Raw genomic sequence first — 144,179 nt, 5'->3', positions numbered from 1 at the left:
GTAAAAACATATTTAGCTTGTATAATAGTTATCTTGAATTTTGGCTGAGTTCTACATTATATACCCTGTTTGAGATCACAGTAATCTTTACAACAAACATCAAACTTTTGAGCACAACTTTAAATGAGTTAAAGCCTGACTTACTTTGGAGTCATTCTAACATGTAGCAGGGTGAGGCAGAGCCTTATCTCAGGTAAGGCAGGGCTCTTCACAAGTCTTAAGTAAAATGTTCTAATCCTAAAACTAATTTTTGTCCCTTTTGCCATGACCAGCATGACCAAATTTTTAAGTTCAGTGGGTCAAAGGAGTATTAGAAAATAAAGGTTTATAAACACCGATTTTGAAGATTAAGCTGAGATCAGATGGAGCTCTGTTCTCTGATGGAAATGCAGATCTAAAGAGTTATGTTAGCAACATTTATACATGTCTTATTATTAGGTTAAAGGCTATGTAAGCATTATTCTTTGTTTTCAGGAAAGTTACAGAGACTAGAACATCTACATAACTTTTTCCCAAAACTGCAAAGTGCAATGTTAGGAACCCCGTGTAGCTCTCAAAGAAGTCCACTGTCCAAAGTTACTGTAAGGTGGGCAGGAACTAGAGAAGGGAACTGATGAAACACTGGCTATCTAGCAAAACAATTTCTTTCTGCCCAAGAACTGTGTGCCTGAGATCAATGTAAGAGCTGATAGGACTCCTGTACAGAGCCTCCCCAGGGAGGTTACTGCCACAGCAGTTAGGCATCTTGTGCTCCTACACAGGAACACTCCCAGGTACCAGACATGCTACAGTCATGAAGTCAGGGACCCCAATCTCAGTCATTGTTGTCCCATTTTTGCTATTGTACATTATACTTTTTCTTAAATGTCATTTTAAGAAGTTTACATATATTGATTTCTGAGTCCCTATGAATATTAGTTAACACAGTCTAACATTATATCCAGAACAGGAATCAATCAAAGAAAGGCTGAGAGAGCTTTTAACTTTTTTTTTGTGTAGCAATATGTTTTTACCTTTTACAATGTGAACCGTTAAACAAATCAGGCTGTCACTAACTCTTAGATATACATTTACATTTAAATTTTTATCTCAGTGAAATAAGTAACCAATTTTACATATACCTTACTGATAATATGTCCCATAATAGAACATTAAATGATAGAAATAAATCCCCAATAAAATGTACTCTTTAAGTTTAATATTACCAGTACAGACAAGTTTATTCTGGAGAATAGCAGCTTGACAAATTTCCTGCTTAAAAAAACTTGTATACCTGGAAAATATGAATACATTTAATATACAAGGAGTGACCATTTTACGATTACCTTGACACTTTAATCTTACTAAATTTAGTTTTTAAAGAAAAATTTAGACTCTGTAACATAGTACAATACTCTTAACAGTTGTTTAACCATAATTGTATAAACCCCAATTTTTAAGACTAATTGTTTTAAAGAATAAAACTTAATAGACACAAAGTTAAGAGTAAATTAGTGTTTCTAAGAAATCCTTGTTATTTTACCATGTCATTTTACCATATAGATTAAACTTTGGCTTATATCAGAACATTAGTATTTCACCTTAGGAAACACCTTAAATAGCTTTAGCTGTCTCACATACACACAACCAACTTAGTTACACACAGACTTGTTGAAACTTGCCCTTTACTTACACACAGACTTTCTTAGCACTTACTTAGACCCTCATGTGTTCCATCACACAGGCACTTTCTTACCCAGAAACATTTTTTTTCTTTTTATTAAATATATTTTTAAACCCAGAACCTTTTATTTTTCTCTTTCCTATCTGTTGACCCCTTTTTGTCCACATTCTGAAACAACTCTTATGAAATTTTTGAATTTAGACAAATTACTCCGATTTAACAAGATAAAATACTTTGTGGTTTATAGTACTCTAATTGAAACACAGTGAAAGGGGAGATGGTAGCTCTAAATCCAAATCTAAGAGCTCCTTGAAGCTTAGCAGAACTGGAGGGGGAGCAGGGGGAAGTGGTAAGGGAGCAGATGGAACACTCACCCTCCGAGTTGAGGTTTTATCTGTTAGAACATAACTTTTAATAACCTTGTTTTTAGTAATGACACAAAGCAATTTTAAACTCTTTTTAATTTACCAACTTATGAAAACACCAATAATGTTTAAGTATGTTACCCCATGTAATTTAAGGAGTTAAAAGTACTTGATGTTATTTAACAATGAACATTTTAACTTTGCAAATTAATCAGATGTCACCAACAAACACATTTGAGTAATCCCATACATGTTAACTCTAATTCACTTATTCTGTAAAAACCAAGATATCAGACAAGTGTCCTGAACAGTATTTGCTGTCTCTTTCCTGTTGAAGAAAAGTCCTAGAAACAAGTGATATTAGACATTGTTTAACATCAACATTTCATTAGTTTGACCACCTGGAGACTTGCAAGTTATTTCTAAAGATATTTTACTTTTATTAGTTTACCCAATTTAAATTGAACCTTTTTAAATCACGTGAATAAAAGTATTTGGATCCATTTTTAAATTTTAATTTTAGGAGCGCTCAGTTTTGATACAGACAAAACATGACATTAGCACGACATACAAATAATACAAAATCAAAGGCCTTGTAACTTTATAGGTGAATCTCCATTGCAATGTAACAGATGTTCAAAAACTCTAGTTGAATAAAAATAGAACTGATAAAAAAAAATCATTAACCTAGGTATGCAGGATCAAAATTATGAGCTCAAAAATACAGCATTAGAGAAAAAACAAAACAAAACAAGAATCCTAGAGAATGAGTTAGTTCTGTGTAGCGGCCCAGGAGTTTAAAACGAACACCTTTTTTTTTTTTTTTTTTTTTTTTTATCTTCAGGTTACTCCCCTTTCCCGCTGAGACTGCTGCAGCCTACATTCCAATGCAGGCTTCAGCAAGGCCAGGCAGGGGGGAGGGAGGATCACCCAGGACTCTTTTAACCCTTTTTTTTCCTGGTTGAGAAATCAGGTTAGGTTTGAATGCAGAAAATCACAAAACATTATTTCTTACAATTTTTGAGGAATGGAGCTGCTGAGCTCTCTGCCTAGGGGGATTGGAGTAAATAAATCTCTCAGGAACAAGGAGAAGGACTGCAAAGTACCCTGCAATGAGTATCCCTAAGCCTAAGATTGGATTAACACAATGAAGAATTTAATAGAAGGCAAGAGTAAAGACCATATAGTACAATACACAAACAGACAGACACATAGCATGCTAAATCAAAAATTGGCTAGCTGGTACTTTGTCAACAAAAACAAACAATTTCCAATTATATCAAGGAGTTGCCCAGGCACAACACAATGCCCAAATGGGACAAAGAGTTAACCAGATGTGACAAGTCACCCGAATGCAGCACAGAAGCTGCCCAGATGCTGTGCAAAAGCTGCCCAGATGTGAGAGTCACCCAAATGCAACAGAATTGCCCAGATGCAGTGCAAAATCTGCTCAGATGCAGCGCAAAATCTGCTCAGATGTGACAAAGTCACCAGATGCGATGAATCGCCAGAATGCAGCACAAACTGCTCAGATGTGACAAAAGTCACAAGATGCGACGAATCGCCAGAATGCAGCACAAACTGCTCAGATGTGACAAAAGTCACAAGATGCGACGAATCGCCAGAATGCAGCACAAACTGCTCAGATGTGACAAAAGTCACCAGATGTGACAAGTCGCCCGACGGGTCGAGGGGACATCTCCCGAGACCCTGCTGGGGTCCTATAGTGCGTCCACCAGGACTATGCCAGCCCAGAACCAGAACCTGCAGGCAATTCAGACCAGAAAACACACGGCAATGCCTTACTCACCGGATGAAGGTGTCACTTATGACTCTATGATCAGGTGTCTAGGTGGGCTTGGGGATCCCGGACGAGCCCCATATGTTGTGCCCAAAGGCTCGAGACCCCACAGAGACCACCAGAGACCACGATCAATGCAAGCAGCAAAGAGTCATTTATTAGCAAGTTCGAACCCGGTCCTCTGCGTCCTTAACCAGTGACGCTAAGAGAGGCCCCGAGCCCTTGTCAGCAGGGTTTTTATAATCAAAGGCAAGCAGTTTTACAGTGTTCTTTTAATTGGTTAACATTTGAACAGCTAAACCTCCTCTGGTTGGGTCCGGCCAATCTATTTGATTTTCATTGGGTCCTGTCAGAACTGAACGGTCCTGGTGGAAGAAGGGAGGAGGGAAGGGGTGAACTATGTAGGAGATGAGTCGGGGCTAAGCCCCACTCCCGTCCTTGATGGATAAGGTCTCCAGGCAACCGCACATTCCTTGGACAAATATCTCTTAACAACCTTGGTAAGCACAGGGGCCCAGCAGTCCTGTTTGTCCTTGAGACAGTTAGCAGCACAGATACCACCCTGCTCTCAACAGTCAAGGCACCATGAATTGGTCCATCCAAGAGAACTGGGGAACTCAGATCAACCCTGGAAGAAAATAGAGATGTAGAAGTCCTGAGGCCAAGTTAGACAGCAGATTTTTATTCATTTCTCTTTTGGGGAACTTCAGGTTACTGAGGGTTGAATCCAATGGCATTCTACCTTGGAATATTATGCCTGGCCCCTTTTATTTTTATTTTGACACAAGATCTCACTAAGATTCTGAGGCTGGCCTCAAGTTTGCAGTCTTTCTATTTCAACCTTCTAAGTCAATGGATTAGAGGGAAGCACCACTAAACTCATTCACAGAACAGACCAAAGTCTATTTGGACCATCTAAAGCGGTATCCTCAAAAAGAGTGCCTGCACTAGCAGCCTCAGTGTTTTATGGGATCTTCTCAGAAGTATAAATTTTCCCTTCTCTCAGGATAATTAGAGAGTTATCTTCTAAAATCTGAGTCTTGTAGGATGATAGTTTATTCACAAATGGCATTTTTGAGAAACTCCCTGAGGTTCTCATTACCCTCCATTGTCTCCTGGAGTTCCATGGGCACCATAGGTAACCAGAACAATGTGCTTTGATTTGCAGAAGTCCAGCAGTTTCCCCTGGTTGTAATAAATGTGACTTCTACATGCAATGGTCAAGATAAAAGACTTCTAATTCTACTAAAGGATAATGTCAATATAAAAACAAAAAAGAAGCAGAATTTTTTTAAAAAATAAAACTTAGACTTCAAATTGTGCCAAAAATCAAGAATTTGGTCAAAGACTCATGATGACATGTTTGAAAAACCTTTGGTATGTATTCTTCAGGTGATATTTGGTTAAATTTGTTCATCAAAGCAATAAAACCAGATTCCAACTCAGGCAGCTTAGAATAATTTCCCCTACCACAATAAATAAGAACAAGGTCCAAATTCAATTAGTCAGTGATGGGACAAAGTCACCCAGAATTGAATATCTTCCCTCTGCAGAGGAAGGGCATTCACAAGGCAGACTTGTAAACCTGAGGTAAGCCCATTGTCAGTCAACAGTCCAGAGTTGCACCTGGGCAGGACTATGAAATATTACATGGGACTCGCAATAAAACTGGAAGGTAGGAGGGGCATGCCCTCCCTCTCCTTTCTTGGGAGGATTAACTCTCTCCTTTGAAAGTGTCCTCTTTTCCCTCTTTTCTCCACATACCTACTATACTGAGGAACTTGTCTGAAATTTTTCTAATGTGATATAAAAACAAGTTACTGAGGACCACACTGCCATGCCTTTGGTCTGCAATAAGGACTGCTAACTGACAGAAAATGGAAATGTAAGAACAAGTTAACTGATATAATGAGACAATTTGATTAAAATCCTGCTTCGATAATATGTGGAAAAACATTGGGTGAACATTTTGTGTGAAAAGAGCTTAAAAGAACAAAACACTGGAGGACAGACAGTGTGACATTTGACTCGGAGTTGCCTGCTCTGCAGCCTCACGGATATGACCAGCCTGGTACTGAGCCTTTGGACTTGCACAACAATGGCCACACAGTGCAACTCTCTCTGCCCCCAAACCTGTATCTGGGTGGACTGCCCTGAAAATATGTAGCTGCCCAGCTGCACCTGCACTGGGGTCAGAAAGGATCCCCAGGGGGGTCAGAGCACCAGATCAACAGTGAAGTCACAGTTGCAGAGCTCCACATGGTACATTATGACTCTGATTCCTATGGCAGCTTAAGTGAGGCTGCCCAGAGGCCTCAGTACCTGGCTGTACTAGGCATCCTAATTGAGGTAGGTGAGACTGAGAATCCAGCTTATGAACACATTCTGAGTCATTTGCATGAAATAAGACATAAAGATCAGAAGACTTTATTACCTCCCTTCAATGTGCAAGAGCTGCTCCCCCCACAGCTGGAACAATTCTTTCGTTACAATGGCTCACTCACAACTCCTCCCAGCTATCAAAGTGTGCTCTGGACAGTCTTCAATCAAAGAGCCCAGATTTCAATGGGACAGCTGGAAAAGATTCAGGAGACATTGTTCTCCACAGAAGAGGAGCCCTCTAAGCCCCTCATACAGAACTATAGGGCCCCCCAGCCTCTCAATCAGCGGACTGTCTTTGCTTCATTCACCCAAGGTGAAATGCTGAGTTTAGGTGGGGGAATCTTGATTGGTTGTCTCTGCCTTCTGCTAGTTGTTTACTTCATCATTAGAAAGATTCGGAAGAAGAGGCTGGGAAACCGTAAGAGTGTGGTCTTCACCTCAGCACGAGCCACCACGCAGAATGCCAACTACATATTTTGGTTAAATTTCCTGAATGTGAATTTCATTCCCCTTCAGTGTCACCATAAACAAGTAACTTCTTATAGTCCTATAACTTTCCAAAAACTCTGCTTCACTTTTCCTATCACTGTGTCTCTGGGTCTATAAAGCTGAAACAAAAGACTCAGGCACCCTACCTCCAGAAATACCCTAACCACTGATCTCTTTTCACTCGTTTCTTGCTCACTCCTCATTCTTGTGTACTGGCCTTCTTTTCTACACACAGTTTTCTCTACAACACATTCACCATTCAGTCTGTGGTCATCCTTTATGGCTCAAGGAAAACCATGCCTTGCCCCTTAATGAACAACCCACTCTACTCCTTGATCACATTTACATCACCAGATCCCTACCTAAACTGGGCACTAAGATCTAACCCTTGTTGTCACTAAGGAATCACCCAGCAGAGATAAAAACCCACCCACCAAGACAGTAACACTAATCTTAGACTCTTCTCTTTCCCAAGGGCAAAAGAACTGGAGGACAGAAAAATTGGACACCTGGTCATGGTGTAGAAAGAAGGAAATAAATAAGAGATGGCAATTATGCTCAGGGTCTGACCTGGCTGCTGACAGGCTTATACCTAAGGCCTGGTTTATTCAGGATCATCTCCAGCTGCCTGTGGTTAAAGTTGGACACCCCAATGGACTTGGCCGATCATGAATCCTTACACATCTCTATGGCCTTGGGGGGAAGGGGTTGTGAAGAGTCATTTGTACAATGGACTCTGTCAATATAAATGCAAGAGAGATTGTTAAGGGGAACACTGTCAAGAAATGACAACAACCCTGGCTAAATTGTTAAAAACAGGGAAATAGTAAAGATAAAAGGGCAAGGTATTGACAGCCAGAAAAAACATTCCTGTGTCCTCTTTAGGGAATCAGACATTATTGTACTGGAGACAGGATTTGCATGTGCTCTTTGTCACCACTTCTTCTCCTCTATTTCCCCATATTCCATTCCATTAAAGATAACAATTTCTACATCCAAAATTTCAGCAGAAAACATTATCTGATATTTAACCTGTGGACTTGCTATGTGGTCACTCCTTTGGTTACTAACCCCACACACAACACAGAGATCCACTTGTTCATATATTAATTTTGCATTTTTATCTTGTGGATAAAGCTCATACCATGGCTTGAATAGAAGTGCTCATGACAGTTATCTTGCTGAATTCATATGTTGACTCTTGGTTATATTGCTACATACATCTAAGGAATGATACACTCATCTTCATGAAAAAAGTGGAGCAAAATTCTATAATCATCTATTTACATAGTGTTTACATGTGCAGGTGTAACAGGTACCTTTAGGTGCTTAGCTGTATTCTCATAGCAAATTATCTCTTTGTTTAATTATATAAATATTTGTGTATATATATATGTATATATTTACACACACCCATACATATATGTGATTAAATGAGATATTTTCAGTTCTCCTATTGCGGTCTTCTGGTTGGCCTTTGTTACTTTTCCTGTCCCTATATACTCCTTGTGGAAATGTCTCCCCTTCACTGGGAAATTCCATGGTAACATGGGATTGATCTCCGGCAAATATGTATTTCAGTGATGACATAGATTAACAATGATCTTTATCTACCTGCACATGTGTGTTTGAGAATATGTATGTGTACCAAAGATTGTCATTAAAGTTTCAATTCAAGACTGATTTGATTCTAAGAGATATAGAGTCTCTATCAAATATTAATGACCAGGAAACTTTAACTGCCCCAAAGTCACATTTACCACCAGTGGAAAAGGCTAAGACAAAAACCAAGCAAACCTCTAGTAATGCAGGCATAATGGGTGAATAAACACAGAAGTTTCTGGGGATTACTTCTAATCTCAAATCTAGTCATAGTTTGGACTTTCTATAATTCATAGAAATTAAGGTGGTACAAATATGTAATAGAAGATTAATTTAAACATCCATGGTAATTATGGTCATGCTAATGGTTAAAAGTAAATAGGTTTTGATTATGCAAATTGCCTGCCTTCATGGCTATTGAAAGATGAATAAGGTAGAGGTCAAATTAGTCAAAATGAATTGTTTTCAGTGATCTTTCCAAACAAGATTGGACCAGCTCTAGTTGATGAAGAGTGGACCAAAGCTGCAGGGGTTAAAGAAAAAAAATTGCATTGGATTAAAATATAAACTACATTTTAGGTATTTGTTTAACTTCATATTAAGACATTTATTATTCTATTGATTGGAAACTGCATCACAGGGAAGATATTCTCTTCAAGACATGGGTTTCCTTTGATCTCACCTATTCATGTGAACTGGATTATATTTGGTTATTATTATTCAATAAGTCAAACATTCCAAAGAATTACTCAGGAGATAAAACTATTATCAAATAATACCATTATTGAATCTCTGAATTATATTTTATAGAGAATGCAAAGATAGTTTTTCTATCTCATCCATTCATTTCATGAGATACTAATTAGTATTGTTTCTTTAAAGAACTGAGGGAAACAAATTTTGAGCATTTTAATAATCAAGACACATTTGTCACATCTTATTTAATACCAATGGAACTGTCATATATTATTCTTTCATAATGACTACTGTAAAAGTTAATACTCAGAATTATAAGAAATTTTAGAAAGTCACCCAAGAAATAATAAATACATAATCTTGTCATAATTCTATCTGATTCCACAATGAATACAAAATCACACTCCTCTTTGGAGAATCAGAAATGTGAAAAACTTTAAAGTCATAAAATTAGTAGACAGATTAACAATCCATAATCATCCTCTGCCTTTGATACTGGATCTTATATATGAGTAAACATTGTACCAAAAATCATATTCCATCAAGAACTGATCACCTCACATAATTTTCTTTCTTTATATCATATTGCAGTAATTTTTACACTGTATACAAAATACCTTTGAAGTGAAGAATATGCCTTTCCTCTTCACTTGGTCTGGGTTTTTCCTAGTTAATTACAATAATCTGATATCTAAGACATCCCATCACATACAGAAAACTACTACATTGGTATCAGAGGACATCCAGGAGAAACTCAAGTTTAATGAGATTCTGGAAGTACTCACAGGTCTCATCACACAGTTGAAGACATGTTGTATTTATGTCATAAGCTCACTAACTAAAATTAATGAAGGGGAGGATGAGCATGCAATTGATTATAGAAAGAAACATTGGGCAAGTTTCTATAATAGGTCTCACAGTGAAGACACCAGAATACTTTATATTCCACATACGGTGAATTTTGAAACTACATGGAAAATATTTTTATGAGAAAAGCCATTGAGATAATTTCCTAAGGTTTTCAGCATGGCTGGTAAATTGACACCATCTCCTGGGACACAACACAATTACAGTCTCCCAAAGAAATGATGATTTATCATTCTAAAGAAAAGGGGTAAAACACTATGGCCCTGAATGTTCCTTTCTGTTTCCAAATCCAAGGCAAATTATGGACTAATGAGAGCAAGCCTGGCCCTGTGCATTCATATCTATATTTTCTTGATGGACCCTGACTTCTCTCATGCACAGTGGAAATTGGGGAAAGCCAATGTTACCTGTGGAAAGATGCTTTTTGCATGTATTCCAGGAGGGTGGTTCTTTGAAATTTTGATCATATTAGCAAATTAAGCAAGTTAATGCTGAAGATGTCACTGTTTCTTCAGCCTAATATATAAAACCCCTATTCTGAACCCACAGAATGGGATAAAAATAGACACCATGCATTCTGCAGATAAGATGTTAATTTGCAGAATATGCAAAATGTTTCAAGATCTTAAGACTGAAAAAACAAAGAACACAATCATTAAATGGTCAAAGGAATTAAAGAGATTCTCAAAAAAAGAGATACAAACACTTAATAGGAACATGAAAAAGGTCAATATCTCTAAAAGTTAGAGAAATGCAAATTAAATCCACACAGAGTTTTCAAATCACTACCAGCAGAATGTCAACTATCAAGAATACAGTAACAGGAAGTGTTGTTGAGGATGTAAAGAAGAAGGTATACTCATATGTTGCTGGTGGAACTGAAAATTGGCATAACAATTCTGGAAATTAATATGAATATTCCTCAAAACTATGAATGGAATACCACTTGACCAGCTTATAACACTTCTATGTATATATCCCAAAAAGATAAAATTGGCATGTGACAGTGAAGCACCATGTCAAAGTTAATAACATCTAAATTTATAATAGCTAAGCTATAGAACCAGTAGAATGTGCATTTCGGCAGATGAATGGATAAAGAAACGTGGTATATATACAAAATGGAATATTATTCAAACATAGATAATAATGACTTTATAACCTTTGTGACATTTGTCAGTAAATGGATGGATCTGGAAACTATCATGCTAAGTGAAATAAACCATCTCAAAAAAACAAATGTCAAATATTCTCTCAGAGGCGTGGATGCTAGCACACAACAGGGAGGAAGAAAAGAAGAACAGAGGTTTAGAGAAAAGGGAATGAAGAGAATTAAGGGGATATGAATAGGCAAGACAGTGGAAAAATTTTGACATAACATTGCTTTCATCATAGATAAAGACACAACAGTGAATCCCTGCACAATGTCCACTCACAAGAATTGGTTACTAATTAGAATAAGATATACTTCATGTTTGTATAAATATGTAAAAATATACTCTACTGTCATGTATAAAAAGAACAAAAAAAATTAGTTTAAATCCACCCACTTTCTGGAGTTAGGGCTAGAATTGGGTGCACTATGGAAAGTATATGTGCCACTTATCCAACCAGCTTTCACTGGACAAAATGTCATGAGGAAGAAGAAGCTTTCATTGGAAAAGCAATGTGAGGTAGAGAGGTGCCGTTTGTCCAGCCTATCCCTGCTGGACCCTCCACATAAGCATTCCTCAATAAGGAATTGTGCCTTGTATACAGACTCCAGGTATTGTCTCTGGTCTTTGGGTGTCATATCCTACTGCCCTGGAACAACTGGATTGTGAACAAGACAGCAGAATGCATAAACCCATGTTTGTACCCTTTAGGGAAATCCAGCATTCTTGTGTGTTCTAATAACATGAATAATTAAAGTTCCAGATGCAATTCAGGGGCCAGATTGAATATAGACTCGTCATCAAACAGCCATGTACTATGTCACCTCTGACACACAACTGTATCACTGCACAACAGAACTAAACACTGGCTGGAAAAAAGGGATATAGACTTACAAATAAGAAATTGCACTCATCTTGTAGGGGATTATTCACATAGGAGTAAGCCTTAAAGCTAAATCTCTTTCCTTTGTTGAAGATATAATTAGAGTAAAATTGACAATTATTTCATGGTCTACAAAGTTCGGGTGGTGCTTTGAAAATTCATTTGTTAAAGAATAAAAAGGTCAATGATACAAACTCTTTTCTGTTTTAAAATTTTCAGATTTCTTTTTCTATGAAATCAAAATGAATTCAATCCTGGGACATACCACCCTCTATTGATTGCAGCCCTGAATATCTTAGATACTTGGAGTAGGCTGTTACCATAGTGGTCCTCTTAATGCTGGGTTTCCCAACCAAGGCCTCTCATAGGTATTCAAAATTGCTCTCTAGAATTTTTCTTAAGTGTAGCAGAAGAAAAAAAAGGTTAAATTCAAACTTCAAGGAACTACTGACTCATCACAAAAATAAGTGGTCAGAGGATTTTGTTGGAATATAAAATTTGTTCCAATATGGGGAACTTAGTTTGCTCCACTTCAGAGGATAGTCTGTCAATGCAACACACTTGAATGATAATGATTAATTCACAAATACCCTTGTTAAGTCTAAGTTTGACTTATCAGAATATTATATTTTACATGCAGTTAAATTTCTCACATTTGAGAAAACAGAAAATTCTATTCAGTCAAGGTTTAATGTATTCTCTTAGATGCTACCTCACAGTAGAAATGTAGTATTCCCCATCAATTGTTATATCCTTCTCATCTTCAGTACCTTTGCTACACAGATGAGTTTGGACAATGTCGTTTTGGAAGAAAAAACACTTTCTCAGAGTATAGAAATATAGAGAGAAACCATTCCTAGTGCAAATCAATTGCTGACATTCATCTTTCTACCAAGTTGGTAAGAAGACTGAAATATGTGTAGGAGCATCCAGAATTCTCAATAGCTTGTGAGATGCTGATGTAGAGCACTGTCTGACCATTGTCTCTCTTGCACATGGAATAGCTCTATCCTGGAGAAAAATAGGACCATGTGAGTCCCCCATAATCACATAGCAAGCAAGTAACCTGACCTCTCAGATGGGGTTCCATTCATCCTGTGACTACTTTCTTTGGAACCCTGACCCAACATGCTGCTACTACCTCTTGAGGTTTGTAGGTGCCAAAGTTCAGTCCAGGAATGAAGTGACCATCACTGAGCTTCACATACCATTGTTCAGAATTCACTGCCTGTCACTCCTCAGACTACGCAGGTTCTGCTGCTTCCTATGCCTTCACAGGGCATAAGTAACTGGATTTCTCAACCCCAACCACTTATCTAATTGTGTTCTATTTACTATCTAAAGTTTAGACAACACTATATAGGAGGAGTGAGATTAAAACAATATTTCACATGTGAGATGAGAACTGAAACCAGTTCTATTATTTCATATGGAAAAATTTTAAGTAAATTAATACACAGTAATAAAAATGTGTTCGTTTTTAATACATTTTCTCCTGATGATATTATCATGCATTATGATAAGAAATGGAAACATACTGATCATTTGGCAGTGTGGAAATTTCTCATTCCTCTTCTTTCACATTTTGATTAATTTTGGCTTAGGGAATTGCTTTTTATTCATGATGAAAGGTTAAAGGAAAAAAAGATAGCCTTTTTAATTTGTCATTGGTAAAATGTTTTCCATAATTTTTCAAACAAGTCCTCAGTTGTTGCAGGACTGACAAATGTGCACTAAAATCTGAACTCATTGGAATATTCTGCTCAGTGGAAGACAAATTATTGTATCCATGTCAAGTAACTTTGCAGTAGGGAAACTTTGCAGTAGTAACTCTCACCTCTCAGATAACATTGATAAAACTATCAAAATATAAGAAGCAAAATTATTATATTTTATTATATATGAACTTGTGCAACAATATATGCTGAAGGATAGGGAACTGAAAAATCTTTGAATTATTATCAATTCTGAAAGAGCAGCATAACCTTTGATGCACAGATGAAGTGGAATATTTGAAACAATAAATGTCAAACATGAAAGTATTAATGAAAATTATGAAATATATAAATAGTGGCTATTATTAAGTTAAAAGAGAAGGGGATGTAGTATAACCAACAATATAGTAAGTCCATGAAAATGCATGACAAAAATGAAAAGAATACCAACTTTAAGTAATTAGTATTTCTGAATAGTGAGACAAGTTTTGATCTCCTGCATGCTTTTTAATCACCAATATTTTTTTGGGCACCATCATAATATTAAAAAAATATTTTCTTTATATATTCAAAAACTCTGCCCCTTACACAAATCCTATTTTCTTGTGGTTTTAATTTTGCTAAGATAAGCCCTTTCTCAATCACTCATTATTTGAAAATTGTGCTATATAGCTCCACCCACAAACATATACACAGAATTCAAATATTGATCCTCACCAAAAGTGTCAAAGGTGAAAATTGGAAAGAAAACAATATCCTTTTCAACTTTTTCATTAGAAAGATATTTTCTGAATCTTCTTTTGATGTTTTATAATGAAAATGTCCATTGTTGATTAGTGTGCAGTTCTGAAGTGTGCACCAACAAAGGTCTATGTTGTGCTGCTTAAAGAAGGATAGATGACTGTGAGCGCCAGGAAATTATTATGGAAGATGTAATGGAACTGTAAGACTCTTTCTGAAAAGTGGAACTCTGTGTGGTTGCTAAAGCATCCAGATGTTTATTGATTCCTTGCATTTAATATTTAACTTTTGTACTCTAAAAATAGTATTTACTTATGAACGTGAAAAGCTCTCCCCCTGAAAATTAAACAGAAAAGAATTTCCTGGTAAAAGTCAGTCCTCTTTCAAACTGCTTTTGCTCGGTACCACTAAGCTCACTCAGAGCCCTCAAGTCTTCCCTATTGCTCTGTGATTTACTGTTAAAATTCTGCCTATCACCTCCTGTGGAATACAAACATGCATTATGGTGTGTCCTGACATTACGTGAGTTGCATTTGCTGGACACTGTCACCATCTCTCTTCTCTATGAGATGAGAAAATTTATCTGCATTGATCCTGAGTTGCAGGTGGTCTACTTGCACATGGTACCTTGTGCTCAAGACTCACCCTAAATGTCCTGGGTACAGAGCCAGGATACCCTTGCTCTACATCCACCAGACATCACTAGTCAAAAACCTCAACAGCATCCATGGTGAACTCTGTTTCTTTATAGAATCTTTGTTTCTTTTTCATTTTTTTATTTTGGGAGGAGGGATTTGTAGACCAATTTAAATCACAGAAAAAGTAAATTGTACAATTACAGAAATAAAATGATACCCATATATAAGTATCTATGTTTTATAAGGAGTTTATAATAGTCATAAACAATATCTAGATCTATAAATGATAAGTTCTAAACAAATTTTCTGTGTCTAAAATATATCTGATGATTCCTACACTGAGAGATATTTTACCATATACTAGTATGAACATCTGTGTTATTAAAACTGAGAGCAAAAAGAGTTATTCCTAGATTACATACATATGTTTGCATCCAAAATTCAGGCAAGCTGTGAGTCCAGTTTTTTAAAAGCAATTATATTAAGACTGTAGCCTCTATGATGATGGGTGGCAAATATTAAAAGAAGGATCTACCATCAAAGTTTAGAACTCAGACCGTGGGTGGTCCCTCTGGTCACCATCCCTGTTTCCACTGAAAACCACTCTTCCCAAATTGCCTGATTCATTCACATTGTCCTCCTAGATACTTCCAGGGTGATCAGCACAGCAGCTTAACAAGGGTTCCAAGTGGAGAGCAGATGGGAATACAGAAAACCAAAATGTCAACAGAGGCTTATCATGATTTGCCTGAAATGGTAGGACAGATGTCATGTTAAAAGTATGTTGAAGAAAAGTCTCATAATCAGTGGACTCTTTATAATTTCTCAAGCTATGAAAATTTTCTGACAGAAACATAAATATCCAACAATAAGAACATATTAAATTTTTGAAGGATTATTACTGTAAGTGAGAACCATGCTATGACATTACAAATGCCAATAAAAAAGGCAAAAACTGCCTTTATTGTTGCATGAGGTGCTGAATAGTGTGATATGGAGAAATTGGTAGGTTCTGATGCTTGCAGATGTAAGAAAGAAAAAATTCAACTCAACTTGGTTGAAATTTGAGAAAATTGATAAAGATCACTCAACTGGGCAATGAAAATTTGACCTCCTAAACATTCTATTAGAAATAATTATATAATATATTGGTATGATGGGAAAAGTTCAAACTACATACTTCATTTATTGGTGATCTCTCCACTTTTGTGACAGAGACCTTGAATATATATATATATATATATATATATATATATATATATATGTATATATATATCATGAAGCCTAGAAACACCCCAAACTTCCATCTCAGATATCAAGTGGGATTATCTTATCTAAAATGGTGGTCTTAAGGCTGCTATCATTTGGACTCTGTTACCTTACCCACTTCTTGATGCACTCCTTTCATTCTTGAGTTTACTGCACAAAATATGTTGACATCATATGTCATTCTTCATGAAGAAAATGGAAACTCTCCAGTTGTTCAGTATTCTCCTAAGAATATCTACACATTCCTAGAGTATACTTGAAGTAACTTAGTTAAAATCTTAACTTTAACCATTCCATGCTAAGCACATCTCTTGCTCTGTGGCTTCTACTATATCTCCATGAATCAAATTTGTGATAAATCTGAATTGCAATTACTGTCTTTCTCTTCATTCCTCTGTTAAGTTTCCATTAATACTAATGTATTCAGATTGCATTAAATAATAGTGTATGTAAAAGTTGGTCAGACTCCTCTCACTATCTCTACATTTTTCCTCTAACAGACCTACTGCTAGTGATGCTTCCAGTTTCACCTATTGATCTACCCTGTGCCAATCCTCAGGGTGAAACATGTGTATAAAGACAACTGGTTATTCTGTGTCATTTATATAGACCCATTCATTAAAACCTGAGTCTCCAACCCAGATACTCATAATCTTTTGGTTGAAATAAAACTTAAGATATGGCTAGGTTTTAGGTTTTCCAACAGGTCAAATCTAGGCAAGACTGAAAACATTGAATCTAAATAAACCATTACCTTTTCATTATGAATTCAGTTATACGTTGGTTGGCTCCCCAACATCTCTTTCTTACAGATTATTTCTTTGGATCACTCATGTTAATTCCATTGCAATTTGTATGTGGTCACTGTTGAAAAGGGGCCATAATCCACTCCTAGTCAGTGTCACATGAGAAGGATCCTGCTGGGGACTTCTCTGCAGTATCCCTCTGTTCTAAGTGGGTTATTTTAAAAAGAGGTGAATCCTTTTCCTAAACTATATATTTTGCTGCTGTGCTGTGCAATCAGCTCCAAGCTGTAAAATGATGTCAACAGACAGAATAGGGAAGAGCCAAGAGTAGATGATAGATTTTCTAGACTCAAGTGGACAAGAGCTTATTTTTTATTTGGTATTTTGTTGTGGGAGTAAATCTGCCTAAGAGGGTTGTCACAATGTGATTTTGTGTGAGTTTTTTCTTTCTTTTGCAATGTTGCAGACAAACAAAAACAACCATTAAAAATAGCACATTTCTCCTTGAAACCTCTATCCTTTCTTCACATTACCTACATCAAGTAACATTCAGAATCTGTAAAAACAGTTGAATTCCTCTGGAGAGTTTAACCCATTGGTTTCTAAGAGTTGACCATGGGATTCACAGAAGCAAGAATGTTGAAAAGGGTCTTAATTTTCTCCTGCACTCTTCTAGAGTCATGGTACATTGTCCATGCACTGGGAAAGGCTACTGAAGTTACTTGAATTATTTTATGTAAAAAAGAAAAAGAAAAAGAAAAGAAAAGAAAATTTTGTCTATGTTCTGTGGTACACAAAGAATCTCTGGTAACCATTTTCTAAGGTACATAATTATGGCACCTAAAAAACTGTGGTGCTTCTTTTATTTAACTAAGAATTTATTTTTTCCATCATTGATTTGACATGAAATCAAATGTTTCCTGGAACATGAGTAACAAATTGTCCTCGCTGATCTGCTAAGGCCTGCCACCTATTTTCAGCAAGAATCTATATGGTTACACTTCTTGCAAGGTGTTTTAGAGATCATAAACACAGCCTCACTACCTGGTATATTCCAAAGTTTTGTGACCTGATAAGTAGCAGTAACTTCTAGTACAGTCATTTTAATTTGAGGAAAGAAATTGATAGTTCATTTGACACTACCTACACACCAAGAACACTTTGCGTGAGTCAGCATTGCCAATGAAAGCAACAACCAACTGAAATTGTCAACCATTTAGAATCTCATTTTTTTCTTCACTGCATTCTTTCTTTATTACTTTAGACACCTGAGGGTTGATAGAACTCGTACAGTGTTAATTTGCAAGAATCTAAGAGTTTCTTAATGGTTTTATTTTATTAATTTCAATAAATTGTACACAAGTCGGGACTAAATAATTCCTCTGGGGAGTGCACTTTTAGCCAGCTTCTGATCCTTTCTTGAGAGGTCCTGATATTCCTGTAATACCAGCTGATTAATACCTGATTGGTTGCCACATAGGGTAGCACCCTCTCTGACAGCACTTTCCTTTTCTAGTAAACCCACAGGGTGACTTCCATCAGAAGATATACACCTGTAAGCCAAATTGGAAGAGACACTCTGGATTGCCTGCTCCAAGGGGTGCTGTTGAAAGTTAAAGAGCTATTAAAGTCCAGGGCACTAACCAGGAGATGAGAGAACCCCATTCTCATGTACAGCCAACATCCCTGTGACATGAGAGGATTAATTAAATTGAGTCTGTGTTAAGAGTGAATGAGTATCAATGGGGTAAAACATCTCTGGGGACAGTAGGAGTCAGTCTTCCAGCAGCCTCATGGGCAAGCCGGGAGAGAGGAAAAGGCTGGCACCTGGAAAGATCTATTGGGGAAAAAAAATCTGATAGTTAGACAAATGGCAGACTGGGAAAATGGTAGGGGAGGTAAGAATTTAGCAGGCAGTAGAGTCCTCATGTCTGGGTGTGATTGTCTGGTGCCTCAGTATTCTGCTCCTCATCCTCTGGAATGGGAAGAAAGGTGTAGGACTTGATTGCCTTCAGTCTAAGACAGAGAGGTCCCACTGGGGTGGCTGAGTATTGGTTGGGAGAAGCCTGAGGTTTAGAAGCTTGAGAGACGTTTGTGGATTAAGAGTAGAGCTTAACCTGAGAAATGTGTAGACATCCTGGTAAATCTTGCAACTTGACAGCCATTGGCATAGCCAGGATCACCATATGGAAGCCCTGCCATTTGAGAAATAGAGGGACTGTAGCCTCCTGAGGAGGAGAGATAAGAACTTGGTCTCCTATTTGAAGAGGTTGAGCCAGAGGTGCCAGACAAATGTGTAGGTAGACAGGAGTCAGTGTAACCCCTTAGAAATACTTGAAGGTGATTTAGGAGAAGAACAGGTATATGAGAAGGAAGAGGGGAAGGAAGGGGCACTATCCCAGGGGGAAGGAAGGGATGACCATACATCAGCTCAAAAGTAGCAGGTTTCTTTGGGAGTGAATGAAGATGCAGAAGAACAATGGACAGGAGTGTAACCCAGTCAAGGTGAAGTTCCAAATAGAGCTTGATTAAGACATTTTTAAGTTTGGCTAATTCTACTATACTTGATGACTTTGGTGAAAGGGAATGTGGAAATTCCAAGGGACACCAAGGGCCTTGGAAAGTTGTTGGGAGTTTGAGAGATGAATTCAGGTCTATTATCTGACTTAAGGGAGGTAGGCATTCCGAAGTGTGGAATGATTTCATGGAGGTTGAATGTAGAGACAGTTAGTGCCCTGTTGTTGGAGGTGGAGATGGTTTTAACCCATCCTCATAAATTATCTACCACAACCAAAAAGTATTTAGACTTTCTTACTGCGGGCATGCCAGTGAAATCAAGTTGCCGGTCTACCCCCTGGAATGATGCCCCTGGCCTGGTGAGTGGGAAAAGTCAGGGGGCCTGACAGCTGTAGAACTGGTTCCCAGGCAAACTTTACATGTGGAGGAGAGTTCTTTTAGAAATGAGATGTCAGAGGAGGATAGGTGCAGATGAGTCTCAGTTAATTGTAAAAGTGAAGAAAGGTTAGGGTGGAATAAATGGTAAAGGCAGGAAAGTATCTCCCTGTTGAGGGGTGGTGGAGGTAAGAAATCATGGAAAGTCATAATGGGGACTAGCATGGATGATGGGGCAGCCCTTTTAGCCTCCTCATCTGCCTTATTCCCTGAAGAGCTGAATCATTGGTCTGCCTGATGGGTTTGGCAATGTACAAGGCCTATTGTTGCTGGGAGGCAAACAGCCCCAAGGAGGTTTAGGATGTAGCTAGAGTTGGCAATATAGTCCCCTTTTGTAGTAAGAAGGCCCCTCTCTTTCCAAATAGCAGTATGTTAGACAATAATATAAAAAATCTATTGGAGTCAGTGGAGATTATGAGGGATTCTCAATTTGCAAGGGTGAATGAGAGGATGAGGGTGATTAGCTCTGCCTGTTGGTTGGGGTATTCTTAGACAGTGATCCTGAATCTACACCTTTTCCAGGGAGACAATGGCATATTCAATTCTTCAAATCCCTTCATGGAGAAAAGAGCTCCTATCAGTGAACCATATGAGAGTAGAGTTGTATATGACCCCCTCCTGAACATTGGAAGGGCAGGGAAGTGACTCTTCCAGAATCTCAAGGCAGCTATGGGTTGCTGAAGCACGTATGTCAGAAGGAAGGGGTAAGAGGGTGGTTGGATTTAATGGAGGGAATGTCTTAAAGGAAATGGAAGAATCCTTAATAGGAGCAGTTTGCAAGACTAACATGCAACAGGGTGGTAGAGTTTGCAGACCCTGAGAAGTAAGAAACTTAGACAGATGATGAGCTGAGAGCACTTCACTGGAGCCCCAAAGAAAAGATTTTTTGTTTCCTGGGTTAAGACAAATACTGTGGCCAATACCCTAAGACAGGTTGCCCAGCCACTTAATGTAAGATCTAGCCTTTTTGATAGGTATGCCACTGGGTCAAAGGTAGGAACAATCATGTGCCCAAGACCCCCGAGTGAACCCACTTTTCTCAGACATAAAAAGGTAGAAAGGTCTGATAATGTCAGGGAGGTGTAGGGCTGGGGCTTGAGAAGGGCTTTCCTCAGAGTCTGGAAAGGGGCTTCCACCAGGTTGTGGAGAGGTTCAGTGGGAATGCCTTCCCATACAAGGGGTCCACCAGGATGGAAAAATTTGGGATCCAGGATCGCAGATATCCTGCTAGCCCTAAAAAGGAAAGAATTTCTTCCTTTGTTGATGGAGTTGGCTTGTTCCCCAATAATGCTTTTCTTTTTACAATGATGGTCTTCAATCCAGGTGAGAGGCTGACTCCTAAGGAAATAAACTGAGGTTGGGAAAGTTGTACCTTTGCCAGAGAGACTCTACACTTTATCAGTCAAAAAATTTAGAAGCTTAATAGTGTCTCCTTGGGAGTTCTTGAGAGAAGGACTAAATAGAAGATCATCAACATACTGTAAGACAGAGGAGAAAACAAAAGAGAGGCAAGATCATGAGACGGTGTTTGGCCAAACAGCTGAGGGCTGTCCCAAAATCTCTGTGAGAGAAATGTCCAGGTCAGCTGAGAGGAAACTTGAGAGAGAGAGTCAGTTTATGTGAAGGCTAAGGGATTCCGCAAGTCAGGATGAAGAAGAACAGTAAAAAAGGCATCCTTCAAATCCAACACAGAATAGTATGTGGTGGAGGAGGGGATAGAGTAAAGCAATTTGTAGAGATTGGGCACAATGTGGAAGATGGGGACAAATGCCGAGTTGATGATGTGGAGATCTTGCATCAAACAGTAAGATCCATTAGGCTTTTTAACAGTAGGAATGGGAGTGTTATAAAGTGAGTTGGTTGGGTGCAGGAAGCCTTTATGCCTTAAATCTTGGATGACTGGTTGAAGTCCTAAGAGGCTCTTGGGTAAGGGGATTTTAGGTCTGGGCTGGGTAGGATGTTGGGTCCTTCAGGCAAATGAATAGAGTGAGCATTTGGCTACAGAGGGTGTGTGGGTGTCCCAGACCTTGGGGTCAACAAGGGAAGGAGGAAGGGGATATGAAGACTCAGGTTGAGTTTTATATTCCGTCAGGGATACAAGGAAAGGAATAGCAGAAGAGTCTCAGTCAAGGTGCATGGTGGGTGAGAAGGAAAAAGAGGCAACCAATTTGGCTAGGATGTTCCTTCCCAGGAGGGAAATGGGACACATAGGAATTATCAAAAAGGAATGAGTGAATCAGATTTGTCCAATATGCCAACTTATTGGAGGGGTTTGTAAGGGGATGGTATGTTTTCTCCTCTACCCCGACAATAGAGGATTTGGCAAGGGATGTGGGTACCCAGAACTCCTGAAGTACTGAAATGATGGCTCCAGTATCTATAAGGAAAGGGATCTGCCTACCTGCCACCGTATGGGCCTCCAAGGGTTACTGAGTGGTGATGGTCATTGGGTGTAGAAGTTCTGGGACCCTTCAGTCATCCATTTCTAATCCCAGTAAGTCCCTGGGGAAAGGGGTAGTGGTGACCTTGTACTTCTGTGAGAACATGAGAAATCCATCATTCAATGTCCCAGTTGGTGGCATTTTGGACAAGAACCTAGGCACTGCCAGGAGTTGGGGTAGTCTCGTGCCCAGGGGCTCTCTTCTGCACTTGAGGCGTGGGCCCGGAAGTCTTCTGGAAGCTAACATGTCCCTAGTAGTGGCTGACATAGCAAGTCTACCTGGCTGAAAGGCTTTTGGTAGCATTAGGTATTTTAGTTTTTGTTTTTTCTTTATTTGTGTTACACACCATGAATGCCATGACTAGAACCTCTGACTGTGGAGTAAGGGGGGCCCCTGATCCAACCACCTCAATTTAGCCTTTATGTCTTTTAGCTTTGGGAAAGGTAATAAGTCATGAGCAACTGTCATCCCTCCAGAGTTTCAGGGTCCTGATTACTTGTGCATGGCCTCTGTGAACCAACTCAGAAAGGTGGGTGATTTGGGGGTCAATTGGTGAACTTCATCTGCATAATTGCTCACCTGTTCTCAGACACCCCTGTCCTCCTCAGGGCTCAAGGTGTTGCACATGATTATTTAAATTTCATGACAGGTAAGGTCATAAAACAGGGTAAGATACTGAAATTCCTTAATAAAGTTTGCTCAGTTGGAGGTGAAGGAGACTACCCCCTTCTCAATCTGGGAAAGATCAGACAGTGAGTAAGGGACATGAACTTTAATCACTCCCTCCACACTGGACACCTCCCTGAAGGAAACTAGAACATGTGCCCATCACCAACTGGTGGGAGAAATGGGTGGGCTGAGTGGAGGAATGGAAGCTGTAAAGGAGATGGAGGAGCATTGACTGGAGTGGCCTCTGCCACAGGGAACTGGTATGGGGGTGGTTCATCAGTCAGGTCAAAGTTGGAGGAGGAAGAGGAATTAAGGGAGGAAGAGAAGCCAAAAAGAGGTGTTTGGGTTTGTACAAAGAGCCAAGATCAAGTTTAGCACACAAGAAATAAAAGGCTTTAAGATAAAGAAAAACTCTTTCACTGACCTGCTTGCTCAGAGAAGTTGTATAAGTCCTGTAAAATAATGGGGTTCAGGGTTCCATTAATTGGCCATTCTGATTGATTATCTAAAGGATACTATGGCCAAATATCATTACACAGATAAACAAATATTGATGGCTCTAGGTCAGGGATCAGGTGAAGGGATTTAAAATTTTCTAGTAAATGTTCCAAGGGTGGATCTGTTGGGATGGAAGGCCTGGATTACATGGTGGAGACTGAGAAACAGCAAAGTCAGCACCCAAGGTATCCCTAGGTCACAGACTAATTGACTGTAGATGAGAAGGCACCACAGTGATGGGTGTCCTCACCCAACCATCAGTGTGTGCCCAGCAAATCTGAGAGAATTGAGGACCTGATGTCAGGAATTTTGAGAGGGAAAGTGAAAAGGAGCCTCAACCCTGAGAGAGAATCTCCACCAAAAAGATTAGGGGCTCATCCATCAGATAAGGTCAACTAAGAGGGTCAGGAATAGCTGTAAAAGTCATGGCTAGGGGAACCCCCACTACTCAAAAACCTCCAGGGTGGTGGAGGATCAACTTTTGCATCTCAGGTAAGCTGAGCAGTGTTTAAGTGACCTAGGGGAAAACACCAATCTGAAGGTTGGTGGTGGATGTGGAGGAAAGCATCCAAGCAAATGGAAGGTGAGAACAGCATCCAAGGGTGTGGTTCTGGAGCAACAGATGGGATTCCACTTGCCTAAGTGGTGGTAGAAGAGTCCATCTAAGTCAAAGCACCAATGAAAAGTGAAAAGCCTTCCAGGAAGCCTACCGAGTATTATAAGGATAGAAACCTCACTTTTTTACTAGGTCCATGTGCATGGTATGTTTTTCCCCATCCTTTCACCTTTTGTCTGTGGTGTGTTTTTCTATGAGATGAGCCTCTTAAAGGCAGCACATTGTTGGGTTTTTCTTTTGAATCCAATCTGCCAGTCTATGTCTTTTGATTGATGAGTTTAGGTCATTAACTTTCAGTGTTGTTATTGAGGTATGACTTGTATTCCTAGTCATTTTGGATTATTTTTGGTTTTTGATATGACTTGCTTTCTCCTTTGATTGGCTTTTCCTTTAGAGTAATTCCTCCCTTTGCTGACTAACATTCTTGTTTTTCATTTCTTCCTCATGGAATATTTTGCCTAGAATTTCTGTAGTGCAGGCTTTCTATTTGTAAATTCTTTTACCTTTTTTTTAACATGGAAGGATTTTATTTCATCATCAATTCTGAAAGTAAGTTTTGATGGTTATAAGCTTCTTCATTGGCATCCATTTCTTTCAGAGTTTGAAATACGTGGTTCAAGGTGCTTCTTGCTTTTAGGATCTAGGTTGAGAAATCTACTGATATATGTATAGCTTTCCCCCAACATGTAATCTAATGCTTTTCTCTCGCAGCCTTTAAAATTCTGTCTTTATTTTGTATGTGAGGTATTTTCATTATAATGCTCCTTTGTGTGGATCTGTTTTAATTTCCATTTAGTGTCCTGTAAGCCTCTTGTATTTGATTTTCCATTTCTTCAGATTTGGGAAATTTTCTGATATTATTTCATTGAATAGTTTATTTATTCTTTTGGTTTGTATCTCTGTTACCTTAGTCCCAATAATTCTTAAATTTAATCTTTTCAGGACATTCTTTCTTCTTGGAAGTTCTGTTAAGGTTTTCTTACCATGTTCTCTGGCCAACTTTATTTTCAAGATTAAATATTTTGTTTTCATTCTGAAGATCTGTCTTCCAAGTGATCTAGCCTCTTGGTTATGCTTTTTATTCAGTTTTTAATTTGGTTTATTGTATCCTTGATTCCAAGGATTTCTGTTTTGTTTTTATCAGAACTTCAATCTCTTTATTGTAATGATCTTTTTTCCATGCATCTGCTCTTTTACCTGTTTATTTGTGCAATCATTCATTGCCTACATTTTCTCTCTTATCTCATCATTTGCTTCTCAGATCATTTTAATTATGTACATTCTGAGCTCCCTTTCTGACATTTCTTTCGCCATGCTGTCATAGGGTCCTATTTATATACCATCTAGGTTTGCTTGGGTTACGTTCTTCCTTGTTTTCTCATGTTTATTGTGTATCTTCCCATTTATCAGTGTGAATCCAATGTATTGCAGTTTTTCCCCTATAGACTTATAATGTCCCTGCAGGTTTTCAATACATCACACTGAAGTGAGAGATCCATATTAACAGTGCACCATGGAAAAAATGTGCATCTTTAAACCAAACAGTCCCTATTAAAGTATTAACCATATTATCTTAATAAATAGAGAGGATGAGTTCAATTATTATCTACAGCATAATGAATAGGTTTGCAATTAAGAGCACAATTTCTAATGGGGGACAAAGAAGATGGGGAGGGTTTAGAATATAATGATAATGCAATAAGAAGTGAGTTAACAGAGGTACTATGTTGTAGGAATAGTGAAAGCAGAATTAAAAGAAATTGATTGTTAGAATGAGAAAAGGGAAAGTCTCCAAGAAAACAAATAGATAAGAGGAAAATAGAGTTAGAAAATATTAATTAATTAAAAGTAGGAATAATAGTAGGTATAATAGGAATAATAATAATAAAACTACTAATAAAAATTCTATAATAGAACTATACTGTACTGGTCAAACCTCCTAGTCTTTAGTATCCTGATACCTGAGAGGAACTTGATAATTTGGTGTCCCAGTAGTGGTGCTGTCCCATTAGGGATGGGGGCCTCCATGTTGGAAATAATCCATGGAAGTGGACAGAGGTGACCACACATGTTGATAGATGGTCAGCCACATTGGAAAGACTAGGCAACACTGGGCATGGGTGGTAGATCACAGGCTGGGTTGCAGGCACTGGAGACATTGCACAGGGTGAGGGTGCCAGAGAAGGCCAGTGTTAGCTGGGCCAGGTCCAGAATCAGAGAATGGGCACAGGCACTGGGCCTAGTGGCAGGGCTGTGTGCAGTTTCTTAATTTTTCTATGGGAGAAACAGGATCTTTAGTACTCCAATATTTTTCACATCACTCTATATTCTAAATTTCCAAGTGTTTTATGAGTATACTTTCTAAGAATGTATCCAAATTGTCATCAATATTTCCAAATATATTGTAAATAAAAATGTCTCAGCTTTTCTTTTAAATACTAATCATCACTCCAGGTATGGCATTGAATAAGTATGCAAAAATATCCTTTATTTGCAGAATATAATTATCAAAACAATATTTGGTAGAAGGAAGAAGGGAAGAGAAGAGGAAGGCAATCAAAAGGAAGGAAGGAAGTAAAAAGGGAAGTAATGGGGAAGTACCTGGGAAAAGAAATCTACCATATTATGCTACTTCCATGTATGCATATACCACAATATATTACTAAATCAAATAATACACAAGTATACATGTATATGTATATCACATTAAGTAAATTAAAGTAATAGAAGATCTAAAGAGTAGAGCTAGCAGATATTGGGAAGGGAAGAGAAAGCATTGAGGTATGAGATTGATTGTTATGTGCATGTGTAAATTTGAAATCATAAAATTCACTATCGCGTCCCCTGCCCGCAGAGAAACACGAAACCGGATCAGGGCAAGTTCTTTATTTTCTGCAGTCTGCTTCTTCTGGCTGGCCAGCAGCGGCGGGCCGCTCTTGCAAGTGCCTTACATTACATACAACAACCAATCAGCTTATAGATCACGAGGGGAAAGCATGGACAGTAATGGAGCACAATAGTGTGGATATAGCAATCATGCAGTGTCCACGAGGACCCATGGCCAATCACATTAACTTCCTCAAAATACGCCACTTGTTGGCAGAGAGTATTAGTCTGCTGGAGGTACCTGGTTTTGTTCTCAGCACTTCCTTGGCACCTTGCCAGGCGCCATCTTGGCCACGCCGAAGGGCTGGGGGTCTGCAGTACCCCGACAGCTCCCCCTTTTTTATTTATTAAAAGAATGCTGGCTTGGGATCGTGCCTGTCTTAGGCGGAGTGGTCAACCATCGTCCTTACCCGTCATCGGATAACTGTAGAGCATGCTACAGCTCCTGTCTTAGGTCGGTACGCGGTTACCTCCTTCCTTACCCGTCGTTGACTACCGATCCAGCATGCTCAGCCAGACTTGAGGAGAGCTGCCAGCCTCTAAGGCCATCATGGCTTGATGGAAAATGATGCGATCTCTGGCATGAACTTGGCGTATATGCATGATAAAGCGTGTGAGGAAGATAATTGCAATAATCATTAGCACACACAATGCTCCCATTCCTGCCCATTGCTTTACAAAACTGAAGGAAGAAGATAACCAATTTTGCATTTCAGATATAGGGACTACATTAACTCTAGTAGAATTAAGGCTAACAATTTGTGATCTAAGAATGGCAGTAAGATTATCAAATTTATAAGACCAATTGGCACGTAGCTGAGTAGATATAATTTTAGACAAATTTGCTGCATAACTAAGATTATGATAAGCTACAGGTGTAACGCACAGTCCCGGCAGATGATAAATACACCCCACGCTTAACAGTTCTTGTAAAAGGTCCATTTGTTCTTGAAGTAAGTCCACACGCTGGTTCACCAAAAGTAGTCCTGCTTTTAGGTGTTGATCCACTGTTTGTTGAGTAGACAGAGCAGTAGCTGTCTGCTGGACCACTTCATTAAGCTTAGTTGCTGACTGTACTGATGTTGTCAAGGCTACAGCTGCTGCGGCGGCTGCTGCTGCTGATGTAACTATGATGGTAATGACTGCTACGGTGATTCCAAAGTCCCTCTTATTTCTGGAAAGCAATACTGGCAATTCATCATCTGTAACAGAGACTGGGACTGGTAGGAAGGTAGGAACACACATTAAGTCTGCCAGCAGGAACTTAGAAGCATTTTAACATTGAGAGATAGCACAAATCTGAAGTACAATTGAGAGAAGCAGTTGTTTTGTTACATAGTTGAACTGTTCCTCCTAAGAGACTAAAAAGAGGTTGTAAGTTAGTTTATTCCGTGGAAACACACAAACTGAGCCGCAGCTCCAGTAAAGCACCGGGTTACCCTTATTACCCAGAGTTAAAAAAAAAAAAAAACCCAAACAAAGAGACAAAGAGAAAGTTTATCTTTAGGGGACCTGAAGGTCTCCTCTATTCCCCCTTTTTGTTTATCATGGATAGAATCTTATATCCATTTGTCCATCCTGCCTCGGTTATCAGTTTGTTTAATCATTTGGTACTGTTGAGTAAGGACCATAGTTTGGATTGTTTAAAGGGAATAATACAGACTTCTCCCGGCAGGGAGAAAGCTGATATTTCAAAAGTCCCGAGAAGTGAGCGCACCCTACATCCCCTATAGGCAGGTAAATTTGGTAATCAATGGGCTCCGGAGATCCTTGACATTTGTAAAGGCAGATGGCTTCATGGCTTCATTTCCTCGAATTGACCCGATTCCCTATTTCTACACTAACTACCTGTCCTTAATTCTGGCTTCATTCTCCGCTTTAGCTAGAGGAACTCCCAACTGCTTTAAGGAAAAGGGGGCGTTGGTCGTTCTGGCTACTTCGAAGCTGAAAGGGGGCAGTGAGGGGCAAGCAGTTTGGAGTTCCTTTTGTAAAAATCGGGTCAATCGAGGGGTCTGAGGCAGAAGTCTGGTTGGGGAGGAGCAGGTTATAAAGTCATCTGGGGGTGGGTGTTTCTATGATAGAAGAACAAAAAGACATGAGTACTGAAATGAAATTAGTACAAAGTAAATGTTGCAGCATCTGGAACATGCCACTGAGTATCATGAAAATGACAGAAGTCAATCTTTCACCAGGAGGTGGAAGAACTGAGAAATTGTTCCCATAATTAGACCTAGTAAAGGCTGGAAAGGACAAGGCCTTTATTTGGGAACTTTAACATAGTCCAGGTTATCAGGAATGTAAACACAACATTTAACTCTTAATGTCATAGATATCCCAAAAAATATAGTTAAGCTACTTAAGTCATCTGATTGTGTAAAATATCCCTTTATTGGTATAACCTGTGTTTAGTAGAGAGCTCTATATTTCTGTTACTTAGGGCTAGGTAATCATACGAGCAAACACAGATTAAGTCTACCTGTATAGCTTAGGAAGATCTGCAGGCCTTAAACTGACTAAAAACTTCTGACTCTGGCAGTTTCTCTTGATTGTTATCAGGCACATTTGCTGAAGAATCTTTCTTTCATTTGTAGCTTCCAGTCTTTATTCTAGTGGACTAACATAAGTGTACATCTTAAGTTACATTTAATTATTATTTCTCTTAAATGCCCAAGAATGGCTATATTTTGGTTTTTACTGTTTTGCTGGGTGTCCAGGATCCTCTAGTCTCAACAATCTCCTTGATCAGGAGGTTGTGTGACCCAGAGTTGCAGCACTCCTTAGAGAAGTCCTCTTATTCCCTGGGTTCAGGCTGACTGAGGGCAAAAGATCCAAATACTGGCCTATCTTGCCTTCTGTATTTAATTCCAATCTCTAAGTTTGATCTTAATCATCCAGCAAGCCAGTTTTACCAGTCATAGAGTGAGAGTACTGGGCTTTAACTTTAATGTTCATAACTTTACAGTTATTTACCCTTTTATCTAACTGGAGTCTGTATTAGTTCTGGAAGTTACCACTATCTGTTCTATAGGTGATGGCTTATTATCATAAGTTACCTAGGCTGCGTGTTTTTGAAGCAGCTACTTTTGTAAAACATTAACAGGTAACAGTTTTACAAAATGAAATTAGCAAGAGTAAAAATATATTCTGCTTGTATAATAGCTATCTTGAATTTTGACTGAGAACCACATTATATTTCCTATTTGAGATCATAGTAATTTTACAACAAGAACCAATCTTTTGATTATAACTTTAAATAAGCTGAAGTCTGACTTATTTTGGAGTCACTCTAACATGCAGTAAGGTGAGAGGGAGAGCCTTATCTCAGGTAAGGCGTGACTCTTTATAGATCTTAAGTGTTCTAATTCTGATGTTGATCTTTGCTTCTTCCTTAAATATCATTAAGTAGTTTACATATACTGTTTCCTGAGTCTATACAAACTTTATAATTAACACAATTTAACATTGTATCTAAAACATGAATCAAAGAAAGGCTGAGAGAGCTTTTAACTTTCCTTTTGTGTGTCAAAGTGGCAAAATATTTTCATGTTTCACAAAATTAACCTTTAAACAAGTCAGGCTCTAATGTTTAGAAATACATTTACATTTGAAATTTTTTATCTCAGTGTAAAATATAACCAATTTTACATATACCCTATTGATAACAGGTCCTCTAGTAGAACACTAAATGATAGAAATTAATCCCCAATGAAATTTACTCTTTATAAGCTTAAAATTACCATTACAGACAAGTTTATCTGGAGAATAGCAGCTTGATAAATTTCCTGCTTTAAAACTTGTATACCTGAAAAATATGAACACATTTAATATACAACTAGAAACCATTTCACAACTACCTTGACACCTTTTTTTACCAAATTTAGTTTTTAAAGAAAAATTTAGACTCTGTAACACAGTACAATACTTTAACAGTTGTTTAACCATAATTGTATACACCCCAATTTTTAAGACTAATTGTTCTAAAGAATAAAACTTAAGAGACTTGTTGAAACTTGTCCTTTACTTACACACAGACTTTCTTACTCAGAAACATTTCCTTTTTCTTTTTATTTACCAACCTATGAAAACACCAAGAATGTTTAAGTATGATACCCCATGTAATTTAAAAAGTTAAAAGTACTTGATGTTATTTAACAATTAGCATTTTAACTTTGTAAATTAACCAGACGTCTCTACAAACACATTTGAGTAATCCCATACATGTTAACTCCAATTTATTTATTTTATAAAAACCAAGATATCAGACAAGTGTCCTGAACAGGATCCGTTGCCTCTTTCCTGCTGAAGAAAAGTCCTAGAAGCAATTGATATTAGACATTGTTTAACAATAACATTTCATTAGTTTGACCACCTGGAGACTTGTAAGTTATTTTCAAAGATATTTTACTTTTATTAGTTTACCCAATTTAAATTGAACCTTTTTAAATCACGTGAATAAAAGTATTTGGATCCATTTTTAAATTTTAATTTTAAGAGCACTCAGTTTTGACAAAACATGACATTAGACAGCACGACATACAGATAACATAAAATCAAAGGCCTTGTAACTTTATAGGTAAATGTTCATTGCAATGAAACAGATGTTTAAAAACTTCAGTTGAATAAAAAATAGAACTGATCAAAAAGAAAAAAATCATTAACCTAGGTATGTAGGATCAAAATTATGAGCTCAAAAATACAGCATTAAAGAAAAACAAAACAAACAAAGAATCCTAGAAAATAAGTTAGTTAAGTTTAAAACGGACACCCCTTTTTTTGTTTTTTTTTCTTTTCTTTAGGTTACCCCTCCTCCTTCCCGCTGAGACTGCTGTAATTTATAATCCATTGTAGGCTTTGACAAGGCCAGGCAGGGGGGAGGGAGGATCACCCAGGACTTTTTAACCCCTTTTTTACCTGGTTGAGAAATCAGATTAGGTTTGAATGCAGAAAATCATGAAACAATTATCTCCCAATACTTGTGGGGACTATGGCTACTATATTATGTTCCCACTCTTTTTGAAGACTGAGAACATGATCGTTCCTCTTTAATTTCTTCTAAGATCTGACTTCCTTCTTCTAAAGGCCCCTTTAAATCCCTAAAAGGGTTTTTTGATTTACCTTGCTGCATCAAACAAGATTATTAACAAGTGACCATATTGCCAGAGTTCCCATTGGCAAAGGCTCGCGTCTCTCCGCGTCACGCAGATCCTCTCCTAGCTGTTCCCACTGAGGAAGATTTAATAATCCCTCGTCTAAAAACCACGGAGAGACTTTCTCTACAGTATCTAGGAACTTGAAGGCCGTGTTTGCCTTCAATGGTGTTCCGTGATTTTTTTTTTTAAAAGTTCTCTAAGAGGCCGCTGCATTCTAATCTTAGACAGATCCGTTCCCATGACTACGAGGTAGTTTACTAGTTTAAACACACAAACAAAAGACAGGCGCGCGCACGCACACACGCTCACTCACACACGCACACAGTTTGGTACCACTTGAATCGTCCCTCCCACGGGGAACCTTTTATGAAGAATCGTCCCTCCTCTGGGGAACCTCTTATGATGAATTGTCCCTCCGCTGGGGAACCTCCTGTGATGAACTGTCCCTCTGCTGGGGAACCTCCTGTAATGAATTGTCCCTCTGCTGGGGAACCTCCTGTAATGAATTGTCCCTCTGCTGGGGAACCTCCTGTAATGAATTGTCCCTCTGCTGGGGAACCTCCTGTAATGAATTGTCCCTCTGCTGGGGAACCTCCTGTAATGAATTGTCCCTCTGCTGGGGAACCTCCTGTAATGAATTGTCCCTCTGCTGGGGAACCTCCTGTAATGAATTGTCCCTCTGCTGGGGAACCTCCTGTAATGAATTGTCCCTCTGCTGGGGAACCTCCTGTAATGAATTGTCCCTCTGCTGGGGAACCTCCTGTAATGAATTGTCCCTCTGCTGGGGAACCTCCTGTAATGAATTGTCGCTGCTCCGCGAACCTCGAGACGTCTCACCTTTTGAACTCTCAAACTAATTTTTCTTGATTTGAAAACTTATGTGAACTTACCCTTATATTTTTTCTCAGTCCGGGTGTTTCGGCACCATCTGTCGCGTCCCCTGCCCGCAGAGAAACACGAAACCGGATCAGGGCAAGTTCTTTATTTTCTGCAGTCTGCTTCTTCTGGCTGGCCAGCAGCGGCGGGCCGCTCTTGCAAGTGCCTTACATTACATACAACAACCAATCAGCTTATAGATCACGAGGGGAAAGCATGGACAGTAATGGAGCACAATAGTGTGGATATAGCAATCATGCAGTGTCCACGAGGACCCATGGCCAATCACATTAACTTCCTCAAAATACGCCACTTGTTGGCAGAGAGTATTAGTCTGCTGGAGGTACCTGGTTTTGTTCTCAGCACTTCCTTGGCACCTTGCCAGGCGCCATCTTGGCCACGCCGAAGGGCTGGGGGTCTGCAGTACCCCGACAATTCACTATTATGTAAAATTATAATGAACCAAAAAAGAAAAGAAAAGAAAAGGATTTTGAACAAAGTTCCCAAGCAGAGAAATGTTCAATCCTGCCCTTGTCAAGCTTTGGACATCTAATTTATCATGTTTTTTCCAGGCCACTTAACCTCCAACTTCCTTGACAACCATCTGAGAGGAAAACCTTATTCCTCAGTTTCCAGGGGAAACTCTTGTTCTTGAGCTGCAGGGAGGAAGCCCTTAGACTGCTCCTCCTTGACAAATGTGCTTCATTTACATACCATGAATGATGGACTAAATACAAAGTGTTTTCTTGTTACTCCATGGGCTAGAGAAATATTGACTAACAAATATCATTTACTACTTCCCTAAAGCCTCAGAATTTCTAACTTCTCTATCCCAAAAATATGTTATCATCTCCAAATCCCTACTTAGAGACAAGTAGCCATTTAGATTTTGTTCATAATCGGCCAAAAACTAACTGATCATAAACATAACAGAGACAGTGACAATAAGAATCTTGATGAAAAAAATTTGTTTTCAAAAACTGATGAAAATTTAGTGCCTGGACTGTTGAACTTTGTGGTAGTAGAAAGAGAATTGCTAAGAAGCATGGACTAACAGAAGTGATGTGTCCAATCAGCAACATCTCAGTTATCTCTCCCATCTCTATTGACACAGTGCATATTAGTTGAAGTCATGACAAGGTGTTCATGTTAATATTCATCAGCAAATGGATAACTTGGGTGGTCAGCCATACTAAAATGAGAAATAAAAGTGTGTAACATGCAATCACTGATTCCATGTTGACAAGGGTAAAGATGTGAAACCTACAGAGCTCCATCATATTTCCAGAGTGGTTGGAGAATCTGTCATTCCTACTTTCATGAACATATCACTATAAGAAATGTATTTTTTAGTTTTAACTAAATTTTCCAAATTCAATACTCTTTTTTAGAAAAGAACACACACAACTCACAGACACAAGAATGCATTCATATTCATCTCCCATAGTTGTATCAAAGCAAATAAATCTTTTCTTTTTTCATCTATTTAGTGAAAACACAGATTGTGCCACATATACTTCCTTAATTTTGTGAAGAAGAGCACATCCATTCATGCCATGTTTAGTATAAGAACAAGTTCAGATATTGATCAAGACAAAAACTATTTTAGGCATACAATATATTGCTAGCAAGTTCACTTTCACTTACCTAATTCATTAATTATTTGCTCACTGCCCATTATATGCAACATGGTGCTAGATTCAGATATGGAAACAATGTTGTTTATAACATAGACATGCAAATTCCTGGAGCACATAATACAATATTTAGATCTCTATACATTAGTAATACTATAACAGAAAATGATTACTTCTTGAAATATTTAATAGATAGCAAGAATTGCCAGGAGCTTGCTACTGTCTCTCAATATTATATTTTAAAATCATCATTCATTTTTATCTATATTAAAAATACATTAGAAATGATAACTATTTATCTTCCACATTTTAAGCACATGTATTTAGGGACTATCTAACCCCTTTCAAATATCACATATATTTCTAGTATGATTAAACATTCCCACAGGCAGAGGGACATATGTTCCTTGCTCAACTTCACTTAAATGTATGCACACTGTCAGATTCTATAAAAATAGAATTACTATTCTAGTATTCTATTATTCAAGCAGGATTAAGGACTTTTTTGATGACTATCACCTATCTTCAATATGGGTGTCTTTTCTGCACACTCTTCCTTTATTTCTCTTGAATCTTTCTTCTCAAATACTACTTTATCTCTGATTTAAATGTCTAAATTTTCAAACTCAATACCAAATTTTCTCTCAACAGCATCAATGGAAGTCTTTTGACAGCCAAATTAGTGTCTGGGTTCTGAACAAAACTGCACTGGAAAGGATGGAAAGACTTGATACTACAACAAAAAAAAAGTCCACATATATACCAAAGTTACTTACAACTCAGCAGGAAGATATCGAGAATTTCTGTTCAAACCATCTACGTCTTTCAAGTCTTCTGCAGTTAAATCAAAATCAAAAACCAATCACAGAAGTATATAAATTTTAGCATGTGTAGACTACATATTTCCAATACTGAAAATCTAATGATGTCAAATGAAATCCAATTGTTGCTGGAACTTTTAAAAAATCTGAGAAGTTTCCAAAACTTTTTAAAGATATCAAACAAAACACTCAAATGGTCAATAAATAACAAGTAAAATTAAAAAGGAATCACTTCTAATATGTAATATATTGAAACTACACCAAATACACACAAAAAGTGATTTCATACAGAAGTTCTAGCCAAATTAAGCTAATATTATTCCAAGATTGCAGTGTCATGTGCTTAAAACACCAAAAAATAAACTCATGGCAACATTTTGAAGTATATAAGATAGTTCAGTAATTTTCAAGCATACACTTCAACTTCTATTTTGGGGAGTGGGGCATACCACAAACTGAACTCATGGGCCCTTGTCCCCTGAGTCACACCCCCAAAACTATTTTATATTTTCTTTAGAGACAGGGTCATATTCAGTTACTTAGCATCTGCTTTAGCTGAGGCTGGCTTTCAACTCAAGACCCTTCTGCCTCAGCCTCCCAAGCCACTGGGGTTCAACAATATTAAGTCAGGAAATCTTAAAATACTAATTTTATCTTGTTCAAAGGCAAAATAATTTGGTCCAATGGGAATCACCATGTCTACATTTGAGACAGTTTATACATGAAAACAATTATCAAAATTGATAACAGAATGAAAAGAATGGATTCTTCAATCATTTAGCAATTTTCTTAAAAATGGCAAGAGAGTAAAATATTAATTATTTAAAAATTCAAGAATTACCTGAATGGCATTCACTAAATTTTTCTTTGAACTTTTCCATGCATTTGGAAATTCTTAAAATGAAAAGGGATATGCAATCTAAAGATTATCAAAATGATCACCACTTTATGAATGAAACCAAAAGAATATATACAAATGCTTTCATAGAGTAGTTTACTGCATAGAGCTTTTGAATTCACTGTATAGATGAGATCACTTTCCTGGCCATTCCAAGGCATGAAACCAAGAAAGCAGAGAGGCAAGTTTTCAGTAAGGTAGTTGAACAAAAAAATGGGTGTGCTTGACTGGAATTTCCTACTTGATACTCAAAATAGTTTGGGAACTCATGAAATGAACAGAATAAAACATAATAAAATAAGGAAGAAATCCTCAGCACCACAGACACTGCCACAGCTACAGACAACAGCTACTGTGGTCTCTCCATGAGCACAGAGGAGGCATAAGGGAATTAAAGGAATCCATATATTTTAGAGGACAGAGGAGTGTCTGGGTAAGGAGAGTTTAGAGATCAAAACACTGCCCAACTAAGTTGAAACACTCCCTGCATAATATCCTCATGTGTAAAGAAATCTCCATCTCTCATGGTGACATGTAGAAGACAGAAGAAGAAACTAATTTTCAGCAGTGGTGCAGGAAGCCAGCGCCATTTCCTGGGAAATCCAATTCTGACCCAAAATACAGGCCTAGCAAACCCATAAGGAGAGCATAGGGTATGCCTAAGTGAACATGAGAAAATCAACGGTGGACAGAGGTTACAAATGGGAGGACAGGTTCTGAAACTCATCTTGGCTCCCCTAAACTTTTTAATCTAGCTGTTTCCAGGACCAGTAGAGAGAGACTCAACTGACTGGAAATTCAAAAGGGTGGAGGTTGGAGAGAGGGCTTTTGGAGACTGAATATAAGACCAGGAAACATGCAGAACCCACTTGACACAATGCACTAAGAATTGGCTTTTTTACCACCTGATTGCAGCCTAGTGGAGATCTCAGGGATATACTCTTTCAGGATGGACCAGCAATTACTAAGTTCTAGAGATGTACTGATTTAAAATTTCCAGAACATTTCCATAGAACAAAGAGTATGGAGCCAACCTAGCCACAAAACACCTTCCAAGAGTTGGGCCTCTTGGATTACCTGTCTCATGTAGCAATACCACCAGGAGGGTGGAGCAAGTATCATTCTTCAAACAATCCAAAGTAAGTGCTGAGGAATGAAGTTCAGAGTTTTTGAAATCTAAGAGACACAATTCTTTAACTTTTCATTAAGTTTTTTTTTTTTTTGCTTCCTCCCTTGCCCCATCCTTTTTTCATTACTCTGTTCAAGTATGACATTATTGTTTCATGAATATTTATACATATTCATATTTGCTATTTCCTTTTGTTTCTAGCATTTTTGAAACCAGTACTTTTTGATGGGCCAGTTTCTTGAGGACAAGGAGGTTTTTAATTATTTCATTTTGGTTTATTCATTATTTTATTTTATATTTTTATTGATTTCAATTTTTACTTTTATTCTCTCACTTCTCTGTTTCTATTGAGAATTACTCTCATTTCTCCTGCTAATGGTCAATCTCTGTTCTTATCTCTTACACACTTCCATTAATTTTTTAATTCTTCCTTCTCTCCTTTTTCCTCACACTCCTCACATCCTACATTACCTCTGTTCTCTCCATGTCCACAATTCAAAATTATAAACTCTTTGCAAACTAAATGATTTTGTTCTTTGCAATAACGGTGCCTATTTTTATACTGACAATATTGTAGATGTCATAAAACAATTTGGGTTAATGCTATATATCATTGATTGCTTGTTTTTATTCTTTTACTCCCAAAAAAGAGTGAGGCACTTGAAACCTTCTGGGACACTGTAAGTCTACAGAGTAGGTAATCTACTGCATCAGATCCATATCATTAGATGGGTAGACACGCAAAGAAAATGAAATAACAAGGTAACAAATTACACCATACACACCAAGATATTCCAATAAGAGAATACATGAACACCACAATGGAAGAAATGTCAGAGAAGGAGTTTTGAATGTGCATATTTAATGTGACCTGACAGGAAAAGAATGATATAAGGAGTGAAAAGAGAGAGGAAATACAATAAGTGAAAGAGCACTTCAATAATGAAAAAGAGATTCTGAAAAATGTTCAAGCAGAAATTCTCAAAATAAGGAAACAAATAAACCAAATAAAACATTCAGTTGGTTGCACCAACAACAGACAACAACCCTGAGAAAACACAGTTTCAGGCAATGAAGACAAATCCATAATCCTAAAAATAAGTTTGACAAAGAGAAAAAGATGTAAAGAGACCATGAACAGAATTTCCAAGAAATTTGATACAGCCTGAAAAACCCAAATTTAAGATTGATTGGTATTAAATGAGGACTCGAAGATACAAAAAAATGGAATGCACAGATTTTAAATGAAATAATAGCACAAAATATTCCAAACCTAAAGAATAAAAATGGAAATCTGATACAGAAGTCTTACAAGACGCCAAGTACACAAAATTTCAACAGACCCACATCAAGGCACACTATTATGAAAATATCAAATATCCAATAGGAATAGATATTAAAGGCTGCCAGAGAGAAACAGCAGATCATGTTCAGAGAAACACAGATCCAGATCTGAACTGATTTCTCAGCCCAGACCCTTAAAGCTCTAAGGTCATGGAATCCTAGATATCAAGCTCTGAAATGATACGGCTGCCAGCCAAGAATATTCTCCCCAGCAAAATTAAATTTCAGATGTGGGAATGAAATAAAAATCTTCCATTAAAATTATACAGAGCCTGCCCTCCACCAAGTTTGGAAGCTGGCACTAAGCCTGCCCATCTCCCCCCACCAAGGATGGACACCAGTGCTGAGCCCACCCCCACCTCGGACAGACAGGCATTGACCCCCAGGCCGCACCCATACTGAGGACAGAGTCTGGTAGCTGAGCCTGCCTGCCTGCCCCCCCTACTGCTGAGGGACTCTGTGCCTGCCACCGTGCTGACTCAGCACACCCACACTGGGTCTCCCAGCTTATTTGGAGGCTGTGCAGGCATTATGAATTATCCCTGAGGTGTGACCATCATCATTGGAAGGGCAACTACCTTCCTGAGACACCTACAGGAAACCGGAGGCCCTTTGACAGGTACCTCTATTTATTCACTTATATCCTACACCCTTCTCCATCCTCTTGTTCACAACTAGAAATATTGTAAATAATAATTGAGCGCATCCTGTTCATTACAATAATGTTAAAGTCTTTATAGGGTCTATCTGTTCAGGGTTACATTTTCTCTATATTGGGTGCTACTGTTATTGATCTCCCCTTCAAAGGAGAGGTAGTGGCAAACTGCAGGGTCATAATAAGCCTGCACAGGGGGAACTTCAGTATCTCTGATCTTCACTGCTAGTAGGGAATATATAAAAACTATGAAAAAACAGGGGAAGAAAGTGTTCCTAACAAACCAAGATGCTATTGTGATAGAATCCAATGACAGTATGGCAGTAGAAAGGATAGAAAAAGAGTTTAGAATCTGCATACTTAAAATCATCTCTGAAGAAAAAGACAGATAAGAAAGCAAATGCAGGCAATGCATGACCATTCCAGTAAACAGTTAAAAGAGAAAATGCAGGAAGCAAAAGAACACTTCAATAAAGAGACAGAGATTCTGAAAAAAAAAATCAGAAAAACTTGAAAAGAAAAAATGATAAACCAAATTAAAAATTCAATAGAAAGCATCACTAACAGAATAGACCTCGTGGAAGACAAAATCTAAGACAAGGAAGAGAAAATATTTAATCTTGAAAATAAAGTTGAACAAAGTTAGGAGATGTTAAGAAGCCATGAATGAAACCTCCAAGAATTATGGGATATTATGAAAAGACTGATGTTCAGAATTATTGGGATTGAGGAAGGCACAAAGATACAAACCAAAGGCATGAACAACCTGTATAATGAAAAAAATCAGAAAATTTCCCAAACCAGAAAAGTGAAATGGAAAATCAAATACAAGAGGCTTACAGGACACCAGGTGCACAAAAACAACAGATCCCCACAACAAGACACATTATAATGAAAATACCTCACATACAAAATAAAGATAGATTTTAAAGGTTGCAAAAGAAAAGTATCAGATTACATGTAAGGGAAAACCAAAAGGGATATCAGCAGATTTCTCAGCCCAGACTCTAAAAGCCTGAAACAATATATTTCAAGCTCTGAAAGAACATGGATGCCAACCAAGAATCCTATAACCAGCAAAACTAACCTACAGATTTGACAATGAAATAAAATCTTTCCACTATAAACAAAAGTTAAAAGAATTTGCAAATAGAAAGCCTGCCCTGAAGAACATTCTCAGCAAAATATTTTGTGAGGCAGAAGTGAAAAGCAAATATAAGTCATTATAGGGAGGAACTACACTAAAGGAAAAGTCAATCAAAGGACAAGTAAAAAACCAAAAATAAGTCAAAATGACCACAAGTACAAATCATATCTCCATAATAACCCTAAATGTCAATGGACTAAGCTCAATAATCAAAAGACATAGACTGGAAGATTGGATTAAAAAGAAAGACCCAGCAATATGCTGCCTTCAAGAGACCCATCTCATAGAAAAAGACATTCACAGACTAAAGTTGAAAGGATGGGGAAAAAACATACCATGCACATGGACCTAGTAAAAATGCAGGGGTCTCCATCCTCATATTAGATAAAGTGGACTTCAAACCTAAGTTAGTCAGAAGGAATAAAGAAGGACATTTCATACTACTTAAGGGAAGCATAAAACAGCAAGATATAACAATTTTAAATATTTATGCCCCAAGCAATGGGACATCTATGTATATCAAACAAAGCCTTCTCAATTTTAAGAATCAAAAAGACCAAAACACATTAATAGTAGTGGGGGACTTTAACACACTGTTCTCACCACTGAATAGATCCTTCAAACAGAAACTGAACAAAGAAAGTGTAGAACTAAATAATACTTTGAATGATATAAACTTAATGGATATTTACAGAGTATTTCATCCATCATCAAATGAATACACTTTCTTCTCAGTACTCATGGATCCTTCTCCAAAATAGACCATATGCTATGCCACCAAGAAGAAATTAGTAAATACAAAAAATAGAGATATTACCCTGTATCCTATCAGACCATATGGAATGCAATTAGAAATAAATGATAAAATTATAAACAAAAAAAAAACTCATACACCTAGAGACTAAATAATATGCTATTGAATGATACAATAACAGAAGATACCAGGGAAAAATAAAAATCTTCTTAGAGGTAAATGAGAACAATAACACAACATATCAAAATCTCTGGGACACTCTGAAAGCAGTACTAAGAGGAAAGTTCATTGCATTGAACTCACACATTAAAAAAATTAAAAAGTCAACAACTATGTAACCTAGCATTACATCTCAAAGTCCTAGAAAAAGAAGAACACCAAAAAATAGTAGAAGACAGAAAATAATTAAAATCAGAGCTGAAATCAATGAAATTTAAGAAGAGAAACAATTCAAAAAAACGACAAATGAAAAAGTTGGTTCTTTGAAAAGTAAACAAAATTGATAAACCCCTAGCCACACTAACAAAGAGAAGGAGAGAGAAAAATCAAATTACTACAATTCATGATGAAAAGGAGAGATCAGGACAGACACCATTGAAATATATAACATACTTAGAAGCTACTTTGAAAATCTACACTCCAACAAAATGGAAAATATCGAAGACATTGACAAATTCTTAGAGACATATGATCCTCCCAAACTGAATTGGGAAGAGGTACACCATCTAAACAGATCAATTTCAAGCACTGAAATAGAAGAAGTCATCAAAAGCCTACCAAGAAAGCAAAGCCCAGGACCAGATGGATTCTCAGTCAAATTCTACAAGACCTTTAAAGAAGAACTAATACCATACTCCTCAATGTATTCCAGGAAATAGAAAAGGATGGAATCCTTCCAAATTCATTCTATGAGACTAGTATCACTGATACCAAAACCAGACAAAAAAACTTCAAGGAAAGAAAATTTTAGACCAATATCCCTGATGAACATAGATGCAATAATCCTTAACAAAATACTGGCAAATCACATACAAAATGTATTAAAAAGATTGTGCACCATGATCAAGTAGGGTTTATCCCAGGGATGGAAGGTTGGTTCAACATCTGGAAATCAATAAATATAATTCATCACATCAACAGACTTGAAGTTAAGAATCACATGATTATTACTAGAGAAGCTGAGAAAGTGTTTGACAAAATACAGCACACTTCATGCTGAAACAATAGAAAAAATAGGAATAGTACAAACATACCTCAACATTGTAAAGGGTATCTATGCTAAGCCAATGGCCAACATCACTCTTAATGGAGAAAACCTGAAAGCATTCCCTCTAAAAACTGGAACAAGACAGGGATGCCCTCTTTATCCACTTCTATTCAACATTAGCCTTGAAACACTTGCCAAAGCAATTAGACAGACCAAAGAAATTAAAGGGATACAAATAGGAAAAGAAGAACTAAAGCTGTCACTATTTGCTGAAGACATGATCCTATAGTTAGAAGATCCAAAAAAAAAAAAAAAAAAACCACTAGAAAACTTCTAGAACTAATAAATGAATTCAGCAAAGTAGCAGGATATAAAATCAATATGCATAAATCTAATGCATTTCTATTCCCAAGTGATAAATCCTCTGAAAGAGAAATTAGGAAAACCACTCCATTCACAGTAGCCTCAAAAAAAAAATACTTGGGAATTAATCTAACAAAAGAAGTGAAAGACATCTATAATGAAAACTACAGAATATTAAAGAAAAAAAAATTGAAGAAAGCATTCAAAGATGGAAAGATCTCCCATGTCCTTGGATAGGCAAAACTAACATCATCAAAATGGTCATTCTACCAAAGGCACTTTACAGATTCAATGCAATTCCAATTGAAGTCCCAATGACATTGCTCATAGAAATAGAAAAGAAATCATAAACTTCACCTGGAAGAATAAGATACCTCGAATAGCCAAAACAATCCTGAGTAGAAAAAGTGAAAGAGGAGGTATCACAATACCAGATATTGAACTATACTACAGAGCAATAGTAACAAAAACAGCATGGTATTGGCACCAAAATAGACATGCCGACCAATGGTACAGAATAAAAGACAGACAAAACCACATAAATACATTCACCTCATACTAGACAATGGAGTCAAAAACATACAATAGAGAAAAGATAACCTGTTCAATGAATGGTGCTGGCAAAACTGGAAATCCATACACAGTAAAATGAAATTAAACCTCTATCTCTTACCCTGCATAAAACTCAACTCAAAATGGATCAAAGACATAGGAATTAGACCAGAGACACTGTACCTAATAAATGACAAAGTAGGCCTGAATCTTCATGTTGGCTTAGGATCAGATTTCCTCAACCAAGAAGCCCAAAGCAGAAGAAATCAAATGAAGAATCAATAAGTGGGATTGACTCAAACTAAAAAGCTTTTTCTCAGCAAAAGATACAATTAAGAATGTGAAGAGAGAGCATACAGAGTGAGAGAAAATCTTTTCCACATGCACTTCAGAGAAAGCACTTATCTCCAAAATGTATAAAGAACTCACAAAACTTTACATCAAAAATACAAAGAACCCAATCAATAAATGGGCCAAGGAACTGGACAGACACTTTACAGAACAAGACACACAGGCAATTAATAAATATATGAAAAAGTGTTTAACATCTCTAATAATTAGAGAAATGCAAATTAAAACAACTCTAAGATTTTATCTTACTCCAATTAGAATGTCTATTATCAAGAACACAAACAATAAAAGATGCTAGCATGGATGTGGGGAAAAGTACACTCATACATTGCTGGTGGAGTTGCAAATTGGTGAACCTACTCTGGAAAGCAGTATGGAGAATCCTCAGAAAACTTGGAATGGGACCCACATTTTGACCCAGTTATCCCACTTCTTGTTTTATACCCAAAAGACCTAAAATCAGGAAACTACAGTAACACAGCCACATCAATGTTCATAGCTCAGTTCACAATAGCTAGATTCTGGAACCAAACTAGATGCCCTTCAACAGATGAATGGAAAAAGAAACTGTGGTATATACACAAAATGGAATACTATTCAGCCAAAAAGAAGAATAATATTATGGCACCACTTTTATTCAATATCGTCCTTGAAACTCTAGCCAGAGCAATTAGACAGACCAAAGAAATTAAAGGGATACGAATAGGAAAAGAAGAACTCAAACTATCCCTATTTGCTGATGATATGATGGTATACTTAGAGGAACCAGGAAATTCCACCAGAAAACTTTTAGATCTCATAAGTGAATTCAGTAAAGTAGCGGGATATAAGATCAATGCACATAAATCTAAGGCATTTTTATTCATAAGCGATGAATCTTCAGAAAGAGAAATTAGGAAAACTACCCCATTCACAATAGCTTCGAAAAAAATAAAATACTTGGGAATCAATCTCACAAAAGAGGTGAAAGACCTCTACAATACAGAACACTAAAGAAAGAAATTAAAGAAAACCTTAGAAGAAGGAAAGATCTCCCATGTTCTTGGATAGGAAGAATTAATATTGTCAAAATGGCCATACTACCAAAAGTGCTATACAGATTCAATGCAATTCCAATTAAAATCCCCATGATGTACCTTACAGAAATAGAGCAAGCAATCATGAAATTCATCTGGAAGAATAAAAAACCCAGAATAGCTAAAGGAATCCTTGGCAGAAAGAGTGAAGCAGGGGGTATTGCAATACCAGATCTTCAACTCTACTACAAAGCAATAGTAACAAAAACGGCATGGTATTGGTACCAAAATAGAAAGGTGGATCAATGGTACAGAATAGAGGACACGGACACAAACCCAAATAAATACAATTTTCTCATACTAGACAAAGGTTCCAAAAATATGCAATGGAGAAAAGATAGCCTCTTCAACAAATGGTGCTGGGAGAATTGGAAATCCATATGCAACAGAATGAAACTAAACCCATATCTCTCACCATGCACGAAACTAAGCTCAAAATGGATTAAGGATCTCGGAATCAGACCAGAGACCTTGCATCTTATAGAAGAAAAAGTAGGTCCAGAGCTTCAACATGTCGGCTTAGGACCAGACTTCCTCAACAGGACTCCCATAGCATAAGAAATAAAAGCAAGAATTAATAACTGGGATAGATTCAAACTAAAAAGCTTTCTCTCAGCAAAGGAAACTATCAGCAATGCGAAGAAAGAGCCTACAGAGTGGGAGAAAATCTTTGCCAATCACACTTCAGATAGAGCGCTAATCTCCAGAATCTATAAAGAACTCAAAAAACTCTACACCAAGAATGTAAATAATCCAAATGACAAATGGGCTAAGGAAATGAATAGACACTTCACAGAAGAAGATCTACAAGCAATCAACAAACATATGGAAAAATGTTCAACATCTCTAGTAATAAGAGAAATGCAAATCAAAACCACCCTAAGATACCATCTCACCCCAATTAGAATGGCAATTATCAAGAATACAAGCAACAACAGGTGTTGGCGAGGATGTGGGGAGAAAGGTACACTCTTACATTGCTGGTGGGGCTGCAAATTATTGCAGCCACTCTCGAAAGCAGTGTGGAGATTCCTTAGAAAACTTGGAATGGAAACACCATTTGACCCAGCTATCCCAGTCCTTGGCCTATACCCAAAGGACTTAAAATCAGCATATTACAGAGATACAGCCACATCAATGTTCATAGCTGCTCAGTTCACAATAGCCAGATTGTGGAACCAACCTAGATGTCCTTCAATTGATGAATGGATAAAGAAAATGTGGTATATATATATACAATGGAATATTACTCAGCCATAAAGAACGATAAAATTATGGCATTTGCAGGCAAATGGATGAAACTGTAGAACATCATGCTAAGTGAGATAAGCCAATCTCAAAAAAACCAAAGGAAGAATGATATCGCTAATAAGTGGATGATGACACATAATGGGGGGTGGGAAGGGTTAGTGTTGGGGTTGGAGTTGGGTTTAGGGAGGGGGGCAGGAATGGAGGAAGGAAGCACTGTATAGATGGAGGGGAAGGGTGGGAGGGGAGGGGGGGAAGGGAAAAATGGCAGAATGAATCAAACAACATTACCCTATGTAAATTTATGATTACACAAATGGTATGCCTTTACGCCATGTACAGACAGAGAAACAACATGTATCCCATTTGTTTACAATAAAAAAGAAATAAAAAATAAAAAAAATAAAATAAATGAATGGAATTGGAGGATATCATGCTGACTGAAATAAGCCACACCCAAAAAATCAAAGGTGAATGTTTTCCCTGAAATATGGAGAATGATACATAATGGTGGTTGGGTGTGGGGAGTGATAGAAGAATTGGGGAACTATAGATTATGTTAAAGGAAGTGAGATAGAGGGGATATAAAAAATGGTGGAATGAGATAGACATCATTACCCTATGTACATGTATGATTCCATGGATGATATGAATCTACACTGTGTACAACCATAGAAACAGAATAATGTACCCCATTTGTGTACAATGAATCAAAATGCAGTCTGTAAAACAAATTAAAAGATAAATACAAAAGAAAAAAGAAAAAGAAATAAATAAAATTTTACTACAGTATGGTACGAGACTCAATATTAGAAACTCATTTCAAAATCTTGAATTGGAATCTTTAATATTTCAAAGTAGTTTCTCTCCAAGTTTGGTGAGGGTTTCAATGCAATATGAAGTAAACAATGACAATATGGGGAGAGATTGATAAAGTTGTTCTAACTTCTTTGTAATAGATCAGTCTATAGTAACCAAGGTATTTTTTAAAGAGGGAATAAGTAAGTAAATTCTTTGTGATATAGGACATAAATCTGATTTTAAACCAAAATTAAGACTGTGGGAAAGAGCAAACAAGACAATCAATGTCAGAAAAATAACCAGAAATGTAGTTTTTGTTGCTGGGAAGTTTAGTTAGCTAGTGATTTAAAAGTTATGTGTGCATATGGATTCTTATTTTCCATAATGTTAAAAAACAGTAGTTGAATTAAATTTGAAATTACTATAATACTTTTATAAAGTAATGTAAAAGATTATTGTTGAGTTCCCAACATAAGAAGAAACACGAGATTCATCAACCACAAACTGAAGGCATGAAGACAACAAAAAGAGAAAACACTTCGTTCATGAAAATATACCAGAAGGATAATGGAAGGACAAATAGAACTTGAAGAGAATAGTTCGACAAATAAATCTGAACATGAAAAATAATTTCCAGAATATATAAATGTAGTGAACTGTTTACAAATGTGCTCCCCTAGTACTTCACATCTCCAAGTCTCCAAACTTTTTTCTATGTGAATTTTTCAGCCTCTTTCACTGAGAGATGGTGTCTATTTCCTAACATCCAAAGTCTTGCATGGCCTATAATGTGCATTGGTCATTATAACTTGGTGGAAATACTGATGTACCCACTATGAGCAGAGGAAGTAGAAGATTCTGCAAGGATCATTCACTAGCTTGGGACAGTGATATGTGATGAACTCAAACTTGGGTCATCAACTGATGCTTATAAAGTTCTATGGAACTCAGACACTCCAGACAACAGAGCAAGCTGGAGAGAAGCAGAGGAACCACACTCTTTCCATATGCATATGATAGTTTGTTACTAATACATAAGCAGCCAATGTATCTGGAAGACATTCACAGAGTTCAAACCAAGCCACAGAAGAGTCAAACCAAAGAATCATGAGATAAAAAAGTGTTCTTTGTACGAACCTCAATATTAAGGTTGATTTGTTTTACATATACTCTAAGTAATGGTTCAAAAAGTTATCCTGAAAATGAAAAGATGAGCAAATCATTTAAATGGGCAATTCAAAAACTAAGAGTGGACAAGTAAAACACTAAAAAATGAATAACAATATGAATATTCACATATATTGATTAATTGGGGAAATGTAAAGTAAAATAATCATTTATGGAGTAAATGTCACTATATACAAATTCTCATATCAGAAAAACAATACAAAGATGTCCCTTGAAAGGGTTAAAAATACATGGCTATCAATAGTGAAAATCAAATCTCTGTGCTTTATGCAATCTTAATTCTATTCAGCTACACTGCCAGCCTGTCCCATTGTACAGTAAGAGAACCCACTTCTGAAAGCACCTGAAATCTTATAGGCAAAGGTCATGCTACCAATATTGACTTGGCCCAAAAATGTCCTTTTATGTTTGAAAGAAGCACACAGGTGAAGGGTACTCTGTAAGAACCAGAATACCCAAAGTCCTCCTCTATGCCTGAGTGTTCTCTTTACTTCACTCTCATAAAACTCCAGGACAGAACCACAGCACCACACTGCAGCTGGAAGGAGAGGAAAATTAGAGCGGGGGATCTCTTGTGCTTTCTTGCCAAGGCACCAAGAACTGGGTCATCCAAGAGAACTGGAGAGCTCTGGTCAACCCTGGAAGAAAAGAAAATGATGCTAAAGACTGGAGGACATGTAAACTAGGAGGCATTCATTAATTTCTCTTTTGGGGGAGATGTGGCTTACTGGAGGTTGATCCAAAGGCACTCTATCAAAGGGTCATATGCCCAGGCAATTTTTTTTTTTTATTTTGACAATGTGCCTTGGTATATTTCTGAGGCTAACTTCAAATTTGCAGTCTCCCTGCCTAAGCCTTTGGAGACACTGGGATTATAGGAAAGCACCACTGGACCCACTCAAAATAGAGACCAGGTCTGTGTGGACCACTCTATATAGCCATCCTCTAATGCATTGCCAGGATCAGCAGCATCAGTGACTTATGAGATCTTTTGAGAAATGTAAATTCTTCCCTCTCAGAGTCAGCTGAGAGTGATATTCTGAAATCTGAGTCTTGTAAGACTATAAATATTTCACCAACAATGGCATTTTGGAAAACTGCCTGATGTTTTCATTATCTTTCTTTGTATCATCAACTTCCAAGGGCACCATGGACAATCAGAACAATATCTTTTGATTTGTAGAAACCTGGCAGTTTTCTCTGGTTGTGATAAACATGACATTCTACCTTTGGTGGACACAATAGAAGGTATCTGATTGTACTACATGCTAATACTATTATTAAAACAAAATATAAGGACTAGAATGTTTAAAATAATTGAAATTGTACTTCAAATTGTGTCTTAAATCAAGAGTTCAAAGAGACTCACATGGAGTAGTTTGAAAAACATTTTGTAAGTATTATAAAAGTGACATTTGAGTAAATTTGGTCATCAAAAGCAAAAAAAAAAAAAAAAAAAAAAAAAACAAAAAAAAGATTCCAGAAATCAGGGTGCTTAGAAAGATTCCCTCTAACATAATCAGTAAAAAGGAATTTCAATATGAACAAGTCATTGTTTACCAAAGTGACCCAGACTTGAACATCTCCAATTTGAGGGGCAACATGCAGAAAGAAGACTTGGAAATCAGATGCAATCCTAATTTCAGTCAACACTCAAAAGGTAAACCTGGGCAGGATGCTGAAATCTTCCATGATATGCCCAAAAAAACTGGGAGGCGAGATGGACCCGCCATGCCTCTCCTCTCTGTGAAGATTCACTCTCTCTTTTGGGAGATTCACACAGCAACACTCTAAAATTTTTCTAGTGTAATGTGAAACTCAGTAACTGGGGACCACTCTGACTGCTTTGATTTCTTCTCAGGTCCTTGATCTCTAAGAAGGAATTCAATTCTAGGTCCTAACTGATTGAACAAGAGAACATAAAACAAGATAACTGACATAATAAAATATTATATCAAATGAAAAAAAAAAAGCCCTCTGGTTCATTATCATGTGCAAAAGCATTGGGTGAACATTCTATGTGAAAGGTGCTTAAGAAACTTGACAGAATGCAACATGTGAACCCTCATCACATTTGGGAAAGGGGAAGAATTATGAAGATTTCAGAAGTGTGATAGGAATCATGAACACAATGGATATAGATGATGTGAAAGACTTACCAAAATCTTCAGATATAGTAATAAAATAAAGTATGTAAGAGATAATTTTCATGCATAGGAGATGTTCCCTGAGATCTCTAGAAGTGAATAGTCTAGTCTACAATTTACTTTGAAGATATTTAGAAAAATGTTACACATATGTATGCTGATATATCCCCATAAATCAACATCTCACAGTGAAACCAAAAGTCAAAATTTTTAGATATAGGTGAAAAATATGGATATCCTGTATTATGTTTTCAATTTTTCTGTATGTTTAAGCAATTTCAAGAAAAAAATTGGGGTAAAAGTATTACCAAAATTAATTTTTTATTTTTAACATTTACATTAGAAATTTATAGTGCTCAATCTATATATGTGAATTAATGAATTTGATAAGCTGTGTTCCAACCAGAGACCTATTACTCCATGAATGAAAGTTCTCAAAATTTAAGTTAGAACACAGATCCATGAAGAGAATTAAGGATTACACAGTAGATATAATATCAGAAAGCATACAAGAAACCATGTCAGAAGGACACAGACACAAGGTCAACTACATAATCAGCTAAAAGTGCCTCACAACAAAAACCATACACATGTAAATTACTCACAGTTCTTTAAAGTTTAAGCTCTGCTTTTTCCTTCCTGTTAACTGTTCATCTGGGTCCTGAAAACTGTAAAGAGAGATAACCAGGACTCAGACAGCCAACCCCCACACATACCCTTCTTATGGGGCACAACTTAAGAACAGAGCGATCACCACTGAGAAGTGCAAATTTGAGATTCTTTATTAAGCCGGCTGGCTGACTGTCTCACACAATGCCCCCAAAAATGGCTATTGGGAGAACAGCCCCAACCACAGGGTTGTAGGAGTTCTTATACCAAAAATCACGTTAATCATAAGTGTCTGTTGCTATGATTCAAAGTTACACATTAACATCATGAGATCATCGACAGAGGGGGAAATGGGTCAAAATGACCCTTACCTAGGTACAGACTAAAGAATGGTTACTAACATCCATACAATCACTGTTCACATGGTACATTGTTTAGGAGCAATAGGAATCAAAAGAGAGCAATTCTTTACTACATAGGAGTTGCCATTGTACATTATTAAAAACGTCACACCAAGTAACTGGGCACAGAGGATGGGCACAGAGGCGGGGTGTTCCCATGGGAGAAGCTTATTTCCTACATAACATGGAGTCTCAGAGCAAAATGGAGTCTGTTTAGTTATTTCCCTTAGAGTCTGGCCTATAACATTCTCATGGAGTCAGATCTGTCAGCCCATCACATTCCCCACTGGTTTTATGTACATAATCAAATCATTGATTCATTAGTAGTGTATAGGTGATTGCAGTGAGTGTGCAACACCATTAGCTGATTCTACCTCTAACATATTTAGTTGAACATTTTATCATGCATGGCCCAATTAAAAATCCCAACATAACTAGGATGAGAGGTCTCACCATTATGGTTAAACTATTATGAATGACACCTGAGAGGTTAGTATAGAAACAATAGGTCTCCCCTAAGGCCATACATAATTTTTTTTTAAACAGCAAACTTAACCCTCTTTTGTTTTGTAAAACTACCTCAGCATGTGAATCAAGGAAATTTTTAAGTGACTTACAGGGTTTTTTAAATTTACTTACATTTAGATCTATTTGTCTACTTAAGGTTTTGAAATTTTGGTTTCCTGTAATGAATGTAGTGGTCCCTATAGCTGTGGAGCCAGCTATATTTATTCCCACTAGGAGGAGAATTAAGACAGGGGCCACTCATTTTGATATTAGCCCCATATGTTTCTTTCATTCCCCTCCATCCTAATAGTATACAGAATTTAGCTCATTTGGCAATCTCAAAAAGTTGAACAGTTAAGCACAGAGTTATTCCTGGCATAGTCCAAGCAAAAGAAAAAAACATGATTAACATTTTTTTCAGTCTTATCTTTAGATGGTGTTTGGGGTCTCTGAGGGATGTCCATTTTTCTGTTGTCTTGACTCAGATTTGATGAGCCCATGTTTTGATTAAGGTCCCCTCCATTTCAGCTGGGCGTTAGTCCTTTCTGGAACAATTTGATGTAGACATGGTCTTCTGACTGAAATGGGTGTTGGAAATCAGCAGTCTCTTAGGGCTGGTTCTCGCATAATTTGAACCTGTTGGAGAGACTTAACAACAGGTTAGAACAGCAGCAGGTTCTTGGTAAGGGTGGAGGAAGGGCTCTGGAAGCATGAACATTTTAATCTCTCAGAAGTCATTTGCCTTCAATTTTATGGACCCAAATTGGCCCTTATTTTTGTGATTTAACCCAATTTACCTGTCTATATTGACTGTCTTTTTAAATTTTTTATTATTAATCCTCTAATTTTAGGGACTTTTTACTGATGTAAAGAGATGACCACTCTTGCTGCTTCGAGTTGAGAGGGAGTGATGTGGGGTGAGGCAAGCAGTAAAAAGTTCCTTTCTAGGGGTAAAAGTACAAAATAAATAGCATCTGGAACATGTCAATGAATATCATGAAGTTGATAGAAATTAATAATCTCTTACCAGGATGTGGAAGAGCTGAGAGGTTGTTCCCATAAAAAGACCTAACAAAGTCTAACAAGGCTGGAGAGGATAAGGCCTTAATTGTAAATCTTTAACACTGTTGGAGTTATCAGGAATGTAAGCACAACATTTAGTTAAGTTACTCAATATCATGTGATTTTTGTAAAATATCTTTTTACTGGCATGATCTCTTTATTTAGTAGAGATCCCTTTATTTTTGTTACTCAGGGCTAGAGAATCATACTAGCAAACATTGATTAAGTCTACCTCTATTGGAGATTAGAAAGATCTTTAGGCCTTAAGCTGACTAAAATTTATAACTCTGGCTGTTTCTTTTGATAATTATCAGGCATTTTTGTCTAATAATCTTTTTTGTCACCTTTAGTTTTACTTATCTTGGGGGGACTAACACAAGTGTCTCAAGTTACATTAAAATAACTATTGTTTAGTTTTTAAAATGTCCAGGAATGAGTGTGTTTTAGTTTTAACTGTTTTTGCTAAGTGTTGAAGATCAAGTTGGTCAAATTGACCTTGTTCCTATCTGCTGCTAAGAGATAGCTGAGTTCCCACAGGGGTCAATCTTTTGGGGAACCTGAGGGCAGCTTCTTAGCTCCTTTAGTGCCATTCACCTGGTAGGGTCTCCTTGATGAGGTGGCTTCCTTTGGAAGGATTAGGGATGTCTCCCTTTCCCAAGGAATCTCCTCTGCAGCAGGTGCACTGATTGACTTTGAATCCTGTAGTGGTCTCATTAATCTCCCTGAACGGAAGGTTGTGTGGCCCAGAGCTGCAAAGCTCCTGAGAGAAGTTCTCTTGTTCCCTGGGTTTAGGCTGACTCTGGGGGCAAGAGTCAAATATCGATTCTATTGACCCCTTTATTTTAATCTAAGTCTTTAAGTTTTTTTTTTTATTGTAAACAAATGGGATGCATGTTGTTTCTCTGCCTGTACATGGCGTAAAGGCATAACATTTGTGTAATCATAAATTTACATAGGGTAATGTTTGATTCATTCTGCCACTTTTTTCCCTTCCCCCCCTCCCCTCCCACCCTTCCCCTCCATCTATACAGTGCTTCCTTCCTCCATTCCTGCCCCCCTCCCTAAACCCAACTCCAACCCCAACACTAAACCCTCCCACATCCCATTATGTGTCATCATCCACTTATTAGCGATATCATTCTTCCTTTGGTTTTTTGAGATTGGCTTATCTCACTTAGCATGATGTTCTCCAGTTTCATCCATTTGCCTGCAAATGCCATAATTTTATCATTCTTTATGGCTGAGTAATATTCCATTGTATATATGTACCACATTTTCTTTATCCATTCATCAATTGAAGGACATCTAGGTTGGTTCCACAATCTGGCTATTGTGAACTGAGCAGCTATGAACATTGATGTGGCTGTATCTCTGTAATATGCTGATTTTAAGTCCTTTGGGTATAGGCCAAGGAGTGGGACAGCTGGGTCAAATGGTGGTTCCATTCCAAGTTTTCTACGGAGTCTCCATACTGCTTTCGAGAGTGGCTGCAATAATTTGCAGCCCCACCAGCAATGTATGAGTGTACCTTTCTCCCCACATCCTCGCCAACACCTGTTGTTGCTTGTATTCTTGATAATTGCCATTCTAATTGGGGTGAGATGGTATCTTAGGGTGGTTTTGATTTGCATTTCTCTTATTACTAGAGATGTTGAACATTTTTCCATATGTTTGTTGATTGCTTGTAGATCTTCTTCTGTGAAGTGTCTATTCATTTCCTTAGCCCATTTGTCGATTGGATTATTTGCATTCTTGGTGTAGAGTTTTTTGAGTTCTTTATAGATTCTGGAGATTAGCGCTCTATCTGAAGTATGATTGGCAAAGATTTTCTCCCACTCTGTAGGCTCTTTCTTTGCATTGCTGATAGTTTCCTTTGCTGAGAGAAAGCTTTTTAGTTTGAATCTATCCCAGTTATTAATTCTTGCTTTTATTTCTTGTGCTATGGGAGTCCTGTTGAGGAAGTCTGGTCCTAAGCCGACATGTTGAAGTTCTGGACATACTTTTTCTTCTATAAGATGCAAGGTCTCTGGTCTGATTCCGAGATCCTTAATCTATTTTAAGTTTAGTTTCGTGCATGGTGAGAGATATGGGTTTAGTTTCATTCTGTTGCATATGGATTTCCAATTCTCCCAGCACCATTTGTTGAAGAGGCTATCTTTCTCCATTGCATATTTTTGGAACCTTTGTCTAGTATGAGAAAATTGTACTTATTTGGGTTTGTGTCCGTGTCCTCTATTCTGTACCATTGATCCACCTTTCTATTTTGGTACCAATACCATGCCGTTTTTGTTACTATTGCTTTGTAGTAGAGTTGAAGATCTGGTATTGCGATACCCCCTGCTTCACTCTTTCTGCCAAGGATTCCTTTAGCTATTCTGGGTTTTTTTATTCTTCCAGATGAATTTCATGATTGCTTGCTCTATTTCTGTAAGGTACATCATGGAGATTTTAATTGGAATTGCATTGAATCTGTACAGAACTTTTGGTAGTATGGCCATTTTGACAATATTAACTCTTCCTATCCAAGAACGTGGGAGTTCTTTCCATCTTCTAAGATTTTCTTTAATTTCTTTCTTTATTGTTCTGTAGTTCTCATTGTAGAGGTCTTTCACCTCTTTTGTGAGATTGATTCCCAAGTATTTTATTTTTTTCGAAGCTATTGTGAATGGGGTAGTTTTCCTAATTTCTCTTTCTGAAGATTCATCGCTTATGTATAAAAATGCCTTAGATTTATGTGCATTGATCTTATATACCGCTACTTTACTGAATTCACTTATGAGATCTAAAAGTTTTCTGGTGGAATTTCCTGGTTCCTCTAAGTATACCATCATATCATCAGCAAATAGAGATAGTTTGAGTTCTTCTTTTCCTGTTCGTATCCCTTTAATTTCTTTGGTCTGTCTAATTGCTCTGGTTAGAGTTTCAATGACGATATTGAATAGAAGTGGTGAAAGAGGGCATCCCTGCCTTGTTCCAGTTTTTAGAGGGAATGCTTTCAGTTTTTCACCATTTAGAATGATATTAGCCATGGGCTTAGTGTAGATGGCCTTTACAATGTTAAGGAATGTTCCCACTATCCCTATTTTTTCTAGTGTTCTGAGCATGAAGGAGTGCTGTATTTTATCAAATGCTTTTTCTGCATCTATTAAAATATTCATGTGATTCTTGACTTTAAGTCTATTGATATGGTGAATTACATTTATTGATTTCCTGATGTTGAACCAACCTTGCATCCCTGGGATGAAACCCACTTGATCATGGTGCACTATCTTTTTAATATATATTTGTATGCTATTTGCTAAAATTTTCTTGAGAATTTTTGCGTCGATGTTCATTAAGCATATTGGTCTGAAATTTTCTTTCCTCGATGTGTCTCTGTCTGGTTTAGGTATCAGGGTAATTTTGGCTTCATAGAATGAGTTTGGGACTGTTCCCTCCTCTTCTATTTTATGGAATACTTTGAGAAGTATTGGAATGAGCTCTTCTTTAAAGGTTTTGTAGAACTCGGCTGAGAGCCAATCTGGTCCTGGACTTTTCTTTGTTGGTAGGCTTTTGATGACTTCTTCTATTTCATTACTTGAAATTGGTCTATTTAAATTGTGTATGTCCTCCTCGTTCAGTTTAGGCAATTCATATGTCTCTAGAAACATGTTGATGTCTTTGAAATTTTCTATTTTGTTGGAGTATAGGTTTTCAAAATAGCTTCTAATTATGTTTTGTATTTCAGTCGTGTTTGTTGTGATATTTCCTTGTTCATTCCGAATTTTAGTAATTTGAGTTTTCTCCTGTCTTCTCTTTGTTAGTGTGGCTAAAGGTTTATCAATTTTGTTTATTTTTTCGAAGAACCAACTATTTATTTTGTCAATTTTTTGTATTGTTTCTTTTGTTTCAATATCGTTGATTTCAGCTCTGAGTTTAACTATTTCCTGTCTTCTACTACTTTTGTTGTTGGTCTGTTCTTTTTCTAGGGCTTTGAGCTGTAGTGTTAAGTCATTTATTTTTTGAGTTTTACTTCTTTTATTAAATGCACTCCATGAAATAAATCTTCCTGTAAGTACTGCTTTCATAGTGTCCCAGAGATTTTGATATGATGTTTCTTTGTTCTCATTTACCTCTAAGAATTTTTCAATTTCCTTCCTAATATCTTCTGTTACCATTCATCATATAATAGCATATTGTTTAATCTCCAGGAGTTGGAGTAGTTTTTGTTTTTTACTCTTTTATTAATTTCTAACTTCAATCCATTATGATCTGATAGAATACAAGGTAGTGTCTCTATCTTCTTGTATTTGGTGACATTAGCTTTGTGGAATAAAATATGGTCTATTTTAGAGAATCCATGTGCTGCTGAGAAGAAAGTGTTCTCTCTTGGTTGGATGGTATGTTCTATAAATGTCTGTTAAGTCTAAATTATTGATTGTGTTATTGAGATCTATGGTTTCTTTGTTCATTTTTTGTTTGGAAGATCTGTCCAATGGTGAGAGAGACATGTTAAAATCACCTAGTATTATTGTGTTATGGTCTATTTGGTTTTTAAAATTGAGAAGGATTTGTTTAACATAAATGGATGAGCCACTGTTTGGGGCATAGTTGTTTATGATTGTTATATCTTGCTGATTTATGCTTCCCTTAAGCAGTATGAAATGTCCTTATTTATCCCTTCTGACTAACATTGGCTTGAAGTCCACATTATCTGAAATGAGGATGGATACTCCAGCTTTTTTGCTGAGTCCATATGCATGGTATGTTTTTCCCCATCCTTTCACCTTTAGTATATGGGTATCTCTTTCTATGAGATGAGTCTCTTCCAGGCAATATATTGGGGGATCTTTCTTTTTAATCCAATCTGCCAGTCTATGTCTTTTGATTGATGAATTCAGGCCATTAACATTCAGGGTTATTATTGAGATATGATTAGTATTCCCGGTATTTGGTTCATATTTAAAATTTTTGACACATCTTGGTTCCTCCTTTATTTGACAGTTCCTTTAGGATAATTCCTCCCTTTGCTGATATGCTTCTTTGTTTTTTATCTCTTCCTCATGAAATATTTTGCTGAGAATGTTCTGTAATGCTGGCTTTCTTTTTGTAAATTCTTTTAGCTTTTGTTTATCATGGAATGATTTTATTTCATCGTCAAATTTGAAGGTAAATTTTGCTGGGTATAAGATTCTTGGTTGGCATCCATTTTCTTTCAGAGCTTGAAAAATGTTGTTCCAGGCCCTTCTAGCTTTTAGGGTCTGGATTGAAAAATCTGCTGATATCTGTATTGGTTTCCCCCTGAATGTAATTTGGTTCTTTTCTCTCACCTCCTTTAAAATTCTGTCTTTATTTTGTATGTTAGGTATTTTCATTATAATGTGCCTTGGTGTGGGTCTGTTGTAATTTTGTGTATTTGGAGTCCTATAAGCCTCTCGGACTTGATTTTCCATTTCATTCTTCAGATTTGGGAAATTTTCTGATATTATTTCATTGAATAGATTGTTCATTCCTTTGGTTTGTTTCTCTAAGCATTTCTCAATCCCAATAATTCTCAAATTTGGCCTTTTCATGATATCCCATAGTTCTTGTAGATTCTGTTCATGATTTCTTACCATCTTCTCTGTTTGTTCAACTTTGTTTTCGAGGTTATATATTCTGTCTTCAATATCTGAAGTTCTGTCTTCCAGGTGTTCTATCCTATTGGTTATGCTTTCTATGGAGTTCTTAATTTGGTTTATTGTTTCCTTCATTTCAAGGATTTCTGTTTTTTTTTTTTCAATATCTCTAACTCTTTATTGAAATGATCTTTTGCTTCCTGAATTTGCTCTGTTAACTGTCGATTGGTGCGATCATTCAATGCCTGCATTAGCTCTTTCATCTCATCGTTTGCTTCCCTAATCATTTTGATTATGTACATTCTGAACTCCCTTTCTGTCATTTGTTCTGCCATGCTGTCATTGGATTTTATTGATGTAACATCTAGATTTGTTTGGGGCATTTTCTTCCCTTGTTTTCTCATATTGTTCAGGAATCAGTGGGTCATTAAGATATTGCAGATTTCCTCTATTGACTTATAATGTCCCTGAAGATTGCTAGTATATCCCCTCTTATCCTTCAGTAGCCTGAAGTCTTGGAGGAAATTGATATTGCGGAGCTCCATGAAGAAGCTGCCTCTCTAGGGATGGTGACCCTCAGGTGGTGTATATTCCCTGCTAGTGGGCAGAGGTGCCTCCACTTGTTGACCAATGGTCATCCAATGGGGAACTAGGCTGTGGGCTGAGGCAAATCCTATTTGTGCCTGTGTCTCTGGTTTTACCGTCCCTGTGGGAAAACCTCCCCCGGCAGGGAAGACTCACTCGGTGGGGACGTCTCGCTGGTCAGTTGCCCTCCTAGGGGTTCCCGTCAATCTACATCTACCGCCTGGGCTGGGCTGTCTTCCTCTGCAACATTCCCAGGGGCCCAGACCTACCTCCTGGGCCTGGGAGCCTCACCCTTCGCAGGTGAGTCTCCTTAGTCTGCCTCTCCCAGAGAATCTGCCCGCAGTCCTGGAAACTTCACTCTGCCCCTAGGGGTGTCTCTGTGCGGCTCTTCCAGCAAGAAGCCACCTAGCTCCTGGGACCCTGCTCTGCACCTAATTGCCTGGCTATGCGGCCCCTCCTCTGAGCCGCTACCTGGAGCCCCGTACAATAGCTCCGATACCCAGAGACCCGCCACACACCTCCTCGTCCGGACAGCGGCCCGGTTTTCCACGCAGTCACTAGGAGTCCAAGCAACTCACTTTGGGTCTCCTCCTGCCAACCGCCCGTAGCCCTAGGCAGTCACTCTGAGTCCAAGTGACCCGCCCTGTTCCTCCTCCTCCTCCTCGGGGTAGCCCCCCGGGTGTTCAGGAGCGGTGTCTCCTAGACCAAGTGACCTACTGTGCTCCTCCTCCAGGCAGGCCACCGGTGTTCAGGAGCGGTCACTTTTAGTCCAATCAACTCACCACTCGCCTCCTCCTCTGGCAACCGCCTGTGGCTCTGATGCAGTCACTCCTAGACCAAGCGACCCACCGCGCTTCTCCTCCAGGCAGGCCACTGGTGTTCTGGAGTGGTCGTTCTGAGCTCAAACAGCTCGCCATGCAACTCCTCCTCAGGCAGCCACCCGGAGCCCCAGTGGTTGCTCCGAGTCCAAGCGCTGTGTTGAGCCGCCTTCTCTATGATGATCCCAGTTGTCTGTGTTTACCGCTCCTGTGGGGGGAAGGGTGTCTCCGTCTTTAAGTTTTGATGTTCAACATCCAGCAAGTCAGTTTCACCAGTCATACAGTAAGGGTACTGGGTTTTATCTTTAATGTCTATGGCTTTATAGTTATTTACCAACTTTTATTAAACTGGGGTCTATATTATCTGTCCTATAGGTGATGGCTTATTATCTCAAATTAATTTAGATTGTTCTTGAAGCAGTACCTCTCTAAAACATTAATCAGTCGACAGTTACAGAGTTTACCAGGAAAATACAAAATGAAATTAACAATGATAAAAACATATTTAGTTGTGTATAGCTATCTTAAATTTTGGCTGAGCTATATATTATATCCCCTGTTTGAGAATACAGTAATTTTACAACAACAAAAAAAAACTTTTGAATATAACTTTAAGTGAACTGAAGTCTGACTTATTTTGGAGCCATTGTAACATGTAGTAAGGTAAAAAGCAGAGTCTTATCTCAGGTAAGGCAGAGCTCTTCATAAATCTTAGGTAAAGCAGTCTAGTTCTGAAGCTGACCTTTATCTTTTTTTAAAAATATGATTTTATAAAGTTTACATATATTGTTTCCTAAGTCTATATAAATGTTAATTAATACAGTATGATATTATACCTAACACATGAATCAAAGAAAGCTGAGAGAGATTTTAGCTTTCTTTTTGTGTAGTAAAGTGGCAAAATGTTTTTCCTGTTTCATGATATTAACTTTTAAACAGATCAGATTTTTATTATCTTTTAGAAATACATTTACATTTTTATCCCAGAGCAGAAGGTAACATAAGGTTCAGGTCCAGTTACAGAACACTAAATGATATAAATAAGTCCCCAATAAAATTTCTTATTCTAAGTTTAGATTTACCATACAACTTTAGGTTGGAGAACACCAGCTTGATAAAATGTTCTTTTAAACCTTTTAAAGACTTGTATACTGGTACCCGGGGATGCAGAAACAGGTGACTACCTCAGAGAATTGAGTTCAGTCCTGGGGTGGGGCTCCACAGATTGTGCAGCTTGGGGCTGAGGAACGTCTCTCAGAGGCCTTCCCCTAGGAGCAACGTTGTGGCCTCTCCCCTCCACAGGAGTTTTCAGGTCAGTTGTGAGTGGTGGTTACCCACTAGGCAGCGAGGATTTCGCTGGGGCCTCCAAATGTTGTGGGGTGCAACTTAAGAACAGAGTGATCACCACTGAGAAGTGCAAATTTGAGAGTCTTTATTAAGTCGGCCACTGACTGTCTCACACAATGCCGCAAAAGATGGCTATTGGGAGAACAGCTCTGACCACAGGGTTGTAGGAGTTCTTATACCAAAAATCACATTAATCATAAGTGTCTGTTGCTATGATTCAAAATTACACATTAACATCATGAGATCATCGACAGAGGGGGAAATGGGTCAAAATGATCCTTACCTAGGTACAGACTAAAGAATGGTTACTAACATCTACACAATCACTATTCACATGGTACATTGTTTAGGAGCAATAGGAATCAAAAGAGAGCAATTCTTTACTACATAGGAGTTGACATTGTATATTATTAAACATGTCACACCAAGTAACTGAGGATGGGCACACAGGCGGGGAGTTCCCATGGGAGAAGCTTATTTCCTACATAACATGGAGTCTCAGAGCAAAATGGAGTCTGTTTAGTCATTTCCCTTAGAGTCTGGCCTATAACATTCTCATGGAGTCAGATCTGTCAGCCCATCACACCCTGACCACTGACTTCCCCTGTTTTCACTTCTGTTTTGCTCACTACCCATTCTTGTGTACTGACCTTATTTCCCACACAAAATTACTTCTACAGCACATTCACCCAATCATTCTCTGATTATCCATTATTGCTGAAGACAAGTTCAACCTTTCCCTGAAGTCAGATAAACAACCACTCTCCTCCTTGATCACCTTTACATCACCAAGGTCCTCCATAAAGTGGGCATTAACATCAATCCCACTTTATCACTAAGGATTCACCCTTCAGAGAAACAAACAAGACTCTCCATATCCTCCAAAACAGTGGCACTGATCTTAGACTTTTCTGTTCCACAAAGGAAAATGAACTGGGGGACTGGTCAAATGGACACCTGGCAGTGGTACAGAAACAAGGAAACGAATAAGAGATGTTGATGATGCTCAGTTGTTTCATGTGGTTGTGGACAGGCTTATACCTGAAGCCTGGTCTATTCAGTATCATCTCCAGCTGCCTGCAGTAAAAGTTGGACACCCTGATGGACTTGACCAATCCTGTATCCTTACATTTCTTCGTGTAGGAAGGAATGGGAGAAAGGAGTCATGAAGAGTCATTTCTAAGTTAACTATGTCTACATAAAGGCAAGATAGAACTTTGAAGAGAACACTGTAAAATATAATAACAAAGCTGATGAATTGATTGTTAAGAAGAGAAAAATGGTAATGATTATAGGGCAAGGTAATGAGAGCCAGAAAAAGAATTCCTGTGTCCTTTTTAGGGAAGCAGACATCACTACATGTGGAAGCAGAATTTGCATGTCCTCGTTGCCATAAGTTCTCCTCCTCCACTTCTCTCTCTTGCATTCCAGTAATGTGTTCCTTCTCACAACCCTAACAAAAACACTTTTTTAATCATTATTATTTTTAGGCCAAAAATTTCAGGAGACTACGTGACCTGAGTTGTCGTGTCCCTCGCCTGCAAGAAAGCACGACACAGGAATCTTCCTTCAGCAGTTTAATAAGGACCTTAATATTATAAAACCATGGTTTTTCTTCTTCTACCTCTTGAGCCGAATTCATACACTTTTATACTCTTGCAATAGCCAATCTACTCCTGCCACTTGGCCTATGTTCATAGGTGTTCCCATTTGCAACAGTTAGCTCAACCAAATATGGGCTTGTTTACCTAGAAAGCACTTCAGGAAACCAGTGCCATCTTATCATGGTGGCGAGGCGGCTCACCACAGCTCCCCCTTCTTTATTTTATGAACACAGGTGAAGGTAGAGGCCCTATCTTACTGTGCAAAAGTGGCAAATAGTGAACATCAGTCCCAGAGTGGCGCCTTCTCCGGGCCTGATATCACCTAAGCCGATGCCTTTTTTCGTAGGGTGGGACATGGACATCAAACCCACATGCAATAGGGCATGCCTTTCTTGAGGTTTAAAAATAAAACTCTCAAGTGCAGTGCTTTGCCTCACATCCTGTGTCCATGAAGACATAGCGGTATGGAAAACCATACTAGGGGGAGCTTATCCAGCTTACGCAACTGCAAAGGCCTGAGGTAGGAAAACACATTACCCTTCTTGCCAATGCTGCACAATACAGGGGCACCATAATAAACACAAAGCATACAGTAACAGTTCTCTCCTCCAACATTATTGTTATAGGTCAAGATCAAAGGTGGAAGTTACAAGGTAATTGAAGCTTTAATTAGTACAAGAAATCCCCAGGATGTAAATTCACAGTCCTCAAAGAAAAGTACATAGTGATTACAGCAATACCCTGTAGACACCTAGCGTAAATGATAATTCTAACTCTAACAGAGATATACTAAAAATGTCACTTATTTCCGTGTCAGATTAGCCAACCATACAGAAGGTGACACCCCTTGTTCAATGGCTAACACAGCCTGAATTAACACCGCCTTTTCACGTGCTTGACGCGCTCTTAGCTTGCAAATAAACCAAAGGCAAAGGCAAATACCTGCAAGACAAATACATCCAAAGATCCCCACACCAACCCATTCTTTAAAATAGCTAAAGGCAGAGGTGAGCCAGTTAGAGAACTGACTCAAAGTAACAGGCTTAACACGAGTGTCATTTAAAATCGCCATCTGTAATAATTGTTGATTTATCATCTTCTTAGCTTTTAGGGACCAGTTGCCTGCAAGAAAGGTGGAAATCAAGTGGCTTTGATTCTTTTTTTTTATATCTTACTGGAGTTATACACATGTGTTTATGATTCCCGATGCATCTAACTTGTGCAATGTTGAAAAGTTCATCCAACTGTACTTGTAGTAAATCGATCCTTTGATTTGCCGCCAAAATCCCAGATAAGATATGTCTGTTGACGCAGTCCTGGGATTCTAACACCTGTGCAGTTTGCTGTATGACTTGATTAATGGTTTGTGCTGTTTGAACTTGATTGGTCATGGCTAGAGCAGCAGTAGTGGCTGCAGTGGCAGAGACAGCAATAGCAGTTATTATGGCTGCAGTAATGCCAAAGTCTCTTTTCTCTAAAGAGGTTCACCAACGGAAAATTATCTGGATTGACCTCCACTGGGACAGGTACAAAGGTGGGTACCTTTACAATCACAGTAACAGATTCACTACCGTTCTAACACTCTGAAAGCAGGCAGGTAATATTGTCATTAGAACAATTTAAAATCACTTCTGAACTGTTTGATAAAAGAAATAGAAAAGGGGGGGTTAAGCATACTGGAGCAGGGGGAAGAGTAGCATTATATAGCTGCTTATGTGACAACAAGTTTCCTAGTCGATGTCCTTTCTGTATATCTTCCATGACAGTACCTGTTGCATTATGTAAAGAGAAATTGCCTCCTTTCATTAAGGCTAAAGCAGAGATGTCAGCCGTGGCTCCGGCCCGATTACCTATCAGCCACTGATAAAAAGGCCACCGCGATCCGGTAGAGGTACCATTTTTTGTGAAATTATAAGAAAACTTCTTAAGGGATGGAGATATAGAGAATCCCGGAGCCACCTCTTTATAATCCCAATTTCTGTCTTGACAATGAGTAAATATTGGGGGGAAGCTTTTGTAAGGGGTACAAGCGGGTGAAGCAAGAAACCGTGTGGCATTTGTCGCATTTTTCCTTGCCCATGGAAAATGACCGGTACTCACAGTAACCAGGGTGGTGACATTTACCACTCCACTCTTATTTCCCACACCAGATCCAGAATGTAATCCCTGCGAGACCTGCGTGAGGGCAGCAGTCAGTATGTTTAAGGATACACTGTTATGTCGCAAGGGATTGTCCCAGGAGGTAACATTTTTAAGGAGCAGAGGCACACAGTGTTGACTGCTACTATGAAGGGAAAAACAAAAGACTTCAGTCAAATTAAAAGATGTAAGATTAAAGACGGAGGTTTCAGTAGACATAGGATCATGACATGGCATTTCCATCTCACAAGTGGTGGCAAAAAGGGTTGGCAAAATATTGGAATCAGCATGGATCGGCATAGGTATCGGCCATGCCCGAGTAACCGCCCAAAGCCTTATCTTAGAAACTGGCTTCTGACTGGCCCATTGGATCATCAAGACCAGACACCACAGGATCAGTAGATTCTTCATTCTGTTCCTTCACACCTTTAGCTGAAGTCGAGGCTAGCAGACTCCCAGGTATCCTACGCACGAGTCGCTCAGGCACCCAAAGCAGTTCCATTCGATCCTGTGGAAAAATACAAACAGAACCTCGTGCCCATATCAGCACGGGATCAGGTCCGTACCACTGGCCTGAAAGCACATCCTTCCACTTCACTTTCCCTAAGGAAGGGGGGGCAGGCAGCGAACAATGTCTGTCAGCCGCAGAATTATCATTTGCATCCAAAGTTAAAAAATTAATGGTAAAAAGAGCCAGAGACAAACGCTCTTTAGGAGTACGGCTTGCTCCTATTCCCCCTTTTTGTCTTTGTAAAAGTTCTTTAATCATTCTATGAGCTCTCTCCACAATTCCCTGACCTTGGGGGTTGTAAGGCAAGCCATGAGTCAGTTGCACTCCCATAGTGGAGCAGAAAGAGGTGAATTGTTGACCAGTGTACGCCGGCCCATTATCTGTCTTCAAGGAGCATGGAAGGCCCCAGGCGGCCCAAGCCTCTAGGCAATGGGAGATGACATGATGACCTTTTTCTCCTGCCAAAGCAGAGGCATGCATAATTCCAGAGAAAGTATCTACTGAGACATGAACATATTTTAGGGAACCAAACTTTGCAATATGAGTTACATCCATTTGCCAAATCGTAAGAGGTCGCAAGCCTCGGGGGTTAACACCAAAAGAAGGGAGATGATGAAATGGAACACAATGAGAACAATCTAAGACAATCTGTCTCGCTTCTGCTCGAGGAATAGAGAAGCGCTTACGAAGTGTTTGAGAGTTAACATGAAACTTATTATGAAAGTCTCGAGCACTGTCAAGAGAAGAAAGAAAACAAATTGTACGGGTAGCGGCATCTGCCCTTGCGTTTCCTTCAACAATAGGTCCAGGGAGAGCCGTATGAGCTCTTATATGTACAGGAAAAAAGGGTGCAGAACGGCCCAAAATCAAATTTTGTAACTGAGTAAATAAAGATGAAACTTTGTTGTTAGGATTGATGGCACCTACAGTTTCCAACACCTTAAGTGCTCCTATTACATAATTAGAATCTGATATCAGATTAAAAGGAAAAGGACAACTGTCAAAAACCTTAATAACAATTTGTAGCTCCACCCATTGTGGGTTTTCTGGTTTAAACTGATGTTGGATGGGGAACTGACTATCAATAACATAGGCCCCTATACCTGTCTTAGAACCATCAGTAAAGGTATTCGATGCCTTTAACAAAGGAACAGTAGATGTTATTCTAGGAAATATAATCGGATGTTCCTTAACAAATGCAAGGAGTGGATGAGAGGGAAAATGATTTTCAATTTTCCCTGGAAAGGAACATCTCAAGATGGCCCAATTATCCAAAGTAGCACTGAGTATCTGAATTTGTTTGGTTGTATAGGGAGTAATTATAGAATTAGGAAGAATGCCAAAAAACTGAATACTTTGCTGAATGCCAAGTAGAGCTAAATAGGCAACAGCATCAGGGTAATGTTTTAAAGAACGTCCAGGAGAAACATGTGGATGAATCCACAACAATGGACCTTCTTGCCATAAAACTCCAGTTGGCTGCCTGAGCGTGGGCAATATACAAAGCTGCACAGGCTTATCTTCTTGTAATCTAGTAAAACTGGCATTTTGAATAGCCTTTTCAACCTTCTGGAGTGCCAATCTGGCCTCAAGAGTTAATTTCCGAGGAGAAGAGAGATCAGGGTCACCCTTAAGGATGTCATATAAGGGAAGTAAATCAGCATTGGGAATATGCAGATAACTCCTGATCCAATTTATATCCCCTAGCAGTTTTTGGAAATCATTCAATGAGTGAAGATCCTCAGTCCTAATAGTTATTTTCTGGGGAGCAATACCTTGTGAGGAAATTTTTGCTCCAAGAAAGTTTACTATGCTTTCTGTTTGAACCTTTTTTTGGAGCAATATGTAATCCTCACAGTTCTAAAAGCCGAATTAATTTAGAATAGATTTCAGAAAGCAGCTCTTCCGACTTAGCTGCTAATAAAATGTCATCCATGTAATGAATACATTTTAACCCTGTAAACTTCTTCCTGAGTGGTTTAAGAGTCTTACCAACAAAAAACTGACATAAAGTAGGACTGTTAGCCATGCCTTGAGGCAACACTATCCACTCAAATCGGAGATCAGGTTTTTCATGATTGCAGGCTGGGAGGGTGAAAGCAAAGCGCTCTGAGTCTCGAGGATGTAATGGAATAGAAAAGAAACAATCCTTAATATCTATACACATGACTTTTCAGTGATCTGGAATAGTGGAAAGTAGTGGCAACCCTCTCTGAACTGGACCCATAATATGCATGTGTGCATTAATTGCTCTTAAATCATGTAACAGACGCCATTTACCAGACTTCTTTTTAATAACAAATATTGGAGTATTCCAGGGAGATGTGGAAGGTCTAATATGTCCTAAATCAAACTGCTCTTGAACTAATTCATGTGCTGCAGCCAGCTTGACAGAGGGTAAAGGCCACTGAGACACCCATACTGGTTCCTCCATTTTCCAGGTAATGGGTATCTGCGCCTCAGTGGCCCCTATGAAAAACCCAAACCCTTTCCATCCATATCTTTCCTGGCTGGCACCGGACTCTTCCTTCCCTGTAAGTTTTTTCCTAATCCTAGACTAGGTTTAAATCCCATTTTCAACATCAGTTGACGAGACTCTGGAGAGTAAATATTACTGAGCTGATATCCCATATCACTCAGGATATCCCGTCCCCATAAAGAAAACGGAAGGTCAAGTACATAGGGAATAAACTGTCCAGCATGCCCCTCAGTGTCCCGCCAGGAAAGTAATCTACAACTAATTTGAGGAGCTTGAGCATATCCAAGCCCTCTGAGTGAGTGATCAGAAGTCTGGATTGGCCACCCCCTAGCCCAATCTTTTTTAGAGATAATACTACGATCTGCCCCTGTATCCATTAACCCCAGGATAGGTTTGCCTTTTACGTTTAGAGTTACCAAAGGGCGTGTGTTCAAATCTAGAGTTAAATAAGCGTTATTCCCTTCTGTGTTCCCAATCTGTTCACTAGTTCTATTAATGGCATCATCTTTAAAATGTTTATGTAGGCTAGGCAGCAAGAGCAGCTGAGCAATCCGATCTCCGGGGGAGATGGACACAATGCCTTTTGGAGCTTTCACCGTGACTTTAACAGAACCCACCGCATCTGGGTTAATCACTCCAGGAAAAACATGAAGACCTTGTAAGATTGAAGAGGCTCGCCCAATGAGCAAACCTACAGTGTCCTGTGGCAAAGATCCTTTAAAATCAGTGTCAATCACCTGAACACCCATTTTAGGTGTTAAAATGAGTCTGGTGGTGGAACAGAGGTCAACTCCTGCGGAACCTTTAGTGGCTCTCCTGGGCTCTTGGGGTGTCTCAGAGACGGCCAATACTTGTCCGGCCTGGTTACTTCTTTTGTGGCCCCATATTTTTGCGGGCCCTGAGGACGGGGGCCCTTCCAGCCGTTTTTTGAATCAATCCTTTCAATAAAGCGGCCATGGATATCTTTCACGGACTTATATTTATGAGCCCAATGTTTTCCTTTCTTACATCTATGACATACCCCCGGGAGGCGATTTGGAGGAGCGTTATTTGTCCTTTCTACCTTATGTATACTATGACACTCTCTCATGAAATGTCCTTCTTGTCCACAAGAATAACACCTCCTATTTCCGGAGGAAGTTCTGTTAGAAAGTTGAAGGAAGGCAGCGGCTAAGCCTGCATTTGTTAACGGGCCGCCTATTTCTCTACAAGCTTTCATCCATGCCTCTATGTCTTTGCTTTTAAATGGATTAATAGTATTTCTGTATTCTCTTGTACATTGTTCATATACTAATTGTTTAATTAAAGGCATAGCTACATCAGCATCCCCGAAGATCTTCCCTGCTGCATCTACCATTTTAGCCACGAAATCTGAAAAAGCTTCTGTGGGGCCTTGGACAATTTTTGTTAAGTTACCTCACACCTCTCCTTTATTAGGGAGTGCTTTCCAGGCAGCAATGCAGATCTTATTAATTTGTTCATAAACCTCTAATGGAAAGCCTGTTTGCTGATTGGCAAATCTACCCTGCCCCTGAAGCATATCCACATCCCAGGCAGGTTTGCCCATAGCTTGGTTGTGTGCAGCCTGTTCATTGGCCCCCTCTAACATGAAGGCTCTCCAGTCTAAATATTTACCCGGGGAAACACAAGCTTTCACTAAACTGGCCCACTCCGAGGGGGTCATGCAGAATCTATTGAGCCCCTCTATTTCGGTGATAGTAAAAGCAGCATCCACACCATAAGTGCGGACAGATTCTGCTATATTCTTTATTGTTTTAAATTCTATGGGTTCCTGATGTCTTCCCCCATCATTGTCCTGGAATACAGGACAGGCAAACCCCAACTCTACATGGGCAACCCTCCAAGCTGCAGAGTTAAAAGCTCTGCCCGTGCCTGGAACCCCTCCCACATATGGGGGAGGATCATAGGCTAGAGCTGGCTTCTGTTCTTCCTCATAGTCCTTCTGTCTGATATCTTTTTGCCTCTTAGTTCCCCCTTCTTTTATCTTCACCTTCCATAAGTGCTGCGTTAGCTCTTTTACTTCCTCATCACCGTCTGATTCTGACTCCCCTGATTCTTCTGGTGTTCTAAGGGCTTTTAAATCTGGGTACAGTCTCCTCTTTGGAATAGTTTCATAAACCTGCTCTCCTGCATAATGTTTACTGGAAGTACTCATAGAATCCTCGGACTTCTCCTCATGTAGTTGTTCAAGAACTTTCTGTCCTTTATGAATAGCTTTTTGACATTTACCATCAAGAATACATCCTTTTATTAATTTTCATAGTGGTATCACTCCTTTCTCCAATTGTCCCTGCTCCTGAAGGAAATCCAAATCTTTTTCCAACTTATCCCAGCTGGCAGGAGTCAAGCTTTCGGAGACAGCAAACCATGGGGCTGCTTTATCAATTCTTACAAGGAATGTTTCCAAAGTACTGCGTTTGACCTTGAGCTCTTTGGAGCGCAACAAAAAATCTAAAGACTGTACTAATGAACTAGATGGAGAATTGCCCATAATGAAAGCAGCATTCTGAGCAAGCAGAATGAAAGTGAAAACAAAATATTTTTCTTTGAGGATCGACTATGCAAGGTCGATTAAATATTTTTTTTGTTGATCGACTATGCAAAGTCGATTCCCGCTCTCTCTTTCAGAGAAGCTCCACAGACCCCACTTACCTGTGGTACTTACCGGTGCACCCCCTGACCACTGAAAGTTCTGATTCCCGGGTTTCGGCACCACTTGTCGTGTCCCTCGCCCGCAAGAAAGCACGACACAGGAATCTTCCTTCAGCAGTTTAATAAGGACCTTAATATTATAAAACCATGGTTTTTCTTCTTCTACCTCTTGAGCCGAATTCATACACTTTTATACTCTTGCAATAGCCAATCTACTCCTGCCACTTGGCCTATGTTCATAGGTGCTCCCATTTGCAAGTTAGCTCAACCAAATATGGGCTTGTTTACCTAGAAAGCACTTCAGGAAACCGGCGCCATCTTATCATGGTGGTGAGGCGGCTCACCACACTGAGTAGCACCCTGTGGGCTTCCTGTGGGATGACTCCTTCAGGCACTCACCTCCCACATAGCAGAGAGATCCACTGAGGCATATATTATTTTTCAATTTTCATCTCTTGGATAAGGCTCTTGCCCCGGCTGGAATAGAAGTGATCACAACATCAAACTTGCTGAATTCATTTGTATGTCCATGCAGAGCAATGCTGTTATGTACATCTAAGGGATGTAACAAAAATCTTCCATGAAATAAGTGGAGAATTATATTCATCTATTTCCAAAATGTTTACATGTGAAGGGGCAAGGTATAACATTAGATGCTTAGTTTCCTGTATTCTCTTACATCAAATTGTCTCTATGTTTAATTTTATACCTATATATGTGAGTGTATATATATATATATACATATATATACACATTCAGATAAATTTATATATATACAAGTATATGAATATCTTCAAAGAAATGTATATTAAAGATATTTAATTATTCATATGTATATATGCATATATACATGTGTAATTAAATGAGATATTCTCTGGTGTCCGAATGGGGTCTTCTAGTTGGCTATGTTATTTTTCCAATGTCTATATATTGCCATAGGGAAATGTCTCTCTTTCATTCTGTAAATCAGTGGTTGGATAAGCATAGTCTCCAGCAATAATGCATTTCAGTGATGACACAGGCTAAACACTTGTCTTTACCTACATGTGCACATGTGGGTCTAAGAATATATATGTGTTCCAAAGATAGTCACTGATATTTCACTTCAAATTTGAATTCATGCTGGAAAATGGCACAAGTATTACTGACAATGAAACTTCAACTGCTCCAAAGTACTACTTATCACCAAGAGAAAAGGCTTTGACAAAACCAAGCAATACCTCTATCAATGCAAAATAATGGATGAATAAACAGAAAACTTTCTGAGGAAAATTTCTAATTATTAATCTATGCATATATCTGGACTTTCTATATATTTTATTAATTAAGTTGAAATGGTTATATATTAGAAGCATAATTCATACATCCATGGTAATGATAGACATCCTGAGAACTAAAATTAAATAATTTTGATGATACAAGTTGCCTACCTTTACTGCAACTGGGAAATAAATAAGATAAAGATCAACAAGTTAAAATGGAATTTTTTCAGTGATCTTTCCAAACAAGATTGGACCATTTCTGGTTGATGAATAGTGTATCAAAATTACAGAGGTTAAAGAAAGAAAATTGGATTAGATGAAAATATTACCCATATTTGAGGAATGTGTTTAACTTCATATTGAGACATTTATATGGATATTTGTTGGAAAATGTTAATCACAGAGAAGATATTCTTTTCAGGACTCTGTTTTCCATTGATCTGGTCTAATCCTGAAAACTGGATTATATTTTTATAACTAATCATTTGAACTATGGAAGAAATTGCACAAGACATATATTTCTTATCAAATAATAATATTATTGAAACTATGAATTGTGAATCACACAAATTACAAAGCAATTGATAGTCTTTCTCATTCATTCAATTCTCAAGATAAGAATTAGCATTTTTTAAAGATCTTCAAAGAAACATACTTTGAACATTTTAGTGATCAAGACACTTTAGCTCTATCCTGTTTACTACAAAGAGAAATGTCCTACATTCCTATTTGATAAAGACACATGTGAAGTTGATATTCACAATGATATGAAAATTTAGAATGTCAACTAGGAGATAATGAACACATAAACTGGTGCCAAATCTGTCTGATTCCACAATCAATAATAAATCCTATAGTTGATTGGAGAATAAGAAAAGTGAAGGATGTCAAAGTCATGTTTGTAGACTGTGAGTAGGAATTCACAAGCTTTCTCTGTTTTTGATACTTTCTATTTTATGTGAATAAATATTGTGCCAATTATAAATTCTACCAACAACTGATCACCCAACAATATTTTCACTTCTTCAGATCACATTGCAGTAATTTTTGAACTGTATACACAATACTTCTGAATTATAGAATATATCTTCTCTCTTCACAGTGCCATCTGCAATCTTACTTCTTACCTCCTCTTCTACTTGGTAAACATAAGCAGAATAAATATGGTGGAACCCAGCATCTATATCTATATTGGTGGCCTCTGTTGTCTTACTCTTTCAAACCTAGAGAAACAAACAGAAGAAGAACTTGGAGAATCATATTATGGAAGGTAATTCATATTGAGCAGAGCAGATAAGTCACTGGACTGGAAGGGATTTTATATTCCAAAGATTTCTTCAGACTCCATAAATATCTGATGAGGTTCTAGTACCCTGAACTTTGAATGCCCATTTTTCTCTTATATAAGACTTAAGGAAATTGCCAAAGAGCAATATTGAATGTTATGGTACAAAGTAGTGACTTCATATAACAACAATGCCTATGTTTTGTGTTAGATCTGCATTTGGAGAAATAACCCTAAAATCACTTTGTCTGGAGATTTCCTCATAAATGACAAGAATTTGGCATCCAAGAAGCATCCTCGCACACAGAAATTATAGCATATTGTCATCAGATATCCCAGGAGTAATTCAAGTTCAGTGAGTGTCTGAAGAACTCACTGTACAGAGCATACAGGTATGGTCATTTTATAATTTATGTGACAATTTGTGTCACTAAGTAAAATTAATACATGGGAAGATTGCATGGGATGGATTATAGAGGAAATACTGTGCAATATTCTATGACTCATCTCTCAATAGAGATGCACATAATATAATAAATACCCCCTACACTGAAGTTTGAAAGTATATGGAAAATATTTTCTCCAAGAAAAGCTGTTGAAATAATTTCCTTAGATCTTCAGTGGAGATGGTTAAATTGATTACCTATGCTAGGACACACCACAAAGCCAGTCTATCAAAGAACAGCAGATATAGATGAATCTTTCTAAAGAAAAAAAGTATAGTAAAACATGATGGGCCTCAATGTCCCTTTTGTTCTCCAAAACCTAGACAATTATGAAATAATGAGAGCAAGCCTGACACTCTTCCTGCAGACATACATTCTCTGCATGATCCTGACTTTCTCTCATGCACATTGGAATTGAAGGCAAGCTAATACTTCCTTTGGAAGGACGGTTTTTGCTTGTATTTTCAGGACACTGTCTTCTTGTTATATTGATCATATAAGCAAATTAAGCAAGTTAATATTGATGTCACTGCTCCAGCAGTCTAACATATAAAACCCCTCTCTTGACTCTACAGAATGAGAGAAAAATCTTTGCTACCCACTCTGAAGATAAGACATTAGTTTCCACAATATACAAGATCTCCAAAAGCTCAACAACAACAAAAAAGAAAAATTGAAAGAAGAAAAATACCAATCAATTTATGATCAAATGAAGTAAACAGACATTTCTTAAAATCGGAGATACAAATAGTCAACAATATATATCTAGAAATTAAAGAAATGCAAACTAAAAGTATACTGACCTCCTTCAGAAAGGTAATATCAAGAATACAGTGATAGTTGGGCACCATGACACATGCCTGCAATCCCAGTGACTTTGATCGCCTGAGACAGGAGGAGAGGGAATTCAAAAACAGCCTCCACAACAGAAAAGCAATAAGCAACTCTAAATAAAATACAAAATTGAGCTGGGGATGTGGCTCAGAGATTGATTGCTCTAGAGTTCATTCCCCAGTTCCAAATAATAGAACACATTAACAATAAACATTGGCGAAGATGTAAAGAAAAGTGTTCATTATTCATTTCTGGTGGAACTGCAAATTGATTCTACCACTTTAGATAGCAGTATGGTAAATTTTCAAAACAATAGGAATGGAACCACCATTCACCCTGGTTATACCATGTCTCAGTATGTATACCTGCGAGTTCAAATCAGAATACTCCAGTGAAGCATATGCATCAATGTTTATAACTGTGGAATTAACAATAACTTAGCTATGAAAGGAAGCTAGGTGCATTTCAAAAACATAATTAATTACAATGTGAAGTATATACACAATGGAAAAAAACTCTGTCATAAAGGAAAATGACTTCATGATATTTGACAGTAAGCAGATGTATCTGTAACCTATCATGATAAGTGAAGTGAGCCAGTCCCCCAAACCAAGGGTCTGAGTGTTCTTTCTGATTTGTGAATGCTAATACACAATGGGGTGGTGGAGAAAAGGGTAAGATAGAAGTTCAGAGTTTTAGACAAAAAGGAATAAAGGAAAGGAGTGGGAATAAAAATAAGAAAGTGGAATCAACCAACATGATTTTCCTGCATTCATATATGAATACACCACAGGGAATCTCCACATCGAATACATCTGAAAGACTGGAATTCTAATTAGAATAACAGATGCCCCATGTTTCCATAAGCATGTCAAAATACTCTCTACTGTCATGTATAATTCAACAGAACAAATAGAAATTTTATGTTAAAATCCCTCTGATTGTGATAACTGAAATAGAACTGAGGGCACTGTGGGAAGGATAAGTGTCACTCCTCCAGCCAGAGTTCACTGGACAAAATGCCATAAGGAAGAGGAAGTGCTGCTTTGCAAAACAATGTGAGTAAACTATTCAGCCTATCACTGCTTGACCCTCCCCTTATGCATTCCTCAAACAGGACTTTTGCCTTGTATGCAGTCTAAAGCCTCTCACATTGTCCTGGTATAACTGGACTATGAATATGACAGCAGAATACATTAACTCCATTGTTTCTACATTTTCGGGTCCTCCACCATCTTTGTTAAAAAGCAATTAAATGTCAATGATTCCAGATGCCAGAAAGGGGCTAGCTTGATCATAAGCACTTGAGCAAGGTGCAGTGTGCTCTATCACATCTGGTACACAATCATATCTCTGTATGAAATAACAAAACTCTAGGTGAAAAAAAATGTGTACCCTAAGGATATAGAATTAAAAATAAGAAATTATACTCAACTTGTAAGGGATTATTAAAAAATCAACAGCACTTAAATCTGACTCACTCCCTTTTGTGGAAGATTCAGAAACTTTAATTTCTATAATATGAAAATGAACATGATCCCATGTCCTACCATCATCTGTTGATGCTAGTCCTGCATTTGAAGTACAGCTGGAGCCCTATTGGTGTCCTTCATGCAGCTTTGCCCTACAATGTAAGCGAGCCAGTCAGGGGTCTTAAAATTGCTCTCTGGATATTTCCTTAAGTCTTGCAGAAGGAAAAATTTAAATTTAAACTTCAGGGAATGAGTCTTTTACAGCAAAATTAATGGTCAAAGAATGATACTGGAATACAAAATTTATTTCAGTCAACAAAAGTTAGCATATTCCACTTCAGAGGGTCATCTGTCAAAACAATACACATGAACAATGGCCAACAATTGACAAATAACCTCTTTTAGTTCTCTTTTGACTTATCTGGATGTTACATTACACATTCAGTTACATCTATTGCAGTTGAGAGCAAATGAAAAATTCTACTCAGTCAAGGTCAGCATTTTCTGTGAGATGCTCACAGTGAAAAGGAAGTATTCCTCATCCTTTATGCTATGGTGCTCATTTCCACTACCTTTTGCTACACAGATATCTCTGGATCTTGCCTTCTTCAAAAGAAAAAAAATATATCCTGAAGTATAGAAATAGAGAAGAATAACAGGCCCATTTCAAACAAATTGCTGATTTTCATTGTTCTACGAAGATGGTAAAAAAGACTGAAATGTTGGGAGAGTGTTCCCAGAAAACTCAACAGGGGACCACACCATCAATCACTGATGGAGAGCAGTGTCTGAGCATTCTGTCCCCTGTACGTGGAATACCTCCAGTCTGCAGACACAGAGAACCGCGTGAAACCCCCAGAGTCACATAGGAGGCATGTAAATGTACAACCCAGATTGAATTCCACTCATCCTGTGTCTAATTTCTTTTGAATCCTCAATTTAACAACATACTCTTACTTCTTGAGGTTTATAGATGCCATAGCCCAGCGCAGGAATAAAGTGACCATCACTGAGCTCCTCATACTGATGTTTGGAATTCATTGCAGTCTCTCCTTGGTCTAAGAAACTGCTGCTTCTTTTTCTCCCTTCACAGGACACATTTAACTGGATTTCACAACTCTAACTGCTTGTCTAATGGCCAACCACTTGTATTTGTTGGCTAATTTTTAGCCAAAGTTTTATAAGTAGACTGAAATTAAAGAAATATTCTACATTTGAGGACAGAATTGGAAACTGTGCACATATATCCTATAGAAAAAATTTTAAATAAATTACTACATAGTGATGAAAACAGTGCTAGGTTTTAGTAAAATTTCTCATTGTAATTATCAAAAGTTTTCATATGGAATTGGACCATTATTGACCATTGCTAGCCTGAAAATTTCAGATCTCTGGTCTTTGTATACTTTTTCTGTTTGGGCTTTGTTTTTTTCTGAATTTTTCTATTTTTTGTTCTTTTATATTTGGTGATAATGAGCCCCTTCTTGATCATACATTAATAGAAACTGTCGGCGATTCAAGATGACTGACTAGAGGGTGACTACATCTCCTGTTGCTCCAGAACCCAGGATTCAAGAAGGGGAGGCATTGAGAGACTCGGACTAACACAGAGCCATGGGGTGAGTCTCCCCCAGCGGGTGAAGCTAGGCCTGGGCGGCAGGTCTGGACAGGGACAGCTTCTCAGAGCAGGGCAGGGCAGCTAGCATCTTCCCCAGGCAGCCCTTCTCCCTCTGGAGGCGGGCTCCTTCCATGGCCAGCTTCTTGGAACAGGTCACCCAGTGAGAGCCTTTCTGTAGTGAACCAGCTCCAAGTCCCAGAGCCAGCGGCGAATTCTGGCCCACAGGCAGCTTGAGGGACCAGGATAGGGTTGCCAGGGACTTCCCCAAGCAGCTCTGATCCCTCCGGTGGCAGGCTCCTTTCACGGCCAAATTCTCGGAGCAGACAGAACAGTGTGAGCCTTTCCGCACAGAGCCAGCTCCAAGACCAGGAACCAGTAGCAGGCTAGGGGCAGCTTTCTTTGGAAACACTGCATTATCAAGTTCCTCAAAGACTTCAGGCTACTGAAGGCTGGGAGGTGATTTACTGGAAATCTACAGAGACACGATAAACCAATATAGGAAATCTGCAATATCTCAGAGTCCCACTGATATCTGACCAATATGAGAAAACAAGGGAAGAAAATATCCCAAACAAACCTAGATACTATATCAATAAAACCCAATGACGGCACAATAGAAGAAATATCAGAAAGGGAGTGCAGAATGTACATAATTAAAACAATCAGGGAAGCAAACGAGGAGATGAAAGAGCAAATGCAGGCATTGAAGGAGGAGATGAAAGAGCAATTGCAGGCATTAAATGATTGCACCAATCAACAGTTAAAAGACCAAATACAGGAAGCAAGAGATCATTTCAATAAAGAGTTAGAGATACTGAAAAAAAAAAAAAAAAAGAAATTCTTGAAATGCAGGAAACAATAAACCAAGTTAAAAACGCCATAGAAAGCATAACCAATAGGATAGAAAACCTGGAAGACAGAACCTAAAACATTGAAGACAAAATATTTAATCTTGAAAACAAAGTTGGCCAAACAGAGAAGATGGTAAGAAATCATGAACAGAATCTACAAGAATTATGGGATATCATGAAAAGGCCAAATTTGAGAATTATTGGGATTGAGGAAGGCTTAGAGAAACAAACCAAAGGAATGAACAATCTATTCAATGAAATAATATCAGAAAATTTCCCAAATCTGAAGAATGAAATGGAAAACCAAGTACAAGAGGCCTATAGGACTCCAAATATACGAAATTACAACAGACCCCACACCAAGGCACATTATTGTGAAAATACCTAACATACAAAAGAAAGACAGAAGTTTAAAGGCTGCGAGAAAAAAGAATCAAATTACATTCAGGGGGAAACCAATACGGATATCAGCACATTTTTCAATCCAGACCCTAAAAGATAGAAGGGACTGGAACAATATTTACCAAGCCCTGAAAGAAAATGGATGCCAACCAAGAATCTTATACCCAGCAAAATTTACTTTCAGATTTGACAGCAAAATAAGAAACTTCCATGATAAACAAAAGCTAAAGAAATTTACAAAAGAGAGCCAGCATTACAGAACATTCTCAGCAAAATATTCCATGAGGAAGAGATGAAAAACAACGATGCAAATCAGCAAAGGAAAGAACAAGCCTAAAGGAATAGCCAAATAAAGGAGAAGCCAAATCATGTCAAAAAACAAAAATGAGTCAAATGACTGAGAATACAAATGATATCACAATAATAACCCTGAATGTTAATGGCCTGAACTCATCAATCAAAAGACATAGACTGGCAGATTGGATTAAAAAGAAAAATCCAACAATATGCTGCCTGCAAGAGACTCATCTCATAGAAAGAGATCCCACAGACTAAAGGTGAAAGGATGAGGAAAAACATACCATGCATATGGACACAGCAAAAAAGCGGGAGTATCCATCCTCATTTCAGATAATGTGGACTTCAAGCCAAAACTAGTCAGAAGGGATAAAGAAGGACATTACAGAATGCTTAAGGGAAGCTTAAATCAGGAAGACATAACAATCATAAATATCTATGCCCTGAACATTGACTAATCCATGTACATCAAACAAATCCTTCTCAATTCCAGAAATCAAATAGACCACAATATAATAATACTAGGCGATTTTAACACACCTCTCTCACCACTGGATAGATTTTCCAAACAAAAATTGAATAAAGAAACCATAGGTCTCAATAACACAATCAACAATTTAGATTTAACCGACATATATAGAGTATACAATCCAACAAAGAACGAATACACTTTCTTCTCAGCAGCACATGGATCCTTCTGTAAAATAGACCATATTTTATGCCACAAAGCTAATGTTAGCAAGTCCAAGAAGATAGAGATACTACCTTGTATTCTATCAGATCATAATGGAATGAATTTAGAAATAAATGACAGAATAAAAAACAGAAACTTCTTCAATACCTGGAGATTAAATAATACACTATTATATGATGAATGGATAACAGAAGACATCAGGAGAGAAATAAAAAAAATTCTTAGAAGTAAACAAGAACAAAGACATCATATCAAAATCTCTGGGACCCTATGAAAGCAGTACTTAGAGGAAGATTTATTTCATGGGGCGCACTCAACAAAAGAAGTAGAAATCAACAAATAAACGACTTAACACTGCAGCTCAAAGCCCTAGAAAAAGAAGAGCAGACCAATACCAAAAGTAGTAGAAGACAGGAAATAGTTAAAATCAGAGCTGAAATCAACAAAATTGAAACAAAAGAAACAATACAAAAAATCAACAAATATATAGTTGGTTTTTTGAAAAAATGAACAAAACTGATAAACGCTTAGCCACACTAACAAGGAGAAAGAGGAGGAAACTCAAATTACTAAAATTCAAAATATCAAAACAGACACGAGTGAAATGCAAAATATAACTAGAAGCTATTTTAAAAATCTATACTCCAACAAAACACAAAACCTTGAAGACATCAACAAGTTTCTAGAGACATATGAATTACCTAACCTGACCGAGGAGGATATACACAACTTCAATAAATCAATTTCAAGCAATGAAATAGAAGAGGTCATCAAAAGCCTACCAACAAAGAAAAGTCCAGGACCATATGGGTTCTCAGCCGAGTTCTACAAAACCTTTAAAGAAGAGCTCATTCCAATACTCCTCAAAGTATTCCATGAAATAGAAGAGGAGGGAACACTCCCAAACTCATTCTATGAAGCCAATATCACGCTGATACCTAAAGAGACAGAGATATATGGAGGAAAGAAAATTTCAGACCACTATACTTAATGAACATTGATGCAAAAATTCTCAACAAAATTTTAGCAAATTGCATACAAAAAGTATATTAAAAAGATAGTGCACCACAATCAAGTGGGTTTTACCCCAGGGATGCAAGGTTGGTTCAACATCCAGAAATCAATAAATGTCATTCACCATATCAAGAGAAAAAAGTTAAGAATCACATGATTATTTCGATAGATGCAGAAAAAGCATTCAATAAAATACAGTATCCCTTCATGCTCAAAACACTAGAAAAAATAGGGATAGTGGGAACATTCCTTAACATTGTAAAGGCCATCTATGCTGTTCCCATGGCCAAATCCTTCTAAATGGTGAAAAACTGAAAGTATTCCCTCTAAAAACTGGAACAAGGCAGGGATGCCCTCTTTCACCACTTCTATTCAACATCATCCTTGAAACTCTAGCCAGAGCAATTAGACAAACCAAAGAAATTAAAGGGATATGAATTGGAAAAGAAGAACTCAAACTATCCCTGTTCACTGATGACATGATTATATATTTAGAGGAACCTGGAAATTCCACCAGAAAACTTTTAGAACTCATAAGTGAATTCAGTAAAGTAGTAGATTACAAGATCAATGCTCATAAATCCAATGCATTTTTATACATAAGTGATGAATCTTCAGAAAGAGAAGTTAGGAAAAATACCCCATTCACAATAGCATCGAAAAAAAATAAAATACTTGGAAATCAATCACACAAAAGAGGTGAAAGACCTCTATAATGAGAACTACAGAACACTAAAGAAAGAAATTAAAGAAAGCCTTAGAAGATGGAAAGATCACCCATGTTCTTGGATAGGAAGAATTAATATTGTCAAAATGGCCATACTACCAAAAGTGCTATACAGATTCAATGCAGTTCCAATTAAAATCCCAATGATGTACCTTACAGAAATAGAGCAAGGAATTATGAAATTCATCTGGAAGAATAAGAAACCCAGAGTAGCTAAAGCAATCCTCAATAGAAAGAGCGAAGCAGGGCGTATTGCAACACCAGATCTTCAACTCTATTACAAAGCAATAGTAACAAAAATGGCATGGTATTGGTACCAAAATAGACAGGTAGATCAATGGTACAGAATAGAGGACATGGACACAAACCCAAACAAATACAATGTTCTCATACTAGACAAAGAGGCCAAAAATATGCAATGGAGAAATGATAGCCTCTTCAACAAATGGTGCTGGGAAAAGTGGAAATCCATAGGCAACAGAATGAAATTAAATCCCTATCTCTCACCCTGCACAAAACTCAACTCAAAATGGATTAAGGACCTCCGAATCAGACTAGAGACCCTGCGTCTTATAGAAGAAAAATTAGGTCCAAATCTTCACTTTTTTCGCTTAGGATCAGACTTCCTTAACAAGACTCCCCTAGCACAAGAAATAAAAGCAAGAATCAACAACTGGGATAGATTCAAACTAAAAAGCTTTCTCTCAGCAAAGGAAACTATCAGTAATGTGAAGAGAAAGCCTACAGAGTGGGAGAATATCTTTGCCACTCATACTTCAGATAGTGCACTAATTTCCAGAATATATGAAGAACTCAAAAAACTCTACACCAAGAACACAAATAATCCAATCAACAAATGGGCTAAGGAAATGAACAGACACTTCACAGAAGAAGATGTACAAGCAATAAACAGATATATGAGAAAATGTTCAACATCTCTAGTTATAAGAGAAATACATATCAAAACTACCCTAAGATTCCATCTCACCCCAATTAGAATGGCAATTATTAAGAACACAAGCAACAATAGGTGTTGGAGAGGATGTGGGGGAAAAGGTACACTCGTACATTGCTGGTGGGGTTGCAAAATAGTGCAGCCACTCTGGAAAGCAGTACGAGATTCCTCAGGAAGCTTGGAATGGACCCACCATTTGACCCAGCTATCCCACTCCTTGGCCTATACCCAAAGAACTTAAAATCAGCATACTACAGAGATACAGCCACATCAATGTTCATAGCTGCTCAATTCACAATAGCCAAATTGTGGAACCAAACTAGATGCCCTTCAATTGATGAATGGATAAAGAAACTGTGGCATATATATACAATGGAATATTACTCCGCCATAAAGAATGATAAAATTATGGCCTTTGCAGGCTAATGGATGAAATTGGAGAATATCATGGTAATTGAGATAATCCAATCTCAAAAAACCAAAGGATGAATGATCTCACTGATAAGCGGATGATGACATATAATGGGGGGAGGGAGGGTTTAGCATTAGGTTAGGGTTAGGTTTAGGGCTGGGGTTAAAGAGGGTGGCAAGAATGGAGGAAGAAAGGACTGTATAGAGGGAAAAGAGGGGTGGGAGGGGTTGGGGGAGGAAAAAAATAACAGAATGAATCAAACAACATTACCCTATGTAGATTTATGATTACACAAATGGTATGCCTTCACTCCATGTACAAACAGAGAAACAACATGTATCCCTTTTGTTTGCAATAAAAAAAAAAAACTGTCTAGTATCATACACCATGAACACAAAGAATGTTTTAAAAAACATTATGAACTATCTTTTGGAGTCTCAGAAAAATAATCAAATGTTAAAATGAACATAGGTTAGCATTTTTAATTTTCTCACTGGCAACATATGTCCCATATTTGACTACCCAGTCCCAAAAGGATGCAGTCCTGACCAGTGTGCAGTAAAAACTATACTCACTGTGACATTCTGCTCAGTAGAGGACAAATAATTATAGCTGAAGTTTATTATAGCTATCACCAGTTAAACAACTAACAGAAAATTATCAATAAGTTAGATATAAATTGAAACATTTCATATTATTTATATGTCCAACATTCTACATAAAAGGAAAAAAACTAGAAATACCTAAATTATTGTGAATTTTGGTATAGTTGTTTAAACTATGATGCACAGATGAAATGGAATATTTGAAGCAATTAAGCATCAAATGTGAGCTAATAATCTCCATGCAGATATAATCATATAATAGGTACAATCAGAAAAATGAGAAATTATACTCCATTTATGTATGATTTATCACATAAATGCATTCTACTGTCATTTATGACTATTTAGACCAAATTAAAAAATTAAACTAAAAAGTCAAATATGAAGATTTATTAATAAAAATTGTTATGGAGAATATTATGGGCTTTTCATTAAGCTAACAGAAAAGGCAATCTATTGTAATCAATGATGTAATCTGATCATAAATTTTGTCAGTTTTATAATTTGAAAATGAGTTTACTTGTACAAATCGAAAAGCTCTTCCCCTTACATAAATCCTACTATCTTGTGTGTTCATTTGTCTTAAGTTCAAGTCCTTTCTCAAGCATTACTTATTTTATAAAATGAACTATGCTACTCCACACCAAAGCACACACAGAGAGTTTCAAAGGACTGTTGATGCAATGAATATTCCTCTTAGTACTGTTTTCATAGTGTCCCAGATGTTTTGATATGTTGTATCATTGTTCTCCTTAACCTCTAAGAATGTTTTTTTGTATCTCAACCCTGATATCTTCTGTTATCCATGCACCATTCAATAGTGTATTATTTAATCTCCAGTTTTTGGAGTAGTTTCTGTTTTTAATTTTATCATTAATTTCTAATTTTATCCCCTTATGATCTGATATAATACAAGAGAGTATCTCTGTGTTTTTGTATTTGCTAAGAGTAGCTTTGTGGCATAACATTTGGTCTATTTTAGAAAAGTTTCCATGTGCTATTGAGAAGAAAGTGCATTTGCTTGTTGGTGAATGGAATATTCTATATATGTCTGTTAAGTCCAAATTATTGTTTGTGTTATTGAGTTCTATGATTTCATTGCTCAATATTTGTTTGGAAGATCTGTCCAATGGTGAGAGAGGTGTGTTAAAATCACATAGCATTATTATGTTTTTGTCTATTTGATTCCTGGAATTGAGAAGGATTTGTTTAATTTATGTGGATGTGCTATTGTTTGGGGCATAAATATTTTTGATTTCTATGTCTTGCTGATTTATGCTTCCCATAAGCAGCATGAAATGTATTTCTTTATTTCTTCTGACTAACTTTGGTTTAAAGTCTGCTTTATCTGAAATGAGGATGGAAACCCCAAATGGTATGTTTTTTTCCCATCCTTTTACCTTAGTCTGTGGGCATCTTTTTCTATGAGATTAGTCTTTTGAAGGCAGCATATTGTTCAGTAATGTAGCAGGATATAAAATCAACACTAGTAAATCAAAAGCATTTTTATTCATAATGAGGAATCTTCTCAAAGAGAAATTAGAAAAACTACCCCATTCACAATAGCCTCAAAAAATAAAATACTTGGGAGTCAATATAACAAAAGAGGTGAAAGATCTCTACAATGAGAATGACAGAACACAAAAGAAAAAAAAATTAAAGAAAACCTTAAAAGATGAAAGTTCTCCCATGTTCTTGGAAAAGCAGAATTGATATTGTCAAAATGGTCATACTACCAAAGCACTATACAAACTCAATGCAACCCGATTAAAATCCCAAAGACATTCCTCATAGAAATAGAGAAAGCAACCATGAAATTCATTTGGAAGAAAAAGAGACCCAGAATACTAAAAGCAATCCTTAGCAGGAAGAGCAAAGCAGATACTGTCGCAATACCAGAACTTCAACTATACTACAGAGCAATAGTAAGAAAAACTGCATGATATTGGCATCAAAATAGGCAGGTAGACAAATTGTACAGAGTAGAGGACACAGAGACAAACTCACATAAATACAGTTATCTCATACTAGACAAAGGAGCCAAAAACATATAATGGAGAAAAGATAACCTCTTCAACAAATGGTATGAGGAAAACTGGAAATTCATATGCAGCAAAATGAAAATAAACCCCTATCTCTCACCCTGCACAAAACTCAACTCAAAATGGATCAAGAACCTAGGAATTAGACCAGAAACCCTGCACATAATAGAAAAAAATATTTGGTCCAAATCTTCATCATGTAGGCTTAGGAGTTCATTATCATGACTCCCAAAGTATAAGAAAGGAAAGCAGAAATCAAATATTGGGATGTATTCAAATTAAAAATCTTTTTCTGCCTATCCTTTCCTGGGAAATACAAACTTGGGCTATGGTATCTCCTGAATGTATCTGAGTTGCAATTCCTGGACATTGTCTCCATCTCCCATCTCACTGAGATCAGAATATTTGTCTGCTCTGACCTTGGCCTCCTGATAGTCTATTTGTACATGTAATCATGTGGCCAAGACTCTAACTGAATGTCCTGGACACAGGGCAGATTATCTTTGCTCCACGTCCGTCACACCTCACTAGTCAAAATGCTCATCTACCCTCCACGATAAGCTCTGTTTATCTATAGTGTCTTGGGATTTATTGAGAAATAAAAACTCAAATTAAACTGCAGAAAAAGAGAAATGATCACAGTTCAACAGGAATAAAATCTTATGGCCATATATAATGACTCATATCTTACAGGGAATCTGTGTTCATCCTTAAAATGTAGATTCTCAAATGATAAATTGTAAAGACAATTTCAGTATCTAAAGAATATCAAAACAATCCTTCACTGAGAGAAATTTAACCATGTTCTGGAATGATTCACTGTGCTAGTGAATCTGAGAGCTAACAGAGTTATTACTATATTATATACATACATTAGCTTCCATAAATTCAAGTAACATGTAAACACACCTATTTATATGGTTAGAAGCAAGTATATTGAGACTAATGTAACTTGTATAATGTTTGACAAATATTAAAAGAAGGATCTACCAACTTAAGATTAGAGTTAAGACCTTGGGTGGCAATCTCAGTTTCTACTGAGACACAATCTTCTCAAATTGTCTGAACTGTCAGTTTGGTCTGCTGTGCACATCCATCAAGTTCAGTCCAACTGTTTACAAGGGTCCCAAGTGGAAAACAGATGGCTCCTACCTTGAGATTTCAATGTCTAATTTGGACTATACAAAAAAAATTCAACAAAGGCTTATCACAATCTGTCTGAAATGTTGGTACAGGTGTCATGTTGTAATATGCTGGAGAAAAGTCTGATGCTAAGGGGCCTTAGTTTGTATTTTCCAATCTATGGATATTTTCCATCAGAAACTGAAACATCCAACAATGACAAAGTTTATGAAGTCTTATTATCCTAAGTGAGAACAATGTTGTGACATTGTGTACATTAATAACAGAACCGCAAGTCTGCTTTTAATGTCACATGATGTGATGAATACTATAATATTGAAAAATACTAGGTTGCAATTCTTTCAGTTTTAAGGAAAAGAAAATTCAACTCACCTTGATTTGAAATTGAGAAAATTAATGCAGTCCCTTAATTGGGACAACTAACATTTAGTTTCCTAATCACTCGATTAGGAATACTGGCATCATACATATGCATTAAACAAACAGGTAGTACTCGATACTTTGAGAACCTTCTGCTTTTGGATAGCAAACTTGAATATCTTTATCAAAAGACCTAGAAACTCCAAACATCCACTTCAGATACTACCTGGAAAATATATCTGTAAATGTGCTGCTTTAAGACTGCCATCATCTTGACTTTGTTTTCCTACATGCTTCTTGGTACACTGCTTTCAATCTCTTAATTTAAATTTCTGCCCAACATATGTGGACATTGCCTGTCATACCTGTGCACACAACTGAAGCATTCCAGTTTTTTGGCATTTTCAATGATTAAAAATTTCTATTCATATCTAGACTATGCTGATGTATCTAAGATTAAATTAATGTGCTTAGTCCCTCCAAGCTAAGCACATCTCTTGCTTTTTGCCTTCTACCACATCTCCATGTATCAAATTCCTGATCCATGATCCATGAGGCTTGAAATCATTGGATCTCTCTTCTTTCCTGTGCTGTTTTCTTATAATCTGTTGTTTTGACATTGTATTAAGCAATACAGTAAATGAAAGTTGGTCAGAGTCCTCTCACTCCTACTACCTTTCTCCTGTAACAGACCTACTGCTGGGTGAGGCCTGTCCTTTTCACCTTTTGCTCTGTCCTTGTACCAACTATCAGGGGAAAACATGTCTCTAATGATAACTAGTCATACTGCTTCTTTTTTTTGTGGATTTATTCACTTGAACTGAATCTCCAACCCAAAGATAACCACTTAATTAGAGTCTAATAAAAATTAAGATAGTATAAAGTTTTAAGTTTGCCAACCAGTTCAAAGTCTACGCAACAGTGGGAACATCAATTTAAAAAATATTTGCTTTTTCTTTATGACCTCAGTAATTGAGAAGGTTGTCTCCCCAACATCCATTTTCCTCCATATTATTTCCATAGACCACTCATATTAATGAGTTATCATGTGGTCACTATAGTTTGGGGGCTGTGACCCAGTCCCAGTCAATGCCACATGAGAATAATCCTGCTGGATTCTTCTCTGCAAGTATCCTTCTGATCTAAAATGTTTTCTTAATAAGAGTTCTTCTTTCTGACCTAGATATAGACTGCTGTGCTGGGAAGCCCAGCCCCAGTCTGAAAAGAATCAACACAAAAAAGAGGGAAGAGCTAGGAGAATATAGGAGAATTCATAGACTGTCATATATTGTATCCCAAGTTCATTATTTCTCCGGGAATTTTGTTTTGGGAATAAACTTGTCTATAAGGATTAAGAGTATAGGTTATTTTTTTATGGTTTTATTCCTTGTTGATGAAAAATAAAAGGAACCTCTGAAGATAACACATTTCTCCTTGAAACCCTTGCCATCACTGTATTTGGTCTCCACCCAAGAACTTTCAGAATCTTTGAAAACTGATGGATTGCACTAGAAACCATAAGCCCCATTAATGTCTGAGTGCTGAGCTTGGTTTGCACAGAAGCAAAGGCAGTTTGCAAAAAGCATCAATTTTCCCCTCCACTCTTCTAGAGCCATGATCCTTTTTCCATATTTTAGGAAATGCTACTCGTATTTAATTAGTTTCCTAAAAAATGAAAAGAAAAAAATGATATTTTTTCTATTGTACACAAAGACGTTGTTACATTTTCCAAGGTACATAAAAATGGTACCTAACAAAAGTGATGCCATTTTGGTGCCAATTTTATGTAACTGAGAATTTGTTTTCTGCATCTTTGATGTGTTGTGAAATCTGGTGTTTTCTGGACTGTGAATAACAGACTGCTTCTCTGTTCTGCTGAGGTATACTATCTAATTTCGGCAACTACATAAGAGGTTAAGCTGTACGCCTGGTGAGGAAGGTGAAGGAAGGTATTTCAGAGATGATAAGAAGAGACTTCTTACCTGGTATCTTCCTGAATTTGTGACCTGATGTGTTCCGTCCAGCGGAACCAGCACGGAGAAAGGAGACACCACCAATCTTTAGTTGACCAGATTTATTGCATCCTCCCTGTTTTTCTGCCTCCTTTGTTCTGCAACTCTCTCCTTCCTTCTACCCTCTTCCTCTCTCCTCCCCCAGGCTCCTAGCTTATAAGCCAATTATAGCAAAGCTTTCTCTCACACTGGAGAGCATGCAGAGGAATGTCAGCATATGAATCACGAGCTGTCCACGCGCGGCATGATATTAGATAGCCAATCCTAGACCCTGGCGTCAATAAGTCATAAGTCTCCAAGGAACTAGTAAGCAAGCAACCTTTTTGGGTACTTCCTTATTTTGGTAACCAGTGCTCTTTGGTTCACTGCCAGGCGCCATCTTGTCCAAGATGGCCCTCAACACTGATGTGTTGCAGTAAGTTTTAGTATAGTTACTTTGATTGACACCACACAGGGATCGAGGACACATGGTGTGATGCAGCTCTGGCAATGGTGGGCAAAAAACACTGAAATCGTAGGCCGTTTGGAACCCCATTTTTCTTCACTGCATGTGTTCTTTGGTGCTATTTATACATCTAATATTATGTTAATTAACCAGACTCTAATTGTTTCTTGATGTTTTCATGGGAGATACTGGGACTTTTCTAGTCCAATATTTTCTCACATCACCCTCTATATTTAAATTCTAAGTGATTTATCAGATTGCTATCGATGAATACATCCTAATTGATATATTTCCAAACATATTATAATTATTGTTATTCCAGCCATTTCTCTTAATGCTAATCATGACTCCAGCTACAGCATTGGATAAAGTATGCACAAAGTTTCTTTATTTTATGCAACATATAATTATCAAAATAATATTTGGTAGAAGGAAAAACAGCAGAGTCAAGGAAGGGAAGAAAGAGTAAGGGCAGAGGGATAAAGGGAAGACATGGGGAAGTATCTGGGAGACAAAATCTACCATTTTTTGCCATTTCCATGCATGAACATAGCACTGTAATTCAATAAATCAGATAATCTTCATATATCCATGTAAAACTGTATCACCAGAATTAAAATAACAATAATAGAAAGGAGGTCAGGAGAGTAGAACAAGCAGAACAGAGGGAGGGAAGAGAGCGTGTAAAAGGAAGCAAATGTATTGAGAAATGAAATTAATCAACTGTTAGATGCATGCATAAATTTTGCATTAAAAATCCTGCTTTTATGTATGATTATATGTACCCAAGAAAAAAATTTTGACTGTATATTCCAAGCAGTGAAGTGCTCAATTCGACTCTCTTCAACCTTTCCACGTTTGACCTCCTCCTGCTCATTCCAGGCTGGATCCCCTCTCACCACCTTTCATCCATCTAAAGGAAAACACCATTCCTCATTTTCCAGGTTCTCTCATCATGGAGCTGCAGGAAGGAGCCCTCGGACTTCTGCTCATCCTTTCCACATGTGCTCCATGTTGCAGTCTAAAAACCATGATCTACTGGCAAAATGTTTTCCTGTCACTCCATGGGCTGGAGAAGCATTAAGGAATCAACATAAATTGCTATTTCCCTAGGGCCTATCTATTTCTACACAGAAGTGTGTTAGCATCACCAAATCCATGCCTACAAGCTTTGGGCAAATTATTTTTGTTCATAATGAGTCAAGTTGAAAAAAAACATAAATGCAACTGAGACAGTGCAAGGTAAGACTCTTCAGTAAAGCAACTTTATTTTTTTTTCAAATATTGTTGAAAATTTTGTGCTTCCTTTACTAAACTGGTGAATGTAACTTTGGAAGAATGTGTGTTGGTAAAAAGCATGGATTAACAACAGAGGTGATGTGTGCAGTCAGTAGCATCTGGGCCAGTTCACGCATCACATTCAAAGGGCTGGTATTAGCAGTAGTCACCACATAGCTGTCCGAGTTAATAATCATCAGCAAATGGAAAATTCGGATGTTCAGCCATTCTAAAATGAGAATGAAAAATGAGTAACCTAGACTCAGTGACTCAGTTTCTATAGGGGTAAAACCGTGACACTGATGAGCTACATTATATTTCCCCAGTGGTTGTAGAATCTGCCATTTTTTTTCATGATCATAACCATATAAGGAATGTCTATTTCATTATAAATAAATTGTTCAGATTGTATTCCCTTGCTGCGAACAAAACACAAAGAACTCACAGAGATAAGAATTCACTCATATTCAACCTTCTTAGGTCTATCAATCCATACTCCAAATCAAAGAACTCCTATCTTACTTCGCATTCTCAGTCAATGCAGAAGCGCATTGCAAATATGTATTTCCTTCCTTTGTGGAGTAGAACACATTCACTTTTGCTATGATTCATATAAGGATAAGTTCAGATTCTGTCCAATACTAAAGATATTTTAGATGTACAGTAGATTTCTAGCAATGTCACTTCCATTTCACTAAATCATGAATTATTTTCTTATTTCCCATCACACATGACATGGTGATATATTTGGATATGAAAAGAATGTTGTATATAACATACACATGCAAACTCCAAGAGCTTACCATAAAATGTTTAGATCTCTATACTTTAGAAATAAGACAACAGAAAATCAGTGCTTCTTGAAATACTTAATAGGTAGCAGGAATTGCCAATTTCTTGCTACTGTCTTTTGAAATTATGTTCCCATTTCATTTCTCATTTTTATCTACATTAACAAAAATATTAATATTGATAACAATATACCTGCCAGTATTTATGCACATGTAACCATGGATTATCTCATCCCCTTTCATACATTAGCACATTTATTTCTATTATGAATTAACATTCCTACCAGCAGAATGGCCTTATTTGCCTTCTTTATCCTCGCTCAATACGTATGTACAATGCCAGATTCTATAGCCATAAAGCATCAAAAAAGAGTAAAAATTATTTCAGGACTATCAATTCTCTTCAACAAGGGTATTTTCTGCACATTTTCCCTTGGTTTTGAACCTCTATTCTGAAAAACTACTTTATCCTCTGCATTGAGATGTCTACATTTTTTGTTCAAAAACAAATATTCTCTCAAAGCCTCAGTGGAAGGTTTTGACAGCTAAATGCAGCATGTGAATTCTGATCCAAACTGCACTGAACAGGAGGGAAAGACTTGAATTATAAAAAAGCAAAGGGTACACATCTTCCAAAGGTACTTACATCTTCATGAGAGCATATCGAAAATTTCTGTTCAGGCCATCTAGATCTTTCATGTCTTCTGCACTCAACTGGAAATCAAAAACCTATCACAAAAGTAAAATGGTTTAGCATATTATTTGCACTGCATATTGCCAATCCTGGAATTCTTTTGTTGAAGAAACATTTAAAGTATCTAAGTAGTTTCCAAATGTTTTTAAAGGCATCAAGCAAAGCATTCAAAGGATCAATAAATACTAGGTGAAAGCTAAAAAGAAATCGTTTTAACATGTAGTATATAGAAACTGCACCAATGAGAGATGTAAAGAGATACCAAAAAGAAGCAGTAACAAAATATAGGTATTCTTATTTCATGATTGATATGACATGTATTTAAAAGACCCACAGAAAAATAGAGACAACATTTTGAAGTGTAAGATAATTTAACAATTTGCAAGGATACAGTTTGATTTCTATAGAGCATCAATGGACAGTTAAAACTATGAAAAATGATTCTTTTCAATATTTTTAAGTCAGGAATTTTTAAATTACTAATTACATCCTCTTTGAAAAACAGAGGAGCTAGCTCCAAGAATTTGTCTAAATGTGAGGCATTTAAAACATGGAAACATTTATGTAAGATTTATCAAATGAATAAATGGATTCTAATGTCCTGTATAACTAGAACAAATTAACAATTGAAATGACAAAAACATTTGAACAATTTTAAAGAATGGCTAACATACTGAAACTAATGGTTACTTTAATCTTGGATTATTTCCTTGATAAAAGACAAGCAAGTAAAATGTAGATCATTTAACAATTGAGGAATTAGGCATTTTTCTTTGAACTTATATGTACATTTGGAAATTCTCAAAATGAAAGGTGATATGTTAACAGAAAAATGATCAAAATTTTCACTTCTGTATGAATAAATCTAACATAATTCATGGAAAATCCTTCCTAGGTCAGTTTACTGAAATATGTTTAAAGACTAGCAAAATATTGGAAAATCAAATCACAATCATGGATTAGAATGTTCAATATTTCTAGAAGTAATTTCTCTACAAATTTATCAAGTGTTACAAAGCAATAGTAGACAAACTGCATAGAGATTGATAAAGTGATCACATATTCTTTATAATAGAAAAGTAGTCATAAAAGTAATTCCTGTTGCTGGGAAGATCATCTGTTATTCAAAAATTATGTGTCTATTTGGATTTTTGTTTCATAATTTTTTTCAAAAAATACAGTTAAATTAAATGTGGAATTAAGGACGGTAAGACATCTATGAAGAAATAAAATAAAATACTGCTGTATTCCCAATATAAGAAATACAAGACACTCATCAACCACAGAGTCAAGGCATGAAGACAACAATAAGAAAAGAAACTTTGCGAGTGAAGATATACCAAAAGGAGAACAGAAGTACAAGTAGAATTTGGGAGAACACATTTCAACAAATATATCTGCATCTGAAAAACTGTATCCAGAATATATAAATGTGGTCATATATTTGCAAAAATTTGCATCTTTCATTCTCCAAACCCTTTCCTATGTAAATTTGCAGCTCCTTTCACTAAAGACACAGTGCCTATTTCCATACTTCCTGAGTATTGCCAGGTCTCTAACTGGCATGGACACTACAACTTGGCAGAAGCTGTGATGTGCCCATTCTGAGCTGAGGCATGGAGAGTGCTCTGAAAGGATCTGTTCACTGCCTCGGGACAGGGATATGTGATGAGGTGAAGTCTGGGTGGTCAACTGGTGGATTTGAAGTTCTATGGAGTGAAGCTCAGACACCCCAGAAAATGGAGCAAGCAGGACTGAAGCAGAGGGACCACCCAGATCGAGAATGCATACCACAGTTCAGTACAAAACCATGAGAAGCCAGTGTAGCTTGAAGACATTCATTGGGTTCAGGCTGACCCACACAAAGAGTCAAACCATGGAATCATTAGAAAATCAATTACTCTTTGTACTAACCTCAATATTTGGGGGTGGTATGTTTTGCAACTTCTCTAAGTAATAGTGCAAAAAAAAAAATTCTACTAAGTGAAAAAGAAAAGATAAACAACACATTTAACTGGGCAATACATAAACTGACTGCCAAAAAGTGAAACTCTCAAAATGAATAAATATATTTATATTGAAATATATTATGGATTTTGGGAAATGTAAAATAAAATTATAATATAGAATAAAAATCACCCAAACTAAATTTTCACTTCAGAAAATAAGAAAAAATACATCATTGTAGTATGCTGATTTTAAGTCATTTGGGTATAAACTGAGGAGTGGGATAGCTGGGTCAAATGGTGTGTCCATTCCAAGTTTTCTGAGGAATCTCCATACTGCTTTCCAGAGTGGATGTACCAATTTGCAACTCCACTAGCAATGTATGAGTGTGCCTTTTTCTCCACATTCATGCCAACACTTATTATTGCATGTGTTCTTGATAATAGATACTGCAGTGATGCAGCCACATCAATCTTCATAGCAGCTCAATTCACAATAGCTAGATTGTGGAACCAACTGAGATGCCCTTCAATTGATGAATGGATAAAGAAACTGGTATATGTACAGAATGGAATATTACTCAGCCAAAAAAAGACTAAAATTATGGCATTTGCTGGAAAATGGATAAAGTTGGAAAATATCATGCTAAGTTGAAATAGGCCAAGCCCAAAAAACCAAAGGCTGAATATTTTCTGATAAGTGGATGACAATGTATAATGAGGGGAGGTGGTGAGGGAGAAGAGAAGAATAAAGGAACTTTGGATGGTGTAGAGGAAAATGGGGTGGGAAGGGGTGGGGGACAGAAATATAGTTGAATGGAACAGACAGTGTAATCCTATGTATGTGTATGATTACATTAATGGTGTGAATCTACGTTGTGTACAACCATAGAAATGAAGAACTGTACCCCATTTGTGTACCATGAATCAAAATGCAATCTATAAAAATTTTTAAAATTTTTAATAAAAAAAGAAAATAGTTGTCACTTGCACAGGAATATGCAATACATGACTGGCAATGTCAAAAACCAAATCTCTGTGCTTCATGCAATCCTAAGTCTCTCTGCCTACATTGCCTGTTCCACTGTGGAGTAAGGTCATGCTTCTGCAAGCACCTGAAAACTTACATGCAGATGACATGCAGAAGATATTGACTTGGCCCCAAAATGTCTTATGGTTTCAAAGAAGCACATATTTGAAGGATACTGTGTAAGAACCAGAATGCCCACAACCCACCTCTATACCTGAATGTTCTCTTTTATTTCACTCTCCTTGAAACTCTGGGCCAGAACCACAACTCCACGCTGCAGCTGGTAGCGAAGGGCAATCAGAGCTGGGGATCGCTTGTGTTTTTTTGCCAAGGCACCAAGAACTGGATCATCCAAGAGAACTGGAGAGCTCTGGTCAACCCTGCAAGAAAAGAGAGAAAACTGAAATCCTGAGACCAAGTTTAATTAGGAGGCTTTCCTATCTTTTCTTTTATTGAGGGGTGGGGCTTACTAGGGATGGAATCCAAAGGCACTCCTATCACAGGGCCATATGCCTAGTCCTTTTTATTAAATATTGACACAGGGTAACACTACGTTCCTGAGGATAGCCTCAAGTTTGCAGTATTCCTTCCTGAGTCTTCCAAGTCACTGGGATTACAAGAAAGTTCCACTGGACCCACTCACAATACAGATTCAGGTCTGTGTGGATCACTCTATGTAGGGATCCTGAAATGCATTGCCAGGACCAGCAGCATAAGTGTCTTATGGAATCTTCTCAGAAAAATAAATTCTCCCCTCTCAGAGTCAGTTGAGCATGATCTTCTGAAATCTGAGTGTTGTAGGATTATAAATCGTTCACCAAAAATGGCATTTTGGAAAGCTACCTGATGTTTTCATTACCATTGTTTGTCTCGTTGAGTTCCAAGGGCACTATAAGCAACCAGAACAATGTCTTTTGATTTGCAGAAGTCCAGCAGTTTCCTCTGGTTGAGATAAATATGACATTCTACCTGCAGTGGACAAGATAGAAGGTATCGATTGTACTACAAGCTAATGTTAATATTAAAACAAAATGTAAGTATAGAATTTTTAAAATAATTGAAATTACACTTCAAATTGTGCCTTAAGAATTTGATCAAAGACTCACAAGGACTAGTTTGAAAGACATTTTGTAAGTATTCTATATGTGACATTTGGGTAAATTTGATCATCAAAAGCAAACAAACAAAAAAAAAAAACAGATTTTGGACTTCAGGGAGCTTAGAATAATCCCCCCCTAACTTAATCAGTAAAAATAAATTACAACTTGAACAAGTCATTATGGGACAAAGTGACCCAGACTTGAAAATCCTCTTTGAGTGGCAAGAACATTAAGAATGAAGACAGAAATCAGATGAAATCTTACTATCAGTCAAACCTCAAGAGTTATTTCATGTCTCTGAAAAGGTTCAATATTCCCAACAAAACAGGAAGGAGAGATGCATCCCTCTCCTCTCTGTGCAGATTTACTCTCTCTTTTGGGAGTTTCACCTTTTCCCTTTCTTATCCTTTCTAATGAACTGCTAGTCTGAGCAACACTTTAAAATTTTCCTGGTGTGTTGCAAATCCCAAAAACTGAGGAGAAATCTGACTGCCCTGGTTCCTCCTCAGGCCCTTGATCTCTAAGAAAGAATTGAAGTCTACCACACAACTAACTGAATATGGGAATGTAAAACAAGTTAACTGATATAATAAAACACTTAAAAAAAACAACCCTGGTTTATTATCATGTGCAAAAGCATTGGATGAACATTCCATGTGAAAAGAACTTGAGAAAAATGAAATAAAGCAACATGTGAAACCAAGTCACACCAAGGAAAGCAGAAGAACTATGAAAGATATTTCAGAAAAGCAATGGGAAAATTAAAAACAGAGTCAATTTGGATCATATGAGAATTACTAAAATTTTAAGATACAATCATGAAAATAAAATATGTGACAAATCATTTTCATGCCTAAGAGATGTTCTCTAGGATCTTTAAAGGTGAATAGTCCAGTCTAAAATTTATTTGAAGAGATTTAAATATTAACATAAGTGTACAGATATACCCACATAAATCAACATCTCACAGTGAATCCAAAAGTCAACAATTTTAGACAGAAGGTGAACAGTGTGGATATCTTTTATCATACTCTCAACTTTTCTGTATGTTTAATCAATGTCATGATTAAAAAAAACTGGGATAAAATATTACTAAAATTATTTTTAATTTCTTATCATTTATGTTAGAAATTTATAGTGCTCAATCTATATATATATGAATTCATGAAATGGATAAGCTGTGTTTCAACTGGAGACCTATTACTCTCTGAATAAAAGTTATCAAAAAATAAGAGCACAAACCCATGAATGGAATTGATGAGATTACATAGTAGATTTGATATCAGAAAGCACAGAAGAAACCATGTTAGAAGGGCTAAGACACAAGGGCAACTGCACAATCAGTTAAAGTTGTCTGAAAGTGGATTTCATCCACCATCACTAAAACCATACACATGTAACTTGCTCACAATTTTTTAACTTTTAAGTTCTGCTTTGCCTTTCCTATTAACTAGTCCTCTGGGTCCAGAAAACTGAAAAAAGAGAACACAAGGACTCGGACATCCAAACTCCACACATACACTGACCACTGATCTTCCCCTCTTTTACTCTTTTTTGGCTCACTTCCGATTCTCGTGTACTGGCCTGGCCTTCTTTTCTACACCCAATTCCCTCCACAGCATATTCACCCATCCCGTCTCCAGTCATCCATCATTCCATAAGGACCAGCTCAACTTGCCTCTAGAGTCAATTGAACAACAACTCTCCTCCTTGATCACATTTACATCACCAGAGTCCTCCGTAAACTGGTCACTAAGATCTTCCTCTCATTTTAACTAAGGATTCAGCCAACAGAGATACAACTGAGAATCCCGCACACCATCCAAGACAGTGGCACTAATCATAGACTCTTCCGTTCCACAAAGGAAAATGAACTAGGGTTCAAATGGACACATGGTGGTGATGCAGAAAAAACTAAAGGAATACAGGATGGCAATGAGGCTCAGGGATCTCACCTGGTTGCAGACAGGCTTATACCTGAGGCCTGGTTTATTCAGGATCATCTCCAGTTGCCTGCGGTTAAAGTTGGACACCCCGATGGATTTGGCCAACCCTGCATCCTTACACTTCTCCATGGCCTTGGGAGGAAGAGGATGTAAAGAGTCATTTCTATGGTCAACTATGTCAATGTAAATGCAAGTTAGAACTGTCAAGAGGAACACTGTCGAAACATGGAAATGCAGCTGGTGAATTGATTGTTAAGAAGAGAAATATGATAATGACCATAGAGCAAGGTCTTGAGAGCCAGAAAAAGAATTCCTGCGTCCTCGTTAGAGAATCAGACATCACTGCATGTGGACGCAGGTGTTGCGTGTCCTCACTGTCATCAGTGCTTCTCTACTTCCCCCTGCTACATTCCAGGCACTCCCTCAACCCTAACAAGAAAAATCTCTTTTAATTATATTTATTTCTAGACCCAAGATATCAGCTAAACATGACCTGAATGTCACCCTGTGGGCTTCCTGTGGGATCACTCCTTCAGGTACTCACCTCCCACACAGCACAGAGATCCACTGAGTCATATATTATTTTTCCATTTTCATCTTTTGGAAACAGCTCTTCCCCTGGCTGGAATAGAAGTGATCTTAATGACAACCTTGCTGAATTCATTCATAAGTCCGTGCAGAACAATGCTGTTAGGTACATCTAAGGGATGGGGCATGAATCCTCTATGAAATAAATGGAGCATCAATCTATATTCATCTATTACCAAAGTGTTCACAAACTGAGATGTGAGGTATATCTTTAGATGCTTAGCTTCCTATGTTGTTGTCCATCAAATGTTCTCTATGTCTAATTATATATGTATGAATATATATACAAAGAAATCTTATATGTGTATAATTAAAGAAGATATTCTCAGGGATTATAATGAGGTCTTCTTGTTGGCTATGCTATTTTCCCATCCCTGTATATTCCCCTAGGGAAAAGCCTGTCTTTCACTCTATGAGTCAGTGTTTGGATAAATGTACTCTCCAGCCATAATGGATTTCAGTGATGACACAGGCTAAACAGGCATCTTTATCTACCTGCACACATGTGGGTCTAAGAATATATATGTGTCCCAAAGATAGTCACTGATATTTCAATTCAAATTTGAATTTATTCTGAAAGTTGGCCCAAATATTACTGACCATGAAACTTGAACTGCCCCAAAGTAATATTTAACACCAGGGTAAAAGACTTAGGCAAAACCAAGCAAACTTCTAGTAATGGAGACATAATGGATGAATAAGCAGAGAACTTTCTGAGGATTACTTCTCATCATTAATCTAGTCATAGTTTGAACTTTGTATATTTCATATAAATTGTTTAAGTGATTATATAATAGAAGCATAATTCATACATCCATGGTAATGATGGACGTGTTGAGAACTGAAATTCAATAGATTGGATGATGAAAAGTACCTACTTTCATTGCCATTGGTAAATGAATAAGATAGAGGTCAACATAGTCAAAATGAAGTTTTTTCAGTGATCTTTCCAAACAAGATTGAACCAGTTCTGGTCGATGAAAAGTGCTCCAAAGCTGCAGAGGTTAAAGAAAGAAAATTGGACTGTATTAAAATATTGCCCACATTGGAGGCATTTGTTTAACTTCATATTAAGACATTTATATGGATATTCTTTGGAAACTGTTAATCATAGAGAATAAATTCTCTACAGGTCTTGGGTTTCCATTGATATGACCTATTCTTGAAATTTGGACCATATTTTTATTATTAATCATTTGAACTATGGAAGGAATTGCACAAGACATATATTTGTTATCAAATAACATTGTTGAATCTCTGAATTGTGTTTCATACAGATTACAAAGCTACTGTTACTCTATCTCATCCATTCACTTCATGAGATAAGAATTAGCATTTTTTTAAAGATCTGAATGGGAACACATTTTGAACATTTCAGTAATCAAGACACTTTAGCTATATCTTGTTTACTACAAAGAGAAATGTCCTATATTACTCTTAGATAAAGACAAATGTAATGTTGATATTTGCAATGATATGAAAATTTTAAATGTCAACTAGGAAATAGTGAATCCATAATCTTGTCCTATTCCTTCTGATTCCACTATCAATAATAAATTATTGAGTTGATTGGAGAATCAGAAAAATGAAGAACCTACAAGTCATATGTTTGTAGACATAAGAATCCATAAGATTTCTCTATTTTTGATACTTTATCATTTATGTGAATAAACATAGTCCTTATTATAAATTCCACCCACAACTGATTGCCCAACAGTATTTTCACTTCTTCAGATCACATTGCAGTAATTTTTGCACTGTACACATAGTACCTTTGAAGTATAGAATATGTCTTCTCTCTTCACAGTGCCATCTGCAATCTTACTTCTTATGGCCAGTCCTACCTCCTCTTCTACTTGGTAAAAATAAGCAGAATCGATATGGCGGAACCCAGCTTCTATAGCTATTTTGGTGGCTTCTGTTGTCTTACTATTAGGAACCTAGAGGAACAAGCAAAAGGAGTACTTGGAGAATCATATTATGAGAGGTAACTCATAGAGCAGACAGTCACTAAACTGGAAGGAATTTTATATTCCAAAGGTTTCTTCAGACTCCTTAAATATGTGATAAGTTACCAGCACCCTGAAATTTGAATGCCAAATTTTCTCTTATATAAGACTTAAGGAAATAGTCAAGGAGTGATACTGAATGTCATGGTCCAAAGCAGTGAGTGCCTCACATAACTTAACTTTGCCCATGTTTTCTGTTAGATATTCATTTGGGGAAATGACCCTAAAACTGCTTTTTCTGGGTATTTCCTAGTTAATGACAAGAATGACATCCAGGAAGCCTCCTCAGATAGAGAAGTCAGAGCACATTTTCATCAGAAGACCCTAGTAGCAATTCAAGTTCAGTGAGTTTTTGGATAAACTCATGATACTCAGCATAGAGGTATAGTCATTTTATATTTATGTGATAATTTGTGTCACTTAGTACAATTAATACAGTGCTTGGGATGGATTATAGAATACTGTGCAAAATTCTATGACTCATCTACCAATAAAGATGCACATAATATAATAAATTTCCTCTACATCGAAGTTTGAAACCACATGGAAAATATTTGCTACAAAAAAGTTGTTGATATAATTTCCTTAGATCTTCAGTGGAGCTAGTAAAATTGATAACCTATGCTAGGATATACCACAATTTCAGTCTATTAAAGATGGTAGATGTAGATGTATCTTTCTAAAGAAAAGGAGGATAATAAAATACAATGGGCCTCAATGTAACTTTCTGTTCCCCAAAACCTAGCCAATTATGAAATAACACAAACAGGTCTGATCTACTTCCTCCAGATATGTATTCTCTGTAAAGTCCCTACTTTCTGTCATGCACATTGGAATCAAAGGCAAGCTAAAATTGCCTTTGCAATGACACATTTTCCTTGTATGTTCAGGACAGTGACTTCTTGGGATACTGATTATCTACCAAAATTAAGCAATTTAATGTGATGATGTTACTGCTCCTGAAGCGTAGCATAGAAAACCCTTTCTTCTGTCTACAGAATGTGAGAAAGTCATTGTTATCCAGTCCGTAGATAAGACATTACTTTCCAGAATATACAAAGAACTCAAAAACTCAACAACAAAAAAAGAAAGAAAGAAGAAAAATCCCAATTAATGGTCAAAGAAGGTAAACAGACATTTCTCAAACCAAGAGATACAAATAGTCAACAAGTACATGAAAAAATATTCAATATATCTAGAAATTAATGAAATGCAAACTAAAAGTATACTAAGATTTCAACTGACTCCATTCAGATAGGCAACTATCAAGAACACAGTAACAGTTGGGCATTGTGGCACATGCCTGCAATCCCATTGACTTTGGCAGCTGAGACAGGCGGATCTCAAGTTCAAACTCAGCCTCTACAACAGAGAAGCACTAAGCAACTGGGTTAGAACCTGTCCCTAAACAAAATACAATATTGGGCTTGGGATTTGACTCAGTGTTTGAATGCTCCTGAGTTCAATCCCTGCTACAAAAAAATTTAAAAAAAGAATACATGAACAATAAACATTGGTGAGAATGTAAAAAATAGGGTACACTATACATTTATGGTGGAACTAACAAATTTATGCTACCAGTTTGGATAGCAGTATGGTAAATTTTTACAAAAATGTGAATGGAACCACTATTTGACCTGGTTATATCTTATCTCAGTATGTATACTGGGGAGTTAAAGTCAGAACACTCCAGGGAAGCATCTACATCAATGTTTATAGTAGTGAAATTCCCAATAACTAAGCTATAAAAAAAAATCCTAGGTGCATTTCAAAAGATAAATAATTAATGACAATGTGAAACATATACAAAATGGAATAAAACTCAAACATAAAGCAAAATGACTTTATGATATTTGCCAGTAAATGGATGGATCTGTAACCTATCATGATAAGTATTGTGATAAGTCCTTAAAACCAAAAGTCTGAGTGGTCTGTCTGATATATGGATGCTAACACGCAACAAGGGGCAGGGGTAGGGAAGGATAAAAGTTTAGCATTTTAGACAAAAAAAATAATGAAGGAAACGAGTGGGAATAGGATGAAAAAAGACAGTGGAATAAATCTGACATAATTTTTCTATATTTATATATGAATACACCACAGGGAATCTCCACATCATATGCATTTGGAAGACTGGAATCCTAATTAGAATAAGATATACTCCATGTTTCTGTAATTATGTCAAAATACATTCTACACTCATGTACAACTAAAGAGAACAAATAAAAATTTTAGGCTAAAATCCCTCTGTTTGTGGTAACTGAGATAGAACTGAGGACACTGTGGGAAGGATAAGTGTCACATCCAGCCAGAGTTCACTGGACAAAAATGCCATAAGGAAGAGGAAGCCCTGCTTGGCAAAGCAATGTGAGCAAAGGAGGTGCTGTCTCTTCACCTATCACTGCTCAACCCTCCAATAAACCTTCCTCAATAAGACTTTTGCCTTATATGAGTCACCAGGTATTTACTTTGTTCTTTTGTCAACCTCTCACACTGCCCTGGAACACGTGGACTATGAATATGACTGCAGAACCCTAAAAAAGCTCCATTGTTTGTATGGTTTAGGGTCCTCCACCATCTTTGTGTGTTAAAAAGAAGTGAAAAGATCAATGATTCTAGATGCCAGCAAGGGGCCGGCTTGAAAATAGGCACCTTACCAAAGTACAATGTGCTGTCAGGTTGGGTGCACAATCATATCTCAGTATGACAGAAAAAAACACTGGGTGGAAAAGAATGTCTACTCAGGATATTGGCTTACAAATAGGAAATTATACTCACCTTGTAAGGGATTATTCACATAATCATTGGCCCTTAATGCTAATTCACTCCCTTTTGTGGAAGATTCAGAAGCTTTATTTTCTATAAAATAAAAAATGAATATAATCCCATGTCCTACCACCGTCTGCTGATTCTACTCCAGAATTTCTTAGGTATAAGGCATTTGAAGTACAGCTGGAGCCTTAGTGGTGTCCTTTATGCCACTTTGCCCTACAATGTAAGTGAGTCATTCAGGGATCTTACAATTGCTCTCTGGATGTTTCCTTGAGTCTTGCAGAAGGAAAACTTTAAATTCAAATTGCAGGGAATTAGTCTCTTATATCACAGTTAATGGTCAGAGGATGATAATGGAATACAAAATTCATTTCAGTCTAGTAATCTTAGTTTGCTCCTCTTCAGAGGATCATCTATCAATACAATACAGATGAACAATGACCAACAATTGACAAGTACCATTTTTTCAGTCTTGTTTTGAATTATCAGGATGTTATATTACACATTGGCTACATTACCCATATTTGAGAGCACATGAAAATTTCTACTTATCCAAGGTCAGCATTTTCTGTGAGATGCTCACAGTGAAAAGGAAGTATTCCTCATCATTTATGCTATGCTGCTCATCTCCATTACATTTTTCTACACAAATGTCTCAGTATCTTGCCTTACTTAGAAGGAAAAATGACATCCTGAAGAATAGAAATAAGTAGGAAAAACACTCTCGCTTTAAACCAGTGGCTGACTTTCATCATTCTCCCAAACTGGTAAATAGAGTGAAAAGTTGAGGGAGAGTTCCCAGAAACCTCAGCAGGTGACCACACCGTCAATCACTGGAGGAGAGGAATATCTGACCATTGTGTCTCCTGTGCATGAAATTCCTCCAGCCTGGAGACACAGAGAACATGAGATGCCCAGGACACAGAGGAAGATAATAAGTTGACAACCCAGATTGAATTCCACTCATCCCAATTAATTTCTTTTGAACCATCAATTTAACACCCTACTGTTACCTCTTGAGGTTTATAGGTGCCCAAGCCCAGTGCAGGAATGAAGTGGCCATCATTGAGCTGTACATACTGATGTTTGGAATTCATTGCTCTTTCTCTTCAGTCTAAGCAGGTTCTGCTCCTTCTTCTGCCTTCACAGGGCTGATATAACTGGATTTCACAATCCTAATTTCTTGTCTAATGATTAACCAATTGTACTTGCTATCTAAGATTTAGCCAATATTTTATATGTGGAAGGAGGTTAAAGAAATATTTCACATTTGTGGAGAGGATGGGGACCAGTTCGCTTATTTCATATAGAATAATATTTAAGTAAATAATTACACAGTGATGAAAATAGTGTTAGTTTTTAAGTAAATATTCTCCTTACAATTATCAAGAGTTATTATATGTAATTGGACCTTTATTGGCCAATGCTAGACTGAAAACTTCCAATTCCTGGTGTTTTGTATTCTTTTCCTGTTTCAGTTTTCTTTTTTTCTAAATTTTTCTATTTTTTTTTCTTACTTTTTTGGTGATAATGAACCCCTTCTTTATCATACATTATTGGAAATTGCCTACTATTATACATCATGCACACAAACAAGGTATATTCTCAATACCATTATGGACCATTTGTTGGAGACGCAGAAAAATAAATAGTCAAAGGTTAAAATGAACAAAAGTTAGTCTTTTTAATTTTCTTATTGTCAAAATATGTTCCATATTTGACTACTGAGTTCCAAGAGGATGCAGTACTGACCAGCATGCAATAAAAACTGCCCTCACTGTGGCATTCTGCTCAGTAGAAGAAAAATGATTGCAGCTGCAGGAAACCATTTTGAAATAGGCAACGGCAGGCTGAAGTTTATTATAGCTGTACCTGTTAGACAACTACCAGAAAACTGTCAATAAGTTAGATGCACATTTGAGATAATTTTATTATTTATATGCTCAAAATTCTCCCTAAAAGGAAAACACTAGAAATATCTTAAATTATTATGAATTTTTTATAGTTTTATAAACTATGATATGCATATTAAGTGAAATATTTAAGCAATTGAAACACATACATGGGAAAATAATTTCCATGACTGATGTGATCCTACAATATGTACTATCAGACAAATAAGAAATTAGTATCCATTTATGTATGATTTATCAAAATGCGTAAAGGCATTCTACTGTCATGTATAACTAATTGGAACAAATAAAAATTTAAATTAAAAAAGTCAAACATGAAGACCTAATAAAAATTATTACATAGAGGAATAAGTGTTTCTTAGTACATTAAACGAGAATGGAATCTATTGTGATCAATAATGTAAAATGTTCACAAAAGATGAATGATAAAAAAGAATACACTGAACTCTAATAGTCATTCATTCTGAATAGCCAGACTAGGATTGATCTTCTCTACATGCTTTTTATACACCCAGATTTTGTCAGTTTCATAATCTGACATAAAATAAAATAAAATAATCATAAAATAGTTAACTTATGTATATGGAAAAGTTCTGCCCCTTACATAAATCCTGTTCTCTTGTGGCTTTTGTTTTGTTAAGATGAATCCCTTTCTCAATCACTCATTATTTTACAAAATAAACTATCTTGCTCCACACTCAAGCGCACACAGAGAATTTAAAAGGACTACTGAGCACATTTTAAATTTTATCACTCAAATAAGCATCCAAGACCAAAATTAAAAAATATATATATATCCTTTTTAACTTTCTCAATGGCAATGCATTTTCTGAATCTTCATATTTGGTTTATAATAAAAATGCTCATTTCTGATGAATGTACAGTTATGAAGGTGTGAACTACAAAAGGTTTATGTACCACTGCCTAGTGAAGGATAAATGATTAACAGGTCTAGAAAAGTATTTTAAAAGATCCATTGGAAGACTCAGTCTTTTAGAAAAGTGGGATTCTGAGTGATTGCTATATCTTCCCCCATGTTCTTCAGCCACCTAAACTTAATGTTTCTCATTTGTAATCTAAGAAAAGTGTTTACTTATACAACATGTATTGCTCTAATCCTGAGAATTAAATGGAATGGAATTTCCTGGCAAATATCCAGCCCTTTGAAGTATCCCTCAAACTACTTTTGCTCAATGTCACAAACCTCAATGAGAACCTTCAGTGAGGGTTTTATTCAGTCTTCACTGTGGTTTTCCATTTACTACTAAAATTCTTCCTATCTCCTACTGTGAAATACAAAATTGGGTTATGGTATCTCCTGATTTTACCTGAGTTGCAATTCCTGTACATTATCTCCATCTCTCTTCTCTCTGAGATCAGAATGTTTGTCTGCTCTGAACCTGGCCTCCTGGTGGTCCACTGGGCATGGCACCATGTGCCCAAAACTCTGAGTGAATGTCCAGGACATAGGGCAGAGTATCTTTGCTCCACATCCACACCTCACTAGTCCAAAGACTCATCCACCCTCCATGCTGAACTCTGGTTACTTCAGAGTCTTGGGATTTATCGAGAAATAAAAGTCCACTTGAATCACAGAAAAAGAGAAATAATCACATTTCAACAGGAATAAAATCTTGTGGACATATGTATCCACTCATAGTTTATAAGGAGTTCATACACATCTGTAAAATTTACAGATTCTCAAATGATAAATTCTAAAGAGATTTTCTGTCTAAAATATATCCAACCAATCCTACACTAAGAGAAATTTAACCACATCCTCGAATGAACCTCTGTGCTACTATCTGAGAGCTAAGAGTTATTCCTATATTATATATATATAATTCAAGTAAGATGTAAGCTCACCTACTTATCTTATTATAAGCAATTTTATTGAGACTAAGGTAACTTGGACAATGTTTGGCAAACATTAAAAGAAGGATCTACCATTCAAAGATGAGAGTTAAGACCTCAGGTGACCCCTCTGGTAACCAATCTCAGTTTCCACTGAGAAACATTCTTTCCAAATTGTTGGATAGTTGAGTTTGGCCTGCTATGCAAATCCATGAAGATCAACCCAGCTGTTTAGCAAGAGCCTCAAGAGGAAAACAGATGGCTCGTACCTTGAGATTTCAATGTCCAGTTTGGAATATACAAAAAGAGAAATCAACAGGGGCTTATCACAATATGCCTAAGAAGTTGGGACAGGTGTCATATTGTAACTATGTTGGAAAAAATATGATGCTAAAGGGCCTTACTTCTTATTCTCTTAGATCTATAGAAATGTTCATCAGAAATTTAAATATCCAACAATGCCAATTATTAAATACATGAAGTCATATTATACTAAGTGAGAACAATGTTGTGACATTGTGTAGATTAATAACAAATGTGCGATCATGCTTTCAATGTTGCATGATGTGATGTGACATTCAGCATTGTAATGTTAAAAAATGTTAGCTTATGATGTTTTCAGTTTTAAGAAATAGAAAGTTCAACTCACCTTGGTTTGACATTGAGAAAATTGATGCAGGTCCTTAATTGGGGTCAACTAACACTTAGTTTCCTAATCACTCTATTAGGAATATTGATAGCATATATATGTATTACACAAACATGTAGTACTAGGCCCTTTACTTGAGAACTTTCTGCTTTTGGATAGCAACCTTGAATACCTTTATCACAAGACCTAGAAACTCCAAACATTCACCTCAGATACTACATGGAAAGTATATCTCTAAATGTGTTGCTTTAAGGATTTAATCATCTTGACTTTCTTTCCCTACATTCTTCTTGGTACACTTCTTTCAATCTCTTAGTTTAAATTTCTGCCCAAGATATGATGACATTGCCTGTCATACCTATGCAGACAATGAAAGCATTCCAGTTTTTTGCCATTTTCAACTCTTAAGAATTTCTATTCATACCTAGACTATGCTCGATGTAACTAAGATTAAATTAATGTGGTTATTCCTTCCATGCTAAGCACACCTCTTGCCCTTTGCCTTCTACCACATCTCCATGCATCAAATTCCTGATCCACAAGGCTTGCAATCATTGGGTCTCTCTTCTTTCCTGGGTTGTTTCCTTACAATCTGATGTAAGGAATTTGACATCGTATTAAGCAATAGAGTAAATGAAAATTGGTCAGAGTCCTCTCACTCCCTCTACATTTCTCCTGTAACAGACCTGCTGCTGGGTGAGGTCTGTCCTTCTCACCTTTTGCTCTGTCCTTGTACCAACTATCAGGGAGAAACATGTCTCTAATGAGAACTAATCAATCATACTGCTTCTTTGTACGTGGACGTATTAACTTGAAATGAATCTCCAACCCAAAGATAAACACTCATTTGGACTCTAATAAAACTTAAGATAGTATAAAGTTTTAAGTCTGACAACTAGTTCAAAGTCTATGAAACTCTGGGAACCTCAATCTAAAAAGAAAAAAAAAATAATTGCTTTTTGCTTTTGACCTCAGTGATTGAGATGGTTTTCTCCTCAACAGCCATTTTCCTCCAAATTATGTCCATGGACCACTCATATTAATGAGTTAGCATGTGGTCACTATGGTTTTGGTACTGTGACCCAGTCCTAGTCAATGCCACATGAGAATGATTCTACTGGCTTCTATTCTACAAGTATCCTTCTGGTCTAGAAGACTTTCTTAAAAAGAGTTCTTTCTAATCTAGACAGAGGCTGCTCTGCTGAACAGCCCACTCCTAGTCTGAAAAAGATTCAACACAAAAAAGAGGGAAGAGCTAGGAGCACATGGGAGAATTTCTAAACTCTCATAGACAATCCACCAAGCCCATTATTTCTCTGGGCATTTTGTTTTGGGAATAAACTTGTCTAAGAGGATTAAGCCTATAGGATTTTTTATATGGTTTTATTCTTTGTTTTAGAAAAATAAAAGTCCACATGTTTCTCCTTGAAACCCCTGCCCTCACTGCATGTGGCCTCCACCCAAGATCATTCAGGATCTTTGAAAACTGATGGATCACACCAGAGAGCATAAGCCCCATTGGTGTCTAGGTGCTGACCATGGTTTTCACAGAAGCAAAGGCAGTTTGCAAATAGCATCAATTTTCTCCTCCACTGTTCTAGAGTCATGGTTAATTTTCCATGTTTAAGGAAAGGCTACTGGTATTTGTATTAGTTAATTTCCTTAAAAATGAAAAGAAAAAAATGATATTTTTTCTAATTTTTATTATACACAAAGATGTTCTTGCATTTTCTAAGGTATATAAAAATGGTACCTAATGAAAGTGGTTTTTTGGCATTTTCAACTCTCAAGAATTTCTATTCATAGCTAGACCATGCTTGATGTAAGTATGATCAAAATTTAATTTGACTGTTGCATGGTTAGCTGGTCTTTTGCTCTGTGGCTTCAAATACGTCTCCACGAATAAAATTCTCAATCAACCAGAGTTGTAGTCACTGCCTCTCTCTTCTTTACTCTGTGAAGTTTTCACATTTATTCACATTGCATTAAATAATGGAGTAAGTGAATGTTGATCACACTCCTCTCACCCTCTCTACTTTTCTCCTCAAACCAACTGACTGCTGGGTGAGGCCTTTCCTGTTCACCCATCGATCTGTCCTCATATCAATTATCAGGGAGAAACATGTCTCTAATGAGAACGAATTGTTCTTCTTCTATTTACATGGACCATTCACTTGCACTGAGTCTCCACCCAAGGTAAATACACATTGGACTTAATAAAACTTAAGATAGTATAAAGTTTTAAGTTTGCCATGCAGTTCACAGTCTAAGCTAGACTGGTGACCTCTATCTAAAAAAGAAATCATAGCTTTTTCATTATGACTTCAGCGATGGATATGGTTGTCTCCCCAACATCCCTTTTCCTCCAGATTATTTCCATGGGTCACTCACGTAATTCCATTGGCATTACCATGTGGTCACTGGATTAAAGGGGCATGACCTAATCATAGTCAGTGCCACATAAGAAGGATCCTGTTGGGCACTTCTGTGTAAGTATCCCTCTTTTCTAAGAGGGTCATTTTGAAAACGGGTGCCTCCTCTTCCTAATCTGGATATTATGCTGCTGAGCTTGACAGTCTTCTCCCAGCCTGAATATGTCAAAACACAGGATAGAGAAGAGCCATGAGCAAATGGGTGAATTTCTAGACTTATGTGGACAATATCCTGAGCTTATTCTTTCTCTGGTATGTTTCATTTTCCATGTTTTGGGAAAGATTACTGGATGGTAATTTTAATTACTTCTCTTAAAAAAATAAAAAGAAATATTTCTACTTAATATTGTACACAAAGATATTGTGGCATTTTCTAAGGTCATTAAATGGCATCTAACAAATGTGGTGCCATTTTATGTACCTTAGGACTTGTTGTCTGTGTTTGCGTGAAATCTGGTATTTACCAGACTATGAATAACAAGCTGCCTCCTTGATCTGCTGAGGCTTGTTATAATCTAATATCAACAGCTGTGTAATAGGTAAAACGCTGGTCAGATGAAAAACTGTGTTTTAGAGATGATAAGTACAGCCTTGCTATGGTATCTTCCACAGTTTGTGAACAGATAAGTTGTGGTGATTTTTAATACAGTTACATTTATTTGTGGAAAGAAGTTGCTAGCTCTGTTGACATTAGCTATGGACCAAGACCACATTGCGAGAGACAGATTTGGCAATGATAGACAAAAACACTAAAATTGTCTGCCATTTTGATCATGTTATCCTTCACTGAATGCTATTGTTTGAGCTTTAGGCAAATGACTGGTTATAGATCTTGTATTGTGTTAATTCACCAGACTCTAATAATTACCTGATGTTTTCATGGAACAAATTTGAGCTTTTCTACTGCAAGATATTACCACATCACTCTATATTCTACATTTCCTAGTGATTTATGAGATTTCTATGAGTGCATCTTAATTGACATAAATATTTCCAAACATATTGTAATTAAAGTTGTTTCTGCTTTTCTTTAAAATATTAATCATGACTTTAGATATGGCATTGAATAAAGTTGGCAAAATGTTCCTTTTGTCTATAGCATAAAATTATCAAAAGAATATTTGGTGGAAGGAAGAAGGGCAGAGTAGAGGAGGGAATTAAGAAGAAGGAGGGAGGTAAAAAAGGAAGGCACAGGAAATTACCTGGGGAATTAAATATACCCTATTATGCTATTTTCATGTAAGAATATACCACAACAGATCAATAAATCAAATCATCCTCATATATATTTGAATATATATATATCACCTGATTTAAAATAATTAATAGAATGGAGATCAGGAGACTACAGCAAGATCAGGAGGAGTGAGTATGACATTTAAGGGAAGTTATTGACGAATGAGAGTGATCAAATATTATGTGCATGTATGAATTAGCCATCATGGATTCCACTTTTATATATTAGTTTATGCACCAAAAAAAAACCCACAAAATTTAGACTATATTTTCTAAGCAGAGATGTGCTCAACTCAGCCATTTAAACCTTTGCACATCTGACTCCTCTTGTTCATTAGAGCCAGGTCCCCTCTCACCTCCTTGACAACTATCTAAAGGAAAATATAATCCCCCAGTTTCCAAGAGCTGTGGCCCTTTAGCTACAGGAAGGGTGCCATTTGGACAGCTGTTTCTCCTTGGCATGCGGGCTTCATCTTGCAGACTATGAACCATGATCTAAATGCAAACTGTTTTCTTGTTACTCTATGTGATAGAAAATCATTGTCTAATAAATATCAATTGCAACTTCCCTAGAGCCTGAGAAGTCCTATCTACTCCCACCCCAGAATGTGTTAGCCTCATCAACCCCTGCTTACAGGCTTGTAGCCAATTAATTTTTGCTCACAATGAGTCAAAAAAATCTAATTGTAAACATAACACAAAGAGAGTGAAGGTAGGAATCTTGAGGAAAACAACTTTTTTTTTTATAAATTGGTGAAAATTTAGTGCCTTCTTTACCAGACTGGTGAACATTGCATTGGCAGAATGTGAGTTGCTAAGAAGCATGAACTAACAACAGAAGTGATGTGTGCAATCAGTATCATGTGAGCCATCTCCTGCATCACAACTGAAGTGGAAAATACTAGTAGAAGTCATGAGAACAGTGTCCGTGTTAATATTCATCACCGAATGGACAATTCAGATGGTCAGCCATTCTAAAATGAGAAAGAAAAATGCATAACAAAGATTCAGTGACTCCAATTCTACAGGAGTAAACAAGTGAAACTTACGAGCTCCATTAAATTTCCTGAATGGTTGTAGAATTTTTCCTTATAACTGAATTTTTCAAATTCTATTTTCTTGCCAACAACAGAAAACAAAAAACTCAGGAGACAAGAATAAACTCATATCCTTCTCCCTTAGCTGTATCAAACTACCAAATGAGAGAAATCCTTTCTTATTTCATATTCTCAGTGAAAGTAGAAACAGATTGTATCACGTTTATTTACTTCATTAGTGCAGGAGTACACATGGAGGCTTATGATGTGGATATGTATGCCATGGTATTTATGCTGTATTTAGTATAAGGACAAGTTCAGATATTGACCAATAACAAAAGCATATGAGGTGTACAATATATTGTTAGCAATCTTACTTCCATTTTACTAAATCAATATTTGTTCACTGTCCATCACACACGACATGGTGATAGGTTCAGATTTGAAAAGAATGTTGTTTATAAGATAGACATGCAAATCCCAGAAGCTCACCATAAAATACTAGATCTCTATACTTGGGACACAATAAAATAGAAAAGCAATACTTCTTGAAATACTTAATAGAAAGCAGGAATTGCCAATTGCTTGCTACTGTCTCTTGACATTATGTTCCTACATCATCCTCCATTTTTATCTATATTAAAAAATATTAGTAATGATAACAATATACTTACCAATATATAACCATGGATTGTCTAATCCCCTTTCATGCATCATCGCATATAGTTCTATTATGAATTAAAATTCCCACAGGCAGAAGGGATGTATATTCCTTCTTTGTCCTCACATATATGTCTGATCCCATATTCCACAACCATAAAGAATCAAAAAAAGAGTAAAGATATTTTGATAACTATCTATGCTCTTCAACAAGTGTGTTTTTTTCTGCACACTCTTCCCTTGCTTGTGAATCTTTCTTCTCAAAATATCTTTATCCTCTGCATTGAGATGCCTATATTTTCAAACTGAAAACCATATGTTCTTCCAACAGCCTCAATGGAAGCCCTTTGATGGTCAAAAGTTGTGTGTGGGTTTTGATCAGAATTGCACTAAAAGGAAAAAAGACTTGAAGTAGATAAACAGAGGACACTTGTTTTCCAAAATTACTTACACTTGCATGGAAACACATCAAAAATTTCTGTTCAGGCCATCTAGGCCTTTATTGTCTTCTGCAGTTCACTCAAAATCAAACACCTATCACACAAGTAGAAAGTTTTTATCATATTTCGTCTGCATATTGCCAATCCTGGAAATTCAGTGAAATCACATTTTTGCAAAAACATTTCAAATATCCAAGAAAGTTCCAAACGTTATTCAAGACATCAAGCCAAACATTCCAATGGTCAATAAATACCAGGTGAAATTTTTTTTAAAAAATCACTTTTGACATGTAATATATAAAAACTCACCAACTACAGACAAAAAGAGAACTCAAAAACAATCTGCAGCAAAATGAAGCTGATATTATTCCAAGATTACAGTGTCATGTATCTTAAAGACCCATAGAAATCTAGAGGTGACACTCTGAAATATGTAAGATAATTCAATAATTTTTAGGGATGGGGTTTTACTTCTATATTTCTTGTATGGACAGCTAAAACTCCATAAATGACAATTGTTCAACATTTTTCAGTCAGGAATTTTTAAGACACTGATTATATCCTGTTTAAAAAAATAAAGAAACACCTTGTATAAATATGAGGCATTTAAAACATGAAAACAATTTCAGGAATTGCTAACATACTAAAACAAATGGATATTTAAATCTTTGGTGATTTAATTAATAGATGGCAAGAGAGTAAAATGTAGATGATTTAACAATTGAGGAACTTGATAAATATCTTTCTTTGCATTCTTCTGTGAATTTTTTCATAAATTTGGAAATTTTCAATGTAAAGGGATATATTACTTAAAGATTATCAAAATCATCACGCCTCTATGAACAAATCTGTCACAATGTACACAAATACCTTCATAGATCAATTCACTGCAAGATGTTTAGAGACTAGCTAAATACTGAAATTTTATATCACAATCAAGAATGTAAATCTTTAAATTTAGAAGAGTAATTTCTTACCACACTTCTTGAGAGTTCCATTGCAATTTCAAGCAAACAATACAATCTGCATAGAGATTGATAAAATGATTCCATATTCTTTATAATAGTAAAGTATTCAGAAATGTAATTCCTGTTTCTGGGAAATTTAGCTAGTCACTTATGAAATATGTGTATATTTGGATTTTTATCTCATATTATGTTCAAAAATTACACTTGAATTGAATGTGGAATTAAAGACTGTAACCCTTCTATAAAGAAATATAATAAAATACTGTTGTGTTTCCAATGTAAGAAGAAAACATGGCATTTATTAATCACAAAGTCAAGGCAGGAAGACAATAATAAGAGAAGGAACTTTGCTCAAGAAAATATACCAAAAGGAGAATGGAAGTACAAGTAGAATTTGGGAGAACATATTTCAATAAATACATCTGCATCTGAAAAACTCTATCCTGAATGTATAATTGAGGTACCCTCCCCAAATAATATACGTCTTCCACTGTCCAAACATTCCTATGTGAATCTGTAGCTTCTTTCACTAAGAGATAGTATCTACTTCTGCATCTTGTAAGACATTCCTGGTCTCTGACTGTGGCCATTAAAACTTGGCAGAGTAATATTCCATTTATATATATATATATATATATATATATATATATATATATATCACAGTTTCCTTATCCATTCATCAATTGAAGGACATCTAGGTTGGTACCACAATCTGGCTATTTTGATTTGAGCAGCTATGAACATTGATGTGGCTATATCTCTGTAGTATGCTGATTTTAAGTACTTTGGGTATAGGCATAAAGAATGATAAAATTTTGGCATTTGCAGGCAAATGGATGGAATTGGAGAATATCATACTAAGTGAGATAAGCCAATCTCAAAAAACCAAAGGACAAATGATCTCACTGATAAGGGGATGATGACACATAATGGGGGGTAGGAGGGGGGCAAGAATGGAGGAAGGAAGGACTGTATAGAGGGAAAAGAGTGGTGGGAGAGGTGGGGGGAAAGGGAAAAAATAACAGAATGAATCAAATAACATTACCCTATGTAAATATGATCACACGAATGGTATGCCTTTACACCATGTACAAATAGAGAAACAACATGTATCCTATTTGTTTACAATAAAAAAAAATTGGCAGAAACAGTGATGTGCTCATTCTGAGCTGAAGTATGAAGGCTCTACAAGGATCAATTCACTGCCTGGAGACAGCTCTATGTGATGAGGTGAAACCTAGATCATGAACTGGTGTATGTTAAGTTCTATGGAGTGATGTGCAGACACCCCACACAACAGAGCAAGCATGACTGAAGTAGAAGGAATACACTGTTTTGCAGATGCATAAGACAGTACATTATAAAAACACGTGAAGCCAGTGTAGCTGGAAGACATTCAGTGAGTTCAGGCTGAGCATTGGAAAATACTCAAATTAAAGAATCATGAAAAAACCAAATGTCCTTTGTACTAACCTCAATAATGGGAATGGTCATTTTTGCAACTACTCTATGTAATGACTTCAAAAATTTCTCCTACTTGAAAATGAAAGATAAACAGACCATTTAATGGCAATTCATAAACTGACAGTTGACATTTAAAAAACCTCAAAATGAAGGAATATGTATTTTGATATATTTAGTGTTTTGTGAAATGTAGAATAAAACTCACCCAATACAAATTCTAATTTCAGAAAATAAGAAAAACAAATGATAAGGTCTCACTTCCACAGGGTTACACGATGCATGGGTGGCAATGATGTAAACCAAATCTCTGAGATTTATACAGACCTAATTCTATTTGGCTAAAATGCCTTTCCCACTGTGGAGTGAAAGAAAACACTTCTGCAAGAACCTGAAATTTTAATGCAGAGGACATGCTGGGGATATTGACTTGGCACGAAAATATTCCTATATGTTTCAAACAATCCCCCATGTGATGGACACTGTGTAAGGACCCCAATGCCCACAGCCTTCTCTGTACCCGAATGAGGAGGGTAATCAGGGCTGGGGTTTGCTTGTGATTTTTTGCCAAGGCACCAAGAACCGGATCATCGAAGGCAACTGGGGAGCTCTGATCAATCCTGGAAGAAAGACAGAGGCCAAAATCCTGAAATCAAGTTAGTTAGGAGGCTGTTACTTATTTCTCTTTAATGGGAGGTGCAGTTTACTGGGGGTTGAATCCAAAGTCATTCTACCACAGAGTCACATACCTAATCCTTTTTATTTTTACTTTGAGACAAGATCTCACTCTGTTTCTAGACTAGCCTCTAGTGTGCAGTCTTCCTGCCTCAGCATTCTGAGTCGCTGTGATCACAGGCAAGCACCACTTGACCCATTTGCAAAAAAGGCTCAGGACAGTTTGGACCACTCCAAATAGGGATCCCCAAATGCAGACCCCTGAAACAGCAGCATCCATATCTTCTGGAACATTCCTCAGAAATGAAATTCTCCCCTCTCCCAGGGGGAGTTGGACTGATCTTCTGAAATCTGAGTCTAAATAGTTCATCAACAATGGGATTTTAGCTAATCTCCTTGATGTTCTCTTTAGTTAGATCTGTTAAGAGAAACACTGTCAAGAAATGACAAAAGAACTCCCTAAATTGTTGTTAAGAAGAAAAAAATGGTAAGAATTATAGGGCAAGTTATTGAAAGTCAATAAAAGAATCCCTGTGACCTCTTTAGGGATCAGATTCACCACAAGTGGAGGCAGGAGTTGCATATCCTCATTGTCCTCAGTTCTTGTCTTCAGTTTCTCTCTGTTACATTCCTTTAATGTTTCTGCACCACAGCCTGAACAAAAATCCTATTTTAAACATAAGGATTTTTTGAAATAAATTGTCAGGAGAAACCATAACCTGACTTTTATCATTTTGGCTTCCTCTGTGGTACTCTTTCAGATTCTCACATCACACACCGCACAGAGTCATATATTATTTTTCCATTTTCATCACTTGGATAAAGAAAGCTCTTCCCTTCAATGGAATAGAAGTGATCATAGAAGCAAAATTGCCAAATTTCTATGTCCACACAGAGAAATGCTGCTAGTTACATCTAAGGAATGGACACTAATACTCTATGAGTTAAGTGGAGCATCATTCTATATTCATGTATTTACAAAGTGTTTACATGTGGAGGTGTAAGGAATACCTTTAGGCATTTAGCCTCTCTTACATCATACTATTGCTATATTTAATTTTATTTACATATATATATGTATGTATAATTAGTAAGATATTCTCAGGTATTCCCATGGGTTCTTCTAGGTGGCTTATGTTACTTCTGCAATTCCTATATATTCCCTGAGGGAAATGGCTCTCTTTCACTGGTTAAGTCAATGGTTGAATTGGACTCATCCCTAGCAATAATGGAGTTCAGTGATGACACAGGCTAAACAGTAATCTTTATCTACCTGGACACATGTGGAGCCAAGCGTATGTATGTATACAAAAGATTGTCATACTAGTTTCAATTCATGGTTAAATTGATGTTGGAAGATGCAGAGAACATACCAAAATTACTGACCATGAAACTTGGACTATCCAATGTCAAATTTACCACCAAAGAAACAGGCTAGGACAAAAAAGAAATAAACCTGTAGCAATGCAGACATAATAGATGAATAAACAGAAAACTTTCAGAAGATTACTTCCAAACATATATGTAGTCATCCTTTGGAGTTGCTATAATTCATGCATATTAAGTTTACATGATTTGATAATAGAAGTTTAGTTTAATCATCCATGGTAATGATGGTCATACTGATAGCTGAAATCAAATAGGTTTGATGATGCAATTACCTACCTTCAACCCCATTGGGAAATGAATAAGGTAGAGGTCAACACAGTCAAAATGAAAGTTTTACAGTGATCTTTCCAAAGAAGATTGGATGAGCTCTGGTTGCTGAAAAGTGCACCAAAGTTACAAGTTTAAAGAAAGTAAATTGGACTGGATTAACATATTACCTATATTTGAAAGATTTGTTTTACTTCATATTGAGACCTTTACTTTTGTATTCATTAGAAACCATTGATCACAGGAAAGACATTCTCTTCAGGTCTTGGGTTTCCAATGATCTGACCTACTCATATAAACTGAATTAGTTGCTGTTATCTCTTGAACTTTATAGGTGCTAAAGTCCACTCCAGGAGTACAGTGACTATCATTGAGCTCCACCTACTAATATTTGGAATCCACAGCCTGTCACTCTGCAGCCTTAGCAGATTCTGCTTCTCCTTTGCCAACGAGTTCAAATATAACTGGTATTCAAAGCTCTGATTGCTTGTCTAATGGTTAACCAATTCTACTTGCTGTCTAATATTTAACCAATATTATATAGGCATAGTGAGGTTAAAGCAATATTCCACAGGGAACGAGTTCACTTATTTCATATGGAATAAAATTTCAAGTCAATTATTACATAGTGATAAAAATGTGTTATTTTTTGTAATTTTTCTCCTTACAATATTATTATGTTATGAAGAGATTGAACCACTATTGACCATTTGTTAGCCTGAAAATCTCACATTCAAGTTTTTTTTTTAATTTTCTTTGTATTTCATACTGCTTTATTTATTTATTTATTTATTTATTTATTTATTTTGGTCATAATGAATCACCTTGATTATACATTATTAGAAAAGATGAACTATCATACACCATTTTCACAAACAAATATTTTTTTACAGGATTATGGAGGACTCTTTGGAGTCTCAGAAAAATAATCAAATGTTAAAATGAACAAAAGGTAACTTTTTAATTTTCTCATTGGTAATACGTTTTCCATGACTGAACAACCAATTCCCAAGAGGATTCAGGTCTGACCAGGGTGCAGTAAACACTGCATCACTGTGATATCTGCTCAGTGGAAGACAAATGAATATAGCCAGGGGCACTCAGTTTGTAGTATGTTACCAGAGGCTAAAGTTTATTATGCCTTTCACATGTCAGATAACTATCAGAAAATTGTCAATATGTAAGATGCAAAATTAAGACATTTTGTAGTATTATCTTATTTTAAATTATCCCTAAAATTTAAAAACTGAAAAAATCTTGTTATGAATTTGGAAAGAGTTGCGTAAAAATTGATACACTGATGGAATGCAATATATGAAATGATTAAGATTCAAGCATGAATGTTTATTAATAAAATTTATAACAAGAATTAAAGTTTTTAATTGGATTATAAAAGAATGGAATCAACAACATAATGGGTTCATAAATAATGCATGACAAAATAGGGAATTCTACAAACTGTAAGTAGTCATTCTTTCTGCATAGTGAGATGAGGGGTGATTCAGAACTTGCTTTTTAAATACCCCTCAACTTTTTTGTCACTTTTATAATTTGAAAAAGGGTTTACTTGCATAAATTGAAATGTTCACCATTTGCACAGATCCTATTTTCTTGTGGTTTAAATTTTGTTAAATAAAGCCCTTTCACAAGCACACATTATTTGATACAATGAACTGTCTTACCCCACAGACAAGCACACACAGAAAATGTAAAAGGATTGTTGGGCACATTTCAAATTTTGATCCTAAAAAAAAAGAATCAAAGGTTAAAATTGAAAACAAAAGAGCCTTTATAACTTTCTCATTGGCAATATATTTTCTGAGTGTTCTCTTTTTGCTTTGTAATGAAAATGTTTATTTCTGTTGAATGTGAAACCCTGACAAGTGTGAACTAAAAATGATGCTAACTCACACTGCTTAGTGAAGGATAAATAAACGACAGCTCTAGAAATGTATTTCAAAAGGTACTACTGAACTCTATGGTCTTTCTGAAACATGGGACTCACTGATTGCTGAATCGTCCATATGCTGTTCAGTCCTCTACAGTTAATGTTTCAATTTGCAATCTCAGAAAAGTGTTCACTTATAAAAGGTGAAAAGCTGGAAACTTGAAAATTAAATGGGATGGAATTTCCTGGCAGATAACCCAGCCAGCAAACTGTCTCTCAAACTGATTTTCCTTAGTGCTACAAACCTCACTGAGAGCCCAATGTCTTCACTCTTTGTCGATATAGTATGGAAATTCTGCCTGTTCCCTTCCGTGAAATACAAATTTGGATTATGGTATTTCTTGATTTTACCTGAGTTGCAATTCCTGGACATTGTCTCCATCTCTCTTCTCTATTTGTCAGCTCTGATCCTGGCCTCCAGGTGGTCTATGTGGACATGGTACCAAGCACACAAAACTCTCCCTGAATGTCCTGGACACAGGGAAGAAAACCTTTGCTCCACATCCACCACACCTCACTAGTCAACAACCTCACCCACCTTCCATGCTAATCTTAGCTTCTCTATAGAGTCTTGGGGTTTATTGAGAAATTAAACCCAATTTAAATAACAGTAATAGAGAGATGATCAGATTTCAACAGAAATAAAATCTTATATCCATACATACACATTCATAACATATAAGGAGTTTGTATTCATCCATAAATATCTCAGATTCTCAAATAATAAATTGTAAAAACAACTTCTGTGTCTAAAATATAGCCAACCAATCCTCCACTGAGGGAAATTTTACCATGTCCTGGAAAGAACCACTGTGCTATTATATCTGAGAGATAAGAGTAATTCCTATATTATATATATAAATTAGCACCCATAAATCCATGTAAGATGTAAGTCCACATCTTAATATAATTGTTATAAGCAATTATATTAAGAATACTAAACTTTGATAATATCTGGAAAATATTAGGAGAAGGATATACCATCTCAAAGTTTAGAGCAAACGACTTGGGTAGGCCCTCTGATCACCAATCCCTGTTTATATTGAGACACACACTTCCCATATTGTCTCTCTGTTGAGGTTGACCTGCTGTGCACATCCATGATGATTACTCCACCTCTTCAACAGGGGCTCCAATTGGGAAACAGATGGATCCTACTTTGGGATTTCAAGTCTAATTTGATATATGAAAAAAATATATTAAAAGAGTTTTGTCCCACTTTGCTGAAATGATAAGGACATTTGTCATGTGGTATATATACTGGACAAAAGTCAGATGATCAGCAGACTCTTGGCTTATTCTCCAAACTCTGGAAATTTTCTGTCAGAAACTTAAATACCCAACAACAAGAAAATATTAAATTTATAAAGGCTAAGCAAGAACCATTTTATGACATTATGCAGATGAATACCAAAAAACACTAAAATCTGTTTGTCTTGTTGCATAAAGTGCTGACCATCATAATATTAAAAATAAATGCTAGGTTCTGATGATTTCAGTTGTGAAGAAAAAGGAAATTCAACTCAACTTGGTTTAAAATTTGAGATAAATGATGCAGGTCACTAATTTGGGCAAACTAACACTTACTTTCCTAATAATTATATGAGAAATATTGTTATCATATACATATAATATGGGAAAATATAGTACTAGGTACTTTATTTGAGAACTTTCTGCTTTTGCATTAGAGCTAAATGGTGTCCTCTCAGGCTACAATCACCTACATTCCTTTACCTTACCACTTTTTCATATACTCCTTTCATTCTCTTAGTTTAAATTTCTGCCCATGATATGTGGATATAACCTGTAATTTTTCATATTTATAACTGATGCTTTCAGGTCTTGGTGTTTCCAACTCCTAAAAATATCTACTCATACCTAGACTATGTTTGAGGTAACTAAGATGAAATTTTAACTTTATTCCTACTAAGCATGTCTCTTCCTCTCTTGCTTCTACTATGTCTCCATTCATCAAAATTCTGATCCATCAGAGTTAAAGACATTAGGTCTCTCCTCTTTCCTCTGTCAATTTCCTATTAAAGCTGATTTACTCACATTGCATTAAATAATAGAGTAAGTGAAAGTTGGTCAGACTCCTCTCACTGTCTCTATATTTCTCCTGTAACAGATCTGCTGGGTGAGGCCTGTCATTTTCATCTATTGATCTGTCTTTGTACAAAATATAGAAGAACTCTGCCTCTAATGAGAACTTATAACTCTTCTATTTATAAGTACCTACTCTCTTAAAATAGGTATTAAGCCCAAAGACTCATACTCATTAGCTCTGAATTAAAACTTAAGGTATTACAAGGTTTTAAGTGTGTCAAGGAGGTCAAGGTCTAGACAAAACTGGAATCCTTGAATATCAGGAAATAATTAATTTTTTCAGTATGACTTCAATGACTGATATGGTTATCTCCCCAACATTCCTTTTCTCCAGATTATTTTATTGAGTCACTCATGTTAATTTCATTGGCATTATCATGTGGTCACCATGTAAAAGGGACTGTGTCCCAGTCCTTGTGGATGTCATATGAGAAGGATCCTGTGGGGGATTTCTCTACAAGTATACTTTTGTTCTCTAAAGGTTATTTTAACAGAGTTGACTCCTCATCTTTAACTGGGTACAGTGCTGCTGTGATGGGTGCTTTCCTCCCAGCCTGAAAATTATGTCAACAAAGCAGAAGAAAGAAGAGCAAGAAGCAGATGAGAGAAATTTTAGAATCACGTGGAAATAAACCTTTTATGGAAATAAACCTATCACCTTTAGTCAATATGATATTTTTATGAGACTTTTTGCCATGTGATATTCAAACAAAAGTAAGCCTGGAAGATAATAAGTTACTTCTTGAATCCCCTACCCTTACTGCATTTTGTCTACATCCAAGAGTATAAAGAATCTTTGAAAGTTCATGAATCCCCCTGGAATTATAAGCCCCTCTGGTTGACCACAGTAGGTGCAGAAGTTGCAGCAATGTTGGAAAGTCATTTATGAGATTCCACTCAGTAAATGAATCCTAGTAGACATAAATATTTCCAAACATATTGTAATTAAGGTGTTTCAGGTTTTCCTTAAAATAGTAATCCATGACTCCAGCTATGGCTTTGAAGAAAGTAGGTAAAAAGTTCCTTTTTCTCTGCATAATATAATTATCCAGAGAATATTTGTTGGAAGGAAGAAAGGCAGAGTAGAGGAGGGAAACAAGAGGAAAGAGGGAGGGCAAAATGGAAGGCCTGAAGAAGTAACTGGAAAAAGAAAATCTACTATATTATGCTATATCCATGCATGAATATAGTAGAGTAAATCAATATTTCAAATCACCCACATATATAAATGTACATTATGTCATTTGAATTGAAATAAAAATAATAGAAGTTAGTTCAGGAAAGTAGAACAAGAAGATCTGGGGAAGGGAGGAGGACAAAGAAGGGGGAAGTAATGAGGAATGAGCTTAATCAAATATAGTGTGCATGTATGAATTTGGCACCATGTATCTTTATTATTTATAATTATAATGCAGAAAAAAACAAAAACCAAAAAAAATTTCAAAGATACTTCCCAAGCAGCTGAGTTCAATTCTGCACTCTTCACCTTAGCAGGTCTGACTCCTCGTGCTGCTAACATGGCAGGTTATCATCTCAAATCCTTGACAATCATCTGAAAGGAAACTCTCATTCCCCAGGTCCAGGACCTCTGTTCCTTGAGCTGCAGATAGGGAGCCCTTGGACGACTGCTCATCCTTGCCCTCTGTGCTTCATCTTGCAGACCAAAAACCATGATCTAAGTGTAATCTCTTTGGGGTTACTCTATGGCCTTGAGAAAGGCTAACTAATGAATATCAACAGTTACTTCTTTAGAACCTGAAAACTCCTCCCTACTCCAACTCTTGAACTGTGTTAGGATCAACAAAACCCTGCCTAGAGGCTTGTAGCCTAATTAGTTTTTGTTCATAATGGTTCAATATGAAACAAAACATAAATATAACAGAGACAGTGAAGGTAAGAATCTTCAGGAATGCAATTTTATTTTGATTTAAAAAATTGTCGAATTTAGTGCCTTCTTTAGTGGACTAGTGATCCTTGCTGTAGCAGAATGGGAGTTGCTAAGAACCATGGATTAACAGAAGTGATGCATCCAATCATCAGCACCTTAGCATCTCACATGTCTCTGTCAAGGTGGCAGATACTAGTAGAAGTTATGAGAATTGCCAAGGTTCTGCTACTATCTCTTGACATTATGTTTTTATTTTGTCCTTCATTTATAGCTATATTAACAAAGATATCAGTAATGATAATACTATATCTGCCAATATTTAAGTACATGTAATTGTGAATTATCTAATCTCCTTTCACAAACCATCACCTTTATTTCAATTATACAAAAAGATGCTATAGCAAATCTCCTTTTATATATCATCACCTTTATTTGTATTGTGAATTAAAATTCCCACTGGCAGAGGGTAATATATTCCTTTTATCCTCACTTATACTATATGTCCAATGCCAGATTCTATAATGACAAAGTAAATAAAAATGAGTAAAGATTTTGCCTTTTCTATCAATTCATTCAACAAGGGTGTTTTTTCTGCACACTCTTCCCTTGCTTTTGAATCTCTCTTCTCAAAACAATTTTATCCTCTGCATTGAGATGCCAACATTTTCAATCTTCAAACCAAATATTCTCTCAACAGCATCAGTGGAAGCTTTTTGAGAGCCAAATGCACTGGCTGGGTTCTGATCAAACTGCACTGAAAAGGAGGAAAATACTTGAAAATAAACAAGCAAAGGCCACAGGTCTTCCAAAGTTACTTACAAATTGAAGGTAAAATATATATAATTTCTGTTCAGGTCATCTAGGTCTTTTATGTTTTCTGAGGTCAACTCAAAATTGAAAAAAACCTATTACACAAGTAGAGAGATTTTAGCATATTTAGTGTGCACATTGCCAATTCTAGAAATCTAGTGAAATCAAATAAATTTCTAAAAGTTATTAAAGACATAAAACAAAACATAGAAATACACAATAAATATCAGGTGAAAATTAAATATAAATCACTTTTGATATGAGATATATAGAAACTGCACTAACTACAGTCAAAATGATATCTCAAAAAGATGCTGCAGCAAAATAAAACTAATGTTATTCCAAGTTTACTGTGTTCATTCATTAAAAGACCCATAAAAAATCTAGGGCAAAATTTTGAAATATGTAAGGTAAATCAATATTTTTCAAGGATACAGGTTGATTTCTATATCCCATCAATAAAAATTTTAAACTCCAAAATGATTTTTGTTCAACATTTTTAGGACAAGAATTGTGAAACTACAAACTCAATCCTGTCAAAAAAACAAAGAACCTATCACAAAGATAATCATCTTTTCTAAATTTAAGACATTTTCAACATGGAAACAATTTTCATCAATTACTAACATACAGAAAATATGAATGATTAAATTCTTATAAATTTATTTTAAATGTTGAGAGTAAAATGTTCATCATTTAATAATTGATAAATTATACAAATAGCATTTTCTGCATTCTTTTTTAAACTTTACATTTGGAAATTATCAAAATAGAAAAGAATATTTTATTTAAAGATTATTCAAAATTATCACTCCTGTATGAATAGGTCTGACAAAATTAATACAAATTCCATAGATAAGATTACTGCAATATGTTTAAACACTACCTAAATATCAAAACTCATGAGAATAATGAATTAGAACCTTTACTGTTTTAAAAAAAAAAACATTTTCCCTCCAGATTGAGCATTTCAACGCAATATAAAGCAAAAGGAGACAATATACATACAGATTGATAAAGTGAATTTTTAAATTTGTTACAATAGATCAATGTATAATACCAAGATATTTTAAATGAATAAAGAACTAAGGAAATTTGTCACAGTTTTGAACTGAAGGACAGATTTTCCGATGTGATTAAGACAATGAGAAAGAACAAACAAGACAACTGATAAGAAAACTAGCCAGAAATGTACCTCCTGCTGCTAGGAGGTACACAGCTAGTCATTTTGCAATTAGGTGTATTTGGATTTCTGTTGTACATGTTAAAAATACTGCAGTTGAATTATATTTGGAATTTGAGACAGTAACACTTTTGTAAAGTAATGTAATAGAATACTATTGAGTCTTCAATATGAGAAAAAATATGACCCTCATTCTTCACAAACTGAAGGCATGAAGAAAACAATAAGAGAAAAAACTTTGTTCATAAAATTATACCAAAAGGAGAATGAAAGCACAAGTAGAGTGTGTGAGAACATATTTCAACAAATATATCCAAATCTGAAGAACAATATCCAGAACACATAAACATGGTCAATTGTTTGCTTAAATGCTCTCCCCAATAATTCACACCTCTCAGTCTCCAAATTCTTTCCTATGTGAATATCCAGCACTTTTCTCAAAGAGAAAGTGTCTATTACCCCATTTCCAAGGTGTTCCCTGGTCTCTAACTTGCTGTATTCATTAGAACATGGCCAAAGCATTGATGTGCCCAATCTGAGCAGAGGCATGAGAAGGCTCCACAAGAATCCATTCACTGCCTGGGGACAGTGCTATGTGATGAGATGAAGCCTGCATCATCAACTGGTGGATGTGAAGTTCTGTGGAGGGGAGCTCAGACACCACAGACAACAGAGGAAGCAGGACTACAGCAGAGGAACACACTGTTCTGCAGATGCATATAAGAGTTCATTACAAATACATGAGAAGCCAGTGTAGCTGGAAGACATTCACTGAGTTCAGGCCAAGTCAAAGCAAATAGTCAAACAAAGAATCATGAGATAAACAAAGGCTCATTGCACTAACCTTGATATTGGGGATGATTTGTTTTGCAACTGCTCTAAGTAATGATTCAATAAATATCTTCCACTTGAATATGAAAACACAAACAACCTATTTATATGGGCATTTCATAAGCTTACAGACAAGACAAAAACTCAAAATAAAAAAAAATGAGTATTAAAATATGTTGAGGATTTGGGGAAATGTAAAATAAAATCATAATTCATAGAATAAAAACCACCCAATCCAAATTCTCATCTCAGAAAATAAAAGCAAATACAATGATGTCATTTGCACAGGGTGTCACAATACTTGAATAGCAATGATAAAAAACAAATCTCTCAGCTTTATCCAATCCTGCTTCTATCCTTTTGTACTCCATGTCCCATTTTAGAGTAAGAGAACACATTACTAAAAGTATCTGAACCCTTGCCTGTGACAGACATTCGAGGGGTATGGACATGACTCCAAAAAATGTTCTTATACATTCCAAAGAAGCACACACAAGAAGAATACTATTTAGCAACCCGAATACCCACAGGTCTCCTCTATACCTGAATGTCTTCTTTGATATCCATTTCTCATTGAAACTCATGACCAGGACAACATCCCCACCAGCAACTGGTAGTGGAGGGCAATCGGGGCTGGTGATTGCCTATGATTTTTGCCAAGGCACCAGGAACTGGATTATCCAAGAGAACTGGGGAGCTCTGGTTGATACTTGATGAAAAGACAGAGAGGTTGACATCCTGAAAACAAGATATTTAGGAGTCTTTCTTTTATTTCCCTTTTCTTTGCGGGGGTCAGAATTTACTGGGGTCAAATCCAATGCATTCTACCATAGAGCCAAAAATCTACATTTTTATTTTATTTTGACACAAAGCCTCACTAAGTTTCTGAGGCTAATCTCACATTTTCAATCTTACTGTTTTAGCCTCAAAAGTCAATGGGTTTAAAAGCAATCACCACTGAACACACTACACAGACTTAGGTCTGTTTCATTCACTTTAAATAGGTATCCACAAATATGGTCCTGAACCTGCAGCATCAGTGTCTTATGGGACCTTCTCAGAAATGTAAATTCTCACCTTTCCCAGGGTCAGTTCAGTGATCTTCTGAAATATAAGTGTTGTAGGACTATGAATTGTTCATCAATAATAGCATTTTACGTAAACATCCTCATGTTCTCATTAACACCTTTTGTATCATTGAGTTCCAAGAGCCCCATGGGCAAACATAACAATGCATTTTGATTTGCAGAAGTCCAGCAGGTTCATCTGATTGTGATAAATATGACATTCTACCTGCAGTGAACAAGATATAAGGTTTCTAAAATTACAAAAGGTCAATGTTAATATGAAAACAAAATAAACAAAAAAGGAGCTGACTTTTAAAAATGGTGCAAGTTGGACTTCAAATTGTGCCATAAATCAAGAATTTAGTCAATTACTCATGAAGACAAGAGGGAAGGACATTTGGTAGGTGTTCTGCGGGGAACATTTGGGTAAATTTGTTGATCAAAAACAATTAAATCAGATTCCAAAGCACAGGCAGCTTAGAACAATTCCCCCAACCATAATCTCTAAGAACTAGTCTATGTTTTAATAGAACTAGTCAGTGTGGGTCAAGGTGAAGAAGATTTGAAAATCTCCCCTCTACAGGACAAGAACATACACAATGAGACTTGGAAAAGTCATGAAACCCTACTGTCCGTCAATAGTCAAGGGGGGAATCTGGGCAGGCTCTGAAATCTTATATGGGATTCCTCATAAAATTGGAAGTCAGAGTGGGCATGCCATCCCTGTCCTCTCTGAGAAAATTCACTCTGTTCCTTGATAGTTTCACCTTTTCCCCTTTCTTATCCTTTCTAATAAACTCATCTCTATTACTCTGAGTATCATGTCTGAAATTGTTCTAGGATGATGCAAAGTTCAATAACTAAGACCCACTCTGGTTGCCTTGGCTCCTTCACCAGCCCTTGAATTATAATAAGAAAGTCAAGCCTAACTACTTACTGAGAACAGGATGTAAACAAGTTTAAACGATATAATAAGGGAGTTTGAAAAAAGGCCAGGACCTAGAGTTCAGTGTCGGGGTATCTATGGGTTTGGGTGTAACTGGGATCTTCCTCCTGATGGTGCACATTGCTACCATCTAGTTGAAATCTCTCAGAATTGCTCGTCCCTGGTGGTCTCTCTCCAAATGCCATGGCATTGAGATCTTGGGATTGCCACATTTCCTAACCCAGGACATCTGAGGCCCAGATCAGTGAGATAGTCACTGGGTCTGAAAGTACCTGACTGGGCAAGGAGGTCTTGTGGGAAGTCAGAGACACGGCTAAACATCATTTGGACACTCGCAGAGCTAGATGTTCAATTTTCCACAAAGATTTGTTTTATTTTTATTTCTTTCTTCTCTGGCATCTCTCTACACCATATTTGGAGAAGGGTGTGATTTTTGAACATCAGTTTCTTGAAGACAGTGATAAATGAATGCTGTTTTGCAGTTCTATATATTCTTATATTTTTAATTTTGTTTCTCTTTATACATATTCTTCCTCTCACTTTACTATCTTCCTAGATTCCTTTTCTACCTTTACTCCACCTAGCATCCAATCTCCTTTGGTTTCTCTTCCACTCTTCCTGTGGATTTTCTTCTGTATTGTCTCTTTCTCCCTGATGAACACCATGCCCTGCAGTGTTTCTGTTCTTTCTTTGTCCAGTATTTGAGATTGTAAATACATTTAGCAAATTTTCTCTTTTTATTGTGGACAGTGATTGCACCCATCATTATTGTTTGTAGTGAGAAGGCAGTGGACACCTGTTCGGAGCTATTAGATTTGAGGCTGTATATTGTTTGTACTGGATGTTGTTGAGATTGGTCTCCCTCTGAAAGGTGTAATACTGGAAATATTCAGTGACAAAATAGGTCTCCAGGGTAGAATCTCTATTGTCCAGGATCCATAAAACTAGATGGGCAAGCACACAGACAACCATGGAAAACAAGGGAACAAAATGCCACAAACAAACTAAGCTTCCCTGATAAGAGAAGCCACTGACAACACAATAGAACATATGCCCAAGAAGGCATTCAGAAAGTACATGGTTAATCTGATCTGTGAAGTAAAGGATGATATAATGAGTGAAATCAAAGAGAAAATACGGGAAGTGAAAATCACATCAATAAGGACATATATCTTGTGAAAAAAAGCAGAAATCCTCAAAATGAAGGAATCAAGAAAACAAACGGAAAGCATCACCAATAGACCAGACCATTTGAAAGACACAACCTAAGACAATGAAGACAAAATATTTAATATTGAAAATGAAGAAAAACATGCAGAGAAGATGGTAAAAATCAATGAACAGAAATTCCAAGAATTATGGGATAACAGGAGGAGACCAAATTTAAGAGTTATCAGGATATAAGAAGGAGCAGAGACACAAGCCAAAGTAATGCACAATATTTACAATGACATAATATTAGAAAATTTCTCAAACTTAAGAATGAAATGGAAAATCAAATACAGGAGGCATACAAGACCCCAAATATACAAAATTATAGCCGATCCACACCAAGGCACATTATAATGAAAATGAATAAAACAGAATTAGAATGAAATCTTAAAGGCCATGAGAGGATAAAAGCAAATTATGTATAGGTGAAAACCAATGTGAATCTCAGCTTATTTCTCAAACCAGACCCTCAAGGCTAGAAGGTCATGGAACAACATTTTTCAAACTCTGAAACATAATGGATGCCAACCAAGAATTTTATATCCAGCAATACTGTTTCAGATTTGAATTTGAAATAAAAACCTTCCATGAGTAACAAAAATTAAAATAGTTCACAGTAGAAAACCTGCATTACAGAACATTTTCAACAAAAAAATTCTATGAGGATAAAGGTAAAAAAGAAAGTGAAAACCAGCAAAAGGAGGAACTACACTAAAAGAATAATGAAAAGACAAACTAAATCAAACCAAAACCCAGAAATAAGCCAAATGACTGGGAATACAAATCATATCTTGGTAATAGTTTTGAATATTAATGGACTAAACTCATCAATGAAAAGACTTAGACTTGCAGATTGGATTAATAAACAAGATCCAACAATAGCTGTCTCTAAGAAACTCACCTCATAGGCAAATACATTCACAGACTGAATGTGAAAGGTTGGAAAAAAAACATATCTCTCATATAGATTGTGTAAGCAAGCAGGGTATCCCATCCTCATGTCAGATAAAGTGAAAGTCAAATCAAAGTTAATCAGGAAGGACAAAGATGGTTATTTAATTCTACTGAAGGGAATTATACAGCAGGAAGACATAACGGTTCTAAATATTTATGCTCCAAAAAATGCAGCATCTATGTATGTCAAACAAATCCTTCTCAATTTCAAGAATTAAATAGACCATAAGAAGATAATACTAGGTGACTATCACAACTCTCCAACTGGAAAGTTTTCTAAAAATATAAATTAAAAACTATATAACTAAATAATATGATCAATAATTTAAACTTAACAAACATGTATAGAATAGTTCATCCATGGACCAGTGAATACACTTTTTTCTGTGCAACACATGGGTCCTTTTCTAAAATAGACCATATCTTATGCTTTAAAGCAATTCTTAGTAAATACAAATAAATGGAGATAATGCCCTGTATTCTATGTGATAATAATGAATTGAAATTGCAAATCAAAAATAAAATACAAAAATAGAAGCTACTCTAACACATGGAGACTAAATAATGCACTACTGAGTGATAAACAGATAGTAGAATCAATCAAGGATGAAATTAAAAAATACTTAGAGGTAAATGAGACTACCAATACAACATACCAAACTCTCTGGGATACTGTGAAGGCAATACCCAGAGGAAATTTTGTTGCATTACAGTCATTTAGTAGAATAAAAAATCAACAAATATATAAGCAAACATTAAATCTCAAAGTCCTAGTAAAAGAAGACTAAATCAACACCATAAACAGAAAGCAGAAAAATAATTAAAATCAAAACTAAAAATGAATGAAATTAAAACAGAAGAAATAATTGAAAATATTGACAAAAAAAGTTGTTTCATTGAAAAAAATCAATGAAATTTATAAACTCCTTGTCACACTAACAAAGAGAAAGAGAAAATCAAATTACTGAAATATGTGATGAAAAAGGAACTATCATGACAGACATAACTGAAGTACAGAAGATAATTAGAAACTAATATTAACAATTAAACTCCCATAAAATATAAAATATTGAAGACATTGACAAATTTCTGGAGACATATGACCTACATAAAATGAATCAGGGGGTCATAAAAATATAAACAGAATAATTTCAAGTAAGGAAATGAAAACGCCATTATAAACCTACTATTTAATTAAAGCTTTGGACTAGATGGGTTCTCAGTCAAGTTCTACAAGATCTTCAAAGAAGAATTAACAATACTCCTTAAATTTTCCATGAAATAGAAAAGGAGGGAGCCCCTCCAAATTCATTCTATGAGGCTAATATCACCCTGATACACAAAGCAGACAAAGACACAGCAAGGAAAGAATTCAGAACAATATCACTGATGAATATAGATGAAAAAATTCTCAATAAATGCTGGAAACTTGCACACAAAAACATACTCAAAAGAGTGTGCACCATAATCAAGTAAGGTTCATCCCAGGGATGCAGGGTTGGTTCAACATACGGAAATCAACAAATGTAATACATCCTATCAATACACTTAAAAACAAGAATCATATGATTACCTTAACTGATGTAGACAAAATTCAGCACCCCTTCATGTTCAAAACACTAAAAAAAAAAAAAAATAGGGATAGTAGGAACATGCCTAAACATCACGTGCTGAGACCAAGGCCACGATCGATAATCTAGGTGGAGAAAAATCGGAAACATTCCTTCTAAAAACTGGAACAAGAGAAGGACGCCCCTTTTCACCACTTTTATTTAACATTGTCCTTGAAACTCCAGTTAGAGCAAATAGAAAGAGGAAAGAAATTAAAGGTATGTAAACAGGTACAGAAGAATTCAAACTATCACTGTTTGCCTATGATATCCTATATTTTGAAGATCAAAAAAAAATCCACCCAAAACCTTCTAGAACTAATAAATGAATTCAGCAAATTAGCAGGATATAAAATCAATACCCATAAATAAAATACATTCCTACAAATCAGTAATGGATCCTCTGAAAGAGAAATAAAGAATACTCTCCCATTTGTGATTACCACAATAATTAAAATAAAATACTTGGGAATCAATCTAACAAAAGAGGTGAAAGACCTCTACAGTAAAAACTACAGAACACTAAAAAAAGAAATTAAAGAGGACCTTAGAAGATGGAAAGAACTTCCATGTTCCTGGAGAGGCAGAATTAATATTGCCAAAATGGTCATACTATAAAGAATTATACAAATTGAATGCAATTCCTATTTTCATAGAACTAGAGAAATCAATCAAGAAATTTATTTGTAAAAATAAGAGACACAGCATAACCAAAGCAATCCTTAGCAAGAAAAGTGAAGCACAATACCAGACCTTAAACCATATTCAAAGCTAGAGTAATAAAAACAGCATGGTATTGACACCAAAACAGACATGCAGAACAATGGTACAAAATAGAAGACACAGAGACAAATGCACATAAATATAGGTATCTCATACTAGACAAAGGTGCCAAAAACATTCACTGGAGAAAAGATACTTATTCAACAAATGGTACTGGGAAAAATGGACAGACATATGTAAAGAATTGAAATTAAAACCTTATCTCTCATCCTGCATGAAGTTCAAATCATAGTGGATCAAAGACTTAGGCACTAGAACAGAGACCCTGAGACTTCTAGAAGATATAGTAGGCCCAAATCTTCTTCACCATGCCAACCTAGGAACTCACTTCCTTAACAAGACCTCTAAAGCACAAGAAGTTAAATCAAGAATGATGAATTGGGTTTTTCTTCTCAGAAAAAGTAATAATCAATAATGTAAAGAGAGCCTACTAAAGGACGAATGATCTCGCTGATAAGCGGATGAGGACATATAATGGGGGGTGGGACGGGCTAGCATTAGGTTTAGGGTTAGGTTTAGAGTTAGGCTAAGGACAGCGGTAAGAATGAAGGAAAGAAGGACTGTGTAGAGGGAAAAGAGGGGTGAGAGGGGTGGGAGGGGTGGGGGGGAGGGGAAAAATAAAATAAACATCATTACCCTATGTAAACGTAAAAAAATAAAAAAAATAAATAAAAAAAAAAGAGAGCCTACATAGTGGGAGAAAATCTTTACCACATGAACCTCAGATAAAGCATGAATCTCAAGGATATATAAAAATCTCAAACAATTTAGCAACAAAAAAGAACAACAACAATCAATATGTGGGCTAAGGAACTGAAAAGAAAATTCACAGAAGATATAAAATTGATAAACAAATATAAGAAAAAGTATTCAACATCTCTAACAGTTAGAGAAATGCACTCAAAAGGACTCTAAAATTTCATCTCATTCCAATCAGGTTGGCTATTATCAAGAATACAAGCAACAATAAACGTTGGTGAGGATGTTGGGAAAAAGGTACACTCATACATTGCTGGTGGGAAGGTAAATTGGTGCAACCATTATGGAAAGCAGTATGAAGATTCCTCAGAAAACTTGGAATGGAAACACTTGAACCAGTTATCCCACTCTTTGGTTTATACCCCGAGAACTTAAAATCAACAGTACTACAGTGACACAGCCACATTTATGTTTATAGTAGCTCAATTCACAATAACTAAACTATGAAAACAACATAGATGCCCTTCAACAGAAGAATAAAGAAAATGTGATACATACATATATATGTATGTATATACATATATATGTATATATATGTATAAAAGACAGAATATTACTCAGTTTTAAAGAATAATGAAATTTTGTCATTAGCTGCTAAATGGATGCAGTTAGAGAACATGATGTTAATGAGTTAAACCCCAAAAAACAAAAACAATGTTTTCTCTGAAATGCATATGCTAATTCCCAGTAAGTGTAGGGAATAGGTAAGAAAAGAGTTATATTATATTTATGTTATGTAGAGAGGAGTGAACAGAGGGGAAGGGGTATGGGAAAGGAGTAATAGTAGAGAGAATCAGATATGTTATCTCATGTACATTTATGACAGCATGACAGATGTGATCTGTGCAATATGTATAATCATAAAAATGAGCGACTACACTTCATTTATCTGTGATGTATCAAAATGTATAAATGCATTCTACTGTCATGTGCAACTAACTATAACAAATAAACTTTTAAAATATTGAAAAAATATAATAAAATCTAATATAGAATGCTGAGGAGAGAAGAAGAAGAAGAAGAAGAAGAAGAAGAAGAAGAAGAAGAAGAAGAAGAAGAAGAAGAAGAAAGTAAAGGAATAGCATAAATTGTTCACAGCCAGTAAAAGCATTCCTGTATATCTTTAGGGAATCAGACATTATCACAGGTAGAGGCAGGAGTTGCACATCCTCACTGTCATCAGTTCTTCTTCTATGTGGCATTCCAGTAATGCATTCCTCCCCACCCCAACAAAATACCTCTTTTAAAGATAATGATGTCAAGCACCAAAATTAAAACAGAAAGCATGAACTCTCGCCCTCTTGGTCTCCTGTATAGTATCTCTTTCAATCACTGACCTCTCATATGGCACAGAGATCTGCCGAGTCATATATAATTTTTCCATTTTCATCTTTTGTAAAAGGCTCTTTCCCTTTCTGGAATAGAAGTGAATATAATAGCAATCTTGCTGAAATAATATGTCCATGCAGAGCAATACTCCTAGGTATATCTATGGAATGGGACAATAAACCTCCATTAAATAAGTAAGGCAAAACTCTATATTCATCTATCCACAAAATGTTTACAAATGGATGCATTTCAGTGCTTAGTTTTGTGTAGTCTCTTACATCAAATTATATATATATATATGCATGTTTAATATATATATATATATATATGGTGTGTGTGTGTGTGTGTGTGTGTGCATGTACACACATATATATATATGATTCAATCATATATATATATGATTCAATGAGATTTTATAAATCATCTAATGGGTCTCCTAGTTAATTTATGTTACTTGTCCCTATATTTTCTTCTGGGTAAATGCCTCACTGGGAAATTCTGTGGATGTATGGGTTTGTTCCCCAGAAATAATGGATTTCAGTGATGACAGAGTCTAAAGAGTGTTCTTTATCTATCTGGACATATGTGGGACCAAGTATATGTATGTGTACCAACAATGATCATTTAAGTTTGAATACAAGATTGATTTGATGCTGGAAGATGGAGAGAACCTATAAAATATTAATGACCATGAAAGTTTAATTGCCCCAAAGTCATACATACCACCAATGAAGAAGGCTAGGATGAAACCAAACAAACATCTATAATGTAGACATGATGAATGAACAAACAAATGTTTCTGAAGATTACTTATAATCATAAATATAGTCATAGTTTGGACTTTCTATAAATCATATTGTTTATATTAACTTATAATAAAATCTTAACCATCCAAGGTAATTATGGTCATGAAATTAAATAGGTTTGATGAGGAAAATTGCCTATCTTCATTGTCACTGGGAAATGAATAAGGTAGAGGTCAATATAGTCAAAACAAAACTTTTCCAGTGATGTTTCCAAACAAGATTGGACCAGCTCTGGTTGATGAAAAGCTGACCATAGCTACAGAGGTTAAAGAATGGAAAGATGACTGGATTGATATATTATCCATATTTTGGGATTTATTAAACTTCATGAATTATATTTTTTTATTACTACAAAATCAACTGAACTACGGAAGTAATTACTCATGTGATAAAATTTTTAACAAATAATAACATTATTGAATCTCTGAATAGTGCTTCACAGAAATTACAAAGTTATTATTAGTCTATCTCATCAATTCATTTCATGAGATAATAATTCGTACTTTTTTTAATAGAACTGAAGGGAAACACATTTTGACTATCCTAATATGTACCAGACATGATCAAGATGCTATAGCAATATCTTCTTTAGTAACTATTGAGCACTTCTACATTGTTCTTTGATAATGACAAAGGTAATGGTAAATATTTAGAATGATAAGAAATTTTGGAAATCACCCAGGAGATAATGAGTCCATAATCTGGTCATGATTCTATATGATTCTACAACCAATATAAAATCATACTGCTGATTGGAGAATCAGAAAATTAAAGGAACTATAAGGTCACAAACTTGTAGACTATGGGCAGGAATTCACAAGCTTTCTCTGTTTTAGAAACTGGATCTTATATGTGAATAAACATTATTCTAGTGACTACATTCCACACAGAACTGATCACCTAACATAATTTCCAAATCTGCATATCACATTGTAGTAATCATGCAGTAATTTTTAAACTGTATATATAATACCTTTGAAGTATAGGATATATCTTCTCTCTTCACAGGGCCATCTGAAATCTTGCTTCTAATAGCCAGTCCTACCTCCTCTTCTACTTGGTATACATAAGCACATTCAATATGTCTGAAACAAGCTTCTATAGCTATTTTGGTGACCTCTGTTATCTTACTATTAGGAACATAGAGGAATAACCAAAAATGTATTTAAATAATCATATTAAGAGTTGTAACTCAAAGTGAGCAAAATGAAAAACTCATTAAACTGGAAAGGATTTTATATTCCAACATACTCTTCAGCCTGAATTATGTAATAAAGAGCTAGTCCCCTGAACTTTGACTGCTCACATATCACCTATGTTAGACTTATGAAGTAGCCAAAGAGCAATTTTTGATGTCATGAGCATAAACAATGACTTCACATTATGCAAATTTACCCATGACTTTTGGTTAGAAGTGTATTTGGGGTAATAAACCCAAACCCATTTTTGTCAGTTATTCCTAGTTAGTTATGAGAATCTGATATCCAGGAAGCCTCTTCAGACACAGAAATCCTAGTACATTTTCATCAGAGGACTTCAGAAGCAACTCAAGTTTAGTGAGATCCTGACAGAACTCACAGGAACCAGCATACAGGAATAGTCATGTAATAGTTTACGTGATACAGTCACTAAGTAAAATTAACTCAGGAGAAGAGTGCATGGAATATTACAGAAGAAATTCTGTACAATGTTCTAAAAATCTTCTCCCAATGAAGACACACAGAATATAATAAATCTCCTCTATGTTGAATTTTGAAACCACATGGAAAATATTTCCTAGAAGAAAAGTTATTGAGATAATTTCATAAGGTTTTCAATGGGGCTATTTAATGTGACACCCTATGCTAATATTCCAAAAATGGTAGATATATCATTCTAAAGAAAAATAGTAAAATGCCATTGCCCTAAATGTCACTTTCGACCACTTATGAAATAATGAGAGCAACCCTGGCCCTGTTCATCAAAATATATATTATCTTGAAAGACCCTGTCCTTCTATTGTGCACACTGGAAATGAGAGCAAGATAAAGTTGCCTGGGAAAGATGCCTTTCCCAAGCATGACAGCATAAGGGCTGTTTAGAATGTTACTCAAATAAGCCAATTAAGAGAGCAAATGACCAGAGAAGGATGAAGCAAATTTTCTCCTAAATGTGTGACATTGATGTATGGGGAATGTGGGAGGCACACAAAGAGAACTTAGTCCTTCTAATGTATGCTAGAAAACTTTACGAAAGTTTTCCATGGTGACTGTGGGGTAAAACTCACTCCACAAAAGTTATATTCTCCGTGCAAAATAGAATGATCAATCTTTGATGTGAGCAGGCCACCAGAAGGATCTTTAGACAAAGGTGTCATTGCTGATGTTTTTAAATGGTTTTCAGAACCCCTAGACATCCAGACCAATTTTCTTATATCAATTACTGGCAAGCGATAGCACAGAAATGGCCCCCTTGGTTGAGAGACTATCTGAATGGACAGTCCAAGTTGATGTAGGTCATATTACAGTGACCTCTATAACCCAATAAGTGGGTACTGAGCAGAAAAAGACCTGACAAAAGACAAAAATGAAGCCAATATTTCCCAGTGAGTCAGAAGTAAACCCATCACCTCCTGTGCCACTCTGCATGAACTTGCCAAGACCACTGAGACAACAGGCTGTCCCCACAGCCTCCTCATCCCAAGAGGAAACAGATGAGTGACCCTAACACCCTTAAAATGGCTATAGGAACATGCTATGGATACACAAGGCAACATACAAGTCTATCCCCAGACCCAATTTCCAGACACAAAACAGGGTGGGACCCTAAAAATGCAAAGATTTTCTAAAGATAGATAGATATCAAGAGGCTTTCATTGGAACCTTAAAAGAAGGGGAAAAATACCTCTAAATATTAACAAAAATATCATAAGCAATACAAAAGTCTGATAGAGCCCCAGTCACTTCTATGAATGACTTCACAAGAAGTAAACCAAAACATAAAAAAGATGAAAAAGAGCTCCTTACAACTGCCATCATTGCAAAACCAGAAGTTACCCAAAGGGGTCCCACCAAGACAATTTCAAAACAAATATCAAAACTGGGGTCAAATGCAAGACCAATTAAACCCTTATCTCTCAACCTGCACAAAACTCAACTCAAAATGGATCAAGGACCTCGGAATCAGACCAGAGACCCTGCGTCTTAACAAGAAAAAGTAGGTCCAAATCTTCAAGTTGTTTGCTTAGGATCAGACTTCCTTAACAGGACTCCCATAGCACAAGAAATAAAAGCAAGAATTAACAACTGGGATAGATTCAAACTAAAAAGCTTTCTCTCAGCAAAGGAAACTCTCGGTAATGTGAAGAGCGAGCCTACAGAGTGGGAGAATATCTTTGCTACTCATACTTCAGAGAGAGCACTAATTTCCAGAATCTATAAAGAACTCAAAAAACTCTACATCAAGAATACAAATTATCCAATCAACAAATGGGCTAAGGAAATGAACAGACACTTCACAGAAGAAGATGTACAAGCAATCAACAGATATATGAAAAAATGTTCAACATCTCTAGTAATAAAAGAAATGCAAATCAAAACTACCCTAAGATTCCATCTCACCCCAATTAGAATGGCGATTATCAAGAACACAAGCAACCATAGCTGTTGGCGAGGATGTGGGGAAAAAGGTACACTCACACATTGCTGGTGGGGTTGCAAATTAGTGCAGCCACTCTGGAAAGCAGTATGGAGATTCCTCAGAAAGCTTGGAATGGAACCACCATTTGACCCAGCTATCCCACTCCTTGGCCTATATCAAAAGGACTTAAAATCAGCATACTACAGAGATGCAGCCACACAATGTTCATAGCTGCTCAATTCACAATTGCCAGATTGTGGAACCAACCTAGATGTCCTTCAATGGATGAATGGATAAAGAGACTGTTATATATATATATATATATACATATATATATACACAATGGAATATTACTCAGCCATAAAGAATGATAAAATTATGGCATTTGCAGTCAAATCGATGAAATTGGAGAATATCATGCTAAGTGAGATAATCAATCTCGAAAAACCAAAGGAAGAATGATCTTGCTGATAAGTGGATGATGACACATAATGGAGGGTGGGAGGGGTTAGTGTTAGGGTTAGGGTTAGGTTTAGGGTTAGGGTTAGGGAGAGTGGCAAGAATGGAGGAAAGAAGGGCTGTACAGAGGGAAAAGAGGGGTGGGAGGGGTGGGTGGGAAGGGAAAAATAACAGAATGAATCAACAACTTTCCCTGTGTAAATTTATGATTATTCAAGTGGTATGCCCTTACTCCATGTACAAACAGAGAAACAACATGTATCCCATTTGTTGACAATAAAAAAAAAGGTGAGTTTAAAATTACCATTACAAACAAGTTTAATCTGGAAAATAGCAGCTTGATAAATTTTCTGCTTTAAATACTTGTATATCTGGAAAATATGAAAACATTTAATATACAAAGAATAATGTTTTTAAGTATGTTACCCCATGGAATAACTTTGTAAATTAATCAGATGTCTCTAACAAACTCGTTTGAGTAATCCCATACATGTCAACTCTAATTCACTCATCTTTTTGTTAAAAAAAAAAAAAAACAAGATATCGGACAAGTGTAAAAAAACCAAGATATCAGACAAGTGTACCAACAGTATTTGCCATCTCTTTCCTGTTGAAGAAAAGTCCTAGAAAAACTTGATGTTATACATTTTATAAACATCAATGTTTTACTTGTTTGACCACCTAGATACTTGCGAATTAATTTTAAAGACATTTTACTTCTATTAGTTTACCCAATTTAAATTGAACCTTTTTAAATCATGTGAATTAAAAATATTTGGACCCATTTTTTAAATTTTAATTTTTATGCATGCTTATATTTAACACAAAAGCAAAGACCTTGTAATGTTTACCTCCATTGCAATGTAACAGATGTTCAAAAGTAACTCTAGAGTTGGATAAAAAGAACTGATGAAAAATCATTAAGCTAGGGAGTAGGATCAAAATTGTGAACTCAAAAATATACCATTTAAGAAAAACAAAAGTCCTCAAAGAAAAATGATAATGGCCATTAATTATAGCATGAGAAAATGAAAAAGAGAAGGACAGAGAGAAGAGGTGAAAGGGAGAGATAAAGTGTTCTGTGTGGCAGCCCAGGAGAAATTTAAAATGGACACTTTTTTTCCTTGGGTTTGGGACTGGTCTCCCACTGAGCATTCTGCCTTCTTCCATTTACATTTCAATGCAGGCCTTGACTGAGATCTGAAAGGAGCTAACAGGTTCTAGCAGAACTTGATTCCTAGGGCACTTTAACCCTTTTTCCTGGTTAGTAATCAATTCAGGTTTGTATGCAGAAATTGTGAAACATTATCTCCCACTACTTGTGGGGAATGGGGCTGCTATATCATATTCCTTACTGGGACATGCCACTGATGGTTGGGCGGGTTACTCCCTCCACACAGGGGTATGCAGGACCTCATGGCAGGAGGAGTAGGTGGGCTGGGCTGAGGAATGGAAGCAGAAACAGGACAGGGTAAAGGAGAAGGAGAAGCAGGGGGAGATGGAGAAGCAGTGGCCGGTGCCTGAGCCTGTCAGAAGAGCCAAGAAGCAAGAAAGAAGAGACTTGAAGATAAGGAATCCCTTTCCATCTGCCTGTTCACTACACAAATGAAATTCGATGGGTTTAAGCCGGGGGTCAGGTGAAGGGTTCCCAGGGTTGAATTTGCCTGAATGGAGGACTCAGATCCCATAGTGGAGACTAATACAGCCAAGTCTGTGGCCAGGGCATCCTGAGGCCAGAGTAGTCGGCTGGAGATGAGGAGGCAGCACATTGATTGTGTCATCACACAAGCACTAATGTGTGCCAGGCAAAAGCCGAGGAGGAGTTGAGGACCTGATGTCAGGGTTTTCAGGTGCAAGTGCGAGTGTGAGCATTAAGACAAGCCTTAACCCTGAGAGAGCATCTCCACCATAAAATCAGGAATCCACCCGGCAGATAAGACCGACTATAGGGGCCAGCCGTAACTATAAAAGTTGTGGCTGGGGGTACCCCTCAGCTGCCTCGAGGGTCCCAGATCAACAGTCACTTCTCAGGTCAGCAGACGAGTGTTTAAATTGGCCTAGGGGAACCCGCCTAGGGGATTCACCATTCTGAAGTCTGATGATGGATGCAGAGCAGAGCATCCAGGCAAAATGGAAGGTGAGGCAGTGTCCAGGGGGCGCTGGGGCATCAGATGGGGTTCCACTTGCTTAAGAGACAGTGGAAGAGCCCATCCGAGTCATGGCACCAATGTAAGGAAACCCATGAAAACCACACCAGACACGGGAAATCACATAAGGGAGTTTATTAAGCAAAGAGTGTCTCCCTGTAGGGTAAGAGAGAAAATGAGAGGAAAAGAGAGGGCGTGTGCTAGGGAGAGTGGAAAAGTGAGGAGGAGAGAGAAAGCAAGTGAGTAGGAGAGAGAAAAGCATGAGAAAAGATGGCGGGGTAGCTACACTTAAGCAGTTGAATTCCGCCGGGCTAACAGGGGACCAATAACGGAGAAGGATACTTGCAAACTGACTGATGAACCAACAGCTAGCTAGGATGTTCACAGACTGACAAGCAGTTGGGAGGTGGGGAAAATGGCTGCAGTGGAAAGGATGGGGGAGCAGCTTTGTATTACAATTACTGGGCTCAGGCCCCCAGTTATGGTCTGGGAGTGCACTCTAGACCCCCATTGCACCACCTAAGCCTGCCATTCAGAGGACAGAAGCACTGGAGAAGCTTGAGAATCAGAACCACAGTCCTTCTCTGGTCATTCCAGAAGCTGACTAGCCTGCACACAGCTGAAGGTTGAGGAAACAAGCCCTGCTTCAACCACAAGGGGGCTGGCTGTTCAAGGCACAATGGAAGATAAACTGGAAAAGATCTAGGGATTCCCTTGTGGGAGGATCTGGGGCCAAGATAAAAACAATGTATGCTGGAGATAGACTTGATCTAGGAGGTCAACAAACTTGGGGCAAAGTTGACTGACAACCCCATGGGATTATTTCCATTTATGATCCTGCTACCTGGTCACATGATGGCATTTGACACTATACAACTCTAATTTATATGCTAAAGGGGATTATTCATTACAGGTTATAATGGAAAGTATTACTAATCCAATTGCTACACCTTTGACGTCCTG

General features: G+C 36.8%; 1 protein-coding gene, 1 long non-coding RNA gene and 2 pseudogenes across 2 annotated transcripts; 1 reads left to right on the top strand and 3 right to left on the bottom strand.

Moving 5' to 3' along the window:
- The first annotated feature begins 5,188 nt into the window (after window positions 1-5,188).
- On the top strand, window positions 5,189-6,817 carry LOC124961962 (carbonic anhydrase 14-like; annotated as a pseudogene).
- A 27,431-nt stretch (window positions 6,818-34,248) lies between these two features.
- LOC124961652 (aldo-keto reductase family 1 member C4-like) lies at window positions 34,249-77,089 on the bottom strand (annotated as a pseudogene).
- Window positions 77,090-90,871: 13,782 nt separating this feature from the next.
- On the bottom strand, window positions 90,872-104,925 carry LOC124961141 (estradiol 17 beta-dehydrogenase 5-like). Its single transcript, XM_047519887.1, has 9 exons — window positions 104,793-104,925; window positions 100,771-100,938; window positions 99,877-99,993; window positions 98,955-99,032; window positions 98,420-98,542; window positions 96,224-96,333; window positions 95,579-95,744; window positions 92,341-92,423; window positions 90,872-91,132 (listed from the first exon to the last, which is right to left on the bottom strand). The coding sequence occupies exons 1-9, from the start codon at window positions 104,874-104,876 to the stop codon at window positions 91,090-91,092; spliced, it is 972 nt and encodes a 323-aa protein (XP_047375843.1). The 5' UTR covers window positions 104,877-104,925; the 3' UTR covers window positions 90,872-91,089.
- A 13,546-nt stretch (window positions 104,926-118,471) lies between these two features.
- On the bottom strand, window positions 118,472-122,023 carry LOC124961143 (uncharacterized). Its single transcript, XR_007104243.1, has 4 exons — window positions 121,060-122,023; window positions 120,443-120,504; window positions 118,770-118,868; window positions 118,472-118,538 (listed from the first exon to the last, which is right to left on the bottom strand). It is a non-coding gene; the product is annotated as an uncharacterized LOC124961143 (long non-coding RNA).
- Window positions 122,024-144,179: the final 22,156 nt, after the last annotated feature.

This window comes from Sciurus carolinensis, chromosome 12, assembly GCF_902686445.1.
Source record: "Sciurus carolinensis chromosome 12, mSciCar1.2, whole genome shotgun sequence".
In the NCBI taxonomy this organism is placed as follows: Eukaryota; Metazoa; Chordata; class Mammalia; order Rodentia; family Sciuridae; genus Sciurus; species Sciurus carolinensis.
This window is presented reverse-complemented; position numbering and strand designations above follow the sequence as displayed.

Excerpts from the sequence above, each read along its gene's own strand:
- LOC124961141 (XM_047519887.1), bottom strand. The coding sequence starts at position 104,876 with ATGAATTCCAAACATCAGTATGTACAGCTCAATGATGGCCACTTCATT. Across the intron at positions 99,033-99,876 it reads ATTTACCAATGGCAATGAAA|CCAGGGGAAGAGCTGTTTCC; the intron begins GTAGGTACTTTT and ends CTTCTATTCCAG. Across the intron at positions 98,543-98,954 it reads ATCTCTGTGCTGTGTGGGAG|GCCATGGAGAAGTGTAAGGA; the intron begins GTGAGTACCTGA and ends CTTCCTCCCAAG.